The sequence below is a fragment of the Lepus europaeus genome, chromosome X, assembly GCF_033115175.1.
Source record: "Lepus europaeus isolate LE1 chromosome X, mLepTim1.pri, whole genome shotgun sequence".
NCBI lineage: Eukaryota > Metazoa > Chordata > Mammalia > Lagomorpha > Leporidae > Lepus > Lepus europaeus.
In genome coordinates, this window is record NC_084850.1 from 66,049,835 (window position 1) to 66,194,013 (window position 144,179).

The window sequence follows — 144,179 nt, forward strand, 5'->3', positions numbered from 1 at the left end:
ATGGACCCTAAGGATGCATTTAATATTATCCCTAATATTTATATCCACATAATGTAGTAGAAAGACAGACATAGATACACATGTGATGAGACAAATGATTGTAGGATCTTTTAAGCAAGGAAGCAAAATGATTATTATTATTTATTTTTTGCCCAAGGTAACTTACGCCCGGTAGATATACTAGAGGGAGGCAAAATTACAGGATGTTATTTTAAAAGTTGTCCAATTATTCAGATAAAGAGATATGACAGCCTTCAGCAGAACTGAGGTTGTCAAATGAGAAAAGCAGGCAGGTGTTAGCAATGTAAGGGAGAAGAAAAGATGGAAAGTAACCATAAAACATTTAATTAGGGCAAAAGCATACTGATAAGCCTTGTGTCTTTTGTATTTTTTAATAGTATAATAAAATTTCAATATTTGTTCATATTTTCTTTCTCTGCCCCTCCCCTGCACATTCCATTTCCCACTCCCCTAAAAACTCACTGGAGAACTTCATATAAAGTGTTCATTACGTATAGATATGTATATACACACACTATACAATATATTTCTGCAGAGTTTTCTTTACATTATTAAACGTTTGAATCTGTCTATTGTGGACTTTGCCTATCATCATTTACCTTGTTTTCTAAACACTTCATTGTCAAAATAATATAACAATGATGATAGAAAATGCAATTATTACATTGAAATGACTGTTTTAAATTTGTATATTTGTAGTCTTTGACTACATTCATACATTTTAATGTAATGACAGCCATAATGCACATATTTTAACAGTATATCTTTTCCACTTAATATATCCTATGTACTTCCAGATATTCTATGAAAAGCAAATTTCATATCTAAAATTTGATATTGTAAATTGCTTTTTAATGTAATGATCATAAAATGGATCTTACTAATGGCTTTCTAATAAAGTTGTCCTTTACATTAAAATATATCCCACACTTATATTTATACCATTTTCAAATTAATTATTTATGGCTACAGAGTAGTAAGTTGAGTTAATACACAAGAGTTCCCTAAGCAACAATTTCTCTGTTGTCATTTTAGTTTGTTTTAGATTTTTAAAAAATATTTTGTTTATTTATTTGAGAGGTAGAGTTACAGAGAGAGAGAGAGACAGAGAGAGAGAGAGAGAGGTCTTCTATCCACTGGTTCATTTCCCAAATGGCCACAATGGGTGGAGCTGAGCCGATCTGAAGCCAGGAGGCAGGAGCTTCTTCCGGGTCTCCCATGTGGCTGCAGGTACTCAAGCACTTGGACTATCTTCTACTGCTTTTCCAAGCTATAGCAGAGAGCTGGATTGGAAGTGGAACAGCCAGGACTTGAACTGGTGCCCATATGTGATGCAAGTGCCTCAGGCAGGGGCCGGCACCGCGACTCACTAGGCTAATCCTCTGCCTGTGGCGCCGGCACCCCGGGTTCTAGTCCTGGTCAGGGCGCCAGATTCTGTCCCGGTTGCTCCTCTTCCAGTCCAGCTCTCTGCTGTGGCCTGGGAAGGCAGTGGAGGATGGCCCAGGTCCTTGGGCCCTGCACCTGCATGGGAGACCAGGAGGAAGCACCCGGCTCCTGGCTTTGGATCGGTGCAGCGCACCAGCGGTAGCAGCCATTAGGGGAGTGAACCAACAGAAGGAAGACTTTTCTCTCTGTCTCTCTCTCTCTCTCACTAACTCTGGCTGTCAAAAAAAAAAAAAAAAAAAAAGCAAGCAAGTGCCTCAGGCGGAGGCTTACCCTACTATGCCACAGCGCCAGTCTCTTGTTTTAGATTTTCACCACTGTAGTCAATTCTGTAATAATTTCTTTTGTACAAATTGGTTCTCCTTTGTTCTATTTATTTCTGTTTCATTCTATTCTTCCTTCTTCTTTTCCTTCTTTTGGATTATTCCCAAAGTGAATATTTACAGGAGTGAGATAAAAGGATCAAAGGACACTGTTGCTTGTACTTGACTAATTTCCCTTTAGTTTTTTTTAAAAAGATTTATTTATTTGTAAGTAAGAGTTACAGAGATGGAGGAAGACACACACAGACACATGCTCACACACACACACAGAGGGAGAGAGAGAAAGAATCATCTGCTGGTTCACTCCCCAAATGGCCACAACAGCTGGGGCTAGACCAGGTCGAAGCCAGGTGATTCCTTTGGGTCTGCCACATGGGTGCAGGGGTCCAAGCACTTGGGCTGTCCTCCGCTACTTTCCCAGGCACATTAACAGGGAGCTGGATTGGAAGAAGAACAGCTGGGTCTTGAACGAATGTCCATATGGGATGCAGCCATCTCAGGTGGCAGCTTTACCTGTTACACCACAGCTCTGGCCACAATCCTTGTTTTAACTTACCTTAAACAGCAAAGTGCATAAAAATATTGCACTTCTCAGAAGTATCAGAGTGTCTGAGTCTATTGCAATAGAACCTGAAAGTAAATAGCCTTAGCTCTAGTATTTGGTAGGACTCGCAACGGTCATGCTTCTGTGCAGTCTCTGAATTAAGTGCTGAAGCACAGGCAATCATACAAAAGCATAACCCATCTCCAGTCTTTCTTCAGTACTTAGATTTGGGGTTTATCTAGAAGCCAACTACACAGCTTGCCTTGTTAAGCATTCTAGTTTCTTTGTAGGGTATCACTATTTTTAGAACCCTGTCTCTTTGGGGGCTGTGTCAGTGGTTTCCTTGAGTAAGAGAATAAACCTTACTCCTTATTTTCCATGCTGCTTATTAGCTGGAAAGATTTTCCTGTAGAGCCAGTGGGAACCATTCCACAACAAGGATATTTATCTACCTCCCTGCTTTACTGCCCTTCACTTGTCACCTCTCATATTTGGAACTCGACCACCACATTGGACTCTCTCTGTTGCAACATTATTGACTTGTTCTTGATGGGAGCAGCCTTTGCAAGTAAATTACTTTCCTATGTTCCCACTGCATCCAGTTTCTACTTTCTCCACTACCTTATCACCATTTGTATTGTAGATCTCATTTGAAACTTTCTCAAGTCTATACTTGCTCCAGTGAGTTTTTCAAAAATTTCATTTTGTTTTACATACATGTGCACACACACACACACAGAGCAAGAGCAAGAACAACAGAGAGGTGTCACTCTCCAAATGTCAGTAACAGACAGGGCTGGGCCAGGCTGAAACAAGGACCCTGGAATGCAATCAGGTCTCCAACATGGGTGTCAGGGACCCAAATAATGAAGTCATTATCCGCTGCGTCCCAGGGTGCACATTAACAAGAATATAGATTGAGAGGAGTGGAACAGGGACTCAAACTTGGCATTTTGATACAGAATGTGGGGGCTCCCAAGTGGCAACTTAATTGCTGTGACAAACACCCACCCCAAGTAATGAATATTTTATGTATTCTGATACATTCAATAATGTTGAATAGAATAAAAACTTCATATTCATAATGTGACAAGTAATTTGCCATTATTATCATTAACTCATAAAAGATATTAGGTGTTATTGGTTTAAAAATTCAAATTGATACAACGAGTATAAAACAACAAGCCATATTTTGCAAGCAAAACAAAATAATCTAAGGGAAGTAATTTATCTTTGAAATATAGAGATTGATTTATTTTATGTGGTAATTGTTTTTCTTCTTTTTATGAATAATTTCGTTGTTTCAGTATATAATCTTAAGCCTATAATTTTAACTCCAAGCACTCTCAATAATAATTCTATGTAGATTAAAATTAAACTACATAAAAATAGAATGTTACAATAAACCTAAAGGATGTATCACAAAGAATATAGAAAAAGGGAATATGGATAATTACTGTCTTAATTTTTCAGAATTTTGGCAGAGAAATGATAAAGAGAAATATGTTGGATTATTAAACTTTTATTATCTGACAATTTATTTTCAAACATATATGAAAACACATATTCAAGGAAATTTGAGGTTTTGATTTTTGTTGCTGTGTGTACAAATGAAAATCCACAAACACACTATCTATACTATTTTTATTACTCTCCTGATCTACATTAAGCAGACACTTTTGGCTTTGCTGTTTCAAAATTTGCAGATTCACTCATGTGATTGTACCTCAAGGCTATGCATGTGTTGTTTCTGTCTCTTTATCTGCTTTTGAAATTTGGCCCAATCTCAGAAAATATTCTGGATAAATGCCTGCAATTTGCGAAATAATAGCAAAATGTCTATTCTGTTTTACCCACTAGTGTCATCTAGTGGAGAAAAGCGGAAATTGTTGGTTTATGCTCTGAGATGTTGTCCATGATGAATGCATATTACTTTTTAATAGAAATACTTTATTTTTTACTTTTAAATAGAAATAAACCAAACTGAAGCAGTTGTGTTATGATCAATATAATCCTATTTTCATCAGTTTTGTTTCTGTAAGGATTTCCGTCAGTCATCATGTTGAAACTGCAGAAACATTCTTTGTTTTCCATAATGAAATATTCTCTGGCTCTATTAGTAGGGAAGTGCTGTATATTCTAATGTATTATTTTCTTTTCCTTTTATTTGAAAGGCAAGTGAACCATAGAAAAGGACAGAAAACCAGAAGATGAGAGAGAGCTTCCATTTGCTGATTTACTCTCCAAATGCCAGAACAGCCAGGACTCGGTCAGACCAAAGCCCAGAATCTGAAAGTCAATCTAGGTCTCCTTGTGGGTGAAAGGGACCCAAGTGCTTGAACCATAACCTGCTGATTCCCAGGGTGTGTTTTAGCAGCAAACAGCATTGGAAGTGGATGAGCCATGACTTGAACCAGGCACTCCAACATGGGATGAATTTGTCCCAAGTGGCAACTTAACCAGTGCAACAAATGCCTGCCTCATTATATACTTTAAATTACACAATAATAGCTACCATTAATTGAGTATTTACAATTCACAATCTCTTTTAATCATTTAAGTCAATAGTATAATAGTCTCCATTTTACATATATATGAATGTATAAATTGAGAAAAAATACGTATATCTCATGGATCCTAAATGACTTTCCCAAGATCTCTAGGGTAGAGAGTTACAGATCAGACACCTGAATCCTGTTCTTACTGGCTCCAAAGCAAATTCTTTTAACCCCTAGGCAATGCTCATTCTTCTGGTTGTGGGTGAGATTAGGGAGAGAAAATGGGAAGCAATGTAAAATTTTATGAATTTTGGGTAAAACTATGAGAGACTATCAATCTTTTTCTATATACTTAATTAATTAATGCACTGTTTTTGTAGGATAGTAAGTAAAACTTTATAATGCGAAAAGAAAGTTATAATTTTTAGCAAAATCTCTTAATTTCCTGACTAAAATAACCTGAAATACTAATAGGATATTATTCACTGAGGGTGGGCATTTGGCCTACCTGTGTTTAATTTCTGGCTCCAACTCATGACTCCAGTTTCTTGCCAGTGCAGATCCTGGATGGTGGTGGTTATGTGGCTCCTTCTACTCAGAAGAGAAAGGTGGGTTCAATTCCTGGCTCCCTGGGTAGGCCTGGCCATTGTGAGCATTTAATTAGATAACATCTAATTATCACTCTTATTTCTTTTTAAATGGAGGAAGAGAAAGGTAGGCTATCTCTGTTCTTTAACAGATAAGTATACAAGTATTCTCAAAATGTGAACTGTAAATAGCACACCCATGTTCTCTTCAGTCTCTTGTTATATCTTACACAGATTATCTCTGAACAGTTAAAATACTTGAGGCTTGCTTCACCTTGCCTCTTTAATGTACCTTTTCCAAATCTATATGTTCAGATAAAAGGAGCATTATCATAAGGAAAATGACTAGTAGATCCCCTTTGTACTTCTACCAGGTGACCCAAGAATACCTGCACACCAATCACTGATTCCAGTTGGTTTTAGTGGTGATAGTTAATTTATTTTGAAATTTTGAATAATAGTGAAACATCACATAAGATTATTATGTTTATAAAAAAAAAAAGGCCAGGGGTGGGCATCTGATACAGAGGTTAAGTCACATTGGGATGCTTACATGCCAAATTTGAGTGCCTGGGTTAGAGGCCCAATTCTGCTATGAATTCCAGCTTCCTGCTAATGTGCACCCTGGAAAATGAAAGGTGATGACCCTAGAGCTTGGGTTCCTGCCACCCACACTGGAGACCTGAATTGAATTCTGGATTCCTGGCTTTAGCCTGCCCAGCCCTAGCTGTTGCAGGCATTTGGGAAGACTACCAGTGGATGAAAAACCTCTCTCTCTCTTTTTCTTTATTTAAAATAAATAAAAATAAATGAATTAAAAATAAAACAGATGTGAGATTTTCAAAAAGATTAGCATGTATTTCTATTACATCTACATTTTTATAATTCTCAAATATTCCTTCATTGTTATAGAACAATACAGTGAGAATGCGACTGGAACTTCTGCTAAACTATGTTAGGAAAATTTATCTTTCAAATGAACCTACACTCTATGCTGAGAAGTGTATTTCAAACATAGAAATGATAAAGATTATATTCTCTGTGTTCATTATAAATGAAACTGGAAATTGGAATTCATAATAGTACATGTTAGTAAGCTACTTGATGATATAAAGTTTTCTTAATACTAGAGTTTTTATTCTACGATTGCTTTGTCTATGATAAAAGTATACATGACTTCACAACAGTAGTCTATCATTCAAGCTATTCTTTATGGATACTTACTATTTCCTTAATATAATGCTTTACATGCATTTACTCCCTCATTTCTCACAACAGTGGCATTGGGTAGGTGGATATTACTATTATCTTTATTTTTCAGATGGAATAACTGAGGCTTCTTGAGGTTAGCTAATTTCTCCACAATCAAACAGCCAGTATACGGAAGAATTAATATTGCAATTCAGATTTCTTTGCCTCCAAACACTTTCCTTTTAGCTACTACATCACAGAAAATGTTTAATTTCCTGGGCTATGCCAGCCATGGGAGGAAAAGTCAAGGACAGCAATGCTTACTCATCCCCTCACCTTTTCATCCCCATTCTCTGTAATAAAGAGTAAAGCAGGAGCTTTTACTTAAGTGTGTCTATGCTGCTGTGGGCACAGGTGCTTCTTAGCCTTATTCATTGACAATTGCAAGTTTGCTGCTGCCAAGAACACAGTTTATTTGAGTAAGGACAGTTATTAATTTAAAAACAACACAATCATCATTTACAAAGTAGCTACTGTGTGCCAGAAACTACAATAATTACATATATCTCTAATTTCTAGCTCTCAAAATCATGAACAAATGATACTTGTTTTAAAACCAAAGGTTTAAAACCAAAGGTTTGTGGTGTAGAGGGCTAAGCCTCTGTCTGCAGTGCCAGCATCCCATATGGGCACCAGTTCATGTTCTGGTTGCTCCACTTCCTATCCAGCTCTCTGCTATGGCCTGGGAAAGCAGTGGAAGATGGTCCAAGTGCTTGGGTCCCCACACCGTGTGGAGACCCAGAAGAAGCTCTTGCTGCCTGGCTTCGGATTGGAAAAGCTTCAGCCATCGTGGCCACTTAGGGAGTGAGCCAGCAGATGGAAGACCTGTTTCTGCCTCTCTTGGTTTGTAACTCTACCTCTCAAATAAATTAATAAATATTTTTTAAAAAGGTGCAAAGAAAACTAAAAGACTCAGGGATCAATTTCAGCCTACTGTTTGTTTTTATTGAAAAAAGTTTTATTCCAAGCTGCCCATTTTGTTACACGTTGTCTATGGCTGCTTCATGATACAATGGTAAAATAATTGTGACAGGAATCACCTGCATGCAATGCCTAAAATATTTATTGTCTCTTCTGTATAATATTAGTTATAATATTTTCATATAAATATTATTGTGGAAAAATAAATAACAAGAATAGCATTTATTCATAATTCAACATGAATGTACTGTACAAATGGGTTTTATGAAAAAATAAACACTAAGGACAAAGAGGCAAATAAGACAGATGCTAATATTAAGGACCAAATAGTTTAATTAGAGAAAACTGTATATAATTCCATGTGACAGAAACTATTACATAATTTTATTGCAAAAGTATTGAGTGCATGTTTCATGTCAGGTTCTATTTCTACATTAAGGACTAAAGTTGATGACGATAGTTAGACCATGGCAATTGAGGTTGATAAGCTTATTATTTAGATGAATGAGTTGCCTATGATTTATACAAATGGAATTTTTTAAGACAGAGCAGAATGTATGGGTCTGGACCTTTGAGCAAAGAGAGAGAGAAAGAGAGATCAAGATTTCAAGTTAAGAGCATTTTAGAGGTAGTTAAAATCCCAGAAAAATCCTTTTGAATGAGACAATATAAAATGAGGGAATAATGGCATTTAAGGAGTAAATAGAGAGAAATTATCCAAGGGAAAATATCAGAAAAGAATGCTTAGAAACATTGAAGAAGGATCACAGAAATCATGAACAGTGAGAAATTGTCTCTTCTTGAAGAAATAATTTACTCTGAAATGCTACTGAACAGTAAAAGGGATTGAACAGTGTTTATTGGATTGGGCAGTGAAAGGGTCATGGCAATTTTAGAAGGAACAGTTTGATAGAGGAGGTGGAGGTAGGAGCCAGGTGAATTGGGAAGTAACTTAAAATACTATTTTAGGCTATGAAATGAAGAAAGAGAAGATGACAACTGGAGAGAGGGGTGCTCCAGAATTAAGGTAAGAGTGGAAATTTTCTTCTTTCTAGAATAGGAAAGACTTATGCAAGCTTATAAGCTATCAAAAAAACCTGAATGTAATATGAGATTGAAAACATAGAACCGGGGACCAGCATTGTTGGGCAGAAGGTTAAGCCACCCGCAATGCTAGCATCCCAAGTAAGCACCAGTTTGAGTCCCAGCTACTCCACTTCTGATCCAGCTCCCTGCAAATGTGCTTGAGAAAGTAGCAAAAGATGACTCAGATACTTGGGAACCTGCCACCCATGTAGGAGCCCAGAATGCAATTCCTGGGCCCTGACTTTGGATTGGCCTGGCCCTGGCCATTGTGGTCCTTCAGGGAGTGAACCAGTGAATGGAAGATCTCTCTAGCAACATATATGAGCTGTAAGAGTATCTCTAGTGTTCTGATTTTGTATATGAGGAAACAGAGTTACAGTGAAGTTTGGAGGTAATATTTCTTCCCTAAAAGTACATTGTTGATTAAGTGCCAGAGATAGTTGAATGTCAGGGAGTCTGACTCTATTGCCCAAAAATAATTTTACCATAAGTAGGATGGGTAGAAATTCACCAGATGGATGATTTGGGTTAAAATATTCTAAGTCAGCACGTTTGGTAAAGCACATGCAGGGAACATAAAAGTACAAGGAGGCACAAAAATCTTGAAAACAACAAGCAATTTATCAAGACTAGAATACAGTGTATATTGAAAGTGATGGCAGAAGGTAAGTCCAGATAAGTAAATCATATAACAATTCTATTCAACAAGTATTTAGAAAATTTTCTATGTGCCAGGCACTGTGTAGGAACTGTGTATATGCCAATGAATAATAGCCATGTCCCTGAAAGTGTTCACAGTGTAGTTTGGGGCACAGTCAAGTAAACACAAAGTATCAGTATAGCAAATGAATTGTAGTGATGGAGGCATACATAGTATGATATCAGGCACCAAGAGGAGAACATAATCCAATCTAAATTCCTAGAGAAATGACAACTGAATAGAATCTTGAAGGATGAGTGAGAATTATTCAGGAGAATAAATGTAGGAATGCCATTCTGGAAACAATTAACAATATGACCACAGGTATGGAGGTTTGAAATAGCATGTTGTATGAAAGGGACCACAGCATTTTTGTATGATGAAAGCACAAAATTAGAGGAAATAAGTGGTAGGAAATGAGAGTGGAGAGTGAAAAATGACTGAAGCATTGAAAAACAGTTTTCACGTGTTTCAATTGCATTCTCTTTATGATTGGGAGTTAATGCAGTGTTTTAAGTAGGGATGTGACATTATCAATTTGACATTTTAGAAATATAGCTCTGACAGTGCTGGCTCTGTAGCATAGTGGGTAAAGCCACCACCTGTAGTGCCGGCATCTCATATGGGTGCAGGTTCGAGTCCTGGATGCTCCACTTCCAATCCAACTCTCGGCTATAGCCTGGGAAAGCAGAAGATGGCCCAAGTCCTGGGGCCCCGGCACCCACGTGGGAGACCCGGAAGAAGCTTCTGGCTCCTGGCTTCAGTTCAGCGGAGCTCTGACCGTTGTAGCCATCTGGGGAATGAACCAGTGGATGGAAGACATCTCTCTCTCTCTCTCTCTCTCTCTCTCTCTCTCTCTCTCTCTTTCTCTGCCTCTCTATAACTTTGCCTTTCAAATGAGATAAATAAATCTTTTAAAAAATAAATATAGCTGTGGCAAGCAATATGCTGACTGTTTGGAAGATGGTAAGACTTGATATAAGATCACATACAGGAAGAACTATTAGGAGGCCATTGCACTGGTCTTAGAGAGACATGTTGAGACCATGAACTGAGACAGGGAAAATAGAGAAGAAGAGATAAAGGAATAGGAGATGAATTTGAAAGAACTTAGTGATAAGTTAGATGTCACAAATGAGGGAGAAGTTGCAACAATAATTACTAGGCTTCAAGCGTGAGAAACAGGGAGATACTGTTAGCTGATATAGAGAATATAGGAAGAAAAGTAAGCTTCAAAAAATGTGAAGCAATGAGTATAATTCTAGATTATCAGAGTTTAAATGTGGGTTGATAAGCACTGCATCATGTTTTAAGAAATGAATTATATCTATTTTATATCTTCCTTCATATAAATATTTCTGATTCAATCTTGTTATCTTTTCGAGAAATAATTTATATGCATTTAAATTTTTGTTTGGTCTACGTGTGTGTGTGTGTGTGTGTACAGAAACATGATCACATGTTTACGGAAGCAGCATGTATAAACCAGACCTAGGCTTTGTGTTGATATGGGAGGGATGTATAGCGATAAGACTTTGTGAGCAGTTTTGGGCATGCAATGATTATCACGTTGTATAATTAAAGTCAATTTAAAGTTGGTTATGAGGCCTCATCCTAACTAACCAGTGTTTGAAAATTCAGTCACTACGGGTTTTGTGTGTGTGTGTGTGTGTTTGTTTGTGTGTGTTTGAGAATCTTTTACTTCCTTCAGAATCTCACAAAATTCTGGAGGTTGCATATAGATAGTTTCTGGAAATGTTTATTTTTTCATCATAGATGTTACTGACATGTTCATTTTTGAATTCTACATAGTACCTTAAAAGTCTTGCTTTGTTTATGTCAAGATTTGGCACAAGAGTTTGGATGCTGTTGTGCTTAGGGTCAAAATTCCCTAGTTGTATCCCTCTATCATATTCTCACCACCCCAAGTCATAGCATCATTCTAAATTAGTCAGAAAAAACAGAGCATGGATCCTCTTCCACTTACAGAACTGTAAGCCACAACATCCTTTCTAGTTTTGAGAAATCTCATTCTCTTTTGCTGCTCCTGGTTCTCCCTCCTCAGATTCACACATCCAATTTTTTGTTCTAAGCCTGATCAATTCAGGTTCCTCAAAAATGAAAATTAGGAAGATTAAATTGTCTGAAAGCTACTTTTACTTTTATTAGTAAATTCCAATCCTTCCCTGACACAAGAAGGAACAAGAAAGAGAAAAATACTGTTAGATGAAAATATGTATGCCTTATCTTGGATTACCTTGAAAGCTGAGCCTGATTCAAAAGGTTTGCAAGAAAATATATTTGCAAAGAACCAGCCAGAGTGAGACATGGAAGAACAAAAATTCAGTGTGTAAGGAACCTAGAATCAAGATGGCTACTGCTATGAATAAAATATATAGAATCTACCTCAGAATGCCCCACTAAAGAAAATTGTTTGCTCTTTGACTCATGGCTCCTGTTTAATTGAGGATTGTACTATTAGGTGTTAAACTCTGGAAGTGTTTAGATTGAGCATGCATGAATGCCTGGTGGGATCCCATAGTCACTCCAGGCTGTAGTAACAATGAAGACCTTGGACAGGAACTGAGAAAATGCAGGGACAATTTGAGATGATACACTGTCAGTATGAAGTGAGGTTTAATCATGCATAGGATTTTTTGACCTTGTATAGGTGGAATCATATGTGAGGGTGAGATGCTGTGAAGTAGTCCTGAGATGTGTTGTATAGAATCCACTCTTTGCATCACTACCAATCTCTCAGTCTCTCCATTAGTTTAAAACGAGGTAGCTAACTGCCTTCTCTACGAAATACAGTACACAAAGGAGCTTAACAGAACATGCTGGTGTTTCTGCTGTAGCGTTCCAAAGTCAATATATTTTTTAATTTTTTAATTATTTTTATTTTATTTTTTTGACAGGCAGAGTGGACAGTGAGAGAGAGGCAGAGAGAAAGGTCTTCCTTTACCGTTGGTTCACCCTCCAATGGCTGCTGTGGCTGGTACGCTGCGGCTGGTGCACTGTGCTGATCCGAAGGCAGGAGCCAGGTGCTTCTCCTGGTCTTCCATGCGGGTGCAGGGCCCAAGGACTTGAGCCATCCTTCACTGCACTCCTGGGCCACAGCAGAGAGCTGGACTGCAAGAGGGGCAACAGGGACAGAACCCGGCGCCCCGACCGGGACTAGAACCTGGTGTGCTGGCGCCGCAGGTGGAGGATTAGCCTATTGAGCCATGACGCCGGCCCAAAGTCAATATTAATATTCATTGATTCACTCCTCCACTTGCTGTCTAGCTTGCCCTTACTTTTAATTCGTGGATTATGCGAGTATTTTGTCAGATCCCTTTGCTTTTCTGATTATTTTCAGAGTTTAACAAACAGTTTCATTCTAAGTATTAAACTAGTCCAGTCAGCTATATTTCAAATCTTTCTCTTCTTACAGGTGGACTTAACTCATGTTTGGAAGACTGAGGTGGGAAGTGGTGGTAGAGGAAAGATATGCATAGATGGCTGATTTGCAATTTCCTTACCCTTCTCCTGTACTTATTTGGGTACCTTTAGCTCATACAGGATGGCTAGGGTTTGGAAGAGAGTTTTGTGACAAAATATGTATCATACTGGAATAGTCCATTGCAATTCGTCATCTGGTGCCTTCGTAGTGTATTAAGTGCCAAATTGAAACTTTTTCTCCCATGGATGTTCTCCCTTTGTGAATCCTTGGAAAATCTTATCTGCTTTAGGATATTCTACTGCTCATTGGCATGTTTGGTCTATAGATCTTTAAGTGACTACTTCCCACTTTCCTCTAACTTTTTTTTCTGGCTGTGATGCTCCATCATATTTTCTTAGTTCTCTTGGCAGGAATTTCTCTTTGTATAACAAAACAACACAGCAAAAGGGCAGACAGGATTTTTTTTGGTATTGATCTCCTTTAGTAAGGGGGGGTGATGACATAAGTGAAAAATAGGATGTTGGCACCATACTTGAAGCTCCAGGGCAGTGGTTTTGTGTGTGTGTGTGTGTGTGTGTAGAAACATCCATCAAAGTTGGATACTACACATGCCTTCTGGAGTACCTGATGTGTTTATTTCTACTACCTTGTTATAAATCATTGCCCTGGTATCATGATCTTGACTGCTTGGATGAAGAAGAGAAAGGGATGTTTGTGTGTGGGTACAGTCAGTTCTCTCCTATTTCTGAGAAGTGAAGAGATTGAAAACTCTCATTTCTATTTAGTGTATTCTCTGTTTTATTGGGTGTCTTCTCTTGCCTTCTGTCTTCTTTCATTTTTTCACACGCTGCCTGAATAGCAATACAGCATTAGGACTATGTGACAATCTTTTGTGTTTTGTGCTCAGATCCATTCTTTGATATTTCCTCATTTTAATCACGAAGAGATGCACACCTCCAGGCTGTGGTTCTTAAGGTCCTATGTCAGCTGGCTTCCTGGGGGACTTATCTAATTGCAGGAACTAATGGGAGATTGGGGAAACAAAAGAAAGGAGAAACCAGATGATTTATCTCCCTCTTATCTCTCTTGCTGGTATCTCAAGCAGCAGCTCTTCATGACTCCATCTCCCACTGAACATGCCTGCCCTGGTTCTGGTTTCTGTCAAGTGATTCTGGACACGTGGATGAGTCTCCATTTCCTGTCCTAGTTCTCAAAGCCTAGGAGTACTGGCAGCTTCTTGTTTCTAAAGTTTTAAAATTGCCAGCTGTATGTTTTCATTGCTGTTTTTCTATTCTAGTTGCCATCATCTCTCAGTGGGTCATTTTTTTCTCTATTCATGACATTCATTGATGAGATAGCCACAATTTATTTTTCATTCCTGGTTTTTGCCATGATCTTTCTTTGTGGCCATTTATGTCCCTATTTTGCTTTGCTAATGAAACATCTCTTTTTTTTGTCAGACTACCTCCAAATTTTCTTCATTTGAATCTGTGCTCAAATATGTGTGTGTGTGTGTGTAATTTCCCAAAAAAAGTTTTGTCTTCTTTCTTCTTGAAGTCAAAATTGAATAACTTGATTCTGTACTCCTATGTGTTACATACTCCCTCACCAATTACACTAAATCAGCATTCCTCCATTTTTATATTCATATCAGCCATTTGTTTGTACCACAAGCTCCAAAAACACATTAGCAGTACTTAGTATCAGTACTTAGCAGGAAACGAAAAGTGGGAACCCAATATATAACTTTAATCACATACTTGTTGAATTAACTGTATTATTTCCTAATGACCTGTTTTTAATGCCTATTTTGCCACTAAAGCACAAACTCATTGATTTCAGGGAAGCAGTGTTACTCCTAGTGCCTATAGCAGATAGTGGAGAGATTCAACTTATATCATATTAAACATAAAACCTCATTTGAAGATGAGAAAACAGAAGTCCACAGATATTCAATAAACTATCTGAGGACATAGAGCTCTCAGATGACGGTGGGACAGGATTTTGAATCTCTTGATTCATAATCCAATTCTCTTAAATCATTTAATCTCTTACTACAGATTTAAGCTCACAAGTATATTGCTTACATATCTATATTATATAAATCTTAAAAACTGTGGGCTATATGATTAAACATTTTGCAATGACATCTTTTAGATAATTACCTTTTTGGTAATTACCTAAAAGAAGGATGAGAATATAGAATAGTGAAAACAGTAGGGAGGTTGCTCAAAAATTAGAAATAAAACTACCATATGATCCAGCAATCTTATCTGAGGGAATATATTCAGAATTGAAGTCAGAATCTCAAGGATATATCTGCACTCCCATATTTATTCCAGCATTATTCACAATGCCTAAGATATGAAAACAACCCAAATCTCCATCCAAAGGTGAACAGAAAAAGAACTTTGTTACATACAATAAATGTCTTATTACTCAGTTTAAAAAAAATCAAAGGAAATCTTAATTTTGCAATGACTGGCATGAACCTACAGGATATTATACTAAGTGAAATAAGTCAGTCACAAAAGGACAAATACTGCATGATTCTACTTATGTAAGGTATCTAAAATAGTCAAGCTCATAGAAGCAGAGAATTTAATGTTGGTTGTGGGGATTGTGGGCAGGAGGTAATGGAAAATTCTTGCTCAATGTATATACAGTTTCACTTATGCAAGATGAATAAGTTTCAGAGATCTGCTTATAACTTGGTACTTACTGTTAAAATTATGGTATGGTGCACTAATAAAAACATTAAGAAAGTATGTCTCATGTTAAGTATTCTTAACACCCATGTAAAAGAACACTTTTGGAGGTGGTGGATATATTGTGTACCTTGATTATGGTTATGGTATCATAGACATATACACATGTCCACACTCATCAATATGTATAAACTAAAGGACTAGTGTTATGGCACAGCATATTAAGCTGTTGCCTGTGGTATCAGCATCCCATATCAAAGCACTTGTTGAACTCCCATTTCTCTACTTCCAATCTAGCTCCCTGCTAATGTGCCTGGGAAAGCAGCAAAAGATGCTACAACCCACATGGGAGACCTGAATAGAGTTCCAGGCTCCTGGCTTTAGCCTGGTTCAACTCCTGCTTCGGGGGCCTTTTGGGGAGTGAATTAGCAAATAGAAAACATCTCCTCCCCCCTTCTCTGACACTCTGCTTGTCAAATAAACAAATAAATATTAAAAAATATGTAACTTAATGTGTACATTTTTGTATATTAGTTATACTTCAGTGAAGTCTAAAATTTAACAATAAAGAAATGATGCATCCATATGCAATCTTGAACATTTTGTTAAGAAGCATTCTTAGCAGCCATTTAAAAAAATATTTATTTATTTATTTGAAAGCAACAATTAGAGAGGAGAGAGAGAGAGATCTTCCATCTGCAGGTTCACTCCCCAGATGGCTACACCAGACAGGGCAGGGCGAGGCCGAAGCTGGGAGTCCGGAGCTTCATCTGGGTCTCCCATATGGGTGGCAGAGGCCCAAGCACTTGGAACATCCTCTGCTGCTTTTCCTCAGGCCATTAGCAGGGAGCTGGATAGGTAGTGGAGCAGCCACGACTTGAACAAGTGCCCATATGGGATGCCGGCATTGCAGGTGGCGCCCTCACCAGCTATACCAGAAGGCAGACCCCCGTAGCAGCTCCTTTTTCAATACCCAAAAATCAGTACCAACCCAAATGTCCATTAATCTGAGATTAGTTAAATGAGTTGCGGTATATTTATACAATGGGACAAACTTAAAAATTAAAAGAAATTGAACCACTGATACACACAAAAACGTGGATAAATCTGATATTATACCAACCCAAAGAAATCAGACACAGAAGAGTACATAATGTATGGATTAATTTATATGATGCTCATGAACAGGCAAAAACTAACATGTTTAAAAAGTTCAGAAGAGTGATTGCCTGGGGAATAGGGTGAGAAAAAAAGAGAGAGAAAGGTTTTATGTGTGTGTCTTCTTCTGAATGATAGTTACAAAAGTGCATATGACTTGTCAAAACCCATCAAATTGAACACTTAAGGACTGTGCATTTTGATAAATGTGAATTATACATCAATAAAAAGATGAAAGAAATGGAAGAGTAGAAAGGTATTTTTTTCAGATTATGGAATGACTGTCCATAAATCCTAAAATCACACACAACATATGACTCTGATATAAAAGGCTAGGCTTACCTAATGAAGTATATCAATATTGAATGTTCCAGGATTAATGTTACTATTCTAGAATTTGGTCTACTGGAAACTGAGAAAATAATTACTGAGAATTGTGGTTAGTGTCACATTAGCATCTCTGATCTAAAAAGTAAAGTGGACAGCTAAATGTGGAGTGCAGAACGATGGCAAATAAAATAGCAAATAAAGAAGTTTAGAGGGAAATTTAATTTCAAGTTCTCAGGTTTTAAAATTATGCCTTACTTTTTTAACATTAGGTTTCCTTTCAAGGCAGACTTCTTGTTGGCAAAGCTAAAGCATATATATTTGTGAGTATGTGTTTCCAAATTTTTTTCTCTTTGCTGAAAAATGGGTCATTGATTTATCATTAGCTGTTAGGCTGGATGGTGTTTCGGCAGCTAAGAAAAAAATGGGTCATTGATTTATGTAATAGCCTTAGGCTCTGATGTTTTAATTACCCATGTTCTCTGTGAATAGTCAACCTCATTGTTAACACCCAGACATCCTGTTTTGTGAAATGCGTATTTACTTATTTTGGTTTTTTCTTCCTGTTTTTGTCTACTGTCTGAAAAGTAAGAATGATTATTATTAAAATCAGCAATTACTAGAAAAACATTTTCCCACATCTACTGTGTAATTCAGCAGTATTTCGCTCACATAAAAACCAAGAAAGAACAATATTCCTTGTTATAACAAATATGTATATTTGCCATAATACTCAAAATATACATAATTTTCAATGTGTACTCATTGCTAATCTCTGTAAATTTTTTCATTGAGTATTTATTGCAAACACTGCTATATTTTAAATATCTTTACCTTGAGAAAATTGTGATCTAGTCTAGCCTATTTAACTTTAGAAACTAAAAATATAATACATTTTAGGAAAGGGACTAATAGAGGACTTTATAGTAATAAGACAAATATATATACAGGAGTACAGACATGCAAAGGAGTCAACAAAATTTGCCATTTTGTCAGCATGCCATGTAATATGTAGGTATATACAGAAATTCATATACAAATACACATGCATGTATATCACACATGTAAATATATGAATATGTACACACACACACACATATATATATACCTATATACCCTATGGCATACTGACCAAAGATGGTAAATGTTGTTTTCATTGCCTTTTTCAACTACTGTGAATGTTTGTATTAGACATGTATTGTTATAAGATTCTCTATTATTATTATTCCTTCCTCATAGAAATATTGTAAATTTAGTTTATAAAACAAATAGACCAGAATAATCATTTTTTCAAGATAAAACATAATACACACATACATGTTTTATTTATTCTTTTGTTAACTATATGACAATATGATGGGAATCCTCATTGAAAATTCAGGCAAATAAGTCACATAGAGATTTCATAATGTGACTGGCTCTATTCCATGAAACCAACAATACACTTTATCCTACCTTTAATTACATAAATCCTCTGATGATTACAATCAAGATAAAGTTGTAGATGTTAGATTTTTGATTATATTAAATTTAGTGATCTGTATGCCAGGATATATTCTAAAGATTTTGTTAACGGAAAGCAAAATAGGCTTAAATTCACACCTATATATGTAAAATCTTAAAGAACTGAATTCTTAGAGGGATGATGATCAGGGATTGTACGGTGAAAGAAATGGGGAAGTATTGGTCAAAGTGTACAAAATTGCATTTATAAGATGAATAAATTCTAGAGAATATATAGCTAGTTAACAATGCATTTAAAATATGCTAAGAGAATAGATCTTAAATTTATGGCTATGTTAATTAGCTTAATTATAGAAATAATTTTACAATGTATACATGCTTCAAAAAACACCTTTAATGTATGCATTTTATTTGTTATACCTCAATAAAACTGGGTTAACAGTTAAAAAGGCATGATTATGCAGAAGGATTTACAACTTTTATAGATTCCACTTTCACTGTTAAAATATAGCTGAGTTTTCTGTTTATCAAGTTGATACTTATTGGTCATGGTGAAAGCTGAGTAATTTGACAAAACAATAAAATAAGTGTAGCTTTCATGGTTTGCAAGTAGAAGTAGAAGGTTCTTGACGTCTTCAGAAGTTCCATTGAAAAAATCTCATGCGTAATAAGAATTTTGGTAAAAAAAATGCTGTTTCCTTATTCTTAACTATTATGTCACTTACTCAGAATGAAGAATTATTTTCCTGGAGTTTTTTAGGGGCAGCTGATTCACATTTGTCAATGTTTTCTACTCTCCTTGTAAAAACAAGAAGCTCTGCTACTAGTGTTTTCCTGCAATATTCATATTTAAATTGACATTCTACTTTGAGTCCCTGGGTGCAGAAAACTTGATAGTCTTTGAGAAATTTAGGAAGTTTTCTTGAACACTTTTTCAATATCTTTAGGAAACTGGAATAATTTTACAATCAGAAATAGGCTGTTAAATGGCCAGAATCCAGTTCTCAATGGTTTTTCTCTCTTGAGAGTTAGGACTGAGGGTAAAATCGTTTTCCATGTCAATCAATGAATTTTTCCTAGCTCCCTCCCTTCCGCTGGCTCCTGGCTGCAGTCTCACTGCAGGGCATAACAACCTACCATTTCTCTGCAGGGACTCCAGAGAGCTGCTGGAGTATCCACTGAGCTACTAAGTGCTAACCACCAGTCTAGGGGTTAGGGGAATCGAACCACATTTGAGAGCAGCTGCATCTAAGAAGGATATTAAATTACTTTAGTGAGTGCAGTTGGGAAAGCTGGTGATGGCCTGTGGACTAGGGCTTCTGTTGCTTCTGCTGTTGGGGCAATTCTGTTTCCAGCTTCTGGGAACCTCTGGGAATAGTTTACAGCACCACAGGGATCTGCAGAATGACAATGGCAGCTGGGGACTAGAAGAAACACCAGAAAATGGCTCAGTGGTATCTACTCATGCACTCCTCTTCTCACTGGACTACCAGCATGTGCAAATCCCTTTTGAAATCACACTCTGGATTATGTTAGCTTCTTTGGCAAAGATAGGTAAGTGAAGGATTTCCCAAGCTTTTGCATAGAGTTGCCTAATAGTAGAACTTGCAAAACTTCTCTAGATGTTAAGAAAGGAACCCTTTGGTTTAAAAGACCAGAGAAAGGCAAGGTGGAACATTTTTCTTTCTCATTCTGTCTCCCAAAACAATCTTTTCTTCACAACTAAATTATCACTTTCCAGTGATTATATTAACGTGTGATGGACATAGGCCCAGTACAAGAATTTACGCTGCAAATGTCACAGCTTCTCAAGGTTGGGAGAAGGCATAACTTCAGAAACAAAGACATAAATATTACCACTTTGATTCTAGATACTAACTGATCTTAATTTTTAGGCACCCTTTTTCCCACAGGAACCTTTCTATGTTTTCCAGGGAGTGGGAAAGTGGGAAAAATACATTTCCCATTTTTAAAATAAATGACCACTCAGAATTGAAGAGGAAGGGAGGAGAGGGGCTAGAGGGAGGTTAAATGATGAGTACTAAAATGCAATTAAGTGGGAGAAGTAAATACTAATGTATTACAGCATTTTAGGGTGATATAGTTTACAATAATTTGTTAAATATTTATTATAAAAAGCTAGAAGAGGAGAGTTTGAAAGTTCCCAACACAAAATAATGACAAATATTTAAGGAGTCAGACATGCTAAGTATCCTGGTTTGATCATTACATATTGTATACAGATTTCGAATTATCACACTGCACCCCACAAATATGTACAATCAAAAATAATTTTAATGAACAAAGAATTCAAAGGGAAATACAACCCAAGAATAAATCCTGTGAGTGAGAAGAATGACTATGTTTTTTAGCCTTTAAGCTTATATGAACTCTCTGAATTACTAGTGTTATGGCTCTCTTAAGGAGAGTTATTCTGTTAATCCTTTTATGTTCTTTAATAATTTATCTGAGTTTCGCCTTGGTGGCATTAAAATTATAACACTCCTTTTACGGTTCAAAGTGTTCATTATTAAGTGACCATTTTTATAGGATGAGAGCCAAAAATAATGCGAGGCAGCTTGGGAGAATCTGTAGGATTTTGCTGTTTTGAGACAAATTTATTACTTCTTAAATAAATCATGTTTAACATTCCAAAGTTTTATTTAAGTGATTTTATCAATATGATGGTTTTAGCAATAGCAAAATGTATTATTTAATATCAGAATATCCATAGGTTCACGGCGTGATAGATTGTCAGATTTGGAAAACCCTTTAGAGATCATTCATGTCCAACCACCTCATTTTCATCAATTCTCTTATAGATAGGATATCTGAGGACTAGGGAGTTAAGATGCTTTTTCACGTTCATCAACCAGAACTTGGATGCTAGTCTCCTGCCTCCTTGATCAGAAATACATGTTGTTTTGGGTGACAACAATTAGTACATGCAAATAAAGTTCTTTTATACTTTTTGCAATGCTAGATATACTGATTACAATAAAACATGTTAATGTCAGGATTATAGGGCAAAAAGAACCCAACTGCTATTTGTTATGGTAGGACTGTATTGAGCTATCACTGACAGATAATTTTTGTCATAAACTTAGTAAGAGAATGCTAGTTAAAAAATTCCTTTTTTAGCATTCATTCATTTATTCAGCAAATATTTTCTGGAAATATTTTAGATGTAAAATATTATGCTGGGCCATGGACTGAAAAACTGAAACAGACTCCATTTTTCCTATGAGGAAGTTTCAAATTATTTCAATTTTTTGAGGAAAGAAATTATCCTGTAGACTGTAAGGAAGAAAGCAGCAATCTGAGGTGGAGTGAACAAATTACTTTGACGTATTTACTATTTGGGCCAAATTAGGAGGTAGTGACTACCACATGGTAGGCAACTAATAAATACGTATTAGATGAATTAAATACTTCTTTTTCTCCATTTTTATTATTTATAAAATGAGAATAGCAGTATTTACCCTGTGTTGGTGTGATGAAATAATTAAATGGCAGAATCCAAGTGCACTTCAAAAAGTTCATGGGAAATGGAATTAAAAGTTGATTATTTTGAGGTGAAAAATCTTGAAATTCATTTAAAATTTTTTTTCCAACATTAATTTCCATGACCTTTTGGAGACTCCTCGTATATATGAAAGCACTCACTTTTTGCAGCTATTGAGAAATTCTAATTCAGGAGCCAGTTGATTTTCTTTTCTAAAAATGTATTTATTACTTATTTGATAAGTATCTGTTCAGCTATTTCAATGTGACAGCACTGTGCGAAGGTGATAAATGTAAAAACTAGTGGCAGTCCATGAGAAACTTGTCATCAAATTAATTAACAGGTACATTAGAGAGGGATTTAAGCAGTATATTGTTATGTCTGAGTAACAAAGGGAATTGATTAGCTTAGAAGACCTCTGAGGTTGTCTCTGCAGCTGAGAGAGCTCATGATAATTAGAGTCATTATCTGTAGGTTTCATGTTAGCTAGAGCATGATGATGTGGTATATTACACAAGGTCAAGGAAAAAGAATATAGGGTAAAACACAGAACTGCAGCCATGTAGGCCACGGGGGGTGGCCATGTTTTGCCCATAAGATAAAATATGTACTTTTCAGCAAGAACAAACTTTATGATTGTGATTGCATTTTCATAATCCACTAGCATGAATTATTGGAATCCCAAGCCCGTCAAACAGCCCAAGTGACAGTTTGAAGTACTTTTGGGTCCACTGGGTCAGGAGTCAGGAGACTTGGCCGGATCGTTAGATCAGTTCTGTCACATACTTATTGTGTAACTATGAAGAGCCACCTTGCTTCTTTGACCTCTAGTTCCTTATAACTAATTATTTTTGATTTCTTATTGAATAAGGAATTAGTTATGATTACTAATGGCCTTTTCAGCTCTTATTACTCAAAGAAGACATCTGAATCATGATTCTCAGTTATATATATTTTTTAGGCTACTGATGTCTATCACTATGGTCATCATACGAGGAAAAAGATATTTCTATCGGATAAATGTATTGTTTCCATTTTGAAATATGTGCTCACATTTGAAAATGATTCAGTGGGCACATGAATAATCTTGTTGCTAACTGTGAATACTTTTATTCTGTTAGTAAATTTTTCCATTATAGAGACAAATGCCTTGATTCATGCTTCTGTATCTCTAAGTCGTTATTACAATGGAATATGTGAAATGATTGAGAAACTATGTTCCTGAAATCATGAGGTTGACAAGAAGGATGGCTTCTGGAGGGGATAGATAATGAAGATGTTATAACACTCTATTTTTTTCTCTTTTCCAGGATTTCACCTCTATAATAAGATGCCCACAGTTGTACCTGAAAGCTGCCTTTTGATATTTGTAGGTCTCATCATGGGAGGACTAATCTACAGTTTAAATGACAAATCCCCACCAGTCATGGATAGTGACATATTTTTCCTGTACTTACTTCCACCAATAGTCCTTGAGGCAGGATATTTTATGCCAAGTCGGCCCTTTTTTGAGAACATAGGAACCATTCTGTTGTATGCAGTAGTTGGAACCATGTGGAATGCCTTTGGAATAGGCCTTTCCCTCTATGGCATATGTCAGGTGAAGTACTTCAACCTTCAAGACGTATCATTGCTCCATAACCTTTGGTTTGGTAGTTTGATTGCTGCAGTAGATCCTGTTGCTGTACTCTCTGTATTTGAAGAAATACATGTGAATGAGAAGCTTCACATTTTGGTGTTTGGAGAATCACTCCTTAATGATGCTGTTACTGTTGTAAGTATCTCAGGCATGCAAACAATGAATTAGATTCCCTTAAGCTGACCCCTGCAATTTAGATAAAAATTGAACTTGGATGGGCCATAATTGAACAAGTTACTCCTAGAAGTGAGTTTATGAATCGAGAGAATGTGATTTAACAGTCATTGATATGTTTTAGAAAATGACAATTCTTCCTTGCTACTATTACTCTCTTATCAGCTTGGATCACCCTTCTAGACTCAATGGGGTTATTTTTTATGCCAGATGAGAATATCTTATCCAGGAAGTATATTGGTAGAGCCCATCAGAAGCATTTCAAATAGAATCATGCATAATCTGACAATGATCTGTAGCAATGGATCATGATAATGGGTAAACATTCCAGGAACATATGTTCAGCATGGGAATGGTGAGTTGGACTTCAAAATTGAGGAATCTCAAATTAGAAGGATAGATAGGGCATGACTGGGGACTTTTCTGATTGTTACATTTGTTCTAATCTTTTCTTATGCAGGTACTCTATAAGCTGTTCAAATCTTTCTGTGAAATGCCATCTATCAAACTAGTGGATATTTTGGCTGCTATAGGAAAATTTTTTTTGGTTGGAATAGGAGGAATTTTCATTGGGCTCCTGTTTGGCGTGTTTGCTGCTTTTACCACTCGTTTTACCAAGACAATCCGGGTCATTGAACCCCTCTTTGTCTTCTTATATAGTTATCTCTCCTACCTGACAGCTGAATTGTTCCACCTCTCAGGGATTGTGGCGTAAGTATTGGCCAAATCTTTGATTTGAATAATTTCTTTTAGGAACTAAGTCTGACTTTCCACTGGAAATGTAGGAAATTGCAACTCTTAGGTCTGCAAGGGGAACCCTCCTTTTATGCTCATTTAGGATTTTCTATTACCTCTCATAGAGTCATTTAGTCGCAGTACTACAAGGGTTATTTGGTAACAAGATTTTGTGTTCCCTGTAGAGGTTAATTGGCTACATTCCAAATACTGGAGGTGGAGTGAGGCAATATGACTTTTTGTTTAACAAAAATTCTCAGAGCTTGCCATGGGGTCCCCTCTTCGGAGGGGAGAATTATTCTAGCAGGTTAGTGTGTCTGAACACAATATTGTTCCTGTGGTAAGTAATTAGATGATATGCCGTATACACTATCTTGGCATTAACTGTTCTTATAGAGAGGAACTTTCTGCCATTACAATTTAATATTTTTATTACTTCTTTTGTAAGCCCTAGAGAATGCTATGTTTTCCCTTTCCATCACTGGTATGTAACCACTAATATTCATCTTTCATGTCTAATGTCAAAGATGGGAAGGCTGAATATTCACATGGTAAGTTAAACAGTATTAGCATCTAAAAAGTTTCGCATTAGAGTTTAGATAGACTATCTTGTGTATTTAAAAAACATAAAGAATGTGGTCCATTCATTGTGACAAATACATTAATATAATAGGGGAAGCTGGGTTTGGGGAGTATGGGAATGTTTTGCCCTACTTCACAACATTTGTTTTGTAAATTTAAAACTATTCTAAAAGAAAAAGTTAAGGAACACTGAAAAATAGCTTTTCAAATGCTGCAGGTTTTGTGAAAGCTCAAAAAGCAAAAAAGATTGATTTCAACTTCACAGAACTAATGCCTTTAGGTTACTCCAAGTACTAAAATGATTTCATGTTATGATACAGTTGCTAGAATTTTAGATGAAAATGTTATAAGTTGAAAACAAGGATTCTATGTGGGGCTCACGTGATTGTGTCTTAATTTGCTTAACTTGTTAAGAGATGTAATTTGTGCTTTAAATTGTCTTTGATTATTATTGTCTGTATTACGTATTATAAAAGACAAGTAGAAAGATTCAACAAAGGTATAGGATTAGATGAAACAATTTAAATTTCAACCTTCTAATCTAAAGCATTGACTGGAGCTTTTGAAATGGTATCCTTTAAGTGGTTTCCTTCTTTTGAGAACCCTGAGCTTCTAAAAAATAAAATAAAATTTGACAATATGGAAATTGTTACCATGAGTCTGTTGGTCCTGAAGAAAGTGACACAGGGAAAACAGTATTGTCAAATCAACTTGCTTCCTCTGACAATCTCCTGATGCTTAAATTTCTTATAAGTGTAGATCTTTTATTTTGAATAAGGATTATAAGTATCCTTTAGGCTGTGATGTTTAACCTTTTTTACTGCAATTTTTTAAAGATTTATTTTGTTTATTTGAAAGACATAGCTGGAAAGCAGAGAGGGGAAGGGAGGGAGGGAGGAAGGGATGAAGAGAAGGGAGAGAAAGAGAGAAAAAGAGAGAGAGAGAGAGAATTTTCCAACTGCTGATGTAGTCCCCAAATGGCTACAACTGTGGCTGGACCAGGTCCAACCCAGGAGCCTGGAACTCTAGCTATATAGGGGGTAGGCACTAAGGTACTAAGCCCATCTTCCATTGCTTTTCCCACATTTAGTTGCAGGGAGCTGGATCAAAAGTTGAGCATCTGGGACTTGAACTGGCACTCATAGGGATGCTGGTGTCATAGGTGGCAGCTGAACTTACTGCATCACAATACTAGCCCCTTGACTGCAAAATATAGTGAAAAAAAACTCCCCTTATTTTCTATGGGGATAGGTTAGCAAAATCCTTTAAATAATTTAAATTTTTTGAACCATTACCCTAGAAATTTAGTGCATTTTTTGTCATTTAATAGTTGTGTTAAAATCGTTTAAAAAATATACCTGTATAAACTTTGTGCTTATGTGTTAAACTCTCTTACCTAAAGTAATTATTTTGAATGTTGGAAAAATATAGAAAAGGTAAGATTCAAAATATTTGAGAATTCTTTTCTAAGACTTTGCATTAATTGGAAATTTAATTAGTATGAAAACACTCTATTAGGAAATCAAGTACTGATATTTGGGCACCTAAATGACCAAAACAGATAATGCATACATTTAAAAAAATATTTTAAATGGATAAAATGATTCAACTAATATTTAATGACTAGATTGTAAAAATTAAATAAATTAAAAAGATAAAATTTTATCTTTTTTTGTGATGGAAATAGAGAAGTTCCTCCAAAACATTTTGAGCTTTAGTTTCTTCATTGTTAAATATGGATAGTAATACCCATTTCAAAATATTATTGATATAAAATGAAATGATTTGTTAACTGAATGTTATTTAAAGATGAAAATTGCATTTTAGGCATTGTGTAGTTATTCATTGATTGAATCATTATGTTATGTATGAAGCAGATGTATAAATTTAGGTACGTTGTTACTTTGTGTAAGATTTCTCTTCCTTTAATTTTGTTCCACCATTGTTGAATAATTTGAAAAATGAGATTGAAACACCTGCACTCATTCAAGCGTTGATCACTTTTTCAAAAATGATCTGTATATGAATCCATTTCTACCTGAAGAATTATTGGTTCTCAGAATGGTCAATATCATCACTGATTTTAATGTGTATGTATATGTGGAGGGGAAGATGAGGAAGCAACCTTACTCTGTGAAAAGTAATTAAAACTCTATTAGGAAAATTGTGAGATTGAACACTGTTTTCAGCCTAAAACTGTAAAGCATCCAATCTTAATGATGGTTGCTTGTAACAGTGGTACATTGCATCCATTATAGAACTCATTTTGTTCCTTTTCAATAATGCATTGTTTCTGAAGTCAATAAGCACACATTTACTGATATTTCAAAGATGGATTTTATGATATCAAATTGCCTTCTACCTTTGATATTTTTGGTAAAAAAATCCACCAGATAGCACCATTAGTTAATAATATAAAATTTATGTATAAAATATCAAATAAATTTCTATTATAGTGAAACATTTTATTTCTGTATGTTCATTTTGTAAGTTAAATGCTATTAATGCTTTTTTTGAGATTAATATCCAAGGCAAGATTTCTATTTATAGATTTGAAATATGTCTTTTTTCATCATATTTTGTTACATTTTAAAAAATCTTCACAAATATAAATTTGCTTTCCCAAGTTTCAAATTAGTTTGTGTTTCATTCAGAAAACTGCTTGCTATTTTGCAATGATTGCCTACTGGCATAGGTAGGAGGACAATTTTCGTTAATTAAACATGGTTGGGTCAGACAGCTGTGCTGTCTAAGATTGTTTCTGAGACTCTCAGAAAATAGTAGGCATTGTTATGAAATGTCAGGTTGACACCACTTCTTGGCAGAAGAGAGAGAGGAACAACTATTCTTGTCTGGTATCATTTCTATGTACAATTAATGAAGTGCACTATTCATTGGCTCTGCTGACAGTATTATATCAAAGTTACAGTGTATAAAGCAGCTGGCCAATTCATTTCTCACATTCCACCCTCATCTTATAAACATCCGTTGAATAAAGGATTAAGCTTTCTACAGAAAATTATTTTTGTAATAAGCTTATTTGTGATTGCTATTCAGGAGCTTGGAAAATTATTTTACATTCTAAAGAAAAATGATTTCTTATTATAGTTAAAATATTGAAAGGATATTCTTTTTTATATACCATTTCCCCCTCACCAAAAGGGAAAAAACCTCATAGATTTTGGAAGAAAGAGGTCCTTAAAGAACATGAAAACTCAGAAAGCTGTTTCTGTACAGTGATAAACAGTATTTTCATGCTATCAGTGATATAAAGCTATTTTTGTCCATTTGAAGTGAGACATAAAACCAAGGTACTAGAATTTTAAGAATGTTCTAGTTTAGGTTTCCAGTTCTAAGATGACGAATTTGAATAGTATCTGTTCATAAACATTATAATTCAACTATTTTGCAGTACGATAATGTTTTAACCAAGAAAGTGGCATCAATTAGGACAACAATGCCCACTATAATGTAGTTTATATATTGTATCATATCTTTGCTTAGCTTTCCAAAACTGTTGGAATCTAGTAGAATTTCCCTTTTGTTAATGCAAATGATAGGATGCTATGTGCCTGTGGAGCATAGCCTCTTTCACTTTTGGAAGGTGTTTGTCTTTCATCCCACTGACACACAGATGGCTTTTGCTGGCAGCTATGATCTCCAGTACCTGTACTTTCCAGATAAATACCTTATATTTACATTCTAGCCTATTTATGCATATTAGATGCTAAACTTCCTTTTAAATTGAAAGTCCTAGTGCAAAATAAATAAAATCAAAAATTATAAGTGTACATCATATTTCATTTTCCTGGTAGACATTACCAGTTTAAGAACATTCATTAAAGATATCAAACAGAATAATAGAATATCATAAAATACATTTTCTCTCTAATTGTTTTGAAATTTATCAAATCTATACCTCTTACACTCACTGGGAATAGCTGGTATATTTAATCACTTATATCAGAGCAAACAATTAAACAGAGAATCACAAAGCTGTGCTTACTTGCCACCTTTTCTTTTTAATTCAAAATTTCAAGACCATATACAATAGGTATTGCTGCATGGGTCCTTAGCAGAACTCTGTGCCTGTCCCTCCCCAATTCACTTAGTTGTGGAAATGCAAAACCAACAATGTTCTCAACTGCTTTTTTTCCTTGAGAATTGTATGAGATGTAGGATCTATTGCAGGACTTATACACAGAGGGTGTGTCAGGGGGCTCAATTGTCATTTTTGAATGTGGAAATGAATGCATGAATGACTAGAATTTTAGATAAGATGTTTGCTGGTTATGTCTGTAAAAGTAAGTTCATTTATTAATCATTATTCTATGACACACACACAACTTGCCCTATAGAGAAGTGGATCTAAGGGAGTGAGTAAATAACATTCTTAAATATCCCATACTAAAGGAAGAAGGTAAAATGAATGTCCTGAAGATCTGTAATGAGTCAATGACAGATATGACCTTTTATGTTAGAATTTAATTACTAACAAACTCTTACTCATATGGTAATCAATACTTAAAATTTTAATTAAAGTTAAGTCTAGTGTTAAAGACTCAGGAATCTTCCAAGAAACAAACATGAAAAACAAAGGCTACACAAAAAAATCAAGGCTAATTGTATTATGACAAAGAGAACTTAGAAATAATTTATGTTTTTATTTTTTAAAATGCTGCTTGAGGGGCAAGCATTGCAGTGTAACGAGTTAAGCTGCTGCCTGCAGCACCAGCATCCCATATGGGCACTGGTTTGAGTCCTAGCTGCTCCACTTCAGAAAGTAGCACAGGATGGCCTAATCCTTGGGATCCTGCACCCATGTGGGAGAACTGGATTAAGCTCCTGGCTCCTGGCTCCTGGCTCCTGGCTTCTGGCTCTTGGCTTCTACGAGGCCCAACCCTGGCCATTGCAGCCATTTGGGGCATAACTCAGCGGATGGAAGATTTCTCTCTATTCCTCCCTCTCTCTGTCTCCTAAACTCTGCCTTTCGAATAAATAAAATAAATCTTTAAAAAAATTATACTACTTGAATGTTAGATTTTATCCCATGCATAGCCAAGAGAATCCATACATTGCTGGGACTCTTGAATAAAGGGAGTATAGTAGTCTAATAAAATAAATTTTGACATTGTAAAATGTTTCATAGTGATCTAAACCATTGATATTTAAAGTGTGATCCATGGACCTGTGCTGGTTCATGAACTATTGATCAGTACAGAAATAAAAAAATATATTTAATACTATGTGAAATATAATAATAGAGGCTTGTGTTCTACAGATTTTATTTTTATTAATTTTTCTTGTATCATTTTTTATAGATAGCTTGAAAGGCACCAACTTAGGCCAAAGAAAATTGTGGAAATAATCATTTAGCATCTCTGTTAAGTATTTTTTTAAACATATGAGACAGGATTTCAGGTGCTGGTCAAAGGTGAGTAGGAGTCTACCACATCCAGTGGGAACAGTGAGGGTAGTCAATTATAGTGTTATTTTTAGGACGTTAGATTTTGTAGCAAAGTTGGCAGAAGTGTGAATTCTTGCTCTGATTGTTGTTAGGTGCATAACTACATGCAAATTACTTAATCTTTCTTTCTGATCTATAAAGTGGACATAATAAGTAATACCTAAGAAATGTGGTTGTTGTGAAGATTAAACAAGTTAATGAATATAAGTTGGTATGAATAGTCCTGCTGTACAGGATATTTTCAATGAATTTTAACAATTAGTTGTAGGAGAGAAGCATGCATATAATGAACTAAGATATAGAACATATGATAAGAGTCATGCTGTAATGACAAATAGTTTCTATGAGTGATACAGGCTTTGCAAACAAGGAAATATTTGAGTTGGTCTTTGATTGATTAACATGATTTGAGCAAACAGACAATGACTGGAGGAAGCTATAGAAAATGGTAATGTTTGATTTTGTACACCCCATTTTTGTGATTTTCGAGGTGTTCATTAGATTATTAGTAGCTATTTGGAAAAATCTTTGTGATAAAAAACTCCACTCAAAAATAATTTGTTATACCTCTAATTTCTCTTCACTTAGGTGAATGATTGCATATTTTTCTAGAGATTTATTGCTGAAATGCCATAGAGAAGGAAACATTTGATTAAAATATTTTTAATCATTTAGTCCAGTCATTGGATTGGTTGATTGCCTCAACCTTATTGGATCGATAGATAGGAAATACAGAGATCTTTTTTTTTTCTTTTTGACAGGCAGAGTGGATAGTGAGAGAGAGAGACAGAGAGAAAGGTCTTCCTTTTTGCTGTTGGTTCACCCTCCAGTGGCCACTGCGGCCGGCGCATCGCGCTGATCCGAAGCCAGGAGCCAGGTGCTTCTCCTGGTCTCCCATGCAGGTGCAGGGCCCAAGGACTTGGGCCATCCTCCACTGCACTCCTGGGCCACAGCAGAGAGCTGGCCTGGAAGAGGGGCAACCGGGATAGAATCCGGCGCCCCAACCGGGACTAGAACCTGGTGTGCCGGCGCCGCAAGGCGGAGGATTAGCCTGTTAAGCCACGGCGCCGGCCCAGAGATCTTTAAAAGTGGATCTATTAGACTAACCACATTTATACTTAAGAATAAAGACCAATTAGTCAAGTATAGTCAAAGGGAGAAAGCTTAGTTGGCATTTTGAATTTCTAAATTGACCTTGGATTTGTGTGATAAAAAGAGATACAATGAAATAGCTGGAGGAGATACTGTTGGCTGATGACTTAAAAACATCATATTTTGTAATTCTGCTTCAGGATAATATTTTATCCAATAAAATCAAAGGAAAAACTGTTCTGCTCTGTAGGACCTCCAGTTCCCAGTATATATAATTTGACCCAGTACTAATTAATAGTTATGTTCTTGGTTAAATAGCTTTTATGTAAACGTCTGGGAATGAAGCCATCATTGAACACTTTTATCTTTTTTTTTTTGACAGGCAGAGTTAGTGAGAAAGAGAGAGAGACAGAGATGAAAGGTCTTCCTTTTTGCTGTTGGTTCACCCCCCATATGGCTGCCACGGCTGGCGCCCTGCGCCGATCTGAAGCCAGGAGCCAGGTGCTTCCTCCTGGTCTCCCATGTGGGTGGCAGGGCCCAAGCACCTGGACCATCCTCCACTGCACTCCCGGGCCACAGCAAAGAGCTAGACTGGAAGAGGAGCAACCGGGACAGAACAGGCTTCCTAACCAGGACTAGAACCTGGGGTGCCGGCGCCGCAGGTGGAAGATTAGCCAATTGAGCAGCGGTGCCGGCCAATAACACTTTTATCTTTATATTCTCAATAATTCCTTAAAGTACAGCTGAGGAATATGTGTTTTTTTGTGTCACAAATAGATGATCATTTATTAGTATTTGTATTCAATTGTTTTATTCTCTCATTTGTTTATGTGAGCATGTATTGTGTATTCTTGAGAGCAAGCCTCAGAAACAATATATTTTTTTAAAATACTGGGGTAGATATGGAGGAAGGTAGTGTTAGCATAGTGGTTAAGACAACAGTATTTGAAAAAACAGATCTGGCTTTAAGTTCCAGCTCTACTACTTACTAGCTATGTGACCTTGCTGTAAGTATCAAATGAGATATAATGGGCTGAGCCTAGAACCTGGCTCCTTATGAGAGTTTAATTAATAGTATGTTGTTATTTTCTATCTTCCTTTAACCCTTAAATGTCACCCTTATAATCTATTAAATGCGGTGAACAGCAATCTTACCCATTCCTGCCTCTCAGATTATCATTTTAATCCAGATTTCTATAGAGTTGGCAAATAGTGCTTTCAGATGTGTACAATTCATTCTCAGTAACTGAATTTTTTTCCATTTTTTGCTTATGTTATGCATACTCATTTCAAAATGTTCAGAAAATTGAGGAAAAAGTTTAAAACACAGCATTTATAAATAAACATGTAAAGATAAAACCATAAGCAATATTGTGAATATCCTAGATTATTTTTCCTGTGTATTGTTATAACATTTTTTTTAATGACAGGCAGAGTTAGACATTGAGAGAAAGAGAAAGGCCTTCCTTTTTTTCTGTTGGTTCACCCCTCAAATGGCCGCTAAGGCTGGCTGATGCCCTGCGGCCGGCGTGCTGTGCCAATCTGAAGGAGCCAGGTGCCTCCTCCTGGTCTCCCATGCGGGTGCAGAGCCCAAGGACATGGGCCATCCTACACTGCCCTCCTGGGCCACAGCAGAGAGCTGGACTGGAAGAGGAGCAACCGGGACAGAATCTGGCCCCCCCACCTGGGACTAGAACCCAGGGTGTCGGCGCCGCAGGTGGAGGATTAGCCTAGTGAGCCGCGGTGCTGGCCTGTTATAACATTTTAAAAATAGGATAAAAGCTCATTATAAAAGAGAAAGAAAATGCTTACTTTCAATCCTCAGTGGTAAAGTTTTTTAGGACAGTGAGATCAAACTAATATTTAGGTAGAGAACCACCTAAAAGTGGTCTTTTACCAGTGTAGAGTGGCTTGTGTATGCAAAGATCTATAAAGGCCATTCCTCACAAAGGGCCAGGAAGCTTTCTCCACACACTTACAATACATCAGGCTTATTATGACTTGTTACATTAGGCAAATCGCATACTTTAATAGTATGTTGGTTTTTTAAACTTTAATTGAATTGCTTTTAAATAATCTAGGAATCACAACTCAATGAAACCTCTGACTGTTTCGGGACGTGATGAGCTCTCATGATCTGCTTAATGAGACAAACACACATATGGAACAGTTGGTTGACAACAAAGGAAGATAAGAGATTGACAAACATATGTAATAACTAAGATCATTAACTCACTCTAAGGCATAAGCCTGGGCCAGAGTGTCTTGAGATTGCAAGGTCTGAGACCTAAAAGGAAATCAGAAAGGAAGTAGGTAGAAAAATAAGAGGAGGCTTGCTTCATGGCTTCCTGAACACTGAAACATCTTCCTCCCATTTTCTCCTTTTGCCTTCCACAATAATTTATTTGAATCTTCAATGTCGTTAAATACTACAGAGTTTATGATCATATGAACTATTTTAGGTGGTTAGGACAATTTCTTTTTTTTTTTTTTTTTTTTTTTTTTTTTTTTTTTGACAAGCAGAGTTAGACAGTGTGAGAGAGAGACAGAGAGAAAGGTCTTCCTTTTTTTCCGTTGGCTCACCCCCCAAATGGCTGCCACGGCCGGCGCTGATCCAGGAGCCAGGTGCTTCCTCTTGGTCTCCCATGCGGGTGTTGGGCCATCCTCCACTGCACTCCCTGGCCACAACAGAGAGCTGGCCTGGAAGAGGAGCAACCGGGACAGAATCCAGTGCCCCAACCGGGACTAGAACCTGGGGTGCCGGTGCTGCAGGCGGAGGATTAGCCAACTGAACCGCCGCTCCGACCAGGACAATTTCTAATCAGCTATTCATTAAATCTTCCAGAAAGTATGCATAAAGTACATAACTGCTTTTATTTTAAAAAATATTGATTTTTTATCTTTTTATTTGAATGGGGGATGGAGAAAGTAGGTAAATAGAAACAACACACATAAAGACAGAGCTCTCATTTGCTGGTTCACTCCTCAAATGCTTGCAACAAACTAGGAGACTGGACCTCAATCCAGGTCTCTGACATGAGTGGCAGGAACCCAATTACTGGAGCTATCATGGCTGCCTCCAAGGGTTTGCATTAGCAGGAAGCAGGAAGAACAACCCAGAAACAGGCATGGAATACAAGTTTTCTGATGTGAGATGCCAATATCCCACCTGCTAATTCAAAAACTTGTCCCTATAATTAAAAAAATTAGGTGTATGTGAATATGTTTTATCCATCCTCACCCACCAGGATTGTGAGCTGCTGTAAAACAGTAGCACTGTCTTTTGTCTTTTTTTCTATTCTGCTCATTAACCAACATATCATAGATATTAATATTTATTGAAGATATGTTTTATTGGTATTATTTGCTGTATGCACGCTTCCTAGAGGCTAAAATGTTTTGTGTCTGGTAGAAATATCATTTGATGGCTTGATTCAATGCCTAGCAGCTCGTTAAATTATTAGGTGCTATGTAAAAAAAGTACAGACATTTAACTTTTTTTTTCTCAAGATTTCTTTCTTTATTTGAAAGGCAGAGTTGGAGGGAGGGAGAGAGGGAGAGAGAGGGAGAGAGAGAGAGAGAACACTTTATTCATCCACTGGTTCACTAAAGCCTGAAACTCCATCTGGGTCTCCCACAAGGGTGCAGGGAACCAAGGACGTAGGCTATCGTCCACTGCTTTTTCAGATGAATTAACAGAGAGCTGGATCAGAAGTGGAGCAACTGGGACTTGAACCAGGACCGGCATGGAATGCTGGCTTCTTAAGCAATGGCTTTACCGGCTATGCCACAATGCTGGCCCCAACACAACCCCTTTATGTTATGAGAGCTTGTTGACATTTCGACAGTATATAGTAATGGAGAAAAACAAACACTGTGAACTGTGGGTTTAATAGTCTAAAAAGAAAGTTGTTCTCACTATCATTAAGTCTTGTTATATCTTTAAAAAATGTCTATTAAAATGATTCTTTCTTAAAAGGAGTGGGTTATTTAATTAATGATGTTATCATAGTTGGTTATGTGTCCAGAGGAAAATAAGATTGATCCCATATGTTTTAAGTGGCTTTACTTGAGAAACATAGCATTCATATACTTTTTAAAAAATATTTATTTGTTTGAAAGGCAGAGTGACAGAGAGAGGAGAGAGAGATATATAGAGAAAGACATCTTCCATCTCCTGGTTCATTCCCCTGAATGGCTGAAACAGTTGGGGCTGGGCCAGGGTGAAGCCAGGGTCTCCCATGTGGGTGACAGAGGCTCAAGCATTTGGGGCGTCTTCTGCAGCCTTCCCTGGAGCACTAGCAGGGAGATGCATTGGAAGCACTCCAACCAGTGCTTGTATGGGATGCTGGGGTTGTAGGTGGAGGCCTGATCTGCTGTACCACAACCCTGGCCCCAGCATTCATATACTTAATTTTTTTTTCCTGAAAGAAAATTTTGAAATTTCACAGTGGAAAGAGGGAGAAATAAAAAGGAAAAAGGGCCACCAAAGGTCAGAATCCCATGAACGAAAAATACCTTGTTGTATATTGCAGTTTCTGGAAGATGTCTCATAAAGGAGGGAAAGTAATGAAAATGGTAGAGATGTGATTTCTTACTAAGTAAATGAGAATCATCACCAAATTAGAGCACAAAGAGTGGCAAAATATAAGAAGCCAAATTTAACTTAGATAGACTTCATTTTCACTGTCTGGAGAGCTACAGGAACCATATTTGATTTGACATGAATCTTTTTAATAGGTATTATAATTATAGATTATGGATCTGGTTATTATCTAAAAAACTAAATAGTTATTTAATTCTATAGCAATTTTCTATTGCACCATATGGAATTTCTTGTATGAAAGGAAATCATATATGATTGTGTATGAAATAAAACATACCTGGAAAATTTTGTTTCCATAACCACATATGGAATGTGTTTCCATTCCACCATAGCTTTTGGTGTTTTTTTTTTTTTTTCTTGTGTGTGTGATGTTTACCTTATCTTTGTTAGAAGGATATTAAGAACATTTTAAAATATGAAAAATAAGCATATCTATGTAAGGTAATTTTCATGTATTTTAATAAAATGACATTGTGTAAAGGAAGGGCCACAGCCCTGAAGTAAGAGCTGTGTTCAAATTTCTGCTCTGTAATTTGCTAGTTGTTTTATCTTGGGCCAGTTAACTTATTTGCACTTCACATATTACTGAGGTTATTGTGAGTATTACATGGAATAATGTATGAAAAGTACCCGGACTATAGTAGACACTCAAATATTAACATGCAAGTGTTTTTTATTAGGAGCATATTATATTTAATAGTTAATACATCAAAATGAGTCTCTATCCTGCTTTATTGCTGAATTTTACTTGAATAACTTTTTTCTTCCTGACCCTGCCACTTTCACTAGCTGTTCCTTCCCTGGCTAAAATAAATGACCAAGTTATATTTCTGGTTTTACATAATTGATCTATACTCTTTTACTTTTCTTAATTTTGTTTTTTCAGTGGTATTTATACAAAATAATTAGTCGTGATCCAAGGGATGGTCTTAAAACCAAAGATACTTCATTCTTCTTTTATCTAGCAATTGACTTTCTTAATGAAACATATATGAATGTGCATGTCTGTCTTTACTTAAAAAACAGAATACCAAGTAAATTATCATTAATCTTTAAAAATAGTTAGCATGCACACAAATAGTTGTTTTAGATTGACATGTGTGCTGTCAGTGAGATGTCATGTCACATTAGATTATAAAGTGATTGAGAATTGGAGTCACATTGTAGAGGGAAATTCCACAATACACTGTACCTGCTCAGGAAGTGTTAAACAGCAACAATGGGGAATTGCCTCAGCACACATGTGATGATGCAATCTTAGCTAATTTATGGTGGTAATAATGTGTTCTGGGTCATCTATTTATTCATTACTTCCTCTAAGATAGTAAAAGCCACAAAGGACTGTCTTGTGCTGAAAAACACCATACACCATTCAGTATTTCATAAGTTTTAACAGATTGTCAGTTTGAAGCTTGCTCCCTGAAGATTTTATTATTTCATTTCTCTCAATCATAAATTGACCCAAGAGAATGGACATTTGTGGTTACTGAACAGCTCTAACTTTTTTTTTTACAGACTGGAAAATGAGAATAAAACCTGCATGGTAACAGGTGGGAAAACAAGAAATTGATTATAATTATTGAGTCACCAAATGCTATTTATTAGAGGAGATTATTGAACATAGTGAAAATAATAAGGAAATGAATTCTCTGGAGGTTAATTAGCACCTGACAATTCGTTTAAGGCTTTTGATGCTAACATTATTTTTAGATATACTTAATATTATCTAGATATGTTTAAAAATAAAATATGTAATTAAAATTCCACTAGCCAAATGTAACTGATTATTTAAGAGATACACTTATAATAGGAACTCCGCTTTCTCCTTCAAAATTTGCACATAGAGCTATAACTGAAAGCAAAAAATCTGTAACAGATTGAGAGCAGATGGTTGACTATCACATTTTTGAAAGACTGATGGTCTACTACTTGACCAAGCCTATCTACTTAAAGTAGTTAAGGCTAAATAATGAAAATGCAATTAAAAACATGTAAAGTTTTTTGTCCCTGGAATATTGAACACCATCATGGACCCCTTCCAGCTTCTGGAAGAAACTCCAAATCATTTAGAGAACAAAGAAGCAACACTTCATAACAATGACAGGAGAGGCAGTTCATTAGAAATAAACTCACTGAAAAGAAATTGCAATTTGATGGATAAGACAAGATACATTGGTAATAATGCTTAATTTTAAGTGTAACAAATACTTTGAAATGATGCTTGTAAATATTGAAAAAAATCACCATGAAATGTATCATTGTGAATTGTGAGGGGGAGAAAAAAAGGAAGAAAAAAGCCCTAGAAGCTTCTCCATTCTTTTGTTGTTTTTAGAGTAGATCAACCACCAATGTTTCTTAAAAATAGTGGGCTGGAGATCAGATTGGACTGCTGCTGAAAGTCGGTGACTTTTAGTACTCAAGTAGTAAAAGAAAATGGGAGAGCAAGTCAGTAAGAAAATGTAACTAACTTCTAAGAAGTGGAAAAGCAAAACATCGCATTGGTTGAACATGTCACACTTGAAAAACATTTAACCATCATTTACAGAAATAAAATAACTTGTGTATATTTAAAATATATGTCAAAGTGGTTAAGAGCACGGGCTTTGGAGACAGACCTGGAGACAGCACTGTACCTCCTAGTTATGTGACCTTGAGATAATTATTTAACCTCCATGCTTCACTCATCTATAGTATCTATTTCATAAAGGTGGATATGGAAATATATTGAGATACAATGGCTAAGACACTTAGTAGACATACACATCTCAAAATTAGCACATAAGAAGTGCTAGTTGTAATTATCTATGAATTTGTATATGCATAGTTTAACCTTATCTATAGGTAAAAAATAAGTACAAAGATTAAGTTTATCCTATGGCACTTTGAAGATATTAACTGTCTTAAGTTAGTTTGCTTCTAACTGAATTTCCTTCGTTTAATTGGAGTGGGACAATCCCAGAGAGCTTGCGGTAACTTTAGGAAAAATGGTCTATAAATTATTACTGAAACTGCCGAAGCTAGAGCAGAATTTTTTCAAGGATCATTTTGTGAGTCTGGATTTAACTAGAGCTGAAACTTAATCTACTGCTTTGTTGATCACTGCATCACATATTACTTTGGGTCTTACGTATGGAAATTCTCTGGCAGTTTCCAGGGTAGATTTCCAGAGTAGATTACTTCAAGCTAAAGGTTAGCAACCTATGGATTTATACCCTAGAGGCTTAGAGTTGTTTGTTTAACCTCAGCTGGCCCTGGGCAAAATTGAAGATTAAACAAAGCTAATCCATATTTTTAGTCTCTACACCAGATCCTTAGTTTGATTTTTTTTAACCTTCTGGCTTTTAATGAGTCATTCTGTGGAAGTTTTGCAATTTGAAGGGTTAAATTAGATGTAGAATAAGATATGTCTTCACATGTAGCTTCTGAAATGTGTTGATATATGAATGGCTATCAGTCTTCCCTATATATTCAGTCCGGAATGATTTAAACATAATTTGGCATGGTGAATTGAGTTGACAAGTTGTTTCTTATTTCATGTACAATCTTCTCTCCACCACAGCCTCTTGTTGCCCACTCCAAAGTTATAGGAAAATGTATAAATATCTGACTCCTAAATGAATGTGTAGGCGGGAAATTTGGGGGGGGGGTGCAGAAACTATTTTGGTGAATTTAAAGATGTATTCAACAGCTTTTTAATAAGATCTGGAGAAGATTATTGAGCAGGAGGCTAAAAATTTTGGAAAGAATAGTGAATAGAATAAAACAGTTAAAACTTCCCTGAGTTTTGAAAATTGCTTTGAATAATAACACTCTAGTGTTACAGAGGCTACAAGGATCTCTCATTCTTAGCATCTGCTTCTTCATGATTTGCTGCCAACTATGATTTGAATCTGTGAGTGCAACTCTATTTAAGAAGGACAGATTAAACAATGTTGAAGATAATAAAGCAGACAGGTACTTCTCAACACACAAGACACAGACTTGGTCATTTATTTTTAAAACTAAGCATTTGGTAGACTTGGAAATGCTATTGTACAAATTCTGGAGAAATGGCATGTTTTCATATTCTGGAATAGAGTAGGGCACCTTAAGTAACAGAAATCCTGATTTAGTCTTTAAGAACATTTATGTGATCACTTTTGCTTAGAGTTAAGTACAAGTATTACTCTCATACATTTTTCCCTCTCTTTAGAATTATTACCTGTGCCATGAGCATGAAACGCTATGTGGAAGCTAACATTTCTCAGAAGTCCCACACTACTATCAAGTACTTTATGAAGATGTGGAGCAGTGTTAGTGATACTCTTATATTCATCTTCCTTGGTGTTTCTACCATTGGAAATAACCATGAATGGAATTGGCCTTATATTTGTTTCACTATCATTTTTTGTCTTATTTGGAGAGCATTAGGTATGGTGAATATTATTGTTTATGTAAAAATATACCAACTGAACTTGGGACTGTACTAGAAGCAAGATATTTAAAATTCCAATATTCTGTATTTGCTTTACTTCTGGCAGACTATTGTATATTTCCATTTGTGTATGGAGTTTTTAATAGCAAAGTTAAGAAATGGGTTATGGAACCAGACTACCTGAATTCAAATCCTAACTTTACTATGGCTCTGATAAATTTATCTAATCACTCAAGGCCTTAGTTTCCACAACTATAAAATAGGAGTAGTAATACCACCAACTTGTACTCACCATTGTGAGAATTACCTGAGATGATACAATCAAAAATAGCACAGAGCCTAGCAAATTGTGAATACTCAGTAAATGTTTATTTTTACCGCCTCTGCTGCTGTGGCTTTGGCTGCATCTGTTGCTACTTCTACAATGTTTTCATAATATAATGTCATATAACAAGTGTGCTAATGTCCCTAATACTAAGAATTAATAACCAGAGTTAATATTGCTAGGATGAAAGCTGAGTGATTTCTTTTTTTCCTGAGTGTTTACATCTGCCTTACTCACCCTGATTTACGAAAGAGGAGTAACAGTCACTACTGCCTTCAGCACTGTTGTTCCAACCTCCCATCGAAACACACCCATGTGTGTACCTTAATGCTATCTGCATCAGTGTTATTAAAGGACTGACTGTGTCCTAGGGAATGCTGACTCCAGCAGGAAAATGCATACCATCTGTGTCTTTCCTTCAAATCCTGGCAGAGGCTGAATGACATCTGGTGCCCCCAAGCCACACCTGCTATATGACTTTACTGTTGGCTTCAGATAAATGCTCTTCTTAGTCCAACCTTTACAAAAAACTATCCTATTTGTCCTGAAGTAAAATACATATGTGTGCCTATTTTTTTTGCTATGAAAACAGCTTCATTGCTGGTTAAACTGAGCTGTCTCTTTAATCTTACATTTTATAGTCTGCATAGGAATTCAGTTTATAGTTTTTTATCTTTTCTTGACATTTATATCCCTACTTCTCTCCTCTTCTACAAGTGAACAGAATCATTGTAGAATTTTCTTTAAAGTCTATGAAACTTGCTCTAGAGCTGAGAGGCACATTAGGAAAATTACTTAGGGTTTTAAGGATGAATAATAAGGCAGGCCAGGATATGCTTTATTATCCATTAAAATGTGTTTAGATTGGCCATTAACAGCAAAACCACCAGCTGAATGTCATACAGGTTCATTGAAGGCTATTTCTAGCTTATTCTGAGCCAATTGGAAAAATCTCACTAGGGTTGTAAAATGTTCTTTTTCGTCTAACCATCTTTTAAAACAAAATTGGACAAAAAGATCACTTTTGGCCCATATGCTCTGAAAAAAAGCTGACAGATAAGAAAAAAAATGCCAGGGATAACTGAGGACATTTCCCTATAAAATGTTAACACCTGGCAAGAACAAGCATTCGAGATGAAGGCCAGCATTTCTATGGGTTTGTATATGTGATTTTGTGTGAAAACTCAGGAACAAAATGGATCCTGTTTCCAATACTATTTTATTTCTATAGTAAAATGTATAGATAATCATTGTCTCTGGTAGTAGGAGAGAAGAGGAAGAAATTCCTATCATAAAATAGTCAATCAGATGTCTGTAACTATATAAACCTGTCATTGCACCTTGCCTCAATGCTGTGCTTATATATGCAGGGGAGAGGTAAGCTCACTAGAGGCCATTAGGAGATCATGGCATTCTTTTCTCTTTTGGCATTAGGTATTTTAAAGGACACTTTTTGCAGTTCTGTTAGATTAGCATGTTTCAGTAGTTGGTGCATCAGAATATCCTCATTTATTTTGGTTTGGACATTTACATGGGCTCTATAAAAAGGAAAGCTGAAAAGTCAGGATTCTATCAATATTTGATTAACTGGAGCAACACATCTGAGTTGGCTAAATGTAGTTTGACTGACAGTGTGCTGAGTGACCAAAATGAATATACTGCCACTAGCTTCTAGTTTTGGTTATTTCAACACAGCATAAGGGTGATTGGGAATGGTATGATATACACTTAGACATTTGGTGTAACAACTTAAATGTCTAAAAATAGGGAATCTGTTAAAACAAACTACTTGAAAAACAATAATATAAACATATATGTGGTTTTGGAAAGTTTTGTACCAGAGTGGATGGGTGGGATTATGGGTATTGCATCCTTCCTTTGCATGTTTGTATTTTGCTCTGATAGCTTCCTCTGCTTTTACAGCAATAAAAAAGAGAACTAAAAGGGCTAAAGAGATGAACATAATTTTTGAAAAGAAAAGTTAAAATCTAGAATTTGAGGTGAATTAGACTTTGATTTGATTTAATTGTGCCCACTCCAGTAGCTTGACTATGTTTAAATTTTCTTTTTTTTTAAAAAAAGATTTATTTGAAAGTTAGAGTCACACAGAGAGAGGAGAGGCAGAGAGACAGAGAGAGAGGTCTTCCATTCGCTGGTTCACTCCCCAATTGGCTGCAGTGGCCGCAGCTGTGCAGATCCGAAACCAGGAGCCAGGAGCATCTTCTGGGTCTAGCACACAGGAGCAGGGCCCAAGGACTTGGGCCATCTTCTACTGCTTTCCCAGGCCATAGCAGAGAGCTAGATCAGAAGTGGAGTAGCCAGGATTGGAACCGGTGTCCATATGGGATGCTGGCACTGTAGGTGGTGGCTTTACCTGCTATGCCACGGCACCAGCCCCTTAAATTTTCTGGCACCATGTAAAATATTTAAATTGAATTAAAATATTTTCAAAATAGAAAAGAAACAAAAATACTTATTCATTCGAAGGGACCGCAAGACTACTTACATGGCACCCCAAAGTGCAATATACTTAAAGAGAGTGTGGGATTTCTTTTTCCACCTAAATCAATTTTGGATCAATTGTCTGTTGGACAATTTATTTCAGCTCAAATTGTGTGTAAGTATGCCTATGTTTAGTCCACCTGTTGACAGACCTTAAATTCTCTTGCTGTTCTTGGAGGAAATCATAAACTTATTCACAATCAGATGTTCAAAATATAATGTATAATGAAAGCAGAGAGAAACAGAGTACTATGAAACTCAAGTCCAGCAGTATATAACCCATCACTGGGGTGAGGTCTATGGCACAAAATTGTATCAGTACACGATGGAATACTTCCATCACAGTTGAGATTGCAGACAAGTATGGGTAACCAAAAGCTTTAGCTGAACTTTAAGTCGAGAACCCTTGGCCTTGGGTGGCAAGAGAAAACAGACTTTTCTTTGAAGCCTTGGACAATCCAGAAGTCTTGCTCATTAAAGATTTAAACCAGCATAGGTCACAGTACGTATCTTTTAGTTCACTGATTTGAGTCAACTCAGTAACATGAGACTGAAGAGAAATGTTACATTTTGCTTTTGGAGATTGCTTTTGTAGAATATCCCAGAAAATTCTCATGGGCCTGGGCCTAAGTAAGGGAATTGTACTGCTTTCATTCAAAACAAAACAAAACAAAGCTAAACAAAACAAACAAAAGAATGATCAAAAGCAAAAATCAAAACACAACCAAAATAAAACACAACTATTTAAAGAAAATACTCTGAAAGTAAGTTTATGAAATAAAGCTTTTAATGGTTTACTTAGTTTAGACTTAAACTATTCATCACAAATCCTTCAAATTTCAACCTAATTTAGCACTAATTTATTACAACATATTTGTAACACTTTTCTTTCTGATGATTAATTACTCAATTTTTCTCTTCTTACTGGAAAATTTAGGAGTTCTTGTGCTGACTTTCTTCGTGAACAAGTGTCATGTGAATACAGTCACCAGAAAGGACCAGTTTATTATCGCCTACGGGGGCCTCAGGGGAGCAATCTGTTTTTCCCTTGTTTTTCTGCTCCCAGAATTCTCCAGAAAAAAGCTCTTCATTGCAGCAACTACGGTTGTTATCCTCTTTACCGTTTTTGTACAGGTAAACAAATCATTAAAATGGTACAATTTGAAATTTACACTTGTACATTAGCAAATGGACCAATATTCTTTTAAGATCTTGAAATTAGGTAGTTTAGATTTAAGAGAGACACTTACAGTATGTGAAATAGCTTCTACTATAATTCAACCTGGACATTGAGATAGGATTTATTTCTAAAACAATAGAGGAATGGGAGGATGTGTCATTTAATCAAGTGGTTGATACCAATTGTTTTACATCAAAAACTGCATTTTAGCTACTTACAAATGTAAATCTGGGCTGAGGACAGAAGGGAATATAAAGAAAATCATAGGATTTTAATTCTAAGTTACTTTTTATCTTGGATTATCCCTTTAGCTTGTACACATTACTACCTTTCTCAAATTACCTATTCCCCACACTTTACTTCTTTGAAACTAGTCAAAAGAACCTTGGGCCAGCTCTGCGGCTCACTTGGTTAATCCTCTGCCTGCAGCGCCGGCACCCCGAGTTCTAGTCCTGGTTGGGGCGTCAGTTCTGGTTCTGTCCCGGTTGCTCCTCTTCCAGTCTAGCTCTCTGCTGTGGCCCTGGAGGGCAGTGGAGGATGGCCCAAGTCCTTGGGCCCTGCACCCACATGGGAGACCAGGAGGAAGCACCTGGCTCCTGGCTTTGGATCGGTGCAGTGCACCGGCCATAGCCGCCATTTGAGTGGTGAATCAACGGAAGGAAGACTTTTCTCTTTGTCTGTCCGCTGTAAAAAAAAAAAAAAAAAAAAAAGAACCTTGGGAAAAATGTCTATGAGCATGTTCAGTAACTGAGATAGTTTTTGATATTTTGACTAAAACTTTTAACTAGAATAATGGTAGCAGATATGTGTGGCACGTCTGTGTGTGTTTAAGATAAAACAGCAGATATTGGTTTGGCAGACTTTCGTTTAAACAAAATAATTATTTCTCTAAAATGAATGAGATGATTTCTTAGATATTTATTTATACATATATTTATTTATTTTTCATTTTCTGTTTATTTTGTAAATGACTAAGATTTGATATTTATTTTCTTCTCATTTTAAAATTAATGAATTATATAAAACCAGCTTAAAATCATTTTTAAAAATCTAAGTATTAACGCACCTTCACTTTAATGTATATGTCAGTAGGAAAATATTATTTAAGAATGCAGTCATTTTAAAGAATTAACTTTACAATTTTCACATCTTTTAAAATTCTTAATGTTTCTGATAATTTATGAATAGTATTTGCATTCTCACTTAATTTTACAATTCTTCCGTGTATTCAAATACATCTTACTCTCAGATACCTCATTATTTACAGCTTACACTTCCTCTGTTGTTTCGAATAATGCTGATATTTTAGATTTTGATTAGAGCATTTTGATGAGGACTGGGTATTTTAGATAGGTGGGGCAGGGTGGTTGGATGTCAGCAAAGGCAGATTGTGTTATAGAGAACCTCTTATGTCATTTTAACACCACCTAGTGGTTAAAATATTTGCAGAAATTTTCATTTTGTTTAAGGCTGAAGAACTATTAGAAAAAAAAAAGTTCAATGATATATTCTACTTACTTATTGGAGCTTGATGAATTGTCATGATGTATTTAGAGCAGATGAGTACCTGGTCCATCAGTAGAACATGTGTGTTGAATTTTTGTCTGTGATATAGTGGAGAACATTCTGTAATCATTCAGTCATTCTTCTCCCTTATTTCTTCTTGATGGGAAAAGGGGACTGGAGTTGAAATCAGAAGACTGGGGTTCAAATCACAGTGAAGATTCTGTTCTTGTTCTAATCTTGCCCATGTCCTCAATTACTCAGTAATATTATTTGTAGAAAGAACATACAGGACCTTTCATGATTGTTTTGTTACATAGCTTGCATAATAATATAAAATCTAAAGGATTCTGAATTTATATTATTATTATTAGCTTGATGATGACTACAATCAAGAGACTTTTCTTCACATGGTGTCCCTAGTTGTCACTTCCACTGTTCAACCAAAATTGTTCCTACCAAAGTCACCACTGATCCTAAGTGTCCAGTCAGGATAGAGCATACTTTGCAGAATGATTCTCCTCTATTAGATCTCAGAATTTGGTCCTGAACATTCTATTTTCTTTACATTATTTTTACTATGTGATATATTTATTCCAATAGCTTCAAATGCACTATAAATTCTGTTGATTCATAAATGTCAGTTGTAACACTTTTTGTGTGTATGTGGAATTGTTATATATGCAATCGTGTCATCTGCAAATAGTTAATTTTGCTTCCTCCTTTCCAATTCTTATGCTTTTATTTCTTTTTATTGCCTCATTGCTCTAAAACTTCCAATACTATATTAAATAGAAGTGGCATGAGTGGGTATCCTTGCTTTGTTCTGATCTTACAGGAAATGTTTTTGGTTTTTCAACATTAAGTATGATGTTAGCTGTGGGCTTGTCATTTATAGCCTTTATTGTGCTGAAGTATATTTCTATTTTGTTTCTTTTGTTGAGTTTTTATCATGATGGATATTGAATTTTGTTAAATTCTATTTGCATCTATTTGATATCTGTATGATTTTTATCATTAATTCTGTTAAAGTGGTATATCGTATTGATTTGCAAATGTTGAACTTTGTTTCCAGAGGTAAGTTACACTTGATTATGGTGTTTGATTCTTTTAATATGTTGTTGAATTCAGTTTGCTAGTATTTTCTTTTTTTTTAACTTTTATTTAATGAATATAAATTTCCAAAGTACAGCTTATGGGTTACAATGGCTTCCCCCCTCCCATAACTTCCCTCCTACCCGCAACCCTCCCCCCTCCGGCTCCCTTTCCCCTTCCATTCACATAAAGATTCATTTTCAATTCTCTTTATATACAGAAGATCAGTTTAGTACATATTAGGTAAAGATTTCAACAGTTTGCCCATATAGCAACACAAAGTGAAAAAACTACCATTGGAGTACTAATTATAGCATTAAATAACAATGTACAGCACATTCAAGACAGAGATACTACATAATAGTTTTTTTTAAAAAAAATAATTAATTTTCTATGCCATTTCCATTTTAACACCAGGTTGTTTTTTTCATTTCCAATTCTCTTTATATACAGAAGATCAATTCAGTATATAATTAGTGAAGACCTCATCAGTTTGTACCCACACAGAAACACAAAGTATAAAAATACTGTTTCAGTACTAGTTATAGCATTACTTCACATTGGACAACACATTAAGGACAGATCCCACATGGGACGTAAGTACACAGTGACTCCTGTTGCTGACTTAACAATTTGACACTCCTGTTCATGGCGTCAGTAATCTCCCTAGGCTCTAGTCATGAGTTGCCATGGCTATGGAAGCCGTTAGAGTTTGCTGACTTTAATCTTATTCCGATAGGGTCATAGTCAAAGTGGAAGTTCTCTCCTCCCTTCGGAGAAAGGTACCTCCTTCTTTGATGGCCCCATTCTTTCCACTGGGATCTCACTAACAGAGATCTTTCAGTTAGGTCTTTTTTTTTCCATGATATCTTGGCTTTCCATGCCTACAATACTCTCATGGGCTCTTCAGCCAGATCCGAATGCCTTGAGGGTTGATTCTGAGGCCAGAGTGTTGCTTAGGACATCTGCCATTCTACGAGTCTGCTGTGTATCCCGCTTCCCATGCTGGATCTTTCTCTCCCTTTTTGATTCTATCAGTTAGTATTAGCAGACACTTGTCTTGTTTGTGTGATCCCTTTGACTCTTAGACCTATCAGAGCCATCAATTGTGAGCTGAAATTGATCACTTGGACTAGTGCGATGGCATTGGTACATGCCACCTTGATGGGATTGTGTTGGAATCCCCTGGCACATTTCTAACTCCACCATTTGCGGCAAGTCAGATTGAGCATCTTCCAAATTGTACATCTCCTCCCTCTCTTTTTCCACTATTAAATTTAACAGGGATCACTTTTCAGTTAAAATTTAAACACCTAAGAATAATTGTGTGTTTATTACAGAGTTCAACCACTAGTACTAGAACAACAACAACAACAACAACTACTAAAAAGGATAAAGTATTACATTGTACATCTAAAGTCAGGACAGGAGCTGATCAGTTCATTGTTGCTTATAGTGTCCATTTCACTTAACAGGTTTCCCCTTTGGTGCTCAGTTAGTTGTCACCGATAAGGGAAAACAAATGATATTTTTCTCTTTGGGACTGGCTTAATTCACTCAGCATGATGTTTTCCAGATTGCTCCATCTTGTTGCAAATGACCGGGTTTCGTTGTTTCTTACTGCTGTATAGTATTCTATGGAGTACATGTCCCATAATTTCTTTATCCAGTCTACTGTTGATGGGCATTTGGGTTGGTTCCAGGTCTTAGCTATTGTGAATTGAGCTGCAATAAACATTAATGTGCAGATGGCTTTTTTATTTGCCAAATTAATTTCCTTTGGGTAAATTCCAAGGAGTGGGATGGCTGGGTTGTATGGTAGGGTTAAGTTCAGGTTTCTGAGGAATCTCCAGACAGGCTTCCATAGTGGCTTAACCAGTTTGCATTCCCACCAACAGTGGGTTAGTGTCCCTTTTTCCCCACATCCTCTCCAGCATCTATTGTTGGTAGATTTCTGAATGTGAGCCATTCTCACCGGGGTGAGGTGAAACCTCATTGTGGTTTTGATTTGCATTTCTCTGATTGCTAGTGATCTTGAACATTTTTTCATGTGTCTGTTGGCCATTTGGATTTCCTCTTTTGAAAAATGTCTATTGAGGTCCTTGGCCCATCTCTTAAGTGGGTTGTTTGTTTTGTTGTTGTGGATTTTCTTGATTTCTTTGTGGATTCTGGTTATCAATCCTTTATCTGTAGTATAGTTTGCAAATATTTTTTCCCATTCTGTTGGTTGCCTCTTCACTTTCCTGACTGTTTCTTTTGAAGTACAGAAACTTCTCAATTTGATGCAATCCCAAATGTTAATTTTGGTTTTGACTGCCTGTGCTGCTGGAGTATTTTCCAAGAAGTCTTTGCCTGTGCCTATATCTTGCAGGGTTTCTCCAATGCTCTCTAATAATTTGATGGTTTCGGATCGTAGATTTAAGTCTTTAATCCATGTTGAGTGAATTTTTGTGTAAGGTGATAGGTATGGGTCTTGCTTCAAGCTTCTGCACGTGGAAATCCAATTTTCCCAGCACCATTTATTGAATAGACTGTCCTTATTCCAGGGATTAGATTTGGATCTTTGGTCAAATATAAGTTGGCTGTAGATATTTGGATTGATTTCTGGTGTTTCTATTCTGTTCCATTGGTCTATCCATATGTTTCTGTACCAGTACCATGCTGTTTTGATTAGAATTGCCCTGTAGTATGCCCTGAAATCTGGTATTGTGATGCCTCCGGCTTTGTTTTTGTTGTACAAGATTTCTTTGGCTGTTCGAGGTCTCCTGTATCTCCATATGAATTTCAGCATCATTTTTTCCAGTTCTGAGAAGAATATCTTTGGTATTTTTATTGGTATTGCATTGAATTTGTAAATTGCTTTTGGGAGAATGTACATTTTGATGATATTGATTCTTCCAATCCATGAGCATGGAAGATTTCTCCATTTTTTGGTATCCTCTTCTATTTCTTTCTTTAAGGTTTTGTAGTTTTCATCGTAGAGATCTTTAACGTCCTTGGTTAAGTTTATTCCAAGGTATTTGATTGTTTTTGTAGCTATTGAGAATGGGATTGAACTTAGAAGTTCTTTCTCAGCCGTGGCATTGCCTGTGTATACAAAGGCTGTTGATTTTTGTGCATGGATTTTATATCCTGCTACTTTGCCAAACTCTTCTATCAGTTCCAATAGTCTTAGTAGAGTTCTTTGGATCCCCTAAGAATCATATCATCTGCAAAGAGGGATAATTTGAGTTCTTCCTTCCCGATTTGTATCCCTTTAATTTCTTTTTATTGCCTAATAGCTCTGGCTAAAACTTCCAGAACTATATTGAATAGCAGTGGTGAGAGTGGGCATCCCTGTCTGGTACCAGATCTCAGCGGAAATGCTTCCAACTTTTCCCCATTCAATAGGATGTTGGCCGTGGGTTTTTCATATATTGCTTTGATTGTATTGAGGAATGTTCCTTCCATACCCAGTTTGCTTAGAGTTTTCATCATGAAAGGGTGTTGTATTTTATCAAATGCTTTCTCTGCATCTATTGAGAGAATCATATGGTTTTTCTTCTGCAGTCTGTTAATGTAGTGTATTACGTTGATTGTTTTGCGAATGTTGAACCATCCCTGCATACCAGGGATGAATCCCACTTGGTCTGGGTGGATGATCTTTCTGATGTGTTGTTGCATTCTATTGGCCAGAATTTTATTGAGTATTTTTGCATCTATGTTCATCAGGGATATTGGTCTGTAATTCTCTTTCAATGTTGCATCTCTTTCTGGCTTAGGAATTAAGGTGATGGTGGCTTCATAGAAAGAATTTGGGAGGATTCCCTCTTTTTCGATTGCTCTGAATAGTTTGAGAAGAATTGGAGTTAGTTCTTCTCTAAATGTCTGGTAGAACTCAGCAGTGAATCCATCTGGCCCTGGGCTTTTCTTTGTTGGGAGGGCCTTTATTACTGTTTTAATTTCTGTGTCAGTTATGGGTCTGTTTAGGTTTTCTATGTCTTCCTGGCTCAATTTAGGTAGGTTGTATGTGTCCAAGAATCTGTCCATTTCTGATAGATTTCCCTGTTTGCTGGCATACAAGTCCTTGTAGTAATTTCTGATGATTCTTTTTATTTCTGCGGCGTCTGTTGTTACGTTTCCCTTTTCATCTCTGATCCTATTGATTTGGGTCTTTTCTCTTCTTTTTTTAGTGAGTTGGGCCAATGGGGTGTCAATTTTGTTTATTTTTTCAAAAAACCAACTCCTCATTTGGCTGATTTTTTGTAATTTTTTTTTTTTTGGATTCAATCCTGTTGATTTCTTCTTTGATTATAATTATTTCTCTTCTCCTACTGGGTTTGGGTTTGGTTTGCTGCAGATTTTCTAGATCCTTGAGATGACTTGAAAGCTCATCTATTTGGTGCCTTTCCAATTTCTTGATGTAGGCACCTATTGATATAAACTTTCCTCTTAACACTGCTTTTGTTGTATCCCATAGGTTTTGGTATGTTGTGCTGTTATTCTCATTTACTTCCAGAAAATTTTTGAATTCTCTTTTGATTTCTTCTATGACCCATTGTTCATTCAGGAGCATGTTGTTCAATCTCCATGTGTTTGCATGTGCTCTAGGGATTCCCGAGTTGCTAATTTCCAATTTCATTCCTTTGTGGTCTGAGAAGCTGCATGGTATGATTCTAATTCTTTTGAATTTGCTGAGACTTGCTTTATGGCCTAGTATGTGGTCAATCCTAGAGAAGGTTCCATGTACTGCTGAGAAGAATGTAAAGTCCTTAGATGTAGGATGAAATGTTCTGTAGATATCTGTTAGATCCATTTGGGCTATAGTGTCATTTAAATCTACTGTCTCCTTGTTGATCTTCTGTCCTGATGATCTGTCTATCTCTGAGAGTGGAGTATTGAAGTCCCCCAGTACTATTGTATTGGTGTCTAAGTCTCCCTTTAAGTCCCTTAACAAGTCTTTTAAATAAGCTGGTGCCCTGTAATTAGGTGCATATACATTGATAATCGTTATATCTTCCTGTTGAATGGATCCCTTAATCATTATATAGTGCCCCTCTTTGTCTCTCCTAACAGTTTTTGTGGTAAAGTTTATGTTGTCCGATATTAAGATGGCTACGCCAGCTCTTTTTTCATTTCTGTTGGCATGGTATATCTTTTTCCAGCCTTTCACTTTCAGCCTGTATGGATCACTGTTGGATAGATGGGTTTCTTGTAAGCAGCAAAAAGATGGGTTTTGTTCCTTAACCCAATCAGCCAATCGGTGTCTTTTAACTGGACAGTTCAAGCCATTAACATTCAATGTGACTATTGAGAAGGAGTAACTTTGCCCTGCCATTTGCCAAAGATACTTTCTAATATATGGTTTGAGATTCCTGTGATCTTTTGCTGTGAGGTTTCCTTCCTTTACCTTCTTTCATATTGGTGACCGTGTTTCTGTGTTTCTGTATGTAACACATCTTTAAGCATCTTTTGCAGGGCTGGACGAGTGGCAACAAATTCTTTCAATGTCTGTTTGCTGTGAAAGGTCTTTATTTCACCTTCATTCACAAATGAGAGCTTTGCAGGATATAATATTCTGGGCTGGCAGTTTTTCTCTCTTAGTACCTGGGCTATGTCTCCCCATTCTCTCCTAGCTTGTAGGGTTTCTGAAGAGAAGTCAGCTGTGAGTCTAATTGGAGATCCTCTGAGAGTAATCTGGCATTTCTCTCTTGCACATTTTAGGATCTTTTCTTTATGTTTCACTGTGGTGAGTTTGATTACGACGTGTCGTGGTGAGGATCTCTTTTGGTCATGTTTATTAGGGGTTCTATGAGCTTCCTGTACTAAGATGCCTCTGTCCTTCTCCAAACCTGGGAAATTTTCTGCTAGTATCTCACTAAAAAGGCCTTCTAATCCTTTCTCCCTCTCCATGCCTTCAGGAACTCCTAGGACCCGAATGTTCGGTTTTTTAATAGTATCCTGTAGATTCCCGACAATATTTTTTAGATTTCTAATTTCCTCTTCTTTTCTTTGGTTTGCCTGTTTCCTTTCCTGTTCTCTGTCTTCTAATTCCTATATTCTCTCTTCTGCTTCACCCATTCTGTTTTTAAGGCTTTCTAATGTGTTTGTCATTTGATCTATTGAATTCTTCATTTCATTATGGTTTCTCGTCACTATCTCTGTTTCTTGTTCTACTAATTGTTTCATTTCATTTTGATTCCTCCTTAATATTTCATTTTCGCGAGAGAGGTTTTCTATCTTGTCCATTAAGGATTTCTGTAGTTCAAGAATTTGTTTTTGAGAGCTTCTTAATGATCTTACCAATTTTTTGAGATCTGCTTCTTGCATTTCTTCTATCTCATCATCTTCATAATCTTGGATTGGGGTGCCTTTTTCATTTGGGGGCATGAGAGTGACTTCCTTGCACTTGTTGCTTTGGTTTCTACGTTTGTTTGGCATCTTGGAGGTGTGGCTAAAGAGCTGTTTGGTTCTTCAGTGTTGCCTAGGCTAAAGAGTTTTTCTTATGTAAAGTGGTCCCTGCTCTTTGTCTTTCTGGGGTTTGTAAGGAGAGTGCAGAGAGGCTAGTGTCCAGGCTGGTTCCCCCCCTTTTTTTTTTCTCTTTCAGTCAGCCTGGTGTAGTTCCCCCTCCCCCCCCCCCGCCCCGCGTGAGCTCGGACCACCGTCTAACCTTCGCGGCCAATGTCTCGGGTTACCTGTGCTTCCAGCGCTGGGGCTCAAATTCTGTGGGTGGGCTTCTGTAGCTGGGTTCGCTGTTTTCCCAACTCTAGTGGCCCCCGTGTCCGTGGCTCGGCTCAGTGCGGGTCGGGTCGGGTCGGCACGGCGCAGCTGGGCGCTGTTAGGTGCGGCTCAGGGCGGCTCTGTGTGGTTCGGCAGGGCTCGGCAGGGCTTGGCAGGGCTCGGCGTGGCGCGGCGCGGCGTGGCCCGGCAGTGGGCCACCTTACGCTCCTCGTAGGTCCTCCGTGTCACATCCACTAGATCCGGAAGAGTTTCCTCTGCAGTTTTTTCCTCTGAGTCTCTTCTTAAGGGTACAGTAACTCCACTCTTGTTAAAATTTCTTTTCCCAAACTGCTGTGTGCGTCCTCACTCTTCCGCCATCTTGGCTCCCTATCCAGTTTGCTAGTATTTTCTTGAATGTTTTAAAATTCCCTTCCTCAGAGATATTTACCTATGGTTTTCTTTTTATGTAATGTGTTTGTCTGTCTTTGGTATCAGTATATACTGGCATCACATAATGAATTATGAGGAATTCCTAATATTCTAATATTTTGGAATAGTTTAAGAAAGATAGACCTTAGTTATTTATATGTCTGATAGAACCTGCTAATGATGTCATCTAGTCCTAGGATTTCTTTGTTTGGAGAGTTTTTTTTTTCTTTTTTTTTTGACAGGCAGAGTGGATAGTGAGAGAGAGAGAGACAGAGAGAAAGGTCTTCCTTTTTGCCGTTGTTCACCCTCCAATGGCCGCTGTGGCCGGCACATCTCGCTGATCCGAAGCCAGGAGCCAGGTGCTTCTCCTGGTCTCCCATGCAGGTGCAGGCTCCAAAGACTTGGGCCATCCTCCACTGCCTTCCCGGGCCATAGCAGAGAGCTGGCCTGGAAGAGGGGCAACCGGGATAGAATCCGGCGCCCCAACCGGGACTAGAATCTGGTGTGCCGGCGCCTCAAGGTGGAGGATTAGCCTGTTAAGTCACTGCACTGGCCAATTTTGGAGTGTTTTGATTATGGATTAGATATCCTTATTTGTTATTGATCTTTTCAACTTTTCTGTATCTTCATGATTCAGTCATGGTAGCTGTTATGTTTCTAGGAATTAATCCACATCTTCCATTTCTTCTAGTTTACTTAATATGTTGACATATAGTGGTTCATGGTAGACTCCTGGTAATTTTTAATTTTGTGGCATCAGTTGTAATGTCTCTTTTTAAATTTCTTTTTTAATTTCTGACAACTTCAATTGCGTGTGAACTCTCTACATTTTTACTTCTCTATTCTGCCCTTTATGCTATTGTTATTATAATTTAGATCTTTTCAAATTTTATGTCTATATAACTTATGTTTGTATTTACAGATATTAATATTTTTAAATTTTTATATTGAAATTAAAAGTGATTTATACACTACCATTATTTATCTACATATTTACTTTTGCCAGTGAGTTTTATACTTTTCACGTGCTTTCTTTTTGCAACTGAGCATCTTTTGTTTCAATTTGAAAAATACCTAAAATATTTCTTATAAAGCATGTATACTGGTAATAAATTCCTTAAGCTTTTGTTTATCTGATAAATTCTTTATCTCTACTTCATTTTTGACAGACATTTTAGCCAGGTAAAGTATTCTTGGTTGACACTTTTTTTCTTTCAACACTAAATATTTTGTCCATTCTCTTTTTCTGTTCTTTCTGCTGATAAATCCACTGAAAATCTTATGTGGACTCCCATACAAATGCTGCAAAATATTTCCCTTCCCCCCCTTCAATTTTCTCTTTACCTTTATCTTTCAGCAATATGATTGTAATGTGTCTCAGTGTAGATCTCTTTGGGTTTATCCTATTTAAGATCATTTACGTTTCAGGAATCAGTCCATTTCCGTTCCTATATTTGGGAAGTTTTAATTCATTATTTCTTTAAATAAGATATTTTTCTCCATTCTTTCTTTTTTCTCATTCTAGTAATTCCATAAAGTTCAGTTAATGGTTTTCACTAGTCCCATAGGCTTTGTTCATTTTTCTTTTTGTTCATCTGACTAATGTTAAATGACCTATCTTTGTGCTTGATTTTTTTCTTCTTGATAAAGACTGCTGTTGAATTTCCTTAGTGAATTTTTGAGTTCATTTATTATATTCTTCAGGTCCAGAATTTGCTTGGTTCTTTTTTATGGCTTCTTTCTTTTGTTGATAATCTCATTTTGTTCTTGTATTATTTTCCTGATTATATTTATTTGTATATCTGTGTATTATAACTCATTGAGCCTCTTTAATATGATTATTTTGAATTCTTTAGTCTTGTTGTTCATAAATCTTCATTCATTCATTAGGGTCCATTACTGGAGATTTCTTTGATTATGTCTTGTTTCCCTGATTCTTCATGTTCCTCCTAGTTTTTGTTGATATTTGCATATTTAAATCAAGCTTTCCCAGTATTCATGAACTGGCTTCAAGAGGAAAAGCCTTTTATCAGTCTGCCTGGCTAGAATTTGTGAGACTCTAAAGCTTTTCCTATGGATATTTCTTTGTAGGATTTATGGGTATATATTCCTAATTAAATGAGAGTTACTGGTTTATTTTAGTTTTTTAGGATCCCACAATCTCTTGCTTTCTATGGAGTCTGTCTTCTGTACCATGGGATAGGATGTTTGAGGCACACTTCACTCCTCTCCTCCCTCCTCTATAGAGAAACATTCAGTTACCCAGCTTCCCTTAATTTTGCTGAGTTGTTCTGGGTTCAGCAGGTCATCTGCTCCTTTTTATTTGTTCTTAGTTGCCCCTACCAAACTATGAGGGTTCTGTCCACACTCTAGAAACTTACCCCTTGGTTAAGGCACTGAAAATGCAGGGACATTTTTGGCACATTTAACTCCTTTCCTTACAACCTTAGGAAGAAACCCTAACTTTTACAGATCATGCTGTCTATTATAAGCCAGCTTCCTTATTCTGTGTTAATAGCTACCTCCAGGGAACTAAACTGTGCTATTTTTGTCAGCATTCTGTGTGACTTGAGACACAAAGTGGATCTTTGGGCAGTGCACTGGAAGGCCAGGCACATAGAAAGCATGCTAACCTCTCTTTTTCCCCAACAAGGGAGAAGTCACAGGTTAGTATTATCTCTCTCAGTGCTGAGCTGTGCCAGATTGATGGAGACGCTTATGCAAGCAAAGTGAAACTGGTTTTCATACACATTTCAGACTGTTCTCAATTTTGTGCTCATCTGGAGTACTGTAACTTCTTAATGGGATTCTGGACTTCTCATGAAGGTATTTTGTTCCTCATATCATTATTAAATTGGTTTTTGTGGGACAATGAGGGTTTGGCCTTCCTATTCTTCCACGTTGCTGACATCACTGTTCTTGTACTTTTAATAAATGTGAACCCATCACTTAACCTTTAAATATAAAGTTAACAGTAATCTATATAATATTCTCTGATACTATTACCCTGCCTCTCCCCCTCACATATAACCAATATCACTCTATTTATCTATCCAACCATCCATCATTTATTATTTACTAATTTTCTTCCCCACCGTGTGATGTCTGTCTCCTCTACTGGCTGTAAGTTCCAGGAATGCAGGTCATATATAAAGTTTATGAACCAATATATACTCAATATCTAGTTCAGTTTCTGACTCTAGTGAAATATACAATGACATCTGTGAAATAAAATATTATTAAGTAGTTAATGTTGTTAATACAGAATAAAGGAATAAGTTATCAAAACTTATTGTAGTAAGGCTACAAAATACACACACACATAAGGCAATTTCCAAAAGTTTATGGAAAATGTAATTAAAAACTAAGTTTTTTTGGTGAAAAAATTGAATATCCATGCATTTTTACATAATACACATTTTTCATGATCTTCCTGAAGACTCCATACACACTGTGTGTGGGTGTGTTTTACACTGTGGCCTTGATCTATAAATACTCCATTTAACAAGATGTGCTGGTTAGTACAGCGATTCACCCTTATGGAATAAAATTTTGTCCCTTGATGCACTTTATATCTTCAAATGGGCAGAATGTAAGATTAGCAAGTGCATAAAGTAGATTGTACAAGGACCCATCACCAATTCTTATTGATTTGACACCTTTATGTTTAGAAGCATTAATTTTGTTCTATCCCTGGTAGATTGAGTAGAATGAATTAAAGTAAATGAAGATGGAGAGTAGTGTGAATGGGTTTAAAAATACAAATATGAAGTCAGCCTTTTAAACAACTAGGTCATTAGGCAGACCTGCTTCCACTGGAAAGCTTTTTGCCTGTGATAAGCATGGTTAAAAGGATATGGTTCTATCCCATGAAAGCATTGTATGATAATTTTTGAAATGTCAGGATGAATTTAGTAGAATATCACAACTCAAATGTCACCTAAAAGGCAAGAATTACACAAAATTACTTAGGGAAACTGTGTGAATAATATGATCTCCTGACTTTGGGCAATTCAGGTACATTTACAAAAAAAATTGCATAGTTCCAAATTGGAAAGGAAACTCTTGGGGCGACATGCTCTTTTGGTGCATTAAAGAAACCCAGGGCATAGTAAGGCACTCCTGTCGCTTAAAAGAGCTAGAGAGGTGATGAAGGGCTGGGATGCCCTGAGTTTCTTTTAAGTTTCAACCTTAACATTAATGGAAATTATTGCATGCTTCATTCCTCATTTCTGAAATAAGTTGAAAATAAAAACTTTATGTGTTGCGTTGCATTTACATGCCTATGTAGTGTGGAAGCTCATTTGAAAGCAGTAGATTTTGTCTACTTGTAGTCATTTTCCCCATATTCTACCTTGAGATTTTATTTTGGCTAATAGCCTTTTTTTTCTTAAAGAGCTTGTTTCCACCTGTAAACTTTAGGACAAATCTCAACTCTCTTTTTCTAAGTTTTAATTCAACCATACTTTGATTTTTAAAGACTAAAACAAAGCTCAATATTTGGGGAATTTCTAACTCTCCATTTATTCTTTCTCTTTCTTTTCTCTCTCAGTCTCATTCATGCTTTTTTCTCTCTGTCTCTAAAAGTCAAAGAAGCAAACATCACTGGCCCTTGTTTTTGATCATTCACTTAATGATGTTGTTGAGGATGCATTCAAAGTCTACAAAACCAATTCTCCACTTAATGTATTCCTAGCTTACAGTACAGATACATCCCTAAAATGAGTTTTAATTGAATTTATTCTATATAGTTAGGCTATCTATTTAATTAAGGACTTAAGAATCGATATAAATTGCTTACATTGGGGCTCTCAAAATGACACAAGATAGTCAAATTTTTTTATGAGCAAATTATGGGCCGGTGCCGCGGCTCACTAGACTAATCCTCCACCTGCAGCGCTGGCACCCCGGGGGTTCTAGTCCCTGTTGGGGCGTCGGTTCTGTCCTGGTTGCTCCTCTTCCAGTCTAGCTCTCTGCTGTGGCCCAGGAGGGCAGTGGAGGATGGCCCAAGTTCTTGGGCCCTGCACCCCCATGGGAGACCAGGTGGAAGCACCTGGCTCCTGGCTTCAGATCGGCGCAGAGCCGGCCATAGCGGCCATTTAGGGGGTGAACCAACGGAAGGAAGACCTTTCTCTCTGTCTGTCTCTCTCTCTCTCTCATTGTCTAACTCTGCCTGTCAAAAAAAAAAGAGCAAATTATGTGATATGTCAAGGTCATCACACCAATCCTTCCTCTTGCTTTGAGCTGAAAGACCCTGCCGAAGAGAAGAGTCAGAGCCTGCGGAACAGATTTGGTAGGAATACAAGTCATTTGATAGGATCTATATAGCTTTCCTCCCTCTACTCTACTTCTGCAAAGGTAAGTGCAATTTAAATGAGCCTTTGCAAATGTGATTTAAAATCCAAATTAGAAAATTAATCATCAATACCTGTCAGAAATACTGATGCATCTATGTTCTCCATAGTTTGGTTTTCAGTTTCAGTTACACTACATACCTGTATGACTGCAAAGTGTCCTCATGTCTATTATATCACTTTATCATTCATGTTACTTTAATATTGTTAATGTGTATAAATTATTCGTTGAACAAGACTATTTGCTGGGTAGCGTGCAAAGTGCTTGGCATATACTAGTGGATAGAGTAAACAATGATTTTGGCTTCACAAAACTTGCTTATGACCTAATCAGTATAATCATTCTTAAATGTTAATTATAAGACTCTGACACTTTTCACTTTATGTCCTATCATTATTAATGGCAGAACTGGCAATACGTTCATTTCACAGATGATCATGCAATGGAATAATCACTTTCGAAAACGGAAGTGCTTCTCAGCACAAGAATCTGAGAAGACAATTTAGTGTGAAATTTTTCCATCCCCAGAGAACACTAGAAAACTTAAAACTTCTCCATGTTAAAATGTTTTGTTTTAATAATTTTGCCTATAAATAAAAAAAATTTGAACTTTACATATCATGTCTTATTCTGAAAGTGATGTTATGATAGAAAAGTATCGATTTAGAATTAGGTAATCTGAACTGGAGTCATAGCTCTGTAAAATTTATTGTATTGACATTAGGGAATCCCTTAATTTGTTTTGGATTTCTTATCTTCAAAACAAGTAGCTTTTAAATGGAGTTGCTATTGTGTTTTGGCGAAGGACAATTCTTTATTGTTTAGCAATCCTTATTCTTGTCCCCTAATGTCAGGATTAAGTGCCATTGTGACAACTCAAACATGCCTTCCCCTAAATATTTTGAAAAATACTTTGTGGAGTTCAGAACAGTTGAGAAGCACCTTATCATCCTGTATTACATTCAGCCCTGAGATTCCTACAATTGAAGAAAAAAAAAATCTCCAAAGAGGAATTTGGCTTAGTTTATTCGTCCATGGGTTTCCTTTAATTTTCCAACACCTGCCCCACTGCATCTGCTCCCATCTTTCCTCTTACAACAGGGATGGGATCTTCTATATCAAGCTATATTCTGTAATATATTCCTTTATCCTCATACATTATCAATCAGTTCTTTTCTCCTGTGTATATTAATACTCTCTGCAACTGGGTCTTTCCCATCAGCTTTAGAATTTTTTTTTAATTATTATTTGACAGGTAGAGTTAGAGACAATGAGAGAGAGAGTCAGAAAGGTCTTCCTTCCATTGGTTCACCCCACAAATGGCCACTATGGCCGGCTCTGCACCGATCTGAAGCCAGGAGCCAGGTGCTTCCTCCTGGTCTCCCATGGGGGTGCAGGGGCGCCAGCAATTGGGCCATCCTCCACTGCCCTCCGGGGCCACAACAGAGAGCTGGACTGGAAGAGGAGCAACCGGGACTCGAACCGGTGCCCATATGGGATGCCTGAGCTGCAGGCGGAGGATTAACCAAGTGAGCCCTTCCATCAGCTTTAAGCAATTCTAAATACTTTTATTTGAAATACAATATAATACAACCCAAATAATCTAAACTCTATTCTCCTTAACCTTTGCTGCTGCCACAAAGATTACTGATATTTTTTCCCATCCTCATTTTACCTGAACTCCAAGCATCATTTGACATCAAACTCCCATATTCTTGAACTATTCCTTTTTTGTGTCTCAGCTTCTTAGTTTCCTCTTATTTCTCTGGTTACTCTTTTGCTATCTTTTTTGCAAGCTTATTCTCAGTCTTATGGCACTAAATAATGGAATCTTCAAGAATTGGCTCTAGATCTTTCTATTTCTCACTTTTTCATTTTTCCATGATGAGTTCATCCATTCACAGATGATTTCTCTTAATGATTATATGCATATAACTTGCAAATATATCTCTCCTGCCCAAATAGCTCTTCTGATATTAGTATATATACTAGGATACACACTAGGACATTAGTGTATGGTGCATCATGTATATATATATATATATGTATATATATATATACATGTATAGTATATATATTTAGTATATTTGTATATATAATTGGTTTTTAACACCCTTTCTTGTATATATCAAGTTTTATGATTAAATTTGAACTTTTGTTTTTTCTTGCCCACCTAGTTTCTATGCTTAATTTTCCTCATATTTTCATATGCATTGCTGTTCATTTTCAACACTTTTTTTTATACTGAAACTAGAGTGATCCTTTTGAGACAAATCTAGTCAAGCCACTTCTGTGGTTTCTCATTAGACTTAATAAAATGTAAAAAAAGAAATTTGAACAAGGCCTGAAAAAATTTTACATGGTTTAACCAGCCTTTCTTTCAAGTGCTGTTAATAATCTGATCTCCCTGCATAATACAATCTGGCCACAAAACCTTCATTTTGTGCTATACCTTAACTGACTAAAGGGTCACTTAAAAACTTTTTTAATTACAAAAATTTCAAGAAACACATAAATATTGTACACATTTATGGGATACATGTGATGTTTCGACACATGTATACATTGTGGTGGGACCAAACATGGTAAATGTCTCACTCCTCAAACATTTAATATTTTATGATGAAATCATTCAAGGCTAATCTAGATTTTTTTCTTTTTATAGAGAAATATACAGTACATTAGCCTTAACTATGGTCTCCCTGTTTTGCAATAGAATCCCAGAACTTCTTAATTCCATCCAACTATTAATAGTTATAGCTCTGTCCACTCCCCACCCCAGCCCCTGATAACCAGAATTATATTCTCTTAACTTATGTGAGATCAATAGTTTTTGGACTCCACATATGAGAGATATTACACAATACTTTTATTTCTGTGATTGGTTTATTTCACTTAATGTAATGACTTCCAGTCCCATTCATATTGTTTTCAATGACAAAAGATTTAATCTTTTTTTATTGCTGAGAGTATTTTGTGTATATGTGGTGCTTTTTAAAAAAGATTTATTTATTTATTTGAAAGTCAGAGTTACAGAGAGAGAGGTCAAGAGAGGTCGAGAGAGGTCGACAAAGGTCGAGAGAGCGGTCTTTCATCTGCTGCTTCACTCCCCAGTTGGCCGCAATGGCCAGAGCTGGGGCTGAGCTAAAGCCGGGAGCCAGGAGTTTCTTCCGAATCTCCCATGGGTGCAGGGGCATAAGGACTTGGGCCATCTTCTACTGCTTTCTCAGACCATAGCACAGAGCTGGATCGGAAGCCGAGCAGCTGGGACTCGAACCGGTGTACATATGGGATGCCACCAATGTAGGCAGCGGCTTTACTGGCTATGCCACAGCGCCACCTCCTTAGTACCTTTTTTTTAATCCATACATCAGTGGATGGGCACTCAGGTTTTTTTCCATTTCTAGGGTATTGTGAATAGTGCTGCAATAAACATGGGACTGCAGATGTCTAACTGACAGATGAACGTAGGCATCTTTGTCTTGTCTCACTTTATAGATAGGAATTCTTCATCTTTTATGCATTCAGTATTATGTTAACTGGTGGCTGGTTATAAATGGACCCTATATGTTGAAGTACATTCCTTTTTTTAAAATAAAGATTTATTTATTTATTTGAAAGGCAGAGTTACAGGCAGGCAGAGGCAAAGGCAGAGAGAGAAGTCTTCTATCTGCTGGTTCACTCCCCAAATGGCCTTAATGGCCCAAGCTCGGCCGATCGGAAGGTAGGAGCCAGGAGCTTCTTTCGGGTCTCCCACTTGGGCCATCTTATACTGCTTTCCCAGGCCATAAGAAGAGAGCTATATCAGAAGAGGAACAGCCAGAACACACACCAGTGACTATATGGGATGCTGGCTCTGCAGGCAGAGTCTTAGCCTACTATGCTACAATGCTGGCACCAATAGTTTTATTTTTAGTCTTAACACAAAAATAGTTTTCATCAAATGGTTAAAATAATAGAGCATTCTGAATATGTCTGTATAGTTACCCTTCCCAGTGAGATTTCTACTTTTTCATGTTTTGTTCTTATTCATTATCATCTTTTTCAGTTTGAATACTACTTTTAACTTTTTTTGTTAACACAGGTATGGTGGTGATAAATTCTCTCAGCTTTTGTTTTCTGGGAATGTCTTTATTTCGTCATCATTTCTGAGGAATAGCTTTGCTAGGTACAGTATTCTTGGCTCGCTTGTTTTCCCCCTTCATCACTGTAAGGGAGGAGAGAACGTCCACTTTGACTATGACCCTATCGGAATAAGATCAAAGTCAGCGAACTCTAAAGGCTTCCATAGCCCTGGCAACTCATGACTAGAGCCTAGGGAGATTACTGACGCCATGAACAGGAGTGTCAAATTGTTAAGTCAGCAACAGAAGTCACTGTGTACTTACATCCCATGTGGGATCTGTCCTTAATGTGTTGTCTAATGTGAAGTGATGCTATAACTAGTACTGAAACAGTATTTTTACACTTTGTGGTTCTGCGTGGGTACAAACTGATGAGATCTTTACTAATTATATACTGAATCGATCTTCTGTATATAAAGATAATAGGAAATGAAAAAAAAAAAACAACCTGGTGTTAAAATGGAAATGGCATAGAAAATTAATTATTTTTTTTTAAAAAATATTATGTAGGATCTCTGTCTTTAATGTGCTGTACACTCTTATTTAATGCTATAACTAGTACTCCAACAGTATTTTTCTTTCACTTTGTGTTGCTATATGGGGGCAAACTGTTGAAATCGTTACCTAATACATACTAAACTGATCTTCTGTATATAAAGAGAATTGAAAATGAATCATGATGTGATTGGAAGGGGAGAGGGAGCGGGAAAGGGGAGGGTTGTGGGTGGGAGGGAAGTTTTGGGAGGGGGAAGCCATTGTAACCCATAAGCTGTACTTTGGAAATTTATATTCATTAAATAAAAGTTAAATTAAAAAAAAAATCTCACCCCAATCCTTCCAGGGCTATAAGGTTACTGTTGAGAAGCCCGCAGTCAGGCAAATTGGGACTTCTTTATATGTTATTTGTTTCTTTTGTTTTGCAGCTTTGAGAATTCTCTCCTTATCTTTAACCTAGTTAGATTGATTATATCTGGGCTTAGATTTCATTGGCTTCAATATGGCCAGCCAGTGGTCTTTGACATTCCTGTACCTGGTGCTTGCATCTTCCTGTATATTTTGGGAGTTTCCTGTTATTATATTTTTGAATATGCTTTCTACTCATTTGGCATTCTCAAGTCCCTCTTGAACTCCAATAATTTGGTTATCTGCTCTTTTCATGCTGTCTCAAAATTCCCACAAACTTTCTGCATTACTTTTGATTCTTTTTGTTTTTCTCTCCTCCAATGGTGTATTTCCAAATAGCCTGTCTTCAAGCTCACTGATTCTTTCTTTTGTTTGATCTATTCTGCTATTGACCTTTGCATCATGTTTTTCAATCTCTCTTCTTATACTATTCAGTTGCACGATTTCTGGTTATTTTAATTATTTCAGTATCTGTCAAGTCTGTCTGTTAAGGTATTAAATTGTTTCTCCATGTTCTCTTAAAGTTCATTGTTTCCTTAAACAGTTTTTCTATTTTGAAATCTTCATGTGAACATTTGAAAATTTCAGTTTCTAGATAACTGGTTTCTGGCACCTTATTTTACTTGCTAGGTGAATTCATTATTCCCTGGAATTTCTTGACACTTGTCAGTATACCTCATTGTGCATTTTGGGATTCATTATAGCAATTTCGTTCCTTGTCATTCTAGAAATTCTAATCAGCCTGTGTGTTTTCTGAGCCTGTGGGCACCTCTGCTATTGTAACACTAGATGGCACCTTAAGACAAGGTTTGCTGTAAGTCTGCTCTGATTTTATTGTTTTGTGTTCCATGTTCCAATAGTCTCAAATTTTATGTGCACCAAATCCACAGTAGGTGTGTTATGCAGAATGAACTAAGTGCTTAAAAATAGATACTCCATCCCTACAGGCTTGTTCCTGGGGTAGGTTTAAGACCATTTGCTTAGCCCTATGGCCACCAAAAGCATGACACCAGTGCTATCCAGAGCCTATAGCCCATTTAGATCAGCACAAACTGGAGATAGGACCAAAGCCCAACTTGCTATGGTCTGTATGTTGTTGCGGTAGACTCACTACCTTTTGCTGCTCCTCCTTATCATTGATGATGCTGGGTGTGGTATAAAATTGATTAATTGAGGACATAGAAATGTATGTGGCACAGAAGCTGTTCCAGAGGCTTCGTTTGTAGCCACTGATCTAGGGTCAGTAACCGTTAGGATTTGCTTAGTGCTGGAATTTACCAGTCAGTCATTGAGTTTTACAACATTCCTGTGGTTCCTTGCTGTCTGCCCAAGATTTGAGGAGGGTTGATAAAGACAGCTGCCCAGGTAGGTGCAAGGGGATTTACAGCTGCATGCTAGGCCCACGTGATGCTGGTGGTGATACATACCAAACTGAATTGTCCATCCAGAGCATAACATGGAGGTTTTACCTGTGATCCTTGGCCTGGGATTAGTCGGGATTAGATGTCTTTGAACTTTATCAGGTCCTTGGTCACAGAGAGATAGATGTGGTTCTGCACTCCATGGTAAGGTCCTAACCTCTTTTTTCCCATCCTCTCCAGTGTCTGGTTTCCTGCTCTGCATTCTGCCAGCGGTTAGTAGAGGGATGGCAAAGGTGGTCCCCTGGCTATCTGTCAATGAAGAGTCCAAATCCTCAGTCTGCAGTTGTGGGCTTGAGGACGGGGCCATGGCACCCTATCCCACTCTGAGTTTTATCACATGGGACATTTCATTGGAATTGAATTTTTTTTCTTTTGGAATTGAATTCTAAGTAATATCTTCATGATACACTACTTGGAACTGTGAGCTGGGGGAATACTGACAACTCTTTCCTTCTTGTTTTATTCAATGGAACTTTTCTTAATATTATACTATAGTGAAGCCCTGTGTCTCTCACCTGGCTTCTGTAGCTTAGTGTGTGAATCACAGTTCAAATTGGTATTCTGTGTAGATGGTCACTGGAAAGTTTTACTCAATTGCAATCTTGCTCCACTTCCTGCCCTTGTTTTATTGATGCTATTGTCTCAATCTAGAGTGTTTCTTTCCCTTTCATGTGGTTAATGAAATTTATCTTTTAGGTTTTATATCAGGAGTTACTTCCTTATGCTTCAATGGAAAATGTTTTATTTTGTCATAAAATGCTTCAATTTTTATAACACTTATCTCATTTTGTTATTGTTTCTTCACAATTCAATAATTTGACTAATGGCTGTATCCCTGAGATATTACACTAATTTGCACAAGTCCGTGTATCTACTCAACTTCAGTTCTCCACTGTAACCCCAGTACCTAATATAGAATCCAGCTTATAACACATACTCAATGAATATTGTATCAAAAATAATGAATTTTTTAATGTAAAAGGTTTGCTTCTTTTATAGCCCTCCCTTAAAATCGTTAAGTCACAAGCCAACAGGAATATGATCTCTGTAGAGCTAAGGCATTGGGGAAGTTTTAATGAAGAGAAAAAATAAAGACAGACTAATTTCTTTGAGGTAATTGGCAGGAATTTAAATGAAAATCTCTTGCAGCACTTTGGCTCTGTGATTGGACTACTTGCTTCTATTTTTGAAACATAATAGTAGCATTTTAAAGAGATTTTTATTATGTGACAAATAATTTGTATTTTATATATATGTATATATATATATATATATATATATATATAGTCCATTAACCTGTGTGAGAGAAAATCACAGCACTTCTTGTAGGCTCATGACCAATGAGTCCTCTGAATTTTACAATATTGTTCTAAGACCCATTTCCATTATGGTCAGATTTACGTACACCTCACACAAATACAAACATGTCAGGAACATACTGAAGTACTAACTTTCTGTAAAAAGAATGTAAATTTTTGCTTTGTTATTTTGTAGGGGATGACCATCCGTCCTCTTGTCGACTTACTAGATGTAACAAGAAGAAGAGAGACCTCTCCAACTGTGAGTGAACAAATTCTTATTAGGGTAAGCTGCCTATAAGGTGATCTTGTTGGCCGGAACTAACTCTTACATGTAGGTCTCTTTATGCCTAGTTTTTCTCCATTCAAAAGGAGACTTAGTTTTCTGATTTCCAAATAGGTGTTTGTGTTTTTCGATAATTGGCAATTTGAAGAATCAAGAAACCAGTTCTTCTGATGAGGTAGTAAGAACATTTATAATCTGGATGGTATTCTTTTCTATGTTACTTCTCAGTTTTCCAAATTATCTTGGGAAAGACTTAATTTTTTTGTGGCTTTGGTTTCACAATCAGTACATTAAAGTGATTGCTTAAATGGTCTCCAAGAGTCTATCCAGGTTGAATAATCATGAACTACAACTGTTTTTAATAATTTGAGTATTTTTGTTTCTATATCATGTTAATTATTAACACATGGTAAAGTATTCCATTAACAGTTCATTTTCTACTTAATATTATAATACAATTGCTTATAAGGTGACCTCAATAAGCCAGATTTAAGTTGGGAAATTTTCTTGAGATATTTTATACTTTGGTACTTTTTTTATATCACTGACTTTTAAAGAAAGTTAAAGGTTTTGGTAATTAAATTGTAAAAATGTACTTTTTGAAATAGTCTTTCAAAAGGAATCTGGAGTTGAAATGATAATTTCTAATTTCTACATTGGAAATAAAGAGAACATCAGAAAAACTTAAAGGTGTAAACGCTATATTAGTTGCTTGTATCTTCTTATAGAAATAGAAATTGATATATTGATTAAAATATGTGGAATTAATATAGAATAAAACAATAAAATACAGAGTATTAAGTACAATTTCAAGATACCATTACACTTATTAATATTGAAAAAATCCATGAATTTTAATCTAAAAGGAGGAAAGCATTCAGTGAATGTCCTGCTTCTAGTATTCATTTGAAAAGCTCCATAATTTTCTGGGACCCAGTTTCAGCACAGACACTGGCTTTTTACTTGTAACATTCATACATTTTATTAATCATCATGTGCCTAGAAGTATAGCCATGACTAATTCAACTCTTTACATTCTTTTCTTCAAAATTTGATATTTGTAAAAGAATCTGTTGCTGTTTTATTATAATTGAATGATACATTTAGATTATTTGGGAGTAAAATCATATTTTTACTGTATTATCCCTGTCATATGAAAAATGACTTTAATGATCATAGTACATTAAATTAATAGGACACAATTTATTTAACCAAGATAGGACTAAATCAAACTTTGTTTTCATTTTCCAACTTTTTGTTTTTAAATTATCAATGCTACAAAGACAATTCAATAAAGTTGCAAATATACAAGGTGCAATGATAGTTCAATGAAAACCTATATATGCTTTATCTGAATTCATTAGTTACCTTTGCCGTCTATGATTTATCAATCTTGGTTTATATATGTTACATGTTATTGATGTCATCTGCTAAAATCATTTGAATCTAAATTACAGACATCCTGACCTTTCACCCCGAAGTACTTCAAAGTGGATTGCTATTTCCTAAGAAAGGAGACTCTTGTATATAATCATAATCAAGTTATCCAATTAAGAAAGGCTAAAATTGATACATTTTGTTATCTAATGTAATTACATACTGAAAAAATTGTTAAACTTTTAATTTCATATTAGTTTTAAATTTTCAAAACATATTGTAAGGTAGTACAAAGAATTCTCATATACCTACAGATTTTGCTATTATTAATGTATTTTTAAAAGAGTTATTTAATTCAAAGAGAGCTGCAGAGAGAGGGAGGGAGAGAGAGAGTGAGATAGAGAGAGCAAGCATGATATCTTCCATCTACTGGTTCATTTCTTAAATGGCCACAATGGCTGGTGTTGGACCAGGCCAAAGCCAGGTGCCTTGAACTCCATCCGGATCTCCCATGTGAGTACAGGGGCCATAGGACTTAGGCCATCTTCCACTGCTTTCTTTGGCACATTAACAAGAAGCTGGATCAGACAGGAATAGCAGGGATTTGAATAAGCACCAATATGGGGCAGGTGGTGGCTTAACCCACTGCACCACAATGTTGGCTCTATTATTAATGTCTTACATTAGTATGGCACTTTTGCTACAATTAATAAACCACATCCATCTTCCCCCACTATTAGTATTTCATATTCTTATAATGCAACTGTCACAATTAATGAATCACACCTAACTTCCCCTATGTTTTTTAATCCAAATTCTTTCTGTCCTATTGGTTTTTTTTAAAGATTTATTTATTTATTTGAGAGGAAAAGTTACAGACAGAGAGAGGGAGAGACAGAGAGCAAGGTCTTCCATCTGCTGGTTCACTCCCCAAGTGGCCGCAACAGCAGAGCTTGGCTGATCCAAAGCCAGGAGCCAGGAGCTTCTTCCGGGTCTTCCACTTGGATTCAGGGGCCCAAGCATTTGCTCCATCTTCTACTGCTTTCTCAGGCCATTAACAGGGATCTGGATCAGAAGTGGAGCAGCTGGAACTCCAACAGGTGCCTATAATGGGATGTTAGTGCTGCAGGTTTAATCTACTCTGCCACAGCACTGGCCCCTGTCCAAATGGTTTTAATGGTATTTATTTATTTGAAAGGCACAGTGATAGAAAGAGGGAGAGAGAGAGAAATCCTCCATGTGCTGGTTTATTGGCCAGATGGCTGCAACAACTAGAGTTAAGATAGGCTTAAGCCAAGAGACAAGAATTCTATCCATGTTCTCCCTTGGGGTTGCAGGAATCAAAGTAACTTAGTCATTATCTTTTGCCTCCCATGTGCATTAACAGGAAGTCGGATCAGAAGTGCAGAGTAGCTGGGACTTAAAACAGGCACTTTGGTATGGGAGGCAGGTGTCCCAAGAGGTGGCTTAACATGCTGCACCACAACACCCACCCCTAGTCGTTACATTTTAAAGTTGCTTTTAATATAACGTTTCCAGATTTTTATTTTCTTTCAAGAACTTGGCATGTTAAATATATTTTTGTGGACTATCGTTCAAGCTGGGCTTATCGATCATATCTTTTAAATAGATTTATGTTTTATATTTTTGAACTGTAAAATTAAAATTTTAATCTTAATATTCTACACCCTTGACTATGTCTATTCAAACTTTTTTAAAAAATAATTTTTGGTGGTGTAGCTGATAAAACCACCACTTGTGAGGCTGCCAGCATCCCATGCAGCCACTGGTTTGTGTCACAGCCGCTCCACTTTCGATCCAGCTTCGTGCAGATGGCCTGGGAAAAGCACTGGAGGACAACTCAAGTGTTTGGGCCCCTGCCAACTACAGGGGAGACCTGGATGAAGCTCCTGGTTCCTGACTTCAGCCGGGCCTAGCTCTGGTTGTTGAGGCCATCAGGGGAGGGAACCTGCGGCGGAGGATCTCTCTTTGTCTCTCCCTCTCTCTCTGTAGCTCTGTCTTTAAAATAAATAAACAAATCTTTTTAAAAGACATCAAGTAATTTTCATGAGATACTTTATTTTCTCTCATACATTTTATTTATACTGTTCATATAGTATAGAATGACTTCTTTTTTCTATACATACCCCCATGTTATCAGAGCTGATCTCACAAAATACTATTTTGTATAAGCATTCTCTAAGCCATATTGTTCTACCTATCTTCTAAAGTTTTCTTTTCTTGTTGTATTTATACATATACATATGCCAAGTTTGAAATTTATCTCTAACTCCTTGTTTAAGACTTGCCTCTCCAATTTGGTTTTAAGTTCTTTGGGGTCCATGCTTCCTCCAAAGTACCATCCGAGACCTTTTACGGATGAATGGATCTGTCATATGATGCTGACTGATATTTGCAATAGACAATTTTTAATGCTAAAACTATCGATATTGAAAAAAAATCTTCACATATAAGCGTAGATCATTTAATTTATTTGTTTACCCTGTAAAGAGTTTAGGATGAAGAAATAAGTCAGATGAAAACAAGAATTTTGAAGATATTTTTGATGGATCCACTTATTTGGCAGTAACTGATCAAGTTCCTCATATATACTGTATTCTTAGATCCATGTTTTGTTCTGTTTCAGTTCTTTGATCATTTGCTGGCTGGCATAGAAGATATATCAGGACACTGGGGACAATATTACTGGAAAGACAAGTGAGGATTTACCAAAAGTGTAACTGTGTGTATGTTTAGAAACCAAAAGAAAAAATAAGATTCTTTCTCTGTTTTATGTTTCTGTTAGGGATAGTTGAGCTTTATTCTTCTCCATGTCTTAAAATTGATGACAATTAAAACAAAGACATCTCTCCTTTTGCCTCCCTCCCTCCCTCCCTCTCTTCTTCTCTCTCTTTCTTTCTTCCTTCCTTCCTCTTTCTTTCTCTTTCTTTCTTTCTTTCTTTCTTTCTTTCTTTCTTTCTTTCTTTCTTTCTTTCTTCTCTCTTTCTCTCTTTCTTTCTTTGTTTCTTTCTTTCCTTTGTTTCTTACTTTCTTTGTTTCTTCTTTCTTCTTTCACCATGAGAGACATGACTGATGTAAAATTTAAAATTAAATAATGTGCCATGGAGTTCTCAGGCTATCTTTTTTTTTTATATTATGCACAGTTCCAGATAAAGGAATTTTATGCCAAATTATGTTACTATCCTAGTTAAATCTAATATCTTGCCACTTAGACATCCCAACTTTTAATCTTGGTTTATAAAGCCCTACATTAACTGCTGCCGCTAAGATTTCTTAGCCCATCTCATACTATTCTCCCTGACATTTACTGTACTGCTGCCATATTGTCTTTTTGTTTCTTCAGTGCATTAAATTCATCAACTCCCTACCTTAACAACTTTGCCTAAGGTTCTCTCCACTTGGAATATTCTTCTACCTGATCCTTGCATATCAATACTTTATGTAAATCAAGACTGATTTCATGTCTTCACAGAATTCTTTCCTCAATACCCAAGAATTTTTCATTATATATATCACAGTAGTGTAATTCTTTTAATGACATATAACTGTAATATTTTAATGTGTTAAAATTAAGAAATATTTTCTTAATTGTTATTCTAAATAAACTAATATAAATATATCATTACTTTTTTTTTTGACAGAGTAGACAGTGAGAGAGAGACAGAGAGAAAGGTCTTCCTTTTGCCGTTGGTTCACCCTCCAATGGCCGCCACGGCTGGCGTGCTGTGGCTGGCACACCGCGCTGATCCGAAGGCAGGAGCCAGGTGCTTCTCCTGGTCTCCCATGGGGTGCAGGGCCCAAGCACTTGGGCCATCCTCCACTGCACTCCTTGGCCACAGCAGAGAGCTGGCCTGGAAGAGGGGCAACCGGGACAGAATCCTTATTATGTTTCTCTCTCACTAAAATATAACTTGCATGAGAGTGAAAAACATGTTTGTCTTGTTAAATTATGTAATTGCGGTATTTAGAAGAGTACCTTCCACATAATGGATACTCCTAAAATATTTTTCAATTAATAAAAACGAATTTCAAAAGGGATTTTTTTCCTGTGATATTGAATCTAGTACTACATTTCAATCTAATGTTTTAGTTATTTTAAATAATCCAGGTGCTCTGATATTAATACATATTAAATTCTGCTGCTTCTACCTAGATTCTTGAGAGAAATTGTAAAACATAAGATCTGATTTTAGCAGCAAACACCTGATATACATGGTAGGGTTAATAATTTCTAGGCATAATTATATGTCATTTTCCAGAAGTGATGTTTTCTAAGTTGAAGTTACGGTCAAAGAATCAGAAAAATAAGCATAGTGGTCTCTGACCAAAAAATTGTATTTTAAACACTGTGACATTAAAAATAAATTCTTTCATCCTAATTACAAATCTAAAATATCTGCAAAATTAGATCTTTTCCATATGTCTGACTTGGATGCTTATTCTTGATCTTAGGAAAAAGATATAAAAACCATGAATAGGAATATCTATACTCAATGTCTTGCCTTGTCTGATAAACAAAACCCAAAATATTTTTGTAGTCAACAGTTTAATCTAGTTACTTAGCTTTCTGTTTCTGTATGTTCTATGGGATTTTACACAAGGAGGTTTGCTTGTGGAGTGCTACACAACCTTTTAAAACAAAATGCAAATTTGAAATTCTCTTTTCTTTCTTCCCATCACTCTCATCTTTTCTACATAAATATTCCCTTCCCCTATTATAGTATCTCTAGCCATTCCCATAAATTTCTGGGTTTTTTTTTTTTTTTGGTTAGTAAAAACTATTATGTAAAATGGTACACTGTTTCTGTTTTTTATTTTTCTGAGATCATTAATGTCACCTGTTGTCTTCAGAAGCACATTGTAAGTTCACAGCTTGAGTCTAGAATTCAGACACTTGAAACATCAAAATATACCCTTTAGCATGCAAATATTTGCAATAGAGTAGCTTTCAGTAAGTTTTCCAGATGATAGTACAGCTTTTTTAAAAATGTGAATTTATCGACCATACATTTGTATTTAGATAAACATTTTCACTTGGATATTGCCAAACTGTGAATTAGCATATTTTTTCTTTCCTTTTTGTGAGTTTATTGTGTAAGTTTGAATTCAAGTTCAATAAACAAAGTTTTCTCAAAGGTGCCCAATTGTTCCCCCTATCCTTTGAAAATAAACAGTATTAAATGTCTTCTTCTTTCATGGCTTTCTCTGAACTGTAGACTTTGCTTGATTAGTATTTCTTGTATTCAAGAGATAGTTTTGCCTTCATAATCTATTTTCCCTTGGTCTGGTGGACTCCAGACAGATTAAATGGAGCTTTAATTTCATCATTAGCATGTATTTGAAACTAAATTAAAATTTCTTGTACAGTTTTCTCCCTCCATCAGATATTACATTTCCCGTGTAAATAAAGTATATTGTGTATTGATAGTAGATCAACCAGGTTTGGAACCTTCTGAGTAGAATAAAAAGTCTTGGAAAAAAGACAATAAACTTCTGGAATTTCTCTTTTATTTCCTGTTTGAACAGATTGGAATATTTCAATAGCAGATATCTGCAGAAGATTTTGCTCAGAGAATATGATCAGCCAAAATCAAGCATTGTGCTTCTTTATGAAAAACTTGAGAGAAAGCATGCCATTGAACTAGCAGAAGCAGGCCAGTTAATACACACACCATCTAGTACATCTTTGCTGTAAGTGTGTGTGTGTGTGTGTGTGAATATGTGTGTGTTTTAACCTGTTTAATGAGATACCACAAACAAATTGCATAGTTCTTCAAATTGTTTTTCATTTAAAGTATAGTTTGCCTTTCCTTACACCACCTCCTGGAAAAACACAAACAACTAAGACAAAATTGAACATAATTTTTTAGTTACATAGGCAGAATTGTTTAGCGTGTAGCAGTAGACAGATCTTAATGAAATAAATTCTGCTATGAAACTTCCCATGTTGGATCGTTCTCTCCCTTTTTAATTCTTTCAGTTAGTATTAGCAGACACTAGTCTGCTAATGCCAACATGGGAAGTGGGATACACAGCAGACTCATAGAATGGCAGCTGTCCTAAACAGCACTCTGGCCTCAGAATCAGCCCTTAAGGCATTCAAATCTGGCTGAAGAGCCAATGAGAGTATTTTAGGCATGGAAAGCCAAGACACTCTGGCCAAAAAAAAAAAAAAGCCCTATATGAAAGATCTCTTCGAGTGAGATCCCAGTGGAAAGAACAGGCCATCAAAGAAGGAGGTACCTTTCTCTGAAGGGAGGAGAGAACTTCCACTTTGACTATGACCTTGTCTAAATAAGATCAGAGTCAGCGAACTCAAAAGGCTTCCATAGCCTTGGCAACTCATGACAAGAGCCTAGGGTGATTACTGATGCCATAAACAAGATTTCAACTTGTTAAGTCAACAACAGGAGTCACTGTGCACTTTCTCCTCATGTAGGATCTCTGTCCTTAATGTGTTGTACAATGTGAATTAATGTTATAACTAGTACTCAAATGGTACTTTACACTTTGTGTTTTTGTGTGGGTACAAATTGTTGAAATCTTTACTTAATATATACTAAATTGATCTTCTGTATATAAGGATAATTGAAAATGAATCTTGATGTGAATGGAATGGGAGAGGGAGCGGGAGATGGGAGGGTTGCAGGTGGGAGGGAAGCTATGGGGGAGAAAAAGCCACTGTAATCCATAAGCTGCAATTTGGAAATTTATATTTTTTAAATAAGAGTTAAAAAATAAAAAAAAGAAATTAAAAAAAAACTTACCACAGTGAAACATGAAGAAAAGATTCTAAACTGTGCAAGAGAGGACGTCAGATTACTCTCAGAGGATCTCCAATTACACTCACAGCTGACTTCTCATCAGAAACCCTACAGGCTAGCAGGGAATGGCAAGATATAGCCCAGGTACTAAGAGAGAAAAACTGACAGCCCAGAATATTATATCCTGCAAAGCTCTCATTTGTGAATGAAGGCAAAATAAAGACCTTTCATAGCAAACAGAAATTGAAAGAATTTGTTGCCACTCATCCTGCCCTGCAAAAGATGCTTAAGGATGTGTTACATACAGAAACACAGAAACACGGCCATCAATATGAAAGAAGGTAAAGGAAGAAAACCTCCCAGTAAAAGATCAAAGGAAGCTCAAAGCATATATTAGAAATATCTTTGGGAAAATGGCAGGGCAAAGTTACTACTTATCAATAGTCACATTTAATGGTAATGGACTGAACTCTCCAGTTAAAAGATACAGACTGGCTGAATGGATTAAGGAACAAAACCCATCTATTTGCTGCCTACAAGAAACACATCTTTCCAACAAAGATGCATGCAGAATGAAAGTGAAAGGTTGGACAAAGATATTCCATGCCAGCAGAAACCAAAAAAAGCAGGTGTAGCCATATTAATATCAGAGAAAATAAACTTTACCACAAAAACTGTTAAGAGAGACAAAGAGGGACTCTATGTAATGATTAAGGGATAAATTCAACAGGAAGGTGTAACTATTATCAATGTATATGCACCTAATTACAGGGCACTAGTTTATTTAAAAGATATGTTAAGGGACTTAAATGGAGACTTAGACTCCAATTAGTACTGGGGGGACTCCAATACTTCACTCTCAGAAATAGATCAACCAGACAGAAGATCAACAAGGAAACAGCAGATTTAATCAACACTATTGCCCAAATGGATCTAACAGATATCTACAGCACTTTCAAGCCTACATTTAAAGAATTTACATTCTTCTCAGCAGTGCATGGAACCTACTCTAGGATTGATCACATACTAGGCCATAAAGCAAGTCTCAGCAAATTCAAAAGAATTAGAATTATACCATGCAGCTTCTCAGACCACAGTGGAATGAAGTTGGAAAGTAGCAACTCAGGAATCCCTAGAGCATATGCAAACACATGGAGACTGAACAACATGCTCCTGAATGAACAATGGGTCATAGAAGAAATCAAAAGAGAAATCAAAAACTTTCTGGAAGTAAGTCAGAAACATTTTGATTCAAGCAGGAACAATGCAATATGCTCTGTTATTATGTCTATATCTAAATTCTTTTGTAAATTTTTTGAAAAAGAAAACATTTGGCAAATTTTAACATTGCAGTCAGTTTTTCTGAATTATTTAAATGAAGTAATTAAAAAAATCCAAATTCCCTGAATGGTTGGATTTATTACCCTTAAAACCCAGCTTTCTGTTTTTCAGTGAACCTTTCTGCACTCCTAACCCAGCACCCCTATTCAATTAGCTTTTCTAAAATGTCTTTGGAATGCATATATTGATGGACACTTTAGTTTTCATGAATATATTGAATTTATTTATTTATGTGTTGTATGCCTATAGATAACCCTGATATTTTCTTCCTAGCCGCAGCCGTGAGACAGCTGTGTCAATACAATCTCCAGCATCTATAAATCAAGATATCATGGATAATATTCAAGAAATATTGACCACAAACCTTTATAAAATTAGGAGAGTGGTAAGATTTATTAAGTACATATCACTTTATTTAGTCACCCAATTGGAATGTATGTAGTCACTTTTATAGTTTCCAATGAAACTTGACCCCTACATATGTCACAGGAATGTTGACAGGGTAAATGAGAAAACAAGTTAGTGTTCAAGTCACATTCAGACTTTTCACTCACGGAAATATACTGCAACAGTTTGTGTTTAACTGCTGATATAGTGCATTACGTGACACCCATGGGTCCTAAAAGATGATGACATTTTCTTAAGTATACATTTTTCTAGAGTAAGCTCTGTTTTGCTTAGTGTATTACAAAAATTAGATGTTTTAGGATTAAAAAATATTTTTGCTTTAGAGATCTGGCAGGTTCCATATTTGTACTGAATTATGCTATGATAAACTAAACCCAGTAAGTCCAGGATTGAATATTAGGTAATATTTCCTTGATAATTCAGAATTTTTTTGTCACATTTGACAGGAATTTGTTATTTTTAATTTAATTTTTTAATTAGTTTTTAACAGATTAAATGTGATCTGTAGATACAATTCTAAGAACATAATGGTATTCCCATCCTCACTTACTCCCTCCCCTCTCTTCCTTCTACTTACTTTCCTTCTCACTTTCTTTCTATATTGTTTTTTTAGTTTTTGAGATAATATGTTTAAATTTACATTAAGGTGAAAAGTCTTAATACTTCACCGAATAAGAAGTGTAACAAGTAAAAAGCAAAGAGACTCTAGTGAGGATATAGACAATGGTTATAAACAATAATTGGATGGAGAAATGACCATTTCACCCAAATACAGCAAATTTTAAAGTAATCACAGGTCATTGAAACTACATTAGTATAACATTCTTAACCATTGGTTTAACAAAAGGATAAACCAAATTTTACAAAAGTATGTTTGCATCAATACTGATACACACAGATATTTCTTTTTTTGGTTTGTTTTTTAAGTTCTATCTCCCACATATAAGGGAGAAAATGTCTTTGGTTCTGGCTTATTTCACTCAACATGATGTCCTCCAGTTGCATCTGTTTTGCTGCAAATGATAGAATTTCTTTCTTTTTCATAGCTGGAGAATATTCTATTATATATGTATGCTACATTTTCTTTATCCATTCATTTGAAGATGGCCACCTTGAGTCCAAATTTTGGATATTGTGAACAGTGCAGCTATGGACATGGTGCTGGTATCTCTTTGATAGACTGTATTTGAATATTTTAGTTATATACCCAGTGATGTGATCTGGATCATATGGCAAGTCTATTTTTAGCTTTTTAAGAAATCCCCACACTGCTTTCCACAGTGTCTGAACTAATTTATATTCCCACTAACAGTGTAAAAGTGTTCCCCTTTGTCTACATTCTCACCAACATTTGTTACTTTCTGTGTTTTGGATTTTAGCCATTCAGACAGGGTGAGATTATGTCTCTTTATGGCTTTGATTTGCATTTCCCTGATGGCTAATGTTGTTGAGCATTTTTTCACATATTTGTTGGGCATCTGTATTTATTCTTTTGAGAACTTTCTATTGAGGTCCTTTGCCCATTTCTCAACTAGATTGGTTGTGTTGTTTTGCTGTTGAGCTTTTTGAGTTGCTGATACATTCAGGATATGAATCCTTTGTCAGATAGGTGATTTGCAAATATTTTTTCCCATTCTGTTGAGTGTCACTTCACTCTATTGAGTTTTTTTTAAAGATTTATTTATTATACTTGAAAGTCACAGTTACACAGAGAGAAGAAGAGGCAGAGAGAAAGCGAGAGAGGTCTTCCATCCATGGGTTCACTCCCCAAATGACTGCAATGGCCGGAGCTGAGCTGATACGAAGCCAGGAGCCAGGATCTTCTTCCGGGTCTCCCACATGGGTGCACGGGCCTGAGGACTTGGGCCATCTTCTACTGCTTTCCTAGGCCATAGCAGAGAGCGGAATCGGAAGTGGAGCAGCCAGGACTCGAACCAGTGCCCATATGTGGTGCCAGCACTGCAGAAAGCAGCCTTATCCACTATGCCACAGCGCCTGTTCCTACTCTGTTGAGTTTTTACTTTGCTTTTTGCAAAAGCTTCTGAGTTTGATATAGTTCAATTTGTTTAATTTTGTTTTTATTGCCTATGCTTTGGGAGTCTTGTCCAAGAAGTCACTCCCTACACCAATGTCTTAGAGTGTTTTCCCTACATTTTCCTTTTTTTTTAAGATTTATTTATTTATTTGAAAGAGTTACACAGAGAGAGGAGAGGTGGGGGGGGGAGAGAGAGAGAGAGAGATGTCTTCCATCTGATGGTTCACTCCTCAATTGACTGCAAATCAAATGCTGGAGCTGTGCCGATTCAAAGCCAGGAGCCAGGAGCTTCTTCCGGGTCTCCCACGTGGGTGCAGGGTCCCAAGGACTTGGGCTGTCTTCTACTGCTTTCCCAGGCCATAGCAGAGAGCTGGACCGGAAGTGGGGCAGCCGGTTCTCCAACCGGCACCCATATGGGATGCCAGCGCTTCAGGCCAGGGCATTAACCTGCTGCACCACAGCACCGGCACCTTCCCTACATTTTCTTCCAGCAATTTCATAATCTCAGGTATTAAATTTAGGTCTTTGATGTATCTTAAGTTGATTTATGTATATGGTGAGAGGTATGGATCTAATTTCATTCTTTTACATGTATACATCTAGTTTTGCTGGTATATTTGTTGAAAAATAATCTTTACTCCACCTCATGGTTTGAACACTTTTGTCGAAAATCAATTGGCTGTATGTAGGTATATTAATTTATGGACTCTCTATTCTGTTCCATTGATCTATGCAATGGTTTTTATTCCAGTAACATGCTGTTTTAATTACTATAGTTTCGTAGTATGTTTTGAAACAGGTATTGGGATGCCTCCAGCTTGATATTTATTTTCTTGCTCAGGGTCACTTTGGCTATTCGGGGTCTTCTGTGATTCCATATGAAATTTAGGATTGCTTTTTGTAGTTCTCTAAAGATTGTCATAGGTATTTTGATAGGGATTGTATTGAATCTGTAGATTGCTTTAGGTAGTATACACATTTGAATGATATTGCTACTTCTGATCCATGAGTAAGGCCTATTTTTTCCATTTTTTTGTGTCCTTGATGATTTCTTTCATAAATGCTTGACAATTTTAATTGTAGAGCTCTTTCACTTCTTTGGTTAAATTTATTCCTAAATATTTGATTTTTTTTGTGGCTATTTTAACTAGAATTTTTTTTCTTGATTTCTCTTTCTGTGAGTTCATCATTAGCATACAAAAATCTACTGTTTTTTGTATGTTTATTTTGTAACCTACAACTTTACTGAATTGGTTTATCAATTCTAACAAGTTTGTGGTGGAGTGTTTAAGTTTTTCCATGTACAGCATCATGTTATCTGCAAACATGGATAATTTGACTTCCTTTTTTCCAATTTGATGCTCTTTATTTCTTTCTCCTCCCTAATTGCCCTTGCTAAAACTTTCAGTACTATTTAAATAACAGTGACGAAAGTTGACATCCTTGCCTTGTTCCAGATCGGAGGGAAAATGCTTTCAGCTTTTCCTCATTCAGTATGATCTTGGCTGTTGGTTTGTGGTGTATAGCCTTTATAGTTTTGATGAATATTCCTTCTATACCTAATTTGCAGAGGGTTTTTTTCATGAAGTGGTTTTGAATCTTATCAAATGCTTTCTCTGTATCTATTGAGATGACCGTATTGTTTTTGTTCTTCATTCTGTTGATGTGGTTTATGGCGTTTATTGATTTGCAAATGTCGCAAATGCAACTGGCCTTGCATTTCTTGGATAAATCCCACTTGATCGTGGTGTATGATTTTTTTATGTGATTTCAGACTCAATTTGCTAGTATTTTATTGAGAATTTTTGCATCTATGTTCATTAAGGATATATGCCTGTAGTCTTCTTTTTTTGTTGTGTCTTTGGTTTTGGTATCAAAGTAATGCTGATCTCATAAAAACAGTTTGGCAGAGTTCCGCCCTGTTCAGTATCTTGGAATAGTTTGAGGAATATTGGAGTTACTTCCTCTTGGAAGACTTTTCCTTGATGGAAGACTTTTGATTACTGCTTCAATTACATTGCTTGTAGCAGGTATGTTTAGGTTGTCTATAACTTCTTGATTTAATCTTTACAGAATATAGGTATCCAGGAATTTATCATTTTTTAAAGGTTTTCCAGTTCATTAGCATATAGTTTTTCATAGTAGTTTCTTATGATCCTATGTATTTCAGTGGTGTCAGTTGTACTGTTTCCTTTTTGATCTGTAATTGTATTTATTTGAGTTTTTTCTCTTTGTTTCTTTATTAGTCTGGCTAGAGTTTTATCTGTTTTGTTTATCTTCTCAAAAAACCATCTTTTTGTTTTGTTGATCTTTTGTATTTTTCTTTTAGTTGTTTCACCTTCTTTTATTACCGCTTTTATCCTTATTATTTTTCACCTCTTGTTCTTGTTTTTCTAAGTCTTCAAAATGTGTCATTAAATCTTTATTTTGAAACATTTCTGTTTTTTTAATGTAAGCACTTAATGTTATACATGTCCCTCTTAATACTGCTTTTGCTGTATCACACAGTTTCTTTAAAGGTTTATTTGAAAAACAGAGTTAGAGAGAGAGAAGGAGAGACAGAGATACAGAGAGAGAGACAGAGAGAGAGAGAGAGAGAGATTCTTCCATCTGCTGATTCACTCTCTAAATGGTTGCAGTGGCTGGAGCTAGGCCAGTCTGAAGTCAGCAGTCTGGAGCTTCTTCCAGGTGTCCCACGTGGGTGCAGGGGCCCAAGGACCTGGGTCATCAGCTGCTTTCCCGGGCTCATTAGCAGGGAACTATTCAGAAGTAGAGTGCTGGAACTTGAACTAATACCAATATTGGATGCCAGTGCTATGGCTTTACCTGCCATACCACAGTGCAGGCCCCATCCAACAGGTTTTGATGTTCTGTGTTTTCATATTCATTTATTTCAAAAAAGTTTTTGATTGCCTTTTTAATTTTCTCAATGACCCATTGATCATTCAGTAGTATGTTATTTGATTTTCAAGTATTCATGAGTGTTTATTGTTTTTGTTGATTTCTGGTTTTAATTATTTTATGAAGGTCTGAGACGATACATGGTATGATTTCAATCTTTTCAATTATGCTGAGACTTGATTAGTGGCCCCTGTTCAAATTCTTCCTTCCTCTTTTTCATTTTATCTTTCTGAGAATTTCATTAAGCACATGTTGTTATGCTTGATACTGTCCTACATCTACATTAGAGCATGTTCAATTTTTATTCATTCTTTTTTAATCTCATCTTCTTAGATTAGATGATTTTTAAAAATCATTTCATGATTTCAATGTTTTCCATTAACATATAATTCTCCATGTGCACATTATTTTCCAGTTTTTCTTATCTTTTCCATTTCTTTTCTCTTCTGTGATTGGTTTACAGTTTATTTCTTTGCATGGTGGAACCATGCAAATCAAAATATCAGGTTTCCTATAACTTTTAATTTGCCCTTTTCTTGCCTCAGCATTTGGTTGGTTATTGTAAGGATTCCACTGTTTTTCAGAATTCCGATGAAATTTCATTTTCTTGGAAAGGACATTTCAAAGATATCCTTTGAGCTGCCTATGCTACTATTTTAGCTGTCATCACTTAGTCTACCGAATTTTGATTTTTATTGTATTAAAGCTACAGAGCAGTTTGATAAGAATTTATATCTCAACAATACTAAGTCTTTGGAATTATGAACATTGTATATCTCTGCATTTATTTATCTATTCTTTACCTCCGGCATACTATTTTTCAATGTATATGTCTTTCATATGTTTGGTCAAATTCCTCCCTAAATATTTATAATTTTGATGTTATTGTAAGTGATATTATTTTAATTTTCCTATTTCTAATATATAGAAATAAAACAAAATTGGTTTTCTATTCTACAATCTTGCTAGGATAAATTACTAGTTCTCATAGGATATTTTATTCCACTAGCTTTTCTATATAAATGATGATGTACTCTGCAAATAGAAAATAGAAATAATCTTATTTATTCTTTATCTTCAATATTCTTTTAGTACTTTTTTGGCCTTATTGTACTCATTAGACACACATAGAATGATGCTAAATAGTTCAGTGGAATCCTTTAGGGGAATGCATTCATTATATTTACCATTATCTGGACATTTTAATAGCTGTCCTTTATCAAGTCTAGGAAGCTCTATTTTGTTTCTTATTGCTGATTTTTTATAAAAAAAGAATGTTGAATTTTTTCAAATGGTGTTTCTGTATCTAATGAGATGATCATATTGATTTTTCTTTTGGGTAAGTAATATGATGTATTATATTGACTGATTTTTTTCAAATGTTTAATCACCTTTGCACTCCTAGGATGTACCCCATTTAGTCAAGAGGAATTATTGCTTTAATATATTATTAGTTTCAATTGGATAAAAACTTTAAAAATAATTTTGCATCTATGTTCATGAGGATATTTATAAGCAATTATTTTATTACAGTACCTTTGACTTTGGTATCAGGGTAATTTTGATCTTATGTAATGAATAGGGAGTATTCTTTATTTTTCTGGAACAATTTATGTAGAATTTGATTTATTTAATATGTGTTTGGTAGACATCAATAATGAGACACCTGGTCCCAAAGTTTTATTTTTAGAAAATTTTAAACTCCTCATTCTATTGAGTGTTTTTCAGGTTGTCTGTTTGCTCTTGAGTGAACTTTGAGAGCTTGTGCTTTTAGGGAAATTTTCCAGCTTTATATAAAGCTTTTTGTCATATAATTGTTCATAATATCTCCTTGCCATCATTTTAATATCTGAAGAATTTATAGTGATGTCAAGTCTTTTGTTCTTAATGTTGGAAATTGTATATTTTGTCATTCATTCCTGATAAATCTTGCTAGAGGTTTATTAATTTCACTAACTTCACTGAGTAAATTTTTGTTTTCATTGATTTTTGTACCTTTTTTTTTCTATTTTATTGATTTCCACTTTGATCTCTAGTTTCATTTCTTACACCTCTGACTTCAGTTGATCATTTTGTCTGCTTTCTTATGGCAGAAACTATGGTAGTTAATTTTACATCTTTGCTATTTTATAGTTTAGGTGGTTAGTGCCAGAAATTTCTCCCTAAGAATAGAATTGATGGCATACCACAAATTTTGATGTTACATTTTAATTTTCATTCAGTTCAAATTAATTTCCAATTTCCTTATAATATATCCTTTGAATTATAGATTATTTAAAATCCATTTTTGGGTTTCTAAATATTTGGTATTATTTTAGTTATCATTATGTTGTTAATTTTCAATTTAATTCAATTGTCATCAGAAAACATGCTTTATGTGATGTGAATGATTTTAATTTATTGAGAAGTAGTTTGTACTTTAGAATCTTACATATGTTGATAAATGTTCTATGTACCCCACTAAACAAAGTGTATTGTGCTGTTTTTGCATGGAGTAATCTACATATGTCAATTAGGTCACCTGGCTGATAGTGATATTCAAGTCTGCTCCATTCTAACTGATTTTCTGTTTGCTTATTTTATCAGATTTTGAAAGCAGGGATTGTAATCTCTGTATTTTAGATTGTCTATTACTCCTTATAGTGCATTCGCTTTCTGATTCATATATTTTGAAGCTTATATAGTTTATATAAACCTTTTAAACAGTCTTATGTTTTTTGATGAGTCATACATTTTTCATCCTAAAATAATCCATTTAATCTCTGTTTTCTGCCTCCTGTACCACAATGTAGGAACTCTCTCAATACAGTCAGCTGGGGAGATTTCAGAGCTTACCTCATTTGTTTTTCGTTTTTCGTGATTTTCTCTCATTGATCTACAGTGTTTTACAAACCATTGTTTCCTATAATTTGTCCATATTTTAGTTGTTTTAGAAGAGCTTATATTTAACTTCTGTTAACTTTATCTTTGATGAAACTCATATTGTTTTCAGTTTTTCCCATTTAGGACTCTTTATTATTTAAGACATTGACTTGGTTCTACAGTTGAAAGCGTGAGATAATCCAGATAATTCTAGTTTTCATCCCCATTTCCTTCAACTGTCCTTTTTCCATCTAAAGGTAGTGAATTTTTTAATTAGTTTATGGCTAATGCTTCCATCATTTCTTTTTGAAAAGATAATCAAAACAATAGTTAATTTTAACAGTAATCTAATTCAGCTATCAAAATCTATATCTATACATAGTTTCAAACCACATCAAGCCTTTAAAGATGTTTATAAAATAAATAGAGCTTTGTTTAAAATACAGTTTTTAAAATTACAATCTTATTAACTCTTTGAGGTGAAGGAATTCTGAATGTTTTTGACTTGAGAAATGTGCCTTATCCAAGTCACATATAAAGCTCAAAATAAATTTACTTTTTGAGCCTTTTAAGAGCTCTAATGCCTTTCATATATTAACATATTATATAAATTTTACTTATGTATAGGTAGAATTTATTCATTTAAATTTATTTTCAAATTTTTCACAGTTTCATCCTGAAATCTATGTGTTCTATATTTTGACCAGGCTCCAGCATATAACAGGTACACCCTACCAGGAGAAATGGGAACAGCAGAACAAGCAAAGGAAATTCTCATTCGGCGACATAAGAGCCTACGACTGAGTTTTTCTCAAAGTGACTCTGATCAATCTCAAAAGGAGGTATGTTTTTGGTCAATGTTGTGTTCTCGTTCCTCCAGTTGTTCTGTTGCAAACCTCCTTCATTTATCAACCTTGCTCCATAGAACTCTGCTGAGTCAAATAAGATTACTTGGACTTTTGAAAAGTTCAAGCAGGCCATCACAGGACAAGAGGAAGGCCTGGTGAAATTTTGTAGCTTTGGAACTTCACAATTACTGCATTAGAAGTATATATTACCATAGAACAAAGCACTGCACTCTGGGTACCAAATAAACTATGTATTAAAATAGAGCTGTGGGGCTTGCGCTGTGCCATGTGAGTCAAGTCGCTGCCTGCAGAGCCAGCATCTGATATGGGTGCTGGTTCACATCCCGGCTGCTCTACTTCTGATCTAGCTTCCTGCTAATGCGCCTGGGAAAGCAGCAGAGGATGGCCCAAGTGCTTGGGCCCCTGCACCCACGTGGGAGACTCAGAAGAAGCTCCTGGCTCCTGGCTTTGGATAGGCCAATTGGGGAGGGAAACAGCAAAGGGAAGACATTCTCTCTCTCACTCTCTCTCTCTTTCTCTGTTTGCCTCTGCCTCTCCATAAGTCTGCCTTTCAAATAAATAAATATGTTTTAAAAAAGAGCTGTATTTGTCATATACTCATCTAAAACCACCTGTTGCTACTATAGTGATTAAAGATTAGATGAGGAAAGAAGAAAGAGCAAATGTCTGAAGGTCCCTTAGGCAATGTTAGTGGCAAAACCTGGAGATGAAGTTCAAAGTTTGGGTTTTATTTTCTATTTATTTATTTATTTATGAGAGAGAGAGAGAGAGAGAGAGAGAGAGAGAGAGAGAGAGAGAGAGAATCTTCCATCCACTGCTTCACTCCCCAAATGTCTACATTGGCTGGGGCTGGGCCAGGATGAAGTCAAGAACCAGAAACTCCACCTGGGTCTCCCATGTGAGTGGCAGGGGCTCGAGCACTTGGGCCATCTTCCACTGCTTTTCTAGGCCATTAACAGGGGGCAGGATCAGAAGTATAGCATCTGGGATGAATTGGCACTCGGATATGGGATGCCAGAGTCATAGGAAGCAAGTTCACCTGGTGTGCGCAATGCTGGTCCCGAGGTTTGGATTTTCTAAGTAAAAATCAAGCTGTTGATTTACAGCCAGTAGAACATTACAATTACCAGGAAAGTCAGACAATCTGTCACTGGTTTCAACATATATTTTTAAATTACGTAAAGTAGGGGCTATGATTGTCTTGTTTACCACTCTATTTCCATCTCCTAGCAATAGTGCCTAGCAAATAGTAACAAATAATAATGATGCTGTTATAGTAATGTGTAACATTTATTGAATTTTTGCTACCTGTTCTGTCACCATTCTAAGCATTTTATCTTATCTCATATAATTTTCACAATTTACTTTGATGTAGCTATTTTGCATGTTTTCTAGATGAAAAATAATTGAGCATGAAGACAGCAAGGTAACTAAGATTCAAATACTTCTGGTGCAAGTGCTCATGAAATATATTATGACAATATTAGTGTGTGAGCAAATGAAATGATTTTGGCAGTTTACACTCCATACCAGAATGGGAATGAGTCATGAAGGCTACTGAACATGCTGAAGCAGGACCTGGTTTTTAAAACTATATGATATTCCAAAGTATACCATGATATGGAATCAAATGGGAAGGTCCCCTTTCTTCTTCCTCTACATTAGTATAAGATACATTGTGCATCTCCAGTTTGTTCATGTTTCAGTCAACAAATCAAGTTGCTTTCCCCTTTTCTAACCCCCCAAGCTGCAACATTTTATAGGTAATATCTGTTTAGTGGCTCCAAATGGATAAATTTGACCCATTCCAACTTTATATTCTTTCCACCGTTGTCTCACAACCCGAAATCATTCTTTCCATTCATCACTCTGTCCACTGACACACAAAAGGAGAAGTAACCAACTAATATCACTGTATTCTTTGATTTTCAACAAGTGTTTCATAGTACAGATTTATAAAGTCCCTTCCTTCTTATAAGTGGTTAATTGAGAGTATTAAATGCATTTATTTACAGATTTCTAAAAATAGTACATAGTGGAGACTATCGCTGCTCTCTGTACTATTAGAAGTAGAAATAGTTCTTTGAAAAAAAGATTTATGTAAGGGGCCGGTGCTGTGGCACAGCAGGTTAAGGCCCCAGCCTATAGCACCCACGTCCCATATGGGCGCTGGTTCGAGTCCCAGCTGCTCCTCTTCCTATCCAGCTCTCTGCTATGGCCTGAGAAAGCAGTAGAAGATGGCCCAAATCATTGGGCTCCTGCACCCACGTGGGAGATCCGGAAGAAGCTCCTGTCTCCTGGCTTTGGATCGGTCCAGCTCTGGCTGTTCCAGCCATCTGGGGAGTGAACCAGCGGATGGAAGAGCTCTCTCTCAGTCTCTACCTCTCTATGTAACTCTTCTTTCAAATAAATAAAATAAATCTTTTAAAAAAGATTTATTTAATTTGAAATTCACAGTTACAAAGAGAGAGAGATAGGCAGACACACACACACACACACACAAGGGGGTGGGGGAGAGAGATCTTTCATCTACTTGGTCACTCCCCAGATAGCTGTAATGTCCAGGATTGAGCCATGCCAAAGCCAGATGCCAGGAGCTTCTTCCGGATCTCCCACGTGGATGGCAGGGACCCAAACACTTGGTCCATTTTCCACGGCTTTTCCCAGGCCATTAGCAGGATGCTGGATCAGAGGTGGAACAGGCAGGACGCAAACTGTCACCCATATGGGTTGCTGAGATTACAGGTGTCAGCTTTACTCGATATGCCCTAATTCTGGTCCCAGAAGTAATTTTAAGAGGAAGATAGTTTATAATGCTAAATGCCCACATTAAGATATAAGAGATATCTGAAATAAATACACTAACTTTGCATTTCAAAGAACTAGAAGAAAAGAGCAAAATAAGCATTTTTATATTACTCCACATATTTTTGTGGAACATCTTCACCATGGTACCTTGAGAAGAATATAGATGAGGGAGGTTAGTGGGACAAACTAACGTTACATCATTATATTTTATCTTATGCCACAACTACCACTGATCATCCACCTTGACTATAACCTCAATAGATCTTGATGACTTAGTTATTTGACCCAGCAACTCATTCCTACAGAAACTGAGTCCTTGATAATCATTCCCTTCTCAGACTGGGATTGTTGCAAGTGAAATGTGTGCTAAATAGGCAAGGAAGTTCCAAAAGATAATTACATGGATTACCTAATTTCCACATTTCTTTTTCTCTGCCACCATTGTGTTACAAGAGTCTGCTTTCCTCTTGCTGATTAGAGTCAATAACCCTTGCCACAGTATTGACTCCTTCTTTGCTACTCTGTTGACACTAGTCCAAAGTACTCAGGTGATAGCCATAAGCTCTAGCTTAGTAGGATCATTTCTTTTTTTCTGAGGCAAAAGTACATCCATTAGGGACCAGGACACCTAATCCTATAGTGTTAAGAGTTGTGGAGACAAGAAGAGAAAGTTCTCTAGTGGGTTATTTGGAAGGATAGTAAGTAGAGTCACTCTGTTTCCACTCCTTGGTCCCCAGAGCCATGTTGCATCCCTGTTGGGGACATCAGACATCTGTGATTTTGTGTATGTACTACATGTCAAATGTAGAGTATTGGATGAAAGCTGTCACTTCAGTTGCTCATTCTTACATTCTGTGGAACTGTCTGATTCTAGATCATGTAGTAAGTGATGTGACTGAGCTTTTCATTACAGAACTTAATTTTGTTGTAATTAGGTAAAATATTGAGAGATGAAGTCCATGCTGGTGAGCCCCTTCAGTGACTTTTCTTGTGAGGATGCTTTATGCTTTTTATGAATACAGGATGCAAAAATCTTTCCACTTAGTTCCCATTTCCATGCATATATGCACACACTTCAATCCCAGACCTCCATGTCTTCCATCTATCTGGCAGTCTTTTTCCTTTCAGGCTTCTAATTTGCTAGGTAAATCATGGTTTAAAAATACATACTTTTTCTGAATTTCATTCAAGACATTTTTCCTTTCACATACAATGTCATTTATTGCTATTTGTAAGAATTCTGTATTAACAGGTGACAAATTCTCTTAGTTGTTCTATGTATGAAAATATCTTCATGAAAACAATATAGACCATAAAGACTTTTGGAAGATCAAATATATGTACACCATCCATGTGAATGTTTAGGCCATACTTCTTTTGGGCTACTGCTTGTCAATGATGGAGAAAAGTGGGGTTAGTGACAGCCAAAACTTGATCAATTCAGGAATTATCTAGCAGAAAATTTAAGTCAAAGACTCCACCTTGGGTGGGATGGAACTCTGTTGGGAATATTCTGTAATTAAAGGCTCTTTCAACCTGATCCTTCCATCAGACATAGCTTATAATTTTTCAAATTCAAATGTTTCACATCTTTATGCATATACTTCATCTATTGATTTTTAGTTTGCATATTTTAAAACTTTTCACTGTGGTGCTATATATATAATTATGTCTATTTTAGCTTTATGTATTTTGATCCTCTTACAAGTTATGTGAAAATTATTGATTGGCTTATAAACTTTTTACATTTTTCTTTGATTTTTATATACTATCTCTTATTATTATTATTTCTATTTTGCCTTAGGTTCTACTTGTCTATTCTGTTAACTTTTAAGATTGTCTTCTCAATTGTTATCTACCAAAGACATCTGAATTGTTATTTACCAAAGACATCTGAATTGTTATCTACCAAAGACATCTGAATGTAAATTGATGCTTAGCTTTCCTCATATGTAAAATATATTTCAAATTTTAGAATTCAAGTTTCCTTTCAGTGTTCAAAAATGCTTATATCTGACCTGTTTAAGCATTATTTTTTCATTATTTACTTATTCTATTCCTTTGCAACTACTGTTAAATGTATACTCACACTCTGAAAATATATCACATTGCTTTTTTAAACTTATTTTCTTGTATTTTATGACTTTCTTCTCAGTGCTGCAGTATTAGTGGATTTCTCAGGATTGTCTTATTTCTTTCTTCTCTCTTCAAGGTCTAGTAAAAATATATCTCGTCTAATTAATGAAAATTGTTTCAATTACTAAAAATTTCTTTTCTGAATTTCTAGATTTGCATTTGTATCCACTTTTTTATGCATATTTATGTTTGTTATTCTAGTTAAATGATTTATTGATTTCCTTTTCTCTATGAATATCCTAATCACATGTATTTTAAAGTCTTTTAAGACTTCCATTATTAGGGCTTTCTTTCTTAATTGGAGACATTCTTTGCCTTCTTTTTCTTTCTATCCCTTTCTAGAAATTTTGCTCTTACCTCCGCTTGACCACCTGGTATCTTTAGTCTCAAACCAGTATGTCTTATATTGGGCTACTCCAGAATGAGACTCCAAAGTAAAGAATCAAGTTTGAGAAGTGTATTTCGGACATAAACCAGGAAGCAGTGTAACGAAAATGAGAAAATAAGGCAGGGAAAAGAATGTAATCAAAAGGATATTTGATCAAGGAAATTACAATTGTTGTTGAATGAAGCTTAATTTTTCAGGGAACTTCGTGAACTAGTGTAAAATACTTACCTTAGACTGACGGAGCTGGGGTATTTATCTACCAGTTTCTCTCAGTCATTAGTAGAAAACTACCCTGGGGCACACTAATTTCTTGGCACTTTTGGCTTGTTGCATGAATGTCAATTATGGATTCAAATACAGGGGAAGCCTGCAGGCCAAGAATTATCTGTGTTGGCATCCACTAGTCAGATCAGTGTGGGACGAAGATTGTGTCTACTATGCAGTATTTTTTTAAGTTTTTATTTGTTGATTGATTTGACAGATAGAGTTACAGACAGAGAGAGGGAAGGACAGAGAGAAAGGTCTTCCATCTGCTAATTCACTCCTCAAATGGCCACAATGGCCAGATCTGGGCCGATCTGAACCTGGGAGCCAGGAGCATCTTCTGGGTCTCCCACATGGGTGCAGGGTCCCAAGGACTTGGGACATCTTCTACTACTACCCCAGGCCATATCAGAGAGCTGGATTGGAAGAGGAGCAGCCGGGACTCAAACCAGCCTCCAGATGGGATGCTGGCACCAGAGGTGGAGGCTTAGCCCACTATGACACAGCACTGGTCCCATTATGTAGTAGTTTTTAAAAATTCAGGTTTGCTGTCTCGGTCATGGTGGACATATTTCATATTTGATAACTTAGGCTACAGAGGACTGACTCATTTTCTTCTCATGATTCCATAATTTGTGTTCTTGAGTGTTGCAAGATAAGTTGTTTCACAAAATCTGCTCAGGCAAGATTGTTAGCATCTTATTTTCCTTTTTTATTTTAAATGTTTATTGATTTATTTGAAAGAGAGAAAATTAGAGAGAAAGAGAGAGAGAGAGAGAGAGAGAGAGAGAGAGAGAGAGAGAGAGAAGCAAATATATATATAGATTTTTCATCTGCTGGTTCACTCCTCAGTGCCCACAGTGGCTGGGGCTGTGTCAGGCTGAAGTTGGGATGCAGGAGCTTCTTCCAGGTCTCCCATATGGGTGGCAGGGGCCCAAGGACTTGGGCCATCTTTTGCTGCTTTCCCAGTCTCATTAGCAGGAGCTGGATCAGAAGTGAAGCAGCTAGGACTTGAACCAGTGCCCATATGGGTTTCAGGCTTTGCAGGTGGTGGTCTGTGTCCTAACTCACTATGCTACAGTGCCAGCCCAAGTTAGAAGCTTAGTTTTAATCATTTTTCATGAGTTGGGGTCTATCATCCCAGATATTGTAGTTTTTATTATCTTTTGTTAGAGATTTATTTATTTATGTGAAAGGGAAAGTCACAGAGACAGTCTTCCATCCGTTGGTCCATTCCCGATTGCCACAATGGCTGGAGTTGGGCCCATCAAAGCCAGGAACCTGGAGCTTCCTCTGGGTCTTCCATGTGGGTGCAGGGGCCCAAGGACCCGGGCCACCCTCTACTGTCCTTCCAGGCCACAAGAGAGCTGGAACGGAAGTGGAACAGCTAGGACTCAAACCAGTGCCCATGTAGGATGCCAGCACTGTAGGCGGTGTCCTTACCCGCCACACCACAGCACCAGCCCCCAGATACTGGTTTTAATCAGCAAGCCTGGCTCTATTCTTTAAATGTACATAGAGTACTTTCAATTCCCAGACTTTATAGGAGACTAATTCCTAGATCCACGGCATGACTTGAGCCCAGAGAGCAGCAAACTATTGCTTTAGCTTTACTGATTGGTGCATTTTTCCTTTTATTTACAATTCACAGAGAATGTTCTTCTTTTTTGTCCAGAATGTGTCCTTATTTTCATCATTTATATTTCAACATTATTATGTGTTTACTCCAGAGTAGTGCCTCAAGGGATGAACTTAAAATATAATCTTTATTGGAAGTCTAAGCCTTGTGCTCTGCCTTCCAGTTTCCGATTATAGAGTTATTTATTTTCTCTAGGAATGTTCTACAACACTACTTCCCTTTTTCTTATCTCTACCTGTTGCTCCTTTCTGGTATCATCTCTGGATATCTCATCCTTGTTTACCTTTCACTCCCTATATTTGTCTCAATCCCTTATCTCTGATCCCATTTTTCAAGCCTTGTCCTTCTTCCTCAACAGCAATTCTGAGGTTAACTTCATTTCTCATGTAACCATAGCTTAGCATCCTAACAGAAGCCCTGAGGGACCAAACAGTGTCATATCCTACCTGACCTGCAGGAGAAGTTAAAGGGATCAAACATTTCTTTTGTGTTGCTATTGCCCCTTGTGCAACCTTCTCTTTTCATAGCAACTAAAGTATAATGAAATGTATTTCTATGTGTTTTTATTTCCTACTATATATGAATTTCTTGAGGACAAGGATAGTATATTAAAACATTTGTGACACAGCAAAGTTTCTAATTTAATTTCAAATTTTACAATAATTTTATTTTATATATTTTATAGATGAAATACATAATACAAAATATGCAAATCTATTCTGATTTTCACCACAAGATGGAACCATCAGAATTTGGATCATACAGAAGGACCAAAATATAATACTAATAACTTGAAGTCAAGGCTATATGAATGGATACATTTTGCATTCTACTCAAACATATAGTGAATAAGAATTTATCATGAATTGTTTGGAATGGAAGAAAAGTCTTAGCCTTTCCATGTTCTAGGCCTTTTGTCTTAAAAGCCAAAGGTAAATGTTACTGAGGGAATATTTTTTAGGAGACATTGATATGATTTTATATAAAATGGAGAAAATAAATATTCGCTATACTTCAAAAAGTGGAATACACTTGTCAGTCTCATGAGACAGATCTTTGCAGGTAGTATTATTTTATTTTATTTTTCTGATTATGCTAACTTCTAAAAGAGAAAAAAAACTCAAGTTTGCTCACATAGTTGGACATTATAAGTTATTTGCTCACATAAACGGACCAATTATGTTTTAGGTTAAGAACGTCCAGGAAAGCTGAAAAGCTGGCTTTTCCAAACATTTGGTAAGCGAAAAGCCTTTTTATGACTTAAGGATGACATTAAAAAATTGATTCAAGATAATATAGATAGTTCTTCATTTTCTTCTTTTACCATTGGAAAAAAACTGATTAGCTATCAATTGCAAGGTTGTAGCTTAAGAAAACACAAAGAAATAATAACAATAATATTCCATGCTGGAATCTGTTGCTAGTTTGCCTTGCATTTTCCTCATCTTTGGTTAGTATTCATTTTCCAATTTTTACCTGGGTTCCTGAAAGCTTCTGGGAAAGTCACAAAGCTTCCATTTTTGTTTGATTAAAATACATTATCATTTGGCTGGCGCCGCAGCTCACTTGGCTAATCCTCTGCCTGCGGTGCTGGTACCCCAGGTTCTAGTCCCAGTTGGGACACCGGATTCTGTCCGGTTGCTCCTCTTCCAGTCCAGCTCTCTGCTGTGGCTCGGGAAGGCAGTGGAGGATAGCCCCAGTGCTTGGGCCCTGCACCCACATGGGAGACCAGGAGAAGCATTTGGCTCCTGGCTTCGGATCGACGCAACGCGCCGGCCGTGGCGGCCATTTGAGGGGTGAACCAATGGCAAAGGAAGACCTTTCTCTCTGTCTCTCTCTCTCACTAACTCTGCCTGTCCAAAAAAAAATTATCATTAGATATATGATAGGATTTCCCTGCTATTAAGTAAGATGTTCGTCTATAATACATCCAAAACTTGGTGTCATGAGGGCTATAGCTGGCAGATTTTTTTAGATTTTGAAGTTTTTACTTGACACTCTGAATGTTCAAATTCTCTTAACAAAGAAACACTGGATTTCTAATTCCTTAATGCCAAAAGTTGGCAGGAATGGAAAAATCACTATTAGCTTTAGAAACAATATTTCATATCTAATTTTACACAATTCCTAGAAATATCTATTGAATGAAATCTGAGTCACTGAACTCATTACTATCCTGACTATTGCAGGCAGTATGCCAGCTTCTGGTTTATTTGTTGTCTCAGTGTGCAATCAGTGACCAGTCCTCTTAAGCCAATAACTCAACATTCTTAGTAGATGTTCAATATCTTAATGAAGAAATAGAAGTGTGAAATATATAAGAATAGGAAAATTCATAGAGACAGAAAGTAGATTAGTGGTTCTCAGGGGCTCAGGACAGGTGATAATGGTAAGAAGTTATTTATTAATAGTTCTGCGTCTCTGTATGGGGTGATAAAAACATTTTGCAATCAGAGAGTGGTGATTGTGGCACAATGCTGTGAAGATAGTGTCATTGAACTAAAAAATGTTAAAATGGAAGCATTTATGTAACTTATATTTTACTGCCATAATGAAATCACCTGTAGGCAACAACATAAAATTATTGGGTATGATCTCAAACTACTTTTAAATGCAGTTTTGTATTCAATTGTCTGTCTTCTTTTGTTCATTTTATGGGTGGTGTGGCATCCAAAGCTGGAGGTTTCCTCATCCATACAAGTACACTTCTTGTTGCTCCTGTGTAACCTAAGGATAGCTCTCACCAATACAGGGTCTAGAATAGACAGAAAAAGCAACCCATATTGAGACCAAGTCAGGTTAACCCTGTAATCTTTTACTACTTCTCTGTGAAACAATGATAGACTATTTAAGATCAGTCAATTTCACCCATGCTTTCTTATTTCTGTGACCATTAGTTATCCACTAAATGATAAGTTCCAGTACTCATAGCTCCCTATCACAGTGTACATCTTTGCACCATTTCTTCTCACCACTACAATTAACCATCATCCCTATCACCCTGTTTAATTGTAAATAGATCCCTATATATTCTTAGTGATTACCACAAAATCATTTCTCCTCTTCTTAGTCTAACCATTGTTCTTTCACAAGATTAATCATAGAATTCTCCACTGAGAATATGTTTTATTTCACCACTCATAGGACATAAGATTGTGATGTAGACATGACATTTTCCTCATATTTTTCATTTCTGAATGGTCATTCTTTTTTGAGTGGAAAGTTATCTCTTTTTTTTATGCTTATACCATTGGGTGATACCATTCTCTGTCCCATTTTTGTAGTGGCTTATTGGGGATGTAGAGGATGGAGTAAAGGGAAATGTCAAAGATAAAGTCTTCTAAATACCTTAGAGAAGATTACCATTATTTATGTAGCGACTAACTTGACAGATTATTTTCTCTAACCTTCATTTATTCAGTTAATTGATATGTACTATTTATTTTGTGACTAAAACTGTATTTTGAATCTCATGATTTTCTCCTTCTTCACTGAAAATTCCTGTATAAGGTACTATCATGCATTATTTCTAATACAGCAAAGACTCTCATATTTTTTCTACTCTTTCTCCAATCTTAATTTATCCTTTTTAAATAGCTGCTCACATATTTGGTATATGATTCATACTATGATTAATTTTATTCTAATTTTAAATTTTTTCACATCATTCATAAGTTGTTTATTCTATTCAGTGAGTCAACAGCAGTTTAATATAAACTATAATCTAGGCATCATGATAAGCAGTAAACTCAGTGTACCCATCTCTTTAGTTGAGTTTTATATCTGATGTCTAGACTGATATTTTGTTATAAAATCCTTATTTTACTTTTCATTGTATACACGTTTCTTGCTCACTTATTTGTTTAAAGTGTTTCCTTTAGGTATATGAGTCCATATTTATACTCATTTTCTCTGGATTGTAATGATTAGACTGTATCAATACTGAGTCCTTGTATCTTTTCATGAATTTCTCTCAAACTTCAATGGTGACTATTATCACTGACAATAATTTATGCTACAAACCAGAGTTCACATCACTCAGTAACCACTTTTTCAAGAAATAGACAAAAAGGTATAAATCATTCATGTTTGAGTCATTTGTAAGACAGCTGGCCAAATCACAGTTTTGGGGCATCTACTGAAAAACTGAAAGCTGAAGTTGATTGATATATCAGAATGAAGATAAAAATGAATAATCTTTATACTCTTAGAATGCTAGAGGTATGATATGAACTATACTCTTTCCATTTTGAGAGATTTGTCATTGAGGGCAGTAGAGAAAAGAGAGATAATTGGCAATACTTTGTGAACTCCAGAAACTGTTGGACCCTATTATTTTAGTTGAGGGCCTCTTTGACATCATAGACATATTGTTCAGCATCATGTTAAGTCTTAGTCAGTATGGACGTGGTCTAGGAACTCCATCTTAAGATTCCTAAACTCATATTTCTCAGGATTGTTGCAGAAGTGATTAGATGTTGTTTGTTTTGACTTCCCAGTCCTAAAGGTTCGTTGCAGTCTAATTTCAGTGAATAAATAGGTAGTTATGAAGGTGAATGGTTAAATCAGAGTTTTGAATACTAAAGGATATTTTTCTTGAGCAACTGAAAGGTAGTGGGTGCAGGCAACAAATAACAACTTGCATTCGAGTTCCCTGAAGAATATGTGTAACTCTGGCATTCATATATGCTGTGTATAGTCATAAAAGGTGTTATGCATCCTAGAGATCCAATCTCATTAAAACTGATTCATGAAAGTTATGATTAAATATGATTTAGTAAGAGCTCCTTAACAAACTGAGTATTCCACAGATACAGATACAGTTGTAACAGTATGAAAGAAGTCCTATATGCTGCTGAAAATTATTTAAATTTGTGGCAAAGAAAATCAGGCAAGACTGGGTCAAGTGGGACCTTAGAAGGTTGTCCTTGATAGTTAATGTTTCTCAGAAGCCCCAGTTAGAAGTGCTCATGATCTCTTCTAATAAATACCCAAGTGAAAAATGAGGAGCACAGTAAGTTTTAGGAAAACTGTCCAAATTTCCTTTTCTACTGTTCTCATGGAGGTCAAGAGCTCGCTTGTGCAAATGATTCCACAAAAGAATGAGAGCTGGATTGAAATGTTACTTGAAGCAAGACAAATGAGTGAGTATGACTGCTTAAGCCCATGGAAATAGGAGAGCCAGTAAATATCTTAAATGTCCCGAAATTACATCTCCTGAGAAGACCTTACTAGCCAATTCCCAACAGTGTATCAAGCTGTTTATTGGTATTCTTTGCTTGAATACCTCCCAAATTTGACATGTCCAAGACATTATGCTTTTTTACTTTCTTCTTTAAATTCATTGTTTTTCTAGTGTTCTTTATCACATATATATTCAAATGGTACCAGAAACTTAAGACACATTTAAGTACCCCTCCTCCCCCACTTCCCTTGCTTACCAAACTCCATTTCTCTTTCTAAGTAATCATTGTTTGTAACCAGGGCTACTATATAGCATATCCTTATATATTCTCTACATAATAGTGAGTGTGAACTTCTAAAAATGCCCAGCTATTAAAATTCTTCAATGGCTTCACTTTGTGTTTAGGATAAAGGCCAAAAGGCTTTTTTTTTAAAAAAAAAACTTTTAAAATTTTATTTAAAATTTTTTATTTATATATTGTGAACAAATTTCACGTATTTCATGCATATAGATTTAAGAGCATAATGGCTCTTCCCACTTTACCCTCCCTCCCGTCCATACTCCTACCCTCTCTCCTACTTTTCTTTTTTTTTGTTTTAATTTTTTTTTTGACAGGCAGAGTGGACAGTGAGAGAGAGAGAGACAGAGAGAAAGGTCTTCCTTTTACCGTTGGGTCACCCTCCAATGGCCACTGCAGCCGGCGCAGTGCGCTGATCTGAAGCCAGGAGCCAGGTGCTTCCCCTGGTCACACATGCGGGTGCAGGGACCCAAGCACTTGGGCCATCCTTTACTGCACTCCCGGGCCACAGCAGAGAGCTGGACTGGAAGAGGAGCAACCAGGACAGAATCTGGTGCCCCGACCGGGACTAGAACCCGGGGTGCCGGCGCCGCAGGCGGAGGATTAGCCTATTGAGCCACGGCGCCGGCCCTCCTTTTCTTTTAACTTTTGTGATGATGTAATTCCAGTTTACTTTATGATCTTAACCCTCCACTAAATAAAGAATTCAACAAGTAGTAAGTAGAAAAGCCACTGTTCCTCAAGAGTATAGCAAAGAGCTGTAAAAAAAAAATCAAATCTCAAAATTTCAAGCTTAGCATGGTTTGACCCCTAATAATCTTACTGTATACTTTGTGTTCCTTCACTCTCTCACTTACTTGCTGAAGCCTAGCCACATTGACCCATTATATCTTACATTATACTTTGTCACATCTCAAGGCTTTTGTACATATTATTCCCTTAGCCTGGCAACATCTTCTCTGTATCTTATTTCAATCAATTCTTTCCATCCTGATATCAAGTCAAATTATCTTCCTCAATGCAGCCTTTTCTTACTTCTTAAACTAAGTTAATTCCCTCTCTTATATGTTAAATTATCTTGTATTTCTCCTTACTGTATATATCAGTGTTATAATTAAATAATTATGTAAATATTTTTATATGTGACTCTTATAATTGTTTTTTAATTTTAATTTTCAAATTTGTATTAGAAAGGCAGAGTAAGAGAGAAGGAGAGACAAAAAGACAGAGAGATATATCTTGTACCCACTGGTTTACTCCCTAAATGGCTGCAATGGCCAGGGCTGGGCCAGGCTGAAGCCAGGAGCCAGGAACTCCATTTGGGTCTCTGACATGGGTGGCAGAGGCCCAAGTACTTGGACCATCTGCTGCTTCTCTTTCAGGTGCATTAGCAGGGAACTGGATTAGAAACAGAGCAAATGGGAATCAACCTGACACTCATATGGGATGTCAGAGTTACAGGCTGTGGCTTAATCTGTTGCACCACAATGCTGGCCATTGACTTTTTTTTTATAAGGTAATTGACTTTTTATTGACTTGAAAATTTCTTTTTTTAAGATTTATTTATTTTACTTGAATGTCAGAGTTAAAAAGAGAGAGGAGAGGCAAAGAGAGAGAGAGAGAGAGAGAGAGAGAGAGAGAGAGAGGTCTTCCATCTGCTGGTTCACTCCCCAATTCCTTGCAACAGCTAGAGCTGGATCAATCCGAAGCCAGGAGCCAGGAGCTTCTTCCAGGTCTCCTACACGGGTGCAGGGGCCCAAGGACCTGGGCCATCTTCTGCTGCTTTCCCAGGCCATAGCAGAGCACTGCATCAGAAGTGGAGCATTCGGGACTCGAACCTGCACCCATATGGATGCGGAAACTGCAGGCAGTGGCTTTACCCGCTACACCGCAACGCTGGCCCCGCCACTGACTCTTATAGTTGTAAGTAAAATAAAGGCAGACATTTTGTCTGTGTCTGTCCAGTTCATCATCTGCATTGCTTTATTTTGTAGCTAACACATATAAGTTACCCTATTAATTAGTGAGTACAAAAGATAGCTAGTAGTTCAAGGACAAAGGCAATATCACAGGGAAGAAATCGGGAAGAAATCTGCAATGTATGAACCACACACAATTGCTCAACCTACTAACTATGATCTTGTTTTGTTGAGGTGAGAAGCAAATGATTTGCAATGTAAGTTATCTTGGCTTAAGAACTTCAATTATAATACACTTTTCTACATCAGCATACACAATCAGGGCCGAAATTCTTTCCTGCCTGTCCCTTTTACGTTCAGTTTCCATTTCAGAATTGCTTATAAACGTCATCACGGTGTTCCCATTCACATACATTGTATCTGTCTTTACTGATTCTTTATGTCTGTCATAATAGACATAATCAATATTTACTTTACATACAAACCTTCAGAATGTGTTTTATTTATCACAAATATGCATACTTAAATAAGATTTCCATAATAGAGAAGTAGGAAGAAAGTTTTCCCAGTTTCACAAAGTAAACACAACTACTTCTATTTTTAAATTTTTTAATCTATGTATTTATTTTATTTATTTGAATGTCAGCTACACAATCCGGGTCTCCCATGTGCTCAGCAGGGACTTGAGTACTGAGTCAACACCTGCAGCCTCCCAGGATGCATATTAACAGGTAGCTGGATTGGAAGCAAACCCCAGGACTTAAGCCAGACACTTTGTCCTCTGTTGCATCATAACCACTAAGCTGAACACCGGCCCCTAAAACAACTACTTTTAATAATTCTGTAGAGTTACTCTCATTTTTTCTTGCATAGAATTTTGTTTCAGCTGATTATAGTTATGTCAAAATAGATAGTTTTATAATAAAATATGTAGGCAAACAACAATTTTAAGATACAGAAATGTTCTGAAACCTTAGCACTTCTATTTCCAAATAACTATCTCAATTCTAAGTTCTCACAGCATGATCCTAACCATAGCTTTATGCTTATGCCTTGATAACGCTACACACTGGCGATCCTCAGTAATGATAAAGACAAACATGCATGTGCGTGCATGATGTCTATTTCTACTATAGTAACAGAATTTTTACTACCTTTAAGACACCAGATTTCTACTAGTCTGTGAACAGTCTCAGCCGACATTTCGTTGGCTGAGAAATTATTCCTGAACTAACATTTGTAGCCTTTTCTGAAAAGGAAGCACTAGCTGGATGTGGGAGAGGAAACAGGACATAACCGTCTGAGCTAAGTGATCAGAAAGGAGAAGGGGAAACTCTGTACTTAAGGAAGTGAGCATAAGGTACTAATTATTTTGCTTTCTATTTTTAAATTCTTAAATTTTACAAATTACATGAAAAGATAGATTAATGATATTGATATTTTGTTTTCATTCATCAGTTTTATGATAATAATGGACACACTTTATTCATTACTTTAATATTGACTTCTTTATACATATTATTTTAGATTCCTAAATTTCTCATATTTTAAGACTATTTATTTATCTAAAATTAAGACCAGCACTAAATTTCAGTCTTTTATGTTCCATGAAAACCACTTATCAGAAAGTCTCATGTCTAACTATATAATTATACTAATACATTTCTTTGCTATGTTATACCAACTGTTTTCTGTACTTTGTTACTCTAATTTCCTAATGCAGATATTTTTCTGAAACATACTAGAAGTCTTTATCATTCCATTTTCATTACCTTCACTCTTTTCAACTGTTGTTTTCTTTTTCCCTGAACCTCCCTACATCTGTATGTCTTCTCATCTTATTTAGATTTAATAAGGACTGTTTGATAGGGAAAGATTTGTAATACTATGGCTGAACCATATGTAGCCAGCCCTGTGTTCAATATCTAGCATAATTTAGAGATGTAGCAGTAATCTTAACATCTGTCCTTTCTAGGAACTGGTTTAGGAGTCTATGTCTTGGTGGTTTCATTGGTTATAGAGAGATAAGTAGAAATTACTTACTCTGTAATTGACTTGGTGATTGAAAGAGAGAATGTTAATTATGCTAGATTCTGAAATTCTGCACTGATGTCCTCCTTTTTTTTTTTTTTGACAGGCAGAGTTAGACAGAGAGAGAGAGAGTCAGAGAGAAAGGTCTTTCTTCCGTTGGTTCACCCCCCAAAATGGTCACTACGGCCGGCGCTCTGTGCCTATCCGAAGCCAGGAGCCAGGTGCTTCCTCCTGGTCTCCCATGCGGGTTCAGGGGCGCCAGCACTTGGGCCATCCTCCACTGCCTTCCCGGGCCACAGCAGAGAGCTGGACTGGAAGAGCAGCAACCGGGACAGAATCTGGGGCCCCAACTTGGACTAGAACCTGGGGTGCCGGTGCCGCAGGCAGAGGACTAGCCTAGTGAGCCGTAGAGCCGGCCCTGATGGCCTTTTTAAAGTAACTGGTCAAGGTGAGAACAAGATACAAATAGTTGGCTCTTGGTAGAGCATGTATTATTATGTTGAATCTATATTCTACTGGAAATAGAATTGCTATAGTTAAACGTTACACTTGCTTTTGTGGATTGTGTCAAATGCTACAAAGGATCTCTCTCTCTCTCTCTCTCTCTCACTTCTTTCTCTTTTCTTTTATTGTTTCCTCCCTCACTGCTTCCTTTCCACCTTCTTTCATTTCTTAATTTTGCCACCCTCCTTCTCTCCCTTTTTGTTCTTTCTGATAAAAACATTTTTTAGGTAAACCATCAGATTTTTCCTCTGAATTTAGTTAGAACATGTGAAATTTATTCTTCACTATTATACTGAGTTCTTTTATTGGATGTCAGAACTTCATGTTTACCTATGTAAAACTTAGGTTTCAATTAATCTTGAGTAGGATGAGGAAATTATTAGCTGAATATCAAGTCACAGTTATGGAGTCTCTCATAATCAATTTTTGAAAATATTTATTTGTTTGAAAGTCAGAACTACAGAGGGAGAGAGGAGAGGGGAGAAGGGAGGGGTGGATGGAGAGAGAGAGAGAGAGAGAGAGAGAGAGAGGGAGCCAGCATCTTCCATCCACTGTTTCACTCCCCAGATGGCTGTAATGGCCAGGGCTGTGCCAGGCCAAAGCCAGGAGCCAGGATTCAGGAGCCAGGGGCTTCATCCAAGTCTCCCATATGGGTGCAGGGGCCCAAGCACTTGAGCCATCTTCCACTGCTTTTCTCAGGCCATTAGCAGGGAGCTGCATCACAAGTGGAGCAGCTGGGACACAAACTTGCATCATATTAGATTCTGGGACCACAGGCGGTGGTTTTTCCTGCTATGCCACACTGCTGGACCCTTCCCAATCTCCTAAAAACTAAAACTAAAATAAAATTAAAAACTAAAGAGATGGGAATTTGGCCAAATTAATTATTGACACCTGCATTAACTGGATACCCAAGCTGGACAGGAAAATGCCAAGAAAAGAACATTACAAGACAATAGTACTGATGAACATGTATGTAAAACACTCAAGAAATTACTAGCAAATAAATTCAGCAGCATATTCATTGCATCATTTGAAGCACCTGCATTTTGGTGCAGTGGGTTAAGGTGCCGCCTGTGATGAGATGCCAGCCTCCCATATGATCACCAGTTTGTGTCCCAGTTGGTTCACTTCCTACCCAGCTGGCTAGTAATGTGTCTGGGAAAGCAGTGGAAGATGGGCCAAGTTCTTGGGCCCCTGCTACCCATGTGGGAGACCTGGGTGAAGTTTTTAACTCCTCACTTTGATCTGATTCTGACTGTTTCAGCCGTTTGTGGAGTGAGCCAGTAAATGGAAGATACTTCTCTCTCCCTCCCTCTCATTCTCTGTAACTCTGTCTTTCAAATAAATTAATATTAAAAATAAAAGGTGATTCATCATGATCAGGTGTTTTGTCCCTGAGAAGTAATGGTCATTTAGTATAAACACACCAGTACATGATACACTACATTAACAAAATGAAAGGAAAAAGCGATATGATCATCACAATAGTTACAGAAAAAGCAATTGGTATAATTCAATGTTTCCATCATAGACTCTCAACTATAAATGTGCTATATCAGAAATGTACCTCAGTATCATAAATACCATATATGAGAAGCCCAAAGTTAAATGTATTCTTAATGGTGAAAAGCTGAATGTATTTCTTCAAGATTCAGAACAAGACGAGGATGCCCACTCTTACCACATACACTCAAATTAGTATTGGTAGTCCTAGCCAGGGCAATAGAAGAAGAAAACCACGATATAATACATCTGAATTCAAGAAGAACAAGTTATATTGTCAGCGTTTGAAAGTGACATGATGCAATATATAAAAATCCTAAAGGTTTTAGCAAAAACAAATTCTGTAAAATTGTAGGATACAAAATTGACATATAACAGTAGCTTTTCTACACATTAAGAAAACATTTTGAAAAACAAAAAAAAATACAATTTGCAATAGCTACAAAAAGTAAAATATTTAGAACTAAATATAACCAAGGGGTAAATGATCCATATCCTGAAAATTATAAAACATTAATGAAATAAATTGTAGAAGACACAAATAAATGGAAAGATATCCCATACTAACATAATATTGTTAAAAAGTCTACACTACCCAAAGCAGTCTTCAGATTCAATTAAATTTCTATAATATTGGACATTTTTTCACAGAAATAAAAAATCCTGAAATTAATGTAGATCTATGCAAAAATAAGAAAGCTGGAAATATCACAACCTCTGATTTAATATCTCCTACAGAGATATTAAACAGATAATATTCACATAAAAACAGACACACTGGCCAATGGAACTGAAAAACAATTTCACAGATAAATCCATGCTTTAGAGTCAATTAATTGATTTTTGAAAGAGATGCCCACAACACTCCATGGGGAAGACACATCTTCAAAAAAGGGTGTTATTAAAACTGAATATCCATTTGCAAAGGAATAAAATTATGCCCTCATCTCACAATGTATACAAATATACTCAAAATAATTTAAAGACTTAAATGTAAGAGCTGAAACTATAAAACTCCTGAGGAAAAAAAAGATAAGGAATAAGATCCTTGATTTTGGTCTTGGTGAGGATATTTTGTATATAATGCCAAAGTCATTGGCAACAAAACCAAAAAATTGACAAGTGGGAATATTTCAAACAAGAAAGCTTCTGCAAAATGAAGAAAACTATCAACATAATGAAGAGACAACATACAGAATGTGAAAGAAATATGTGTAAGCCTTATATCTGATAATGGGCTAACAAAGTGTATAAAGTACTCAACTCATTTGTAAGAAAAGATAGAACCCAATTAAAAATGGGCAAATGGGATGGGTTTTTGGCACAGTGGCTGAGATCTGCCTTGGGATACCTGTATCCTGTATCAGAGTGTCTGGCTGGAGTTCTGGATTCTCCACTTCAAATCTGACTTCATTAATTATACACCTTGGGAGGCAGCAGACAATGACTCAAGTAGTTGGGTCCCTGCCACCTACAATGAGACATCCAGATTGAGTTCCTGGTTCCTGACTGTAGCTTGGCCAAATCCTGTTTGTTTTGAGCATTTATAAAGACAATCAGAAAGGTTTCTCTCTGTTTATTTCTCTCAATCTCTCTCTCTCTCTCTCTCTCTTTCTCTCTCTCTCTCTCCCTTCCACAAAAAGAGAATAATTGTTTATATACTTTAAAAAGGGGAAAGTACTTGACTAGACATTGTTAAAAAGAAGTTATAAAAATCCTAATGAATATGTGAAAAAATGCTTAACCTTGTTAATGATCAGGACAAAGCAAATTCAAACCACAATGAGATATCATCTCATACCTACTACAATGGCTATAATTAAAGAGGTGAAAATTAACAATGTTGATGAGAATGTGGATAAAAGGGAATCCTTGAACACTGTGGGTGGGAATATCAATTAGAAAAACAATTGTGGAGTTTCCTCAAAAAATTTAAAGTAGAACTATCATATAATCCAGCAATCCCACTACTGGGTATATATTCAAAGTAAATAAAATCAATATGTTGATGAGATATCTTCACTTTCATGTTCATTGCATCATTATTCAAATAGTCAAAATACAGGATAAATCTAAATGTCAGATAAGAAAATGTGATATATAATCTTGTCATCTGTGATAATATGGATGGAATTAGGGAACATTATGGTAAGTGAAATAAACCAGGAACAGAAATGCAAATATTCCATGAACTCATTCATATGTGCAATGTAAAAAGGTGAAATTTATGAACACAGAGAGTAGAATGTTGGTTACCAGAGGCTGGTGGTTACAGATATTTGGGAGATGTTGGCTGAAGGACATGTAAATTTATTTAGACATAGGAATAATTTTAAGAGTTCTATTGTATATTATGATATCATTAATAGCAATACATTGTATATTTGAAAATTGCTGAGATTTGATGTTTTCTCAAAAATATGATAACTATTTCAGGTAATGTATAGCAATTATGTTGATTCAGCCATTTTGCAACATATAAATAACTGAAAAAATCATATTATACACCATAAACATCAGGGAACTTCCAAAAGGTCTTGGAAAATGGAATTAAAAGAAGTTTATTTGAATGCAAAAAAATTGAAATTCATGCATAGTTTTTTGACTAAATCTGTTTTCTGTGAACTTTTTGAAGATCTCTCATATGCATGGATTTCAAATTTTTTGCAATAAATTCATTTTAAAATTCCATGATCTTTTTGAATTCTCCTGTTTTTTTTTTTTCAATTAAAACTTATACACTATTGATGGGAATGAAAATTAGTGTAACCACTGTGGACAACAGTATGGAAATTTCTTTAGAAATAGACTTGCCATATGATCCAGCAATCCCACTATGGAATATATATATATATATATATATATGCAAAAGACATTAATTCATTGTACCAAAGATACCTCATCTACCATGTTTACAGCAGCTGTTGACAATAGCCAAAATATGAAATCAACCATGGTGTCCATAATAAATAAAATGTGATATATGTTTTATATATCTACATATGTATGTGCAATGGAGTATAATTCAGCTATAAAAATAATTATATTCTAGTTTTGGAGCAAGACCATTGGAACTAGTGGTATTTATGTTGAATGAAATAAACTAGACACAGAAACACAAACACTGCATGTTCACCTTTATATGTGAGAGCTAAAATTAAAAAAGAAGCAGAGAAATGCCTGAGTATATTGGTTTTGCTGCAAATACAGTGTTTTGTCAAAGTTTGTTTTACATATTTGTCAAACAAATTGATAGGAATTATTTATTGCTATAGTTTTAATGATTTTGTAACTATAATGGCATTTAGTTTATATGGTAAAATTGAATATTTTTGCCTTTGCTTAAAGGATACAGCCCATATGTATTTTTCTGCTGGACTATGGTCTTTTTACTTCTTATTTGTTGAACTCTTTATTTAGTGGAGTCAATAAGCCTTTGACTATAATATAATCAAAAACATGTTATCTCTAAAAGCAATAAAATATTTTTTAAAAGAACAAAAAAGGATAAAAATAAACATAAAAAAGTAATTATGAATAGATTGAAGAGCCTAGAAATAAACTCTTGCATATTTGACAAAATGATTTTTTAAAAGATTTGTTTGTTGGAAGGCAGAGTGAAAGAGAGAAAAAGTGAGAGATAAGGAGGGAAAGAGATCTTTCATCTGCTGATTTGCTCCCCAAATTACTGCAACGCCTGAGACAAGTCCAGACTGAAGCCAGGAGCCAGAAGCACCCACATGAATGTCAGGGGCCCAATCGCTTGGGCTATCTTTCACTGCTTTCCCAGGCACAATAGCAGGAAGCTGGATTGGAAGCAATGTAGCCAGCACTGTAACTGGCACTCTGATATGGGATACTGCTGTCGCAAGCAGTGGCTTAATCTTAATCTTATGTGCTACAAGACAGCTGCCAATGTACCTACTATTAAACAAACAGAAAATGATGAATGATGGTGAGGATGTGGAGAAATTGGAACCCTTGTGTACTGTTGGTGGGAATGTAAAATGTTGCAAACCACTATCAAAAATAGTTCTTGCTAAATGTATTAAAATAGAATTACCATTATTATCTAGCAATCTGAGTGTATCCAAAAGAATTGAAAGCAGAATCTTGAAGAGATATTTACATATCCATGCTTGTTGCAATGTTGTCTGGCGATAACCAAAAGTAGAAGCAATGCAGTGTCGATCAACGTGTAAATGAATTAACTAATCACAACACACAGACACACAATTGAATATTATTAACTCTTTAAAATGAAATTTTGATGCATGCTATGATATGTATAGACCTTGGATATTATGCTAAGTGAAATAGGCAGTCACAAAGAGACATATACTGTATGAAAAGTAGAATGGTGGTTTCCAAGGGCAGGGCTGGGGAGAAAATATGGAAATTGTTTAATTGCGTAAAGTTTCAGTTTTACAAGATGAAAAAGTTCTGGAGATTAGTTGTACAATGATGTGGATATGTCCTGTATATTAAAAATGATTAAAGAAGTAAATTTATTTTTGTGTATCATACCATAATTTAAAAAAAGAGTAGTTCTGAATTAGTAAACAAAAGGTAGAAGGAGTGTACTAGAGATAGCAGATATTCATGTAACTTTGTGAAGTTTGGAGAATATTTCTGACATATAAATATTTTTCCGATTGCCCAGTTCCTATAGTTGATTTTTTGGGAAAGCATTATCTAAGCAAAACTGCATCCAACACCTGGCACCGTGCCAGCTTCTAACAATGTTGGTAACTTGGGTAAATGGTTCTGAGAGATGTGTGATTTAGTAGATTGAGCATATATTAGTTGTTGAAATAATCTAAGTACATGTTCATAGAGGTGGCTTGTGAAAGAAGTGCCTTCTAAACTCTGAAATAATGGAATAAGTAGGTGCTGAGAATGTGCATACAATAAACCTCACGTGATATCACTGAGTAAAATAGTATTTCTGTTTCGTGTTATGAACATATAAGTATGGTTGCATTAATCCAAAATTGTATCTACATTTGAAACAGTGTATTTTATGAATCTATTTTAAGTGAGTTTATGACACAATCTTTCTGCATTTTCTGAGACAAAAGAAGGGGTCTTAAAATTCAGAATTTTTAACATTTTTTCTGAGAAGAGTTAAACCCAATTAAATAAGAGCAAATTTTGACACATAGGAAGTTCTCAATTTCAAAAGCAGGACATAACTTCTCATTTTCTTATTTTTGATGACCTAATTATTGTGAATAAATGTGATGGGGAAAAAGTAGAAAGACATAGAAATGTTAGTCCGATAATTTTGGTCATTACTGAGGATTAAAATGATGATGCTGTTGATATTTGACAGATTAAGAAAAGTAATTAGAATGCCAGGGCCAATAACCTATTGACATTTGTTTATGGAAATAGTCTAGAGAATGGCATTTTGAATTTATATTGAAATGGATTATACAATGAGCTTCTCTTTCTTAATACTTTGTAGATATGATGGTCCAGTCCATGAGATTTCTGGTGTAAAGTCTTTAGTTGAACCAAAAGCATCTACATTTATTTCTATCTATGAAGTAAGCAAACAGCACTTTTGTTTTAAAGTGGTTTATTTCATGTTAATATTTTAATGGTTGGGGCATCTGGCATTTTAGAGCCATAGATGATGGCAGTTTGCCCCTAGAAACAAATATGTTCTAAGAAAGATCATTAATTCACCTGTGGCGCCAGCACCCTGGGTTCTAGTCCCGGTTGGGGCGCCGGGTTCTAGTCCTGGTTGCTCCTCTTCCAGTCAAGCTCTCTGCTGTGGCCCGGGAAGGCAGTGGAGGATGGCCCAAGTGCTTGGGTCCCTGCACCTGCATGGGAGACCGGGAGGAAGGACCCAGCTCCTGGCTTTGAATCGGCTCAGCGCCACCCATGGCGGCCATTAGAGGAGTGAACCAGCGGAAAGAAGACCTTTCTCTCTGTCTCTCTCTCACTGTCTATAACTCTCTCTCTGTCTCTCTCTCTCTCTCTCACTGTCTAACTCTGCCTGTCAAAAAAAAAAAAAGAAAGATCATTAAGTGTGAAACTGAATGAATCCCTCAGAAAAAGTACAGTAATGTGTGCATTGGCATCTCTTGCTTGGTATTATGAAGATAACTAAATACAAGCAGCTTAGCCAAATTATTCTTCCCTTGATTGACTTTTCACTCCAGGTTTTGAGCTTCTTACATACTATACTTGTAAATTTGGGTCTATGGGATTCAGAGACGTTTTAGAAAACACCAAACTTTTTGCAAAATTGTACTTGGAAGTCATAACCTTATGAATTGGAATGTAATTTTGCATTTTCTTGGCAATTCATAGATAAGAAATGAAAAGATGCTAGTGAAACAAACACTTGTTTTAATACATTATGAACAATATTAATAATTGTTAATAGTTTCTATTGAGTAAACTAAACCATTGTTTTCATTCTAGAAAGCTATCTATTCCTCATCACATGGTGATTCTGAAATAAAGACTAAACGGTGCCAATCATTAACTGGTAAGTTAACAATATTCATGACTACACATATTGCTTCCTTTCAGTATTTTTATCATGACAACAATAACCACACATTTCTATCAATATTATGTGTGGCATGTTCAGGTGCACATTTCTACTTCCCTACCATCCCTTCAGTGATTGGGCATTTTGTCAAAAATATTCTTACATACCAGGAAGTTATTTGTTGAAAATCTTGCTACCAAGATTTTCTTTATAATTGAAAGTTTTTCTTTAAAATATAGAAGTCTTTTTTCTCATTTTAAAAATATTTATTTATTTGAAAAGCAAAGTGACAGAGGAGGTTCATGCCCTAAATGACCAAAGCATCAGCGACTAGGCCAGATGGAACCAGGAACCTTAAATTCCATCTAGGTCTCCCCTATGGGTGTCAGGGGCCCAATTAATTGGGCCGTCATCCACTGCTTTCCTAGGTACATTAGCAGAGAACTGACTAGGAGTGGAGCAGCCAGGAGTTGAACTTGTGCTCGAATATGGGATGCCAGTGTCAAAGGTGGTGGTTTAACCTACTGCACCAGAATGCAGGCCCCTATAATTTAAGGTTTTAAGATGCATTATGTAAACATTAGGAGTTAATTTTCAATAATCTCTCTTGCCATCTGTGTAATTTATGTATACACATCACCATTATAACTATGTTGGAGGTAGTTGTTTTTGTTTATTATTGTGTGTTTTGGTAACATTACTAACACCTAGCAAAACTGACTCATGTTCATATAATGAAGTGGCTAATTGCACGGTGCTTTCCCCAAAAATGATTTTTCCAAAGCAACTAAATTCAATAGCTTACTATAGCTTTAATGATGATAATTGAACATTGGTTTTGCCAATAGTGATTTTAATCTGTGTTCTTTTATGCTTAACTTAATCTAATTTTTGTCCTAGTATGTGAGCCAATTCCAATTTGGCTGAGAAATATATGTGTGTTTAACTGATGTCTCCTTTTTGGGTTAGTGCGATCAATTGACTTAATGGAATTCATGATCAGTGGCTTAGTCTCATGCGGGTCTGTTTTACTCTCTTTGTTGAAAAATACATCCACAACTGTGGCCACTGTCTTCTCACACTATAATGATTCTAACATAAAGGGTAAAATATGCAAAATTAGAACATTTTCAATCCTACAACTATGAATATTGTTGTAAGCCATTGGTCACAAGGGGAATCATGTAAGAAATTACGAAAAAAAAAACATTGCAAAGAAGCACTATTGAGGATGCGTCATTGGAGTGCCTGTCTGTAAAAGAAATGATGATATCTATGTATTTTATGGACATAAGTGAAAGAAAACAAACTACTTTACCTACAGCATTAGTATACCCAAAGTAAATGTGCTGAAAAGAAATATAATTTTGGGGGCCAGTGTGGTTGCGCAGAAGGTTAAGCCTCCACCAGCAACGCCAGCATCCAATTTGGGCACTGGTTTGAGCTCTGGCTACTCCACTTCTGATGCAGCTCCCTGATAATGTGTCTGGGAAAGCAACAGAAGATGGCCCAAATGCTTAGTCCCCTTCACCCATATGGGAGACCCAGATGAAGCTCCTGGCTCCTGACTTTTTGCCTGGCCCAGCTCTGGCTGTTGTGATCATTTGGGGAGTGAACCAGTGGATGGAAGACCTCTCTCAGTCTCTCCCTCTTTCTCGCTCTGTAATTCTGCCTTTCAAATAAGTAAAATAAATCTTGAAAAAAAGAGAAGTGCAATTTTGCTTGCATTATGAGCTATATTTTTTATTACAGTTTGGACTTGTTGACTTTTCAAAGTGTGGTCAACATAGTTTACAAAATCTGATGGAACTAGAATAGTGGCTTAGGGACCAGTGTTGTGGTACAGTGGGTTAAACTGCTGCCTGTGATGCTGGTATCACATAGGAGCACTGGATCAAGTCCCAGCTGTTTTACTTCTGATACAGCTCCTTACTTATGTGTCTGGGAATGTAGCAGAAGATGACCTAAACGCTTGGGCTCCTGCCACCCAGGTAAGAGTTCTGGGCTGCTGGCACTGGCCTGGCCCAGTCCTGGCCGTGGGGGCCATTTGGTGAGTGAACTAGCAGATGGAATCTCTTTCTCACTGTCTCTCCTGCTTTCTCTCTGTAATTCTGCCTTTCAAATCAATAACTAAGTTTTTTAAAATAAAATAATGACTTAGGTGTCTTTCTGAACCTTGTCTTATTAATTGTAGGATTTGGTAATAAGCTTGACATTTCTTGCCCTCTGTGGCCTTGAAGATTGCCATTTACTTTATGTTTTGAGAGAAGTCTGAAACACAGAATGGATTTGTGTTCTCTCATACTGTGGTGGTTTTTGTACAATTAAATACCTTAGTTCCCTCTCCTGAACGTGTTTTTACCTGTATACAGTTTAACCTTGTGGGCCAAGGTTTTAACCCACTGCACCACAGAGCCAGCTCCTGCTTCTATCTTTTAAGAATTCTCTTTTACTATGTGGCCACTCAAATAGTGATAGATCTGTTAGAATTTAGAAGTATCAGATATATGGGTACATTTGAAAATAAATATTTTATAATAGTCACTGTTTTTATTTTCAAAACCATACAATAAATAAGAGAGGACAAAAAGCAAATGATGATTAATCATCTTGTTCTCCTCATCCTCTATGTAAGGAGATTCAGGAAGTTTCACTTCTTTTTCAGCTGACTTTTGTTCACTCCCACTGCTTGGCACATTATATTAAGGGGATCCTCACATTATTATATTAAGATTAAAGAGGATCCCTACAATGTCAGAGATGCTGAGTAAGATCTTTTAATATTTTGTAAGAGCTCTTCCATTTCTAACATTTAAAGATAATTCTTTGCAGCTTTATGTATAGAATGACAAGATTTCCACTTTGACTTCTAAGCTGTAAGTAATTTACAGACCCTGGAGAAATAAGTGGAGATTTAACAGGTGTCAGATCAGGGATGTATTCTCTGTTTCCTTTATATCCTTAAAGAGAGGAATAGTTATAACTCATTCAAGCAGTCAGGACCTCCTCTCATTAACAGCTTACTATTGACATCACAGTATGTTGTCTAAGAAAGAATCAATGAGTATTTCTGGTATGGTAGATGATGGCTTTCTATTATGCAGCTCCATCAGCTGCCAGGGAATATCAACAAAGGAATTACAAATTCCTAAAGAATAATATATTTCACTTAAAGCACTGACATTCAAAAGCACAGATATACTGAAAACAATTTTTTTCTCATTTGTTAGTGTCTGGCTATTTAAATAACTTATTTGAAAACTGCTTGGAACTTCATTTCAGGTCAAATGTGCTTGTTCTCTTTCTAATTCAAATCATATTCTAAACATTTCCTCATTATCTTTCCCAGTACCATTCTGGAAAGGGGAAGAGGTGTAAGTGGCAGTTTAAGAAATGCACCTTTGAGAGAAAGAGAAAAAAATTTCTATTGTGATACAGGGTTGGTATGAACCAATCCTTGTGATTTTTTTCTTTCCATTTGTAGTTTGAATTTTTACCTAGATTTCTTTCCTTATTCTTTATCTCCCTGACCCAATTCATGCTTATATGGAAAAAATGAAAATACAATAGATTTTTGGATAATCAAATATAATTCTATATCAAATATAACTTTTCATTGTTTTAAAGTTATCCTTTTACTGTGTATAATTCTGATAACCTTGACTATTCTTTGCGTTTCTCGACATTCCATCAGGTGATTCCTTAGCTCTTTCTGGGGTGAAATACAGTCGTTCCAAGTCTGAATGTTATATCCCTTCTCTGAAGGCTAGTGGTGTGGAATGGATGAATGAAGATGAAAGAGACAAAGATCAAATTTTATAAAAATCAAACTTGGAGACTTCTTGCTATCTCATGGAACTACCAATCATTGGATTAACTACTTATTTGCTCTATAAATGTTTTCTCAGTCTGTTATATACTGGGCATTCTGTTATGTATTGTGTGTGTAATAGTAATGCAGTTGTAATAATCAGTGATGTTGGTTTGTAAGATGAACCAAATGTGATAATTAGTAGGTTTAATTTTGCATATGGTTTTTATATTATTTTTATAAGTAAGCAACAAATATAATTTTAATACCAAGTAGAATAATACCAAATATGGAGACATCGTACCTAGTAACCATAATAAAAATTTGTATTCTACTCATCATTTGTTGAGGCTGTATTAAACTTTAAATCCATTTTTTAATCTTCAAAGTTAAAGCATGTGATTGAATAATGGAAACTCAAAAGAGAGAGTCAAAAGTTTGTAATATGATGCCCAGGAGAAAATGTTGACAGAAATGAGTGTATCTTAAAAAAATTTTCATGTGTGAGAACATTCCAGTAAGATATAGAAAAAATATTGAAGAGAATGTGAATTATGAACTCAGAGACATTTTAGAACTCCCAAAACAATCAGGGTAGTGAAAACTAATGACAATGCAATCAGTACCTAATAGGAGATAGTCAAGTTAACTGTTCCTAGAGGAGGCTCACTCAAAAAGTGCTGAGTATAATTTTGGAATGTCACAGAGCAAATTTTCTCTCTGAAACTTGGTCATTTTATTCTTCTGTATAATACTCTCATAATTTTAATCATCTTTCAAAACATCAAATAGATTCAACATTAGTATAATGATTATTAAAAATAAGTCATCAGAAATTTTATCTTATACTCCATTTCTTTATTCTGTTTTCATGAAGCACTTTATATTTTGCCAGGTCCATTTTATCTATAGAAGGCAGAATACTGTCACTTTCTCTGTACTAATAGAAGCAAGATCAAGATATGTATCTTTAAAGGATGATTTGAGAAATTATATTTTAATTTTTTTGTAAATTGAAAATTATATACAGTGAAATATAAATTCATTACCTTTCATGTTATGGATAATAAAAAATCTTTCTTATTAATATTAGGGAAGGAATGAAACTTCCATGTAAAATAATGTGCCAGCACACTTTAATTAACTTCATTTCATCTGTACCCCTGTCATTCTTTCCCCAGTGCTTTGTATTTATATTCTGATCCATAAGAAATTCCTGCATTCCATTTCATGCAGTCTACATTTTGCCACTAAAGATGATGAACGATTTGTAATGGGTTATTACTTATTAACTTAAAATGTATTTATGTATAAGACTTCATTGTGTATAATGGAATAAAAAGTCATAGTCTAACCACATTACTTCGAAAAAGGTACTCTGAGTTGTTTATCTTTAAATAAATATAAGTCCTACATTAGAACTTATTAAAATCAATTTCTGTATAAGATAACACATCTTGCTGCTTTATGTGAACAGTTGGAATCATCAAGTATATACTTGTATTATTTGATTGCATATACTATAATTCTCCAACATAAAACTTGCACTGATGCTCAAAGCTGCACGGTTATTTTTATTTCTTCTTTAGCTTATGTCTAAACCTCAGGTTTTTCAGTGAAAGAAAATTACCTTCATTATTCCAGGGTTTGAACGGCATTATTGAGACAAGGAGTTTTAGTAAATTCTTACGGAAGTGCAAGGTAATAGAAATAATTCAAAAGTAGGTCGACTTATGAAGTCTAAGAATTTGGATATGATAGGCAGCATAAACTTTATGGCAGGTATTTTTTTCCTTTCTATATGTTTGGCTTTATAATACTGATCTTCAAGAATTATAATCTTTTTTATCTTTATGATATATCTTTCTAGGTAAGTACTGTGTTTTCTAGATTGTGGGGAGTTTTCCCGCATTGTCATAAATTGTTTTCCATCTTATACAGTAGTTGTTCCACTTTAAAATATTCTGACATTTGAAAAGATATTTTGAAGAAAAAATATCTGTCTGATTGAGTACAAAGAAGGTAATGAACAGTCCAGTGAAAACAACATCTGGAGTCGTATAATTGACAATGTCATTCACAGGGAAATCATGGAAAATAATTGCAAAATCTAAGAACTTGATGTTATCATGCAGTGCACCTATGGCTTAAACATAGCCATTTTGCTTGGCAAGAATATTTTTTGAGTTGTCATGGATGACTTTTATATATTACATAGAAATATGGTAAATGTTTTCTGTTCTGAAAAGATTTAACGCAGAACAGAAGGATGTGCATCTACGAAGAAAACATTTAAAATGATAATTTTAAAATTATCTTTAGAGAAAATAAGTCTAAGGCTTTAAAGAAAGCACTATTGAACACATAATACATGCAAAAGTTATGCTTATTTCTGGAAGGAGTTATCTGAATTATTCATAAACCACTGTGTAGCTCACAGTCCATTGGGAGATATAGGTATATGAAAATAACTTTGATATAATATAAAATATAAGTGCCAAAAAAGTGATGTGGACAAAATTTCAGGGATTTGTGAAATTATTTGTGTGTCTTTGGAAGAAAAATCTTGTTAGAAATTTTGATTTCTAGTTTTACTTTAAGGAAATGGATATAATGTAGCAGATATTAGATCATTTAACATTTTGGAAGGAGGGTGGGGTTAAACAAAGCTCATAATTGGCGTTATGTTGTAATACCCAAATAAGCAGTTGCCAGTTCATGGTATCTAACACACTATTTTCATATGAGTAGGTAATAATGACTTAAAAAATAAATTATTGCATATTAAGTCTTCTTAGGTTGGAGATACCAGCTTCCTGTTTCCTCATATATTAGATAAGCAGAGGAACAATAGAAACAACACTTTACTGGAAATCAAGAGAATTGAGTTGTAGTTAAAGCTTTACAATGTTTGTTCTCTGGCATTGGCTGAGTCACTTTATATTCCTCAGGCACAATTTTTGCCTCTTTATCTCTTAAGGATTTGAGTAGAAAATCAGATACTAAATGAAAATATTTTGCAAAGACTAAAAATACATTTCTTTAATGTTAAACTTATGTTATATTGTAAAGCTTATAAAGACCTTTCTAGCACTTAAATACTAAATTTTATCTTACTGAAATAAACACCATGGATCTGCTCAAATTACATGATATACTCATGATTTTTTGAATATGGGCCAAAAAATGAGTCTTAATAAAGACTTATAATCTTTTCTTACATTCGTCTTTGGTATTATTTTTCCATTTTAAAATATTTTCAATATGTTAGTAAATGAATCAAGTTTCTCTACTCATTTTTATTTTTATATGTTGCATTGTTTCTTGTAAAAATGTCGCCTATACACACACACACATACACAGCATACACACAGATTTATTGGGTAAATAACTCGGAATATCTCAAAGGCACTAGTGGACATAGTTTTCCAATGGTTATTTTTCTCTTGACTATAACCTTCCAAAAGTTGTGGTTGCTAAACAAAACAAGCAAACAAGATTTTTTTTTTAGAGAGTACTTCAGTGAAGCTAACAACTTCATGAAGTATTTTCTAGATGCTTTATGACACTAATACAACTCCAAATAACATTTTTTACTTTTATTTCCTCATTTTTTTTTGACAGGCAGAGTGGACAGTGAGAGAGAGAAACAGAGAGAAAGGTCTTCTTTTTGCCGTTGGTTCACCCTCCAGTGGCCGCCACGGTTGACGCGCTGCAGCCGGCGCACCGCGCTGATCCAATGGCAGGAGCCAGGTGCTTCTCCTGGTCTCCCATGGGGTGCAGGGCCCAAGCACTTGGGCCATCCTCCACTGCCTTCCCGGGCCACAGCAGAGAGCTGGCCTGGAAGAGGGGCAACGGGGACAGAATCCGGCGCCCTGACCGGGACTAGAACCTGGTGTGCCGGTGCCGCAGGCGGAGGATTAACCTATTGAGCCGCCCGGCACTGGCCTCATTTTTTTTTTTTTCTAAAACCCATTTTTGGTGGTCTTAGAATTCTATGGCTAAGTAGAAAATAGTTAAATACTTGGGCTTCAGTGTGGATAATGAATTTTTTGCAGAATTTTAGTTCTTTAAAAATATTTAAAACATAGTTTCATGCTGTCATTGTTGATTGCATGGGTCCATGGAAATATGTTTTAATAGATTTATTCTGGTAAGCATTTCTAAAAGATTACCCTAAAGTGATTTTTTCTCTTCTTTTCTTTCACTGATTCTTTCCCTATTTTTCTTCTCCTCTTCTTTCTCTTTTTCTTATTTGTCTTTTTTTTTTCCTCTCTTGACTTCTTTTCTTTTTTCCTTTGCCTATTTAAACATCCTTCTATCAAAAGAAATCCAATCCTGGGAGAGTAGGAGTTTCAGTAGCAAATTGTAAATGCCTCAAAACTCATGGCAACATTCTGAAATAGTTCCCACTACATGGACTTCAAAAGTTATTGCTTATGATAAGAGATACTGTAAAATGACAGGGAGACATTTTGCCCAGTATAATTTGATACTAGAATATTAATGTAGAGATGTACTAGGTAAATTGTTCTGAATGGAATGGTCATTGTTGCTACAAGTATGAATGTTTTCTGAAGAAACAAAACAGAAAGAAAATATTGAAAGTCCTGGAAAAGAACCACTATACAAAAAAAAAAAAAAAAGCTAATCCAGTGAAACCAGAGAAAGGTAAAGGAATAGCAATCCATTTAAACCATACATTTCTTAGTTCACACACGTGATACAACATAAAAGAGTTCCTGACCTCATGTAGCTCTGACTGTATTGATGACATATTAAACAGGGCAATTGAGTTTATTTCACTGGCAAAATATAATTCTGCTAAAGTAGGAACTGGAGAAATATTTTTCCTAAATTCAACATTTTAAATCTTCAAATGTGATAGTTCTCAGAGAAATAAAGCACATTCTACATTAACATGGCTGGCACAGCATCTTACTACACTGCCAAATCTTCTAAAAAGCTTATAAACAAATATTCATTTTGTTGTATCGATTTTTTTTTGCTTCCCAAACACCAATGTCCTTTTCTAGGCAGAGATTTACAGCAAAGAAGAGCTATGTAAACAATTCTACCACTTGATTAGAAAAAGTAGTTTTGCCATAGTGATACAGGAGAGAAAGGAGAGAAGGAGAGAAGGAGAGAAGGAGAGAAGGAGAGAGGAGAGAGAGAAGAACTTGTAAAAGCTTGAGTTATTTTACAAAGAGGATTGAGGGACAAAGGAGTAAATCACCCATTGATGAAAACCATTCTTCAGGATTGGAATTGTGGCATAGCATAAAACGGTTGCTTATGACTCTGGCAACCATATGGATACAGGTTTGAGTCCTAGCTGCTCCACTTCTAATACAGCTCCCTGCTAATGCACCTGGGAAAGTGGAAGATGGCCCAAGTGCTTGGGCCCTGCATGCACATGGGACACCCAGAAGAAACTGCTGACTCCTGGCTTCGGCCTGGCCCAGCCCTGGTCAATAAGGCCATTTGGGGAGAGAAATGGCAGAGGGAGGATTTCTCCCTCCCTCCCTTTCTCTCTCTCTCTCTCTCTCTTGCAAATAATTAAAATAAATCTAAAGAAATCCTTCATGTAAATTTTGCAAGTTCAGTCCAACTAATCATTTTGTTCCAGTGATCCCATTCTAATGTTGGTGTAATCAAAAACATAGGGAGACACAGCTATTAGAAACTGCAATAGGCCAACGCCGTGGCTCACTTGGCTAATCCTCCACCTGTGGCGCCGGCACCCCAGGTTCTAGTCCCAGTTGGGGCACCTGTTCTAGTCCTGGTTGCTCCTCTTCCAGTCCAGCTCTCTGCTGTGCCCGAGAGGGCAGCAGAGGATGGCCCAAGTGCTTGGGCCCTGCACCTGCATGGGAGACCAGGAGGAAGCACCTGGCTCCTGGCTTCGGATCGGCGCAGCACCAGCTGTAGTGGCCATTAGGGGAGTGAACCAACGAAAGGAAGACCTATCTCTCTGTTTCTCTCTCTCTCATTGTCTAACTCTGCCTCTCAAAAAAAAAAAAAAAAGAAAGAAAGAAAGAAAGAAAAGAAGAGAAACTGCAATAAAGATGAGTGCTAACAAAAAAATGTGAAAAATAGATGAGAGAAAAACCTGAGCAGGAAAAATCTGGTCGAAGAATTTGAAATAAGAAATGTTATGCTGGAGAATTAGATTTAATTTTTTTTCTATTAGTCTGTTCCAGGAAATAAACAGTTTTGAATGATTTTTTTTCTTTCTTTTTTTTTTTATCTTCAGTGAGCTCATTGGAGGACTTATTTATTTATTTATTTATTTTACAAAACCAACAACTCCTGGTATCCAAGGCTACATGAATTCCAGTAGGGGGATCCCAAGTCCTCATGTAATTCTGGAAAATGAACAGCTGAGAAATAGTGTGAAATTTCCAACAGCTGTTGTAACATATTCCACATTTAAATTTCAGTACATTCCCCAAGTTTGTATGTTACCATAGGAAAATATGCAGCACTTTGGAAAGGGTACTAGGTTGGGGGAGTATTTAATGAATTGTCATTACTCTGCATGGAATGTTTTTCTAATGATTCATTTCAGTAAGAAGTTAACCACTGACAACTTGGTTGAGAAATTCATCATGCTGTAATTGAATGGTCTATGTGCTTGTTTAAGAAAATAATCTCCAAAAATTTGTATAGAATTATCTTTAGAAATAGAGTGAATACTATGTTGCATTTTCTCCTTAACATAGACTGGGTTGCATATTGCTGTATTAATCAGAAGGTTGTCTGTTGGAGATTCATTCAACTCTCAACAATGACTCAATATCCTTTCCCTTTATAAAAATTAAAGTGCCTTGATGAGTTCACACTTTTAGTGGAATAGAAAGAAATTTTAACACAATTTTAAAAAGATACATGGTAAATGCAATTTTGAGAGCATAGAAGAGAGTATTCAGGTGTTCTTGGAGAAAAATAGGCACAAAAAATTCTGGTGACACAGAAGACAATGTAGCTAAGCAAAATTTCTAGGGAACACATATAAACCATCTCTGAGCTTAAGTTTGAGGGGGAAAAATGACCGTATAATTGCCTCTACTTAACTCTGAATCTAAGACTTAAATTTAGAGAAGAAAAGGATAATGTTTGATTTTATTTAATCTCATCTCATTAAATTTCCATGGGAAGAGGGTAGAGACAAGTTGGCATCATTTTTTTTCAGCTGTGATTAAGTAATTTGATGGTAGCATGGCTCAAATTAGCACCAAAGACATTTAGTCTTATCTGTTTTCCTTTGCCATTCTTGAGAATTAAGGTTGTGTAAAATGAACATTACTTGTAAATTCATTTGAACCTGCCAAGTTTGAAGATGAAGTGAAGAATGGGTGCTGCTATGGGGATGGAAGTATTACTTTTTAACTTATATGTACATACAGGGCACTTTTGATTTAAAATGTCATTTGACTAGCTGCTTTAATATGTCTACATGCAACTTCCCACCAAATTACTCCTGAGACTCTGTAAAAGTTCACAATATCACCAAAAGTTAAAACCAACAAACCACCATGATATTGAAATTTGGAAATATAAAAATGGACTAATATATTGCCTCATGGTATATCCATGATGTGGATCATAAAATGGAGCCTATCTAGTTAGTAATAAAGAAGACAATTTGATCCTCTGTTGTCTTTGCTCTGACTCTCACACAGGTAATAGTGAGATATATTTCATCTTAGTATTGTATAATTATTTTAAGAAGTCAACATTCATGTAGACTTAACCATCTACTGGGTCACTTCCTCAAATGGCTACCAACAGCTAGGTCTGGGTCAGCCTGAAGCCAGGACCCTGAAATTAAATATCTGTCTCTCTCAAGATGGTGGCAGAGGTATAACTGCTGCATTAATGAAGGATTTGCATTATGAAGAAGCTGGAATCAGAAACAGAACCAGTACTTGAACCCAGGCATGCTGATTTGGGATGCCATACATTCAAGCAGTGTCTTAATTTTTGTGTCAAATACCTCCTGAAAATGTCAAATCTTGTCAAATGCTTTTTATGTATCTGATGAAATGGCCATATGATTTTCATCTTTCATGTTATTAATGAAATGTATCATTTTTGCTGACATGTTAATTTGAAAGCAACCTTGCATCTCAGGGATAAATTCCAATTGGTGGTGATGGATAATCTTTTTAATATGTTGTTGATTTTGCTTATACAGTAATTTGTTGAAGGTTTTTGCTTCTACATTCATCTGGGATACTGGCCCATAGTTTTCTTTTTCCAAGATGTTGTCTGGCCTTGGTATCATGTTTTTATCACTACAACAGACAGGCTAACTATGAAAGAATGAGATTCATGGGAGTGGTACTGGCATTGACTCATTTCTGGTGAGGGTCCTCTCAAGCTGCTAAATATCTTGGTGGATAGCAACAGTAAGAGCAATTATGATTACAGAGAATCATATCTCAAAGAGAAACCCAGAGAGACTGGGTAGGAACAGTGTCAAATTTTTATAGCAATACTTTTACAAGAATATTAAGGAGCATGATGAGAAGTACCTTATTCCCTTTCAAGAACAGGTATATTTTTAATTTCTCTTAATTTGTTAATTGACTTTTTGGTTGATCAAGAGTATGAGCCAAGCCAAAATCAGGAGCCAGGCACTTCCTCCAGTTCTCCCATGTGGTAGCAGAGGCCCAAGCATTTGGGCTATCTTCCGCTGTTCTTCCCAGGCCATTAGCAGGGAGCTGGATTGGAGGTGGAGCAGCTGGGATACCAATTGGTGCCCATACAGGATGACAGCATTGCTGGCTGCAGCTTTACCCATTACGCCATCACACTGGCCCCTGGGTGCTTTTTTCTTTTTTGTATTCCAATCATTCATTCTGTCTTTTTATTGGAGAATTTAATCCATGTTCAGTCAAGATAATTATTGATAGAGATAAGCACCACAAACTATTAATTATTTTGTGGCTTATTCGTAATTTGATAATTTGTGTCTTTCTCTGTTTCTCTCTTTCTTTTTGGTTTGATGATTTCTTATTTTATTCATTTAAAAATTTTATTTAAGATATACAAATTTCATGTATTTCATACACAGATTAAGGAACATAACAATACTTCTCATCTAACCCTCCTTCCTACCCAGGCTACTACCCTTCTTCCTCCTCTCTCTCCTACTCCCACTCTTAATTTTTACAAAGATTTCCGTTTTAGTAGTTTTTGAATTTATTATATTTTTGTTTCATGTGTCTCCTATGCATTTTTGATTTTTGTTTACCATGAGATCTACTTAGAACAGCATACCCCTATAATATAGTTTATTTCAAGCTAACAAGTTGATTTTCACTGCATGCAACTGCTCCACATTTTTAGTCCCTTCAGTTTTTAGTATCTGAACATACATCATTTTGTAATATGTGTTTTTGAAAATTTATTTTAGGCATAGTTTTTTCATAATTTTACCCTTTGTACTAGGGATAAAATTATGCACAGCTATTACAGGCCAAAGCTTTAAGTTATTAATTAGAAACATTTTATTTCAATGTAAAGAATTCTCTGTAGCAATTTTTGTGAACCATCCTTAGTGGTGATGAGTTCATTTAGCTTCCGTTTTGGAAAGTTGATTCATAATTTGTTTACTAAAATAATATTTCTCTGTAAGCTATTCTTGGTTGGTAGGGTTTTTCTTTCAGCTCTTTGAATATATTACCTTATGCTTTCCTTGCCTATAGGTCTTATGCTTAGAAATCCACTGATAATCACTTCAGGATGCCTTTTATGTGATGTATTTCTTGCCTCTTGCTGTTCTCAGAATTTTGTCTCCATTTTTTAGAGTTTATTATGTGTCATGGAGAACTTCTCTTTGAATTGAGTTTCATCAGAGATCTTTGCACTTCCTATATGTTGGCCTTTCTTCTTTGATTATGGAAATTCTTATCTTTCTTATAAGAAATTCTTATCTTTCTTTTTTAAACTTTTATTTAATAAATATAAATTTCCAAAGTACAGCTTTTGGATTATAGCGGCTTTTCCCCCCATAACCTCCTTCTCACCCGCAACCATCCCATCTCCCGCTCCCTCTCCCATCCCATTCTTCATCACGATTCATTTTCAATTATCTTTATATACAGAAGATCAACTTAGTATATACTAAGTAAAGATTTCAACGGACTGCATCCACAATGACACACAAAGTATAGAGTACTGTTTGGGTAGTAGTTTTTCCATTAATTCGCATAGTACAACACATTAAGGACAGAGGTCCTACATGGGGAGCAGGTGCACAGTGACTCCTGTTGTTGATTTAACAATTGACACTCTTATTTATGAGAAACAATATCTTGTTGAAGTGAAATGGACACTATGAGAAACAATGTCTTTTTTTAAGTTTTATTTAATAAATATAAATTTCCAAAGTACAGTTTATGGATTACAATGGCTCCCCCCCCCATAACTTCCCTCCCACCCAAAACCCTCCCATCTCCCACTCCCTCTCCCATTCCATTCTCATCAAGATTCTTTGTCCTTACTGTCGAGGATCAAGTATTTCTTTAAATATCTTTCTTGCCACTTTTTCCTTTCCTTCTGAAATTTCTATTATGAATAGATTAGCAGTGTTTATCATGTCCCATTATTCTCATAAGCTTCCTTCCTTCTTTTGATTTTTGCTGCTCTGATCAGATAATTTCAAATGTTCTTTGTGCTTCCTTATTCAACTTGTTTGAATCAGTCATTGAAGTTTTTTCAGCATTTGTCAGTTTAGTTATTGTAATCTTCATTTCTAGGATATCTGTTTTTCTTGATTCTTTGCATTTCCTCACCAAAATTATTTTATAATATATTGCTTTACAAATTTAATTTCAATTGTTTTCCTTATAACAAATATCCTTTTATATAAGCATTATTCTGAATTCTTTTTGTGTGTCATTTAATATATCTCTTTTTATTTAGGGTTCACCATTGGAGTTTTTTAGTTTCTATTGGAGATGCCATTTCTTTTGTCTCTGTAATATTTTTGTTCTTTTGTTCTATTTATGCATTTGCAGTGACAGCCACATTTTTCTGGCTTATTTAGGTGGTCTTTATCAAGGACAGAATTTTACTACTTAGTATAGTGTTTTTATTTCACTTTTTTTTTTTTTACTTTTCAGGCATTGTTATTGCATGGAAATGTTACTGTTTTTCGCATGCTGATTTTTTTCCCTGTAACTTTACAAAACTTGCTTATTAGTTCTAACAGTTTTTTCATTGAATCTTAATGTTGTCTATAAATAAGATCTCATTATGAGCAAATAGATACAATTTTAGATTTTTCACATTGTATTTATTTTCCTTTTGTAATATCTGTGTTTGGAATCTATGGTACTGGGGTTAGCCTTGTGTCGTAGTGGATAAGACCACTGCCTGTGATACTGGCATCCCATATGGGTGGCTGGTTTGAAACCTAGCTGCTCTACTTCAGATTCAGCTCCCTGCTAATGCACCTGGGAAAGAAGCAAAAGATGGCCTCAGTACTTGGTTCCCCTGCACCCACGTGGGAGACCTGTGGGAAGCTGTGGGCTCTTGGCTTCCACCTGATCCAGCCCTATGCTTTGTGTCTATTTGGGCAGTGAACCAGCAGATAGAAGTTCTCTCTTTTTCTTTATCTCTTTCTCTCTGTAAAATTGCCTTTCAAATAAATATTTTTTTTAAAAAATTATAGTACTATGTTGAATAGAAGTGGTGAGAATGGGTTTATTTAGTGTTTTTCTGATCTTTGATAAAAAAAAATCTACATTTGTTCACCATGTTACATGATGTTATCTATAGGCTTGTCATATATCCTATGGCCTTTAATTTTGTTAAGACCCATTTTTTTCGTTATTTATTGAAGGAATGTTGAATTAAATCACATAATTTTTCTACATATATTTAAAAGGTATTAAGATTTTGTGCTTCATTTTGTTAATATGATTTATCTAATTTATTGATTTGCATACATTGAACCATCCATGAATCCTAGGAATAAATCTCAGTAAACCATGGTTTATTATCCTTTCATTTAAAAAAATTATTTATTTAATGAAAAGCAGAGTAACAGAGCGAGACAGAAACAGAGGAGGAGGAGGAGAGAGCAAGGGCGAGCTCTTCCATCCACTAGGTCACTCCAGAAATGGCCAAAATGGCTGGGGATGGGCCACCCAGAAGCCAGGATCCTGGAGCTCCACCCGAGTTTCCCACGTGGGTGGCACTGGCCAAAGAACTTGGGCCAACTTCCACTGCCTTTCAGGGTGCCTCAAACTGACACTCAGATATAGGAAGCTAGTGTTGCCAGTGACAACCCTGAATGATCTTTTAAACATGCTGTTGAATTCAATTTGCTGGTATTTTCTTGATGATTCAGCTACTTAAGTATGCTATTTTACTGCCTTCTGTCCTGCAAGAGTTCTGCTGAGACATGGTTTATAATCTTGTGGCGGGTCCTTTGTACATGATGAATATGTTTCCTGTTTCTGCTTCCAAGATTCTCTTCTGTTCATGAATTATCTTAAACTTTATATATTTATTTATGTTCATTATTATTTATTTGAAAAGCAGAACCAAGTGGAAGCAGGACTTGCACCCAGACACTTATATGGTTTGCAGGTGTCCCAAGCAGCATCTTAACTGCTGTGTCAAAAGCCATCTCCAGCTTTTAACTTGAAAATTTTACAGTAATGTTTCCATTGAGCTTATCCTGTCCCTAACTTAGTTTCTTGTATGTATGTAACGATGTCTTTCCAAACATTGGGGAAGAAATCAGCTACCATTTATTCCAATAAGCTATTTATACTTTTCTTTCTTTTCCTTATGTATTTAAATATGCATAAAATTTACCTTAGGTGTCCTATAATTTCCTAACACTTTGTTCACTTTTGTTTATTCTTATTGCCCTTCAACTTGAATAATCTCCAATGTCTTGTCTTCAAGTTTACTAATTATATTTGTTGCTTAATTGATTCTCCTGTTCTGGATCTCCCACGTAGGTGGCAGGAACTTGAGCCATCACCTGCTGCTTCCCGGGTCATGCATTAGCAGGAAGCTGCATTGGAAGCAGAGCCAGGATTCTATGTCAGGAAATCCAATGCGGGAGGCAGACATTCCAAGTGCTGACTTAGCCACTGTGTCAAAAGCCCATCCCTGTTAAAATCTTCTGGTGAAAATTTTTACTCAATCATTGTACATTTAACTTTCTAGTTTTCTGCTTGAGTTTTAAAAAATAACTCATTTCTCCTTATTTATATTTTTATATTGTTCTTACATAATTTTCCTGATTTCCTTCAGTTACCTGTGTTTCCCTTTAGCACATTCAGCATATTTGAAACCTCTATTTTTTTTATTTGACAGATAGAGTTAGACAGTGAGAGAGAGAGAGAGAGAGAGAGAGAGAAAGAGAGAAAGGTCTTCCTTCCATTGGAAGAAAGGTCTTCCTTCCCTTAAATGGCCACTATTGCTGGCGCACTGCGCTGATCCAAAGCCAGGAGCCAAGTGCTTCCTCCTGGTCTCCCATGCAGGTGCAGGGCCCAAGCACCTGGGGCATCCTCCACTGCCTTCCCAGGCCACAGTAGAGAGCTGGACTGGAAGAGGAGCCACCAGGACTAGAATCCAGCTCCCATATGGGATGCCGGCACCGCAGGCAGAGGATTAACCAAGTGAACCACAGCGCTGGCCGAAACTGTTATTTTAAAGTAGGTCTTGTTTTACCTTTTTTTTTTAATTCCTTATTTATTTGAAAGCGGAGGGGGGGGAGAGAAAGAGAAAGAGAAAGAGAAAGAGAAAGAGAGAAAGAGAGAGAATCTTCCACTCACTGGTTCATTCCCCATGTGGATGCAATGGCCAGTGCTAGGCCAAGCTCAAGCCGGGAGTTTCATCCGAGTCTCTCACATGGATGGCAGGAGTACTTGGGCCGTCTTCCACTGCTTTCCCCAGTCATTATAAGGGAGCTGAATCAGAAGTGAAGCAATTGGATCCGAACCGGCACCCATATGATTTGCTGGCATTTCAGGCAATGACTTACCTGCTACACCACAATGCTAGCTCCTATGTTTCACCTTTTTATGAACCACATGCACTTGCTTCTGTTTTTGTTTTTTAAATTTTAATTAGTTTTTTACAGATTAAATAGAATTCAGAGATACAAGTCTAAGAATATAACTATATCCCCTTATTCCTTCCTGCCCTTCCACCCTCCCTGCCTCCCTGCCTCCCACCTTCCCTATTTCTCTGTTTTTTAGTTTTTGATAATATGCTTTAAATGGAGGAATCTGGAAAACGTCATGCTGAGTGAATTAAGCCCATCCCAAAGGGACAAATATCATATGTTCTCCCTGATCGGTGACAACTAACTGAGCACCAAAAAGGAAACCTGTTGAAGTGAAATGGACACTATGAGAAACAATGACTTGATCAGCCCTTGTCCAGACTGTTGATGTACAATTTAATACTTTATTCCTTTTAGTATTTTTTTTGTTCTACTTAATACTATTGGTTGAACTCCTTAATTAACACACAATTATTCTTAGGTGTTTAAATTTAACTGAAAAGTGATCCCTGTTAAATAAAAGAGTGGGAATAAGAGAGGGAAGAGATGTATAATTTGGGACATGCTCAATCAGACTTGCCCCAAATGGTAGAGTGAGAAATGTGCCAGGGGATTCCAATTTAATCCCATCAAGGTGGCATGTACCAATGCCATCTCACTAGTCCAAGTGATCAGTTTCAGTTCACAACTGATCATAATGATAGGACTAAGAGTCAAAGGGATCACATAAACAAGACTAGTGTCTGCTAATACTAGCTGATAAAATTAAAAAGGAGAGAACAATCCAACATGGGAAGTGGGATACACAGCAGACTCATAGAATGGCAGCTGTTCTAAACAGTACTCTGGCCTCAGAATCAGCCCTGAAGGCATTCAAATCCAGCTAAAAAGCCCATGAGAGTATTTCAGGCATGGAAAGCTAAGGCATTCTGGCAAAAAAAAAAAAAAAAACCCTAAATGAAAGATCTCTGTGAGTGAGATCACAGCGTAAAGAACATGCCATCAAAGAAGGAGGGACCTCTCTCTAAAGGGAGGAGAGAACTTCCACTTTGACTATGACCTGTCTAAATAAGATTGAAATTGGCGAACTCAAAAGGCTTCCACAGCCTTGGCAACTCAGGACTAGAGCCTAGGGAGATTACTGACGCCATAAACAAGAGTGTCAATTTGTTAAGTCAACAACAGGAGTCACTGTGCACTTCCTCCCCATGTAGGATCTCTGTCCTTAATGTGTTGTGCTATGTGAATTAATGGTATAACTAGTACTCAAATGGTACTTTACACTTTGTGTTTCTGTGTGGGTGCAAACTGTTGAAATCTTTACTTAGTATATACTAAATTGATCTTCTGTATATAAAGATAACTGAAAATGAATCTTGATGTGAATGTGATGGGAGAGGGAGTGGGAAATGGGAATGTTATGGGTGGGAGGGAAGTTATGGGGTGGGGAAGCCACTGTAATCAAATAGCTGTACTTTGGAAATTTATATTTATTAAATAAAAGTTAAAAAATTTACATTACAGTAAAAGGCTTAATATTTCAGTGAACAAGAAGTTAAACAGCAGAAAGGCAAAAAGACCCTAGTTTATTGGGAATATAGGCAATGGTTATAATCAATAACTGAATAGGAAAATGACCATTTCACTCAGACACAGTAAATTTTACAATAATCACAGATCATTAAAACTTTAGTGGTACATATACCATTCTTAACCATTGATTTGAAGAAGGTATGAAACAAAGTTTTACAAAGCAATATTTGTAGCAATACTGATACACAGACATTTATTTTTTTCTTTCTTCTTCTTTTATTTGCTTTTTAAAATATTAGGTCCCACATATAAGGGAGAACATGCGGTATTTATCTTTCTGTGTCCGGCTTATTTCAGTCAGCATTATGTCCTCTAGTTGTGTCTATTTTGCTGCAAATGGTAGAATTTCATTCCTTTTTATAGTTGAATATTATTGCATTGTGTATATATGCCATAGTTTCTTTATCCATTCATCTAATGATGGACACCTTGGTTGTATTTGCTTCTTTATACACTTTGTGGTATTTATTGAAAACTGGAAATTTGAAGAAAAATCTATCTCATTAACTTTGTGTACTGGCTCTCTACCTGAAAAAGACTTTTCTTTTCAGGCTAATGTGAAGCCTTAATATTTTCTATAGCTCTCCTTCAAAATGTACCTTCAGTTGGCTTGTGTGCATTTTTTCCTCAATTACTTCACACACAGGGATGATTTTAAATTTCTCGATTTCCCTGATAGTCTTGCTTGTGCTTCTTTTCAATGCATTGAATGTTCTGTGGTATTTCTCTGTCCCCAGTCTCTGCCTGAAGGCACTCACCGGCCTAGAGTCCCCTGCAGTTCTCACATGCCACACTTTCTTCCATTGCTTTCAGCGACTTCCAGCTTCGTGTCCAGTTCCATCAGTGCTCCAAAGCAGGTGAGATGGATTTCAGCCCCTTAAAGCATTCCCCTAACATGGCAAAGTTCACCAACGAGTTCTGCTTTTCCTATTCACCTCAAAAGGAACTAAAAATTGAATGGATTTTCCCTGATCTCACAAAGCTATAAAGGAAAGCGTAAGCAAAACTGCCATGGAATATCCTGCCGTGTTGTATATGAGTTTTTCTTTGGGTGTTCACTTGGTTGCTGTAGAGCATTCAGAGAGTGATAGACTTTCCATTAAATTACTTTGAAGAGCTGTGTTTATTTGGTGCCTTCAAAGGGAGCATGGGCCTATAGCTTCCTAGAGAACTATCTTCCTAACGTAACTCACCGCTATGTCCTTTTTTAAACACTGGAATTTACAGATATAAACAAAGGACTGTTTTCAGAATCAGTGCCAGACTTCTAAATCCCCCAAATTAGAAGATCCTAATAGTCCAAGACAGTGCCCACAGAAAGAGGTTCTGGATCTGCTGCAGTGCCAAAAAGAATTCTTTGGTCTCAGTTGATCAGTCTTATACCCCAACCAACATCACAAGTTGCTGATAGGTGTGGCAACAAGCAGTGAGCTCACCTCAGCAACAGAGTCTTCATGTTTTCTTCGGATGCACAGGCTGCAAGTAGTTTAGGTGTTCTGTGGGCTCTGGGTATGATTTAGCACCTTAACATCAGTAGATACAGAACAAGGAGCCAAAGACTACCACAGACAGACCCAGGAAGAGACTTGTAGGGATAGTTTGCCATTTAATAGGCACTTACCTAATTCATTATGAACAGCAGAGGAACTGCAGATTTAGAAGGAATTTGTTTGGGAAGTGATGGCCTACAGAGTGGGAGAAAATATTTGCAAACTGTACATTTGCCTAGGAATTAATACCCAGTACATATAAAGAATGCATGAACCACCAGTGCCCCCTCAAAGGAATGCAAGAACTCCCCCTCCAACACACACACACACACACACACCAAAAAAAAAAAAGAAAAAAAGATAAGCCAAGACTCAAACTGCCACTCTGATATCTGATATAGAACGCTGGTGTCAGAGGCAATGACTGAACCCCTCCTCCTACTGGCTACTCTTCTTCTGATCTAGCTTCCTGCTCATGTGTCTGGGAAGCAGCAGATGATTGCTCAAGTGCTTGAGTTCTGTCATCCATATGGGAGACCTAGATGGACTTCCTGACTCCTGGTTTCAGCCTGGTCCAAATTTGGCCAATGTAGCCAGTTGAAGAGTGAAGCAGAGAGTAGAAGATCTCTATTTCTCTCTTCTCTCTTTTGCTTCCCCTGCCTTTCACATCAATAAACAAATAAGTAAATAAAGCTTTAAAAATGATCAAGTAAATACAAATACACAAACCATTTCTCGAAGACACACAAATTACCAATAGGTACATGAAAAAAGGTTCAACAGCATTAATCACCAGGAAATGAATTCAAAAACTATAATGAGCTTGCACCACACTCCAGATGGATTGGTTATTATAAAAAAGACAAAATAAGGGCCAGCACTGTGGTGCAGTTGGATAAAGACTTGGTGTGCATTGCCATCATCCCATATGGGCACCAGTTCGAATCCTGGCTGCTCCACTTCCAATATAGCTCTCTGCTATGGCCTGGGAGAGCAGCAGAAGATGGCCCAAGTTCTTGAGCCCCTGCACCCACATGGGAGACTCAGAAGAAGCTCCTGGCTCCTTGCTTTGGATCAGCTCAGCTCCGGCCATTGCGGCTATTTGGGGAGTGAAACAGCAAATGGAAGATCTCTCTTTGTCTCTACTACTCTCTGTAACTCTGTCTTTCAAATAAATGAAATAAATCTTGAAAAAAAGACAAAAGAAAAAATATAACAAGTGTTTGCAAGGATGTGGAGAAAAGGGAATCTTTGCATTTTCTAGGTGAAATGTAAATTAGTATGGTGTTGCAGAACACAGTACGAAGTTCCCTTAAAACACTAAGAATAGAACTACCATATGATCCAGCAATCCCACTACTGGGTATATATCCTAGAGAAATTAAACCCATCTGCCATAAAGATATGAACTCCCATGCTTATTGCTATTCTATTTACAATAGTCATGTGATAGAAAAAGCTGAAGAGTTTACCTATTAATGAATTGATAAAGAAAATGTGATACATATACACAGTGGAATACTACTCAGCTGTAAAAAAGGGTGAAACCTTTTCATTTGCAACAACATGGATGGAACTTGTGGTCATTATGTTAAGTGAAATAAACCAGGCACAGAAAGATAAGTGTCATATGATGTCACTTATATGTGGAGTCTAAGAAAAAAAAGTGATGCCATAGAATTTAAAGATGGGGAAAGGTTAATTAACAAGTACTAGGTTATAAATAGGAATGAGAAAAGAGTTCTACAGTTTTATTACATAGTAGGGTGATATAGATCATGTTAATGTAGTATATATCTCTGTATGGAAAATAAATTGAAATGTAGGATTTTAGACGTGTTGAAATAAAAAAATGTTAAATGTTTGAAAAATATATATACAAATATATATTTGATGTTATGCAACATATACATATCACCCCATAAATAATTTTATATATTTATTAATTTAAAAATAAAACCATAAAATTTACAAAGGTAAATAAGCATTATGTTGTTTTGTGGGTGGGTGTTTTGTTCACTGATTAAGACACCAGTTAGCATGTCACATCCCATATTGAAGTACTTCAGGTCAAGTCCTGGATCTGCTCCTGATCCCAGTTTTGACTAATGTGCATCCTGGGAGGCTGAAGTGAGTTCTGGCTCCCAGTCATTTGAGGAGTGAACTAGATATTGAAAGTGCTCACTCGCTCTATCTCTTTCCAAATAAATAAATAAATAGACAAATAAATAAATAAATACTTTTAAAAAAAAGTTGCATTGTTTAATTTCTGCATTTGCAAATTTCCCAGCTTCATTTCTGTTGAATATTTCCCACCGTTTAGCTTGGCAAAGATACTTCGTATGATTTCAATTTTAAAATAATGTATTGAGATATGTTTTACCTCCTACCATATGGTCAATATTAGAGAGCATTCTATATATGTTTGAGATGAATGTGTATTTTGCTGTTGTTGGCTCACCTTTCATGAATTGTATAATTGAGTCAAAAGATAGTTGTAAATCATTTCATATGGTGCTTTAGCTGTGAGTACTTATTGAATAAATAATAATTGGCTATCATTATTGGGTATTCTTTGCAATTTAAAATAAGACACTGCCTCTCGTCACCAGGAGTGTGTAATTAATTCAGCTTAAACGTGAGCCTGAATTTCTGAACTTTGGTATCATGTAGTCAAATCATATGCTAGTATTTATCATAAGCTTTTTAGAAAGATAATGCTTTATTTGGAACATTTTCAATGTCTGAATCTTAAGAAATTGTGAAGAATATAAAAAGCTCAAAATAAATAGGTGGTTGGGGATATTTCCTTGTTTATATTTATAATGTTAAGGAAATGGGTCTGTTCATGCCAAAACATCACACTCAGCTGAAATGATTTATGATGCTTCAAAAGGACACAATGTCTTTAAAAAATTGCTGTTCTGTAGCTGTGTATACATTGTTTGCTATATTAAAATATTAATATTATCCTTTGAAGGTAAAAAACCATTATTATGTCTACAGTTACAGAATCTTGACTGTTGTTAATATAGTCTATGTGTGTGGAACACAGTGTGATTGTGTGTGGAGCATGAGATTGTCAGTTTTATCTTGAGCTCATCGCATTAGTGCAGCTCGTCCATAAACTGGCTTAGTTGGAAAGAAAGAACTGTTCTGAACATTGGCTTCATTGCTTTTCTAATTCATGTTTCCTGCTGGAGATTACTGTAGATAAACTTACTGGACTTGACCTGATTACTATTTTTGCTTTTAAATAATTTAATACATTTAAATCATGACAATTCTTATGGTAAAAACAATATTACTCTTAAGTAATATAAATATAACCTGTCAACTAATACCTACCATTTTCCAAAATACTTCAGCTTAATTTAATTTTGATAATTTTGTCTTAAGCTGGATTCCATAGCCCAGACCCCTTTGTCCGTTTGGTTATAACCAAAAAATGAACTTTTATCACCTCTATAGCCATTTTTATTGCATTTTGTGAATCAGATTTCTAGATGGATAAAGAATTGACCTAGCAGCTTCTGGTAAATGATTTAGGATTGCTGATACCCTGCTTTTGAAGAGAAAACTAACTCAAGACAAGGATTTTATTTTTAAAACACTCTTCTCGTATCTACCTGCACTAATAAATAACATATCTATTTTCCGTGAAGATAATGGAGAATGGAATTAGGTTTGTGTGTATATTAACCTTCTCTCTTTTCATACAACATGGTTTGTATATTTTACAGTGGAGAAATATGAAAATTAACAGCTCAAAAGGAGTTACATTATTAAAATATTCCTCAACCTCATATGATTAAAAAAGATTTTTAATAAGAAATGATAAACGGCTGGCGGCAAGATGGCGGAATAGGAAGGGAGCACATTGATAGTTCAGCAAGACACACAGGTTAATAAAAGTAGAGATACTGCAGGGTCAAGGAAGAGTAGGGGAAGAAACAGCAGCGGAAACTCTTCCAGAACTAGTGATTGACAGTGGACCTGCGTGGAGAGCGTAGGAGCCCAAGTTCGGGACACCAGCGGCAGACTCAACACACCAGCGCTGGAACGTGAGGTGAGCCAAACCTCCTTAGCCCGAGACACCAGCGGGCAAGCGGAAAGAGGAGACTAGAGGGAACGAGGCTTGAAACTCCGTGGGGAAATGTTCACCAGGCTAACTAGGAGAGAAAAAAAAAAAGTGACCGATACGGACACGAGTTTCTCTCTCCGCTCACCCCTCAAATGCGAGCAAGACAAAGAGCAGGCGCCATTTTGGACATACGTCATAAGCAGGGCGACCTCAGGTCTGCACCGGCCCTGAGCCTAGCAGAAAAACCTGACTCTGGGGGGAGGGATGAAATAACAGGAGATTAGGATCTAACTTGGCAACCCAGTGGGAGACTGCAGGAGAATTGGAGCCCACACTGAGGGCAGCACAGATTCCCTGTGTGGTCCTTGGGAAAGAGCTTCTGATCTCTGGCTCCTGTGGGTATATCATTCGCCTGCTAACTACCTCCAATTACGTTCAGCTGTGTGGAATTACTTCCCCTTTGAATCAAAAAGAAAAGAAAAGAAAAGAAAGAGATATTTATCACGCCTAACCTGGGAGTGTCATCTTTGACACACCCTCAACCCTGAGGAACCAAACACAGCTCTCAGTCCACACTTATCTCAAGCCTCTAAGGCTCCACCAAAAGCAGACAATCCACTTAATATAGAGCCATAGTGTAACAAGAAAAAACACCACAGTGAAGAAACCAAATATCTCCAACATGTCATACAACAAACGCAAAAACCGAGGTAACAAGAACAAGGAAGACACTATGACGCCCCCCAGATGAAAAAGACACCCCAATTCAAGATTATGAAGATGATGAGATAGAAGAAATGCAAGAAGCTGATCTCAAAAAATTGATAAGAACATTAAGAAGTTCTCAAAAACAAATTCTTGAACTACAGAAATCCTTAATGGACAAGATAGAAAATCTCTCTCGTGAAAGTGAAATATTAAGGAGGAATCAAAATGAAATGAAACAACTAGTGGAACATGAAACTGTGATAGTGACAAAAAACCACAATGAAATGAAGAACTCAATAGATCAAATGACAAACACATTAGAGAGCCTTAAAAACAGAATGGGCGAAGCAGAAGAGAGAATATCAGACTTAGAAGACAGAGAACAGGAAAGGAAACAGGCAAACCAAAGAAAAGAAGAAGAAATTAGAAATCTAAAAAATATTGTCGGGAATCTACAGGATACTATTAAGAAACCTAATATTCGGGTTCTAGGAGTTCCTGAAGGCATGGAGAGGAAGAAAGGATTAGAAGGCATTTTCAGTGAGATACTAGTAGAAAATTTCCCAGGTTTGGAGAAGGACAGAGGCATCTTAGTACAGGAAGCTTATAGAACCCCTAATAAACATGACCAAAAGAGATCCTCACCACGACATGGTGTAATCAAACTCACCACAGTGAAACATAAAGAAAAGATCCTAAAATGTGCAAGAGAGAAACGCCAGATTACTCTTAGAGGATCTCCAATTAGACTCACAGCAGACTTCTCATCAGAAACCCTACAAGCTAGAAGGGAATGGCGAGACATAGCCCAGGTACTAAGAGAGAAAAACTGCCAGCCCAGAATATTATATCCTGCAAAGCTCTCATTTGTGAATGAAGGTGAAATAAAGACTTTTCATAGCAAACAGAAACTGAAAGAATTTGTTGCCACACATCCTGCCCTGAAAAAGATGCTTAAAGATGTGTTACACACAGAAACACAGAAACATGGTCACCTATATGAAAGAGGTAAAGGAAGGAAACCTCACAGCAAAAGATCACAGGAAGCTCAATTTCTCTTTGACATAGAATTAAACTCTGATGCTCTGTTAAAGCAATGTGTTAAAGTAATCTAAAAACAAAAAGCAATTCAAATCAATTGGCAATCTATAAAAAGAGTTAAAGATTTTAAAAGCTATTATTAAAATTGCTATATTGGTCTATTATGCTATGTTATATGTGTGTACATATTGTATGTCCACATAGGAAATTTTATTAAGAGTTTTATTTTAAATGGCTTATAGATAAGATTGTCCATAAATTTAAGCTGCTAAAATCAATCAAAGATACATTTTAATTTGTGTGACCTGAATCTGTGTATCATATGTTTTAAACTTGTTGGTAGAAAGAAACTAAAAACATTTTATATGGTTGTGCTTAAGTTTACTGGTTAAACAAACTACACCATGTTAGATATTTAAGAGGTGTTTTCAAATACATGATTCTTAAAATTTATAGAAGGCATTGGACCTTCTGGTAAATGTTTTCTTAAGTTGTTATCTAATGGTTGAAACGGTTTGCTAAGTATTCATGTAATATTGCTATTGTCAGCAAGCGATCTAGGACTTGCTCCCTCATTTCTCTATTCTAAGCCCAACTTGTTCTTTCATTTCTCTATTCTCTTCAAGGTAGGAAGCTAATTCTATTATGAAGGAATCTGTAGGACGTACAATTTAATCTTTAGACCTTATAAAAGAGATGGCTAACATTTTTCTGTAATAGCATAGCCAAAATAAGAACTTAACTAATAATCTCATAGCTAGATTCACTTCGCCAACAGCAAAGTATACAGTAAGTAGAAAAAACCTCCCTTTCAGACAAAAGGGAAAGAAAGTTTTAAAGTGAGAATATAATTTTCCTCATGGGCATTGTCTACCTTAGAAAAACTACTACAGAACATGCCTGTGACTATAGACTTGTAGTTCAGGCCACCGAAGATTAGAGATGGGACTTGGGCACTCCCTTGACTTGCATCCTCTGGTCTGCTTTAACACAAACCAGGAGGAAAAGAAAGCTCGGCATCAGAAGCAATGGGTGGCAGGCCTATTAATGGCTGATCTGTACAGTAGGAGACCCAACAGGCCAGTCTACTGCAGTGGCTTTCAATGTGGTAAGCCTGGGCTTCAGCAGAAGTCAGCTTGTGAAGAGCCGTGGCAGCTCTGCCAAGAGTTGGATCACTGGAAATGGACCTGCCCTGGAGTCGAAGGATGCCCAGGTCAGAGCCACAGATCTTATTGGCGCTAAGCTGAAAAGCCCTTCACTCAGCCTAACTTCCAATGTGACCACTGCAGCTGAGGGTATGGTCAAGTAGGGTCAGGAACATTGCAGGCAGAACTGTAAATTTCTTGTTAGAGATGTCACCTGCCTTTACCTGGCCAGCTCTCCTCCCAGCCCAGCCAAGTAATGAAAGTCAACAGAGTGCCTTCCCCTAGGAGGTTCACACCTCCCATAGGATATACCCCATGTAAAGAGATAGATAGGTCTGGGCCTCTTAACTTACAAGGCCTAAAGCCCAACAGATTATTATAAAGCCCCTTCTGTCAGGTTCTATTTGCCTCTCAATCAGAAAACTTAATTGTAGCTTAGACAGCACCTTTCTTAGCACATCTAATAATGACTCTGTCCTTTGTTCTAGACCCTGTCTAGCATGGTTGGGCCTCATTCCTTTGTAATCATAACCTCTACTCTACCACCAATGGCTCTACTCCCAACCTGTGTGTACTGATGGTCCTCTTACCCACTTAATGCTGTATAATTGTTCACACCTGGTAAATGCCACTCTTAGGATCATTGGTTACTATCCTCACTCTGTCTTTTATGACCTAGTCTAAATATGATCAGAGTCGGCAAAGTTGGAAGGCTTCCATAGCCTTGGCAACTCATGACGACAGCCTAGGGTGGTTACTGGCGCCATAAACTAGAGTGTCAATTTGTTGGGTCAACAACAGAAGCCACTGTGCACTTGCTCCTCATGTGGGATCTCTGTCCTTAATGTGCTCTACATTTTGATTTAATGCTATAACTAGTACTCAATTAGTATGTTTCACTTTGTGTTTCTATGTGGGTGCAAACTGTGGAAATCTTTATACTAAATTGATCTTCTGTATATAAAGAGAATTGAAAATGAAAAAAAAAGAAATGATAAACGGTCATTTGTAACATCATAAAATAAACTGTAAGATAACATTTGGAAAAATATGAATTTTAGTACTTCATGTTTTAGTAGAGGGCACTGTAAAAGATGGTAAGGCAATGGTCAGAAAGAAAATTTTGAGAGTACAGGTGTAATTCCATTTCTGATGTAACATACTGGAAATCTATTTCTGCATATGTAGACAAAGAAGTCCAGCTGGTACTATGTAGCTGGAACTTTAGTATTTTATTCCCACACCTATAAGTGTGTTGTCCACAAGAGAGTGAAATTTGGGCACCCCCTTGACTTGCATCCTCTGGTCTGCTTTAACAAAAACCAGGAGGAAAAGAAAGCTAGGCATCAGAAGCAATGGGTGGCACGCCTATTAATGGCTGATCTGTACTGTGATCTGCCCCCAAGGAGACCCAACAGGCCAGTCCACTGCAGTGGCTTTCAATGTGGTAAGCCTGGGCTTCAGCAGAAGTCAGCTTGTGAAGAGCCGTGGCAGCTCTGCCAAGAGTTGGATCACTGGAAATGGACCTTCCCTGGAGTTGAAGGATGCCCAGGTCAGAGCCACAGATCTTATTGGCTCTAAGCTGAAAAGCACTTCACTCAGCCCAACTTCCAAAGTGACCACTGCAGCTGAGGGGACGGCCAAGCAGGGTCAGCAACATTGCAGGCAGAACTGTAAATTTCTTGTTAGAGATGTCACCTGCCTTTACCTGGCCAGCTCTCCTCCCAGGCCAGCCAAGTAATGAAAGTCAACAGAGTGCCTTCCCCTAGGAGGTTCACACCTCCCTTAGGATATACCCCAAGTGAAGAGATAGATAGGTCTGGGCCTCTTAACTTACAAGGCCTAATGCCAACAGATTATTATCAAGCCCCTTCTGTCAGGTTCTATTTGCCTCTCAATCAGAAAACTTAATTGTAGCTTAGACAGCACCTTTCTTAGCTCCTCTAATAATGACTCTGTCCTTTGTTCTAGACCCTGTCTAGCACGGTTGGGCCTCATTCCTTTGTAATCATAACCTCTACTCTACCACCAATGGCTCTACTCCCAACCTGTGTGTACTGATGGTCCTCTTCCCCACTTAATGCTGTATAATTGTTCACACCTGGTTAATACCACTCTTAGGATCATTGGTTACTATCCTCACCCTGTCTTTTATGACCTTGTCTAAATATGATCAGAGTTGGCGAACTTGGAAGGCTTCCATAGCCTTGGCAACTCATGATGACAGCCTAGGGTGGTTACTGGTGCCATAAGCTAGAGTGTCAATTTGTTGGGTCAACAACAGGAGTCACTGTGCACTTGCTCCTCATGTGGGATCTCTGTCCTTAATGTGCTCTACATTTTGATTTAATGCTATAACTAGTACTCAAACAATATGTTTTACTTTGTGTTTCTATGTGGGTGCAAACTGTTGAAATCTTTACTTAATATATACTAAACTGATCTTCTGTATATAAAGAGAATTGAAAATGAATCTTGATGTGAATGGAGGGGGGGAGGGAGCGGGAGAGGGGAGGGTTGTGGGTGGGAGGGAAGTGATGGGAGGGGGAAGCCATTGTAATCCATAAGCTGTACATTTGAAATTCATATTCATTAAATAAAAGTTAAAAAATAAAAAATAATAAAAAAAGAAATTTAGGGATGAATCTCCAACTGTTTCAAAATCTCTATGACATATTGTAAAAATAACACACTACCAAGTATAGACTAAAATTATAAATATTGTATATAAAAGATAAAAAAGCACTCTTAATCTTTTCTTCTTTTTAAATATAGAAACATATTTTAAATTGAAAACTTAAAGCAGTTTACAAAAAGTATCAGTTACGAATCAATTTAAGCAGCAATTACTTTTATCAAGGCTGAATTAAATATCGAAATTCAACTTTTTTTTTTTTGACATGCAGAGTTAGACAGTGAGAGAGACAGAGAGAAAGGTCTTACTTCCGTTGGTTCAACCCCAAATGGCCGCTACTGCTGGCACTCTGCACGATCCAAAGCCAAGAGCCAAGTGATTCTTCCTGGCTTCCCATGTTGGTGCTGGGCCCAAGGACTTGGGCCATCCTCCACTGCCTTCGGAATTCAACTTTAATATTTACAACCATTCTTTGATAATTGGTCTAAAATGAACTCAAAGCACACATGTCAAATTTTGTTTTCAAATTGATCTTCATGTTATTTTTAAAGAAAACTTTTATTTAATAAATAAAAATTTCAGAAGTACAACTTTTGGATTATAGTGTTTTTTCCCCCTATAACCACCCTCCCACCTACAAACCATCCCGTCTCCTACTCCCTCCCCATCCCATTCTTCATTAAGATTCATTTTTAATTATCTTTATATACAGAATTTCAACTTAGTATATACTAAGTAAAGATTTCTCTACTTTATTAGAGACCAGGAGAATGAGGAGCAAGCTCGTAGCAGGAACAATGTAAGGATAGGCAACAGACCAATCAATGGCTGCTTTACATGGTGATCTGCCGTCAAGGAGACCCAGCAAGGCCAGTGCACCCCAAACGGCACCTGTTTCCAATATAAGGAGCCAGGGCATTGGGCAAGCAGCTGTTGTGACAGAAACTGCCTTCTGTCAGCTCTGCCAAGAGCAAGGCCACTGGACATGGAACTGCCCTGTGTGTCGAAGGACTCCTGGTTCAGACCCTGTGGCACCGAGCTAAAAAGCCTTTGGCTCTGCCCAGCTTCCAGCCCCAGCCACTGCTATTGAGGGGATGGCCTAGGGTCAGTGAAACGTAAGTTGCCTATTTCTATCAGCCGCCTATTCAGCTCTCCTCCTAGTCCAGCCATGTAATGCAAGTCAACAGGGTGCCTCCCTTAAAGGAGATTCGCATCTCTTGCAATTCTCTTCCAGCACCCCCTGGATAGGTCTGGGCCTCACACACCCAGCCAGGCCTTAAAAGTCTATCCAATAGTATTAAGCTTAGAAAGTCCCCCATGCCAGTTCCTAAAAACAGGGCTTTCAGTAACTGCTAACTCAGAAAGTCCTGCACCTATTTGGACAGGTCCTCACTGAGGACTTAAAGGGTCTATCTCTTGAGGGGGGTGCACAATAATCCATAATGTAGATGGTTAAATGTAAATGATTTGTTAGTCTGTCTCCTTTCCCAGCCTGCAACTCTAGTCTTGTACATTGGCTTAACTTCCTAGTGAAACTAGCTACTAGATATCCAGAGGAAAACAAAGCATAGCCAGTCCATTCGAGTGTTAATTATTTAACCCTTATCCTCGCCCCTGGGGAGAGAAAACCAGCCCCAGAGAGGATATGGGCCATGCAGCAAATTCCTACTCCTGCAAACTTCAGGCAGTCCCAGCTTTCCTCTATCAGGTTACAGGTCCCTAGATACTGGGAAATAGCACAGTTCCTAAACCAGGCTCTGGACAGGCAGCCAAAGCAGAGCCCCCTCCTTTGGGGGAAAGAGCAAACCACAGCCTTTGCTCAGCTAAAGGATGCTATGACTAAAGCCCCTGTGCTAGGACTGGCAAACCCAGAGAGACCCTCCCAGCTGTACATCACTGGGAGGCAGGGAGTCACCTTAGGAGGGTTAACTCGGGATCTGGGACCTATTAAGCAACCTGTGGGCTACTTTTCTAAAACCTTAGACATGGTTGCACAAGGATGGCCTCACTGCCTAAAGACAATGGCAGCAGCTGCCTTGCTGACAGAGGAGGTA

At 36.4% G+C, this 144,179-nt stretch overlaps 1 protein-coding gene across 1 annotated transcript; it reads left to right on the plus strand.

Annotated features, from left to right (window-relative positions):
• Nucleotides 1-15,500: 15,500 nt before the first annotated feature.
• LOC133752655 (sodium/hydrogen exchanger 2-like) lies at nucleotides 15,501-86,564 on the plus strand. Its single transcript, XM_062183053.1, is given in 13 exon segments — nucleotides 15,501-15,554; nucleotides 19,832-20,030; nucleotides 23,292-23,755; nucleotides 24,255-24,505; nucleotides 40,469-40,686; nucleotides 44,455-44,651; nucleotides 67,721-67,810; nucleotides 71,835-71,905; nucleotides 74,735-74,903; nucleotides 76,583-76,601; nucleotides 77,625-77,698; nucleotides 86,227-86,361; nucleotides 86,445-86,564. Coding segments are annotated over 13 exon segments (2,061 nt in total).
• Nucleotides 86,565-144,179: the final 57,615 nt, after the last annotated feature.